This window comes from Bufo bufo, chromosome 5 (assembly GCF_905171765.1).
Source record: "Bufo bufo chromosome 5, aBufBuf1.1, whole genome shotgun sequence".
Lineage (NCBI taxonomy): Eukaryota > Metazoa > Chordata > Amphibia > Anura > Bufonidae > Bufo > Bufo bufo.
This window is the reverse complement of record NC_053393.1, coordinates 542,479,615-542,600,152: the sequence shown is the minus strand read 5'-3', so window position 1 is coordinate 542,600,152 and position 120,538 is coordinate 542,479,615. Positions and strand designations below refer to the sequence as shown.

The window sequence follows — 120,538 nt, the reverse complement described above, 5'->3', positions numbered from 1 at the left end:
AAACCCTTAATGACCGGGCCATTTTGCACCTTCGTGACCAGGCTTTTTGTTAAATATCTGACATGTATCACTTTATGCGGTAATAACTTTGGAACGCTTTTACTTATCCAAGCCATTCTGAGATTGTTTTCTCGTGACATATTGTACTTCATTTGAGTCAATATATTTCACCTTTATTTATAAAAAATCCAAAATTTACCAAAAATTTAGAAAAATGTGCAATTTTCAAAATTTCAATCTCTGCTTTTAAAACAGAAAGTGATACTTAACCACTTCACATCCGACCATAGGATATAAATGTCCTATGGGTAGATGTTTATCTCTGAATAGAACGTCCTGGAACGTCCTTTCAGAGATGGCAGGGCACCCCAGGGAGAAGGTAGACACAGTTCTCAGGTGTCCCTGCCTTCTACATCGTGGTATGCACAGTGCTCAATGCTACGAGCTTCCTGTCCCGGCCCGGCGGTCAGGGCCGGGCCGACACAGAGGCTGGGGAGGCTCCAGCCTGGGGTGGGCGGAAAAACAAACCTCTTTTTCTTTTTCTTTTTTTTATCACTTACTTGCTGCCGGGCGCCCTCCCCTCCCCTCCCCAGCCAGTGTTCACTCTAAGCTGCGCTTGTAGATAGGAGCAGGAGGCTGCTGATTGGCCAGTATCAGCTAGCTGCCCTGCCATTGGTCCATCCTTTCACACCCCCTTCTCTCTGGAGCTGAACACAGCAGGAGGCAGGCGTTCTCACAGTGCATCATGTGACCATGAAGGAGCATGTGACCAGTGACGTCACAGACCTCCTTCTAACAAATCCATTCTAGCATCTACCCAGCATGTATGGCAGGACTCTGCTGAGCAAAGACCATGTGCCCAGGTGAGGTGACCACAGAAGTGCCCTGGCATCTGTCTGCTGCTGGAAGCTCAATGTGGAGCTTAATGAATGTAAAAACTAAGATACCCAAGAGGCTAAACAAAGCCCTGCTTGTCGGCTTCTGACCCTAATCTTAACACATAACGTTCATTTGATTGCAATTTACTCTAACACCTAAAGGGATTTTTTTTAAAGCCTGCTGTTTCTCTAGGTGACCTTATGCTGATAGTAGTGTTAATAGAGTCTCAAAGGTCTGTAAAAATAGGGTAACTGCTTATATAGACCCTTGAGACTATTAACACTACTATAAACATAAGGTCACCTAGAGAAAGAGCAAGTTTTTTAAATTATCTTTTTCCTTTAGGTGTTAAAACATAACTTATTTGATTGCTTGAACACCTAAAGGAAAACAAATTAAAAACCTGCTGTTTCTCAAGATGACCTTATGTTGATAGCAGTGGTAATAGAGTCTCAAAGGTCTATAGAAGCAGTTACCCTATTTTTACAGACCTTTGAGGCTCTATTAACACTACTATCAACATAAGGTCATCTAGAGACACAGCAGGTTTTTAAAAAGATTTTTCCTTTAGGTGTTACAGCAATCAAATGAAAGTTATGTTATAACACCTAAAGGAAAAACATAATTAAAAAAACCTGCTGTTTCTCTAAATGACCTGATGTTGATAGTAGTGTTAATAGAGTCTCAAAGGTTTGTAAAAATAGTGTACCTGCTTCTATAGACCTTTGAGACTCTATTACCACGACTTTTAGCATAAGATCGTCTGGAGAAACAGGTTTTAAAAAAATAATAATAATTTCTTTAGGTGTTAGAGCAATGAAATGGAGGGGGAGAAATGTGACATGGGTGAGGATGGGGTTACATGATGGGCCGGAGACAATGTCTGTAGTCTGTCTGTGCCATGGACGGGGAGAAATATGACATGGGGGTCTGATCTGAGGCATTGGGGCTGTGCTTGTGAGCTGGGGTCTGATGGCTGGTCTGACCTGAGGTGGAATGAAAAATATTGTTTCCTATTATCCTCCTTTAAAACCTAGGTGCGTCTTATGGGACGAACCTACATTTTGGCGCACCCCCCCCCCCCTTCCCCCAGGTGAGCTGAGGGGGCGCCAAAATGTAGGTTCGCCGCTTGTGTTGGTAAAAAACCTTGCACCGGCCCTGGGCGCAGGCAAGGGGGGGGGGGGGCGCACTTGGGCAGCTCAGCCTCTGTTGGTGGTGGACCTTGTCCCAGCCCTGCCGGCGGTCATGTGATGGCCGTGGTCGGGGGAGTGCAGGAGCTGCAGGGTCTTCCACAGACCTCGATCAGCCCTGCACTGAGGCTGTACAGCGTTGTATTCTGCTGTACAGCCTCTCTAGGGGGTTGATTTCCCCTGTAACTGGGGCTACTATGTCAGCCCCAGTTACAGGAGAAATTAATAGTGAAAAAAAAAAAAAAGTGATGTTAAATGTCCCCCAATAGCATTTTTGAAAAAAAATAAAAAATTCCCCAATTAAGTAATAAAAAAAAAAAAAAGGAAAAATAGAAAAAAAGAAGATAAAATAGACATATTTGGTATTTCCACGATTGTAACGACCGGCTCTATAAATATATCGCATGATCTATCCTGTAAAAAAAAAAAAGGCGATTTTTGTCACCTTTCATCACAAAAAGTGCAACTCCAAGTGATCAAAAAGGCGTATGTCCCACAAAATGGTACCAATAAAACCATCACCTCATCCCGCAAAAAATGGGCCCCTACATAAGAAAATCGCTCAAAAAATAAAAAAAAATATAGCTCTCAGAACATGGAGACATTAAAACATCATTATTTAAAAAAAAAAAAAAAGTATACATATTAGGTATTGCCACATCTGTAACAACCAGCTCTATAAAAATATTACATGACCTAACCCCTCAGGTAATCACCGTAAAAAAGTAAAATAAAAACAGTGCCAAAAAAGCTATTTTTTGTCACCTTACATCACAAGCGATCAAAAAGGCGTATGCCCCCACAAAATAGTACCAATCAAACAGTCACCTCATTCTGCAAAAACTGAGACCCTACCTAAGTCAAAAAATAAAAAAGCTATGGCTCTCAGACTATGGAGACGCTAAAACATCATTTTTTTGTTATAAAAATGCTATTATTGTGTAAAACTTAAATAAATAAGAAAAGGTATACAAGAAAAAGGTCCGTAACGATCTGCTCTATAAAAATGTCACATGACCTACGGTAACCCTTCAGGTGAACTCCATAAAAATAAATAAATAAAAACTGTACTAAAACAACCAATTTTTTGGTCACCTTGCCCCATAAAAAGTAATAATGAATGATCAAAAAATCATATGTGCCCAAAAAAGGTACCAATAAAAATGTCAACTCTTCCTTCAAAAAACGAGCCCCTGCACAAGACGATTGGCAGAAAAATGTAAAAATATGGCGTTCAGAAAATGGAGACACAAAAACATATTTTTCGCTTTATAAGACTCACCCGATGATAAGACGCACCCCAGAGTTTAGAGGAGGAAAATAAGAAAAAATATATTTTTCATCAGATCCTCAGATCAGACCCCCATATCAGGACATCATATCAGTCCTACATGTCAGAACCCCATCAGACCTCAAATCAGCCCTTTATTTTTAACCCCTTTCAGACCTCAAATCAGCCCTTTATTTTTAACCCCATCAGACCTCAGAGCAGCCCTTTATTATTAACCCCTATCAAACCTCAAATCAGCCCTTTATTATTAACCATTATCAGACCTCAGATCAGCCCTTTATTATTAACCCCTATTAGGCTCCATTCACACATCCGTGGTGTGTTGCGGACCCGCAAATTGCGGATCCACAACACAACCGCCCGGCACCCCTATAGAAATGCCTATTCTTGTCCGCAGCTGCGGACAAGAATAGGACATGTTCTATCTTTTGCGGAGCTGCGGACCCGAAGATCGGGGCCGCTCTCCGCAATTGCGGATGCAGACAGCACACTGTGTGCTGTCCGCATCCATTCCGTCCCCATAGAGAATGAATGGGTCCGCACCCGTTGCGCAAATTTGCGGAACGAATGCGGACCCATTTGCGGACGTGTGAATGGAGCCTTAGACCTCAGATCAGCCCTTTATTATTTACCCCCATCGGACCTCAAATCAGAATAAAAAATAAAAAAAACTCCTCTTACCTCTCCTGCGCCATGGCTCCGCTCTGGGTCCGGCATCTCGCTCCACTCTCTTCTCCGGCCCACGCTGCACTAGCACCTGACAACGTGCAGCGTCAGGTCATAGTGCGCGTACTACGTCCTGGCGCTATACGGGGTCAGGACAGTGCAGTGCCAGCCCCATCAAAGAAGACCAAGGAGGGTGAGTGCCGGAAGCGCTTGCTGCGCTTCTTCCCCGCCACCTAAGGCTACTTTTACACTGGCGTTTTGGTTTCCGTTTGTGAGATCAGTTTCAGGGCTCTCACAAACGGTCCAAAACGGATCAGTTTTGCCCTAATGCATTCTGAATGGATAAGGATCTGTTCAGAATGCATCAGTTTGCCTACGTTCTGCCTCCATTCCGCTCCGGAGGCGGACACCAAAATGCTGACGATGCGGAGCCAAACGGATCCATCCTGACACACAATGTAAGTCAATGGGGACGGATCCGTTTTCACTGACACAATATGGCACTATAAAAAACTGATCCGTCCTCCATTGACTTTCAATGGTGTTCAAGACAGATACGTTTTGGCTATGTTACAGATAATACAAACGGATCCGTTCTGAACGGATGCATGTGGTTGTATTATCGGTGCGGATCCGTCCGTGCAGATCATTATGGAAGCGCTCGCTAATATTCGCTTTATAAGACGCATGGCCATTTCCCCCCCCACTTTTTGGGGGAAAAAGTGTGTCTTAAGAAGCGAAAAATACGGTAATTTTTTTCCCCAAAAATGCTTTATTATGTAAAACTGAAACAAAGACCTATTTTATATCATCGCATCCGTAACAACCTGCTCTATAAAAAAAGCACACGATCTACCCTGTCATATAAATGTTGTAAAAAATAAAAACAGTGCCACAACAGCCATTTTTTGGTTACCTTGCCTCACAGAAAACGTAATATAGAGCAATTAAAAATCATATGTACCCCAAAATAGTACCAATAAAACTGGCACCTTATCCCCTAGTTTCCAAAATGGGTTCACTTTTTGGAAGTTTCTACTGTAAGGGTGAATCAGAGGGGCTTCAAATGGGACATGGCATCTAAAAACCAGTCCAGCAAAATCTGCATTTTACAAACCTTGTTAACCCTTTAGGTATTCCACAAGAATTAAAGGAAAATGGATATGAAATTTAAAAATTTCACTTTTTGGGCAGATTTTGCTTTTTAATCCTTTTTTTTTTTTTTTAACACATCGAGGGTTAACAGCCAAACAAAACGCAATATTTATTGCCCTGACTCTGTAGTTTACAGAGTCACCCCACATTTAGTCGTAAACTGACTGATGTAAGGGCACACGGCAGGGCGCAGAAGAAAAGACACCATGTCCCATTTGAAGCCCCCCTGATGCACCCCTACAGTAGAAACAATCAAAAAGTTACACCATTTTGGAAACTACGTGATAAGGTGACAGTTTTATTGATACTATTTTGGGGTACATATGATTTTTAATCGCTCTGTGTTATGTTTTTTGTGAGACAAGGTAACCAAAAAATGACACTGTTTTTATTTTTTCGTTTTTACAGCGTTCATCTGACAGGGTAGATCATGTGCTATTTTTATAGAGCAGCTTGTTACGGACGTAATTATATCAAATACCGGTATGTCTACTTTCTTTGTTTCAGTTTTACATAATAAAGCATTTATGAAAAAAAATTATGTTTTTGTGTCTCCATTTTCTGAACGCCATATTTTTTTATTTTTTTGCCGATCGTCTTGTGCAGGGGCTCTTTTTTTGCAGGAAGAGTTGACGTTTTTATTGGTACCATTTTTGGATACATAGGATTTTTTGATCATTATTACACTTTATGGGGCAAGGTGACCAAAAAATGTATTGTTTTGGCACAGTTTTTATTTATTTATTTTTACGGAGTTCACCTGACAGGTTAGGTCATGTGATATTTTTATAGAGCATGTTGTTACGGACGTGGCAATATCTAAGGCCTAGTTCACACAAACGTTTTTTTTTGCGAGTGTACAGGCCGTTTTTTTGTGTTCCATATACAGTCCGTATACGGAACCATTCATTTCAATGGTTCCGCAAAAAAAACGGAATGTGTTCCGTATGCATTCCGTTTCCGTATTTCCGTTCCGTTGAAAGATAGAACATGTCCTATATTTGGCCGCAAATCACGTTCCGTGGCTCCATTAAAGTCAATGGGTCCGCAAAAAAAAAATGGAACACATACGGAAATGCATCCGTATGTCTTCCGTATCCGTTCCGTTTTTGCTGAACCATCTATTGAAAATGTTATGCCCAGCCCAATTTTTTCTATGTAATTACTGTATACTGTATATGCCATACGGAAAAACGGAACGAAAAAACAGAACAGAAATGGAAACACAACGGAAACAAAAAACGGATCCGTGAAAAACGGACCGCAAAAAACTATAAAAGCCATACGGTCGTGTGAACTAGGCCTAATATGTATACTTTTTCTTATTTATTACCCTGCCACAGCAGAGCTTTCTCCCTCTGTTATGATCAAAGCATCGGACGCTGCCACAGCAGCGCAGCGCCCGATGGGGGAGGGAGCTTCCTTCCTGTTAACCACTTCCATACAGCAGTCACTACAGACCACGGCATGGAAGGGGTTAAACGGCCGACATCAGTGCCAGCTGACACTCTACTACCGCTCGGCCATCCTGAATGATTGTGGGGGTTGGGAGGGGTGGGGGGTCCCGCTCAGCCATCCTGAATGAGGAAGATGATTGTGGCAGAATAAACTTAACAGCGCAGCCCCAATCTCCTCAACACTCACTGAGGAGATCGGAGCTGCGCTGCTGAACGCTGCGATTGGTCAGACTGACCAACCACAGCGATTCAAATGCAGGGACTGTGCTGATTAGTCCCCTGCCGGGTGCCCGGACGTCTCTGCTGTCCGTGACACCCGTTTAGATGCCGGTGACACGACGTACTGTGTACGTCAAGATGCAGTAACTAACACCACATCATGACGTACACAATACGTCATTGGTTATTAAGTGGTTAATAAGAGCCTTCTTGTGTTCTAACTAGAGTTGAGCGAACGAGTTCGGGGTTTAAGTGAATTACGTAATGTATTCTGTTCTCACGGAATCCATCAGGTAATTTAATGTCGGCTTGACGCATAATACAAGTGTATGGCCAGCTCTGAGGGTTCCTTTCTGTTGGCCATACACTTGTATTATGACAGCATTCCGTTTGGCATTCCATTTGGCATGCCGGCATTGAACTACATTATTGATTCATTGAGAACGTAATCCATAACGTAATTCACAAAAGGCAGGTTCGCTCAACTCTAGTTCTAACGATTCCATGACCTTAGAAGAAGTGTTACCTATATTGATTTATTAACTATTGATTTATTAACCTGTAAATGCTAGCCCGCATAGTGAGTTGTACTTAGTGTACTGGGGTGTTATTTAATGCAAGGTGTCTTGTCAGCCTGCTAGGAGGAGTGGTGGCAGTTAAGATTGATTCGTTTTAAATGACTTAGTGCTGAAAGAGGGAGGTCCATCATGAATCTAAGTCGGGGATCCTGACACTGGGCCTGCACAGTAGCTCCTCTGTTACCCAGCCATAAAGTCACCCACGCTCCCTGCCAGCCTACTTCCACAACTGGCAAGCCCCAGGCTCAAGCCTATACGTCCAGACCCAACAGAAGTTCGTCAGCCTAAAGGGTTGCCCCTATCTGATCCTGTCCAGTTGGGGGACCTGGTCCTTCTCTTTCATCATTTCTGACGTTCCCACATACAAGACACTTGGGTTGTCAAGACTGTCCTCCAGTTACAAGATTGATTTCTCTTCCATGACCCCTAATCGTTTCTTCAAGTCCCACCCACCGAAATAGGTCTCTAGGGCTTCCACCTTCTTTCACTCAGTGGACAATTATTCTCATTAAGTGGTCATTGCTGCCATTCCTCCAGCGGAAAGCTTTAGAGGTTTCCTTCCAAATTGTTCATGGTTCCCAGAAATCTGACGAATCTGTCCGCTCAGTCTTGGACCTGAAGCTTCTCAACCGTTTTGTCTGCATTCAACATTTTCAATTGGAATCTCTCCTCTCTGTAATCACCTCCATGTCTAGTAGACATAAAGGATGCCTATCTTCATGTCCTGATTGTTCCTGCTCACCAGCACTTTCTTTAGTTTGCAGTTTTCTCTCGCCACTGCTATTCTGTGGCATGGCAACTACAGCTCCTGTTCTTTTTTTACAAAAGTCCTTCACTGGTGTGAAGAAAATCCATATAGCCTTCTCCTCACAGAAGGCTCTTCCGCTCTCATATTTTCATGCTCTCTCTGATTTTCATGCTGATACTTGCATTTTTACATAACCTCTACATAAACATGGCAGTTCTTGAGGCCATGAGGATCCTGCTTATTCCTTACCTAGATGAGATTCTGGAGAAGACCACATCTTACTCACCAAATCTGGACAGCATCCAACCAACTTTAGACGGTTTAAATCTCTTCGGATGGGTTTGCTATTGCCAGAAGTCCTGGCTTTCAACCAACCAGACGGATCTCCTTTCTTGGGATGGAGTTCAACACAGCATCTGCCCAGATTCTTGTCCCTCAGGACAAGTGGTTGTTCATCCAGTAGAATATCGGGATTCTTTTTCTCGTACCTTTTCTTCTATATGCATGACGGTCCTGGGTTTCGTCCACAGAGGTGATTTCATTCACCCAGTTTCATGCGTGCCCCCTTCACTGGGCAATACTGGCAAGATAGGATGGTAAATCGTAGGGCTCCTTGGCCCGCTACCTGATTTCCGGACATGTATTTTTGCCCTGAGTGCCACTGTCACTACCAGTGCCCCTACTGCCACCACTGTGGCTACAGATGCCACTACTACTACCACAACCAACACAGTTCTGCATGGGGTCCCCATATCCTCCTGGACCTCCTTTCATGGGAGTCCAAACTCTGACAAAAGTCATCAACAGGGAGATTCTCTTGAGTATATTCCATGATGTGTGGTGGGGTTTTGGCTCCAAGGCATGGTGTCGGACTCATGACGTGACATCATCCTGCTGTGATTGAGAGGAAGAGTGAGACATCCAGTCCACAATCTCATCCTCTTTGTCTTTAATAATGTGGCGCCAGGGAGAAATGTTGACCTACTACTGGATGGTGCTGTTACTGATGTTTGCACTACTACAGCTACCCACTTTCTGCCTCTTGGATGATGAGGCCTGGGTCTTTCATTTTCCACTCTTCCTCGTTTACCAGACATTTTATCATGAGGTCTACAAAAAAAAAAGTAATTTGACACACAGATTGTTAACCCCTTAAGGACCTCTGCCACACATATACAGTCAGGTCCATAAATATTGGGACATCGACACAATTGTACAATTTTTGGCTCTATACACCACTACAATGGATTTGAAATGAAACAAACAAGATGTGCTTTAACTGCAGACTGTCAGCTTTAATTTGAGGGTATTTACATCCAAATCAGGTGAACGGTGCAGGAATTACAACAGTTTGCATATGTGCCTCCCACTTGTTAAGGAACCAAAAGTAATGGGACAATTGGCTTCTCAGCTGTTCCATGACCAGGTGTGTGTTATTCCCTCATTATCCCAATTACAATGAGCAGATAAAAGGTCCAGAGTTCATTTCCAGTCTGCTATTTGCATCTGGAATCTGTTGCGGTCAACTCTCAAGATGAGATCCAAAGAGCTGTCACTATCAGTGAAGCAAGCCATCATTAGGCTGAAAAAACACAACAAACCCATCAGAGAGATAGCAAAAACATTAAGCTCGGCCAAAACAACTGTTTGGAACATTCTTAAAAAGAAGGAACGCACCGGTGAGCTCAGCAACACCAAAAGACCCGGAAGACCACGGAAAACAACTGTGGTGGATGACCGAAGAATTCTTTCCCTGGTGAAGAAAACACCCTTCACAACAGTTGGCCAGATCAAGAACACTCTCCAGGAGGTAGGTGTATGTGTGTCAAAGTCAACAATCAAGAGAAGACTTCACCAGAGTGAATACAGAGGGTTCACCACAAGATGTAAACCATTGGTGAGCCTCAAAAACAGGAAGGCCAGATTAGAGTTTCCCAAACGACATCTAAAAAAGCCTTCACAGTTCTGGAACAACATCCTATGGACAGATGAGACCAAGATCAACTTGTACCAGAGTGATGGGAAGAGAAGAGTATGGAGAAGGAAAGGAACTGCTCATGATCCTAAGCATACCACCTCATCAGTGGAGCATGGTGGTGGTAGTGTCATGGCGTGGCCATGTATGGCTGCCAATGGAACTGCTTCTCTTGTATTTATTGATGATGTGACTGCTGACAAAAGCAGCAGGATGAATTCTGAAGTGTTCGGGCAAAATTATCTGCTCATATTCAGCCAAATGCTTCAGAACTCATTGGACGGCGCTTCACAGTGGTCTGCGTTGAGGTCTGGCAGAGCATCACCAGGGATGAAACCCAGCGTCTGGTGATGTCTATGCGTTCCAGACTTCAGGCTGTAATTGACGACAAAGTATTTTGCAACCAAGTATTAAAAAGTGAAAGTTTGATTTATGATTATTATTATGTCCCATTACTTTTGTTCCCTTAACAAGTGGGAGGCACATATGCAAACTGTTGTAATTCCTACACCGTTCACCTGATTTGGATGTAAATAGCCTCAAATTAAAGCTGACAGTCTGCAGGTAAAGCACATCTTGTTCGTTTAATTTCATATCCATTGTGGTGGTGTATAGAGCCAAAAATGTTAGAATTGTGTCAATGTCCCAATATTTATGGACCTAACTGTACGGCTGAAGTCTGATCCCCAAACATGGCACCCGCTCGCAAGTGCAGCGGGCGCCAAATGCCGTGGTCAAATAAAGTTGCGCGCTTCAGCTCCGGTAACAGCGTTTTCCGACTGAGATCGGGGAACCTGTTACATTGCGCTAATAGGCTGAAGCCTCAAGCAGGCTTCAGAGCCTACTAGATGACTATACTAATACAGGCCACTAGATGGCAGCATTGTATTGGTATAGTGCAAATGAAGTCTTCAATGATGGCTATATAGCCATCAATGAAGACAATGGACAATCTAATGATTGCCAGTTATTGTCACCCAAGGTGACTTAAAAAACCCCAAATACAAATATATATATATTTTTTTAACTAAAAGTTAAAATCACCCCCCTTTCCTTAAAACGACTTAAAGAGGACCTTTCACCTATTCTTACTCTATGAACTAAGTATACAGCCATGTGGAGCGGCGCCCGGGGATCTCACTGCACTTACTATTATCCCCAGGCGCCGCTCCGTTCTCCTGCTATGCCCTCCGGTATCTCCGTTCCCTAAGTTATGGTAGGCGGAGTCTGCCCTAGCGCTGGCCAATCGCATTGCAGAGCTCACAGCCTGGGAGAAAATAACCTCACAGGCTGTGAGCTCTGCGCTGCGATTGGCCAGCGCTAGGGCAGACTCCGCCTACCATAACTTAGGGACTGGTATCTCCGCCTACTATAACTTAGGGAACGGAGATACCGGAGGGCATAGCGGCAGAACGGAGCGGCGCCTGGGGATAATAGTAAGTGCAGTGAGATCCCCGGGCGCCGCTCCACATGGCTGTATACTTAGTTCATAGGGTAAGAATAGGTGAAAGGTCCTCTTTAACTAATAAAAAAAAAATAAACATCATGGGCATCGCCGCGTGCGAAAATGCCCATACAATTAAAATATAATAATATTAATGGCATACGGCAAATGGCGTAACGGGAAAAAAATAAACACAGCCAATTTGCCATTTTTTGTCACTTGAACTACCCAATATTTTTTTTATAAAAAGTGATCAAAAAGTCGCACACACTTCAAATTGGTATCACTGAAAAGAACAGATCGTCCCGCAAAAAATGAGCCCTCACACAGCCCTGTACACTTAACTACAAAAAAGTTATAGGGGTCAGAATATGGTTATAAAAAAAAAATTTCCTCAAAGGTTTTAATTTGTTTTTTTCAGTATTAAAACGCAAGAAAAATTATATGTGTGGTATCGTTGTAACCTTACTGACCTGGAGAATGAAGATAACAGGTCAATTTTACCGCATAAGGTACAGTGGAAAAAAAAAAAAAAAACTTTATCAGAATTGCGTTTTTTCCCAATTCTACCCCATTTGAATTTTTTTTCCTGCTTCCTACTACATGGTATGCAACCGCAAATGGTGCCATTAGAAAGAACAACCTGTCCCGCAAAAAATAAGCCCTCATAAGGCTATGTGAATGGAAAAATAAAAAGGTTAGAACTATGGGAAGGCGGGGAGTGAAAAACGAAAACGCAAAAATCTTTCTGTAAATTAAAGACAGAGGTGCAATTAAATGTCCCGCATGCCTCCCCTTTCTACAAACACACTGCACACTGGTATTGACAATTTACAATGGTAATAATGCATTTTTTTTTACAGTAAATTGCATTTGCCATTACACGGAATGCTTCTTTCAATTCTATGGGAGTTAGAAGAGCAGCCCAGCATGTTTGCATGCTGGGAGTTGTAGTTTCACAGCAGCTGGAGTGCCGAAGGTTGCTGTTCCCTGGACTAGAGTATAAGACATAATGTAACATTAGCAAAAAAAGTCAAATGCTGTAAAACTGTGGAAGTTATGGTGGCATGGAAGTTTGGGACCAACCGATGTCTGGATCATAGGGGCCACAGTGAATTTGGAGCAGAGAACTGTGTTGGCATCATATACCGTAGCGGTGATTATTATGAAGTTCCACATTTTCAGTAAATCCGCAGCAGCAACACAATTTCTGCAGGAGGTTAATAATCACCCTGAGCTATAAAAACTGGAGCAGTACGAAGAAAGACGTCATGTGATGGCCGGCAGCGCTCTGTAATACTTCAGGAACCGCTTTGGAAGATCAGGAGGACATTATGTTATCCATTAATGAATGGGTTAATGATTGACATTTTTATGTTTATTAAGAGCCCATCTAAAAAAGCTGCAGTGTAAAGCATGGTGGTAAGATCGAGAATGTGATGAGACAGATGGATTTCAGACCACCCCAAACTTCATCTGATAAATTTGGGAAAACTGGAGTGACTGACCATAGCTGTGTCCTAAAGGAGCAGAGCTGTAATGTAAATCATGGGAGGGATAATACAGCAGCCAGAGCCTGTGATGAGACAGAAGAGGAATTTCAGACTACAATAGTCAATGCAGTTCTTTAAGACGACCACCCTTTTATGTCGAACAGATTTTTATAACATACTGGCCATCGTCTTTGAGTGGACTATCCCTCTAGAAGATCATTTTTCAAACTAATTTTGGGTGTTCTTCTTCTGAGGAGGAGTGGACCTTCTTGTCCAGGCATGCTCAACCTGCGGCCCTCCAGCTGTTGCAAAACTACAGATCCCAGCATGCCTGAACAGCCTACAGCAGGGCATGTTGGGAGTTGTAGTTTTACAACAGCTGGGGGGCCGCAGGTTGAGCATCCCTGTTCTTGACCATTGCCGCAGATGACTTACACAGACTTTTCCACGCCACTTAACACCTGCATATGTCCGCCAGTCCCATAGATATTGAATGGACTCTCAGGTTCTTTTAGTTGGTGAGGGAAGCTGGACTCACAGGCTTTTATGAGTGGGTGGAAGAAGCAGGACTCACAGGCTTTCTTTGTAAATGGCTGGGATTTGCAAGACACAGATTTTCAGTGAGCAGGGGAAGCAGGACTCACAGGCTTTCTTTATTAGTGAGCAGGGGAAGCAGGACTCACGGGCTTTCTCTATTAGTGAGCAGGGGAAGCAGGACTCACGGGCTTTCTCTATTAGTGAGCAGGGGAAGCAGGACTCACGGGCTTTCTCTATTAGTGAGCAGGGGAAGCAGGACTCACGGGCTTTCTCTATTAGTGAGCAGGGGAAGCAGGACTCACGGGCTTTCTCTATTAGTGAGCAGGGGAAGCAGGACTCACGGGCTTTCTCTATTAGTGAGCAGGGGAAGCAGGACTCACGGGCTTTCTATATTAGTGAGCAGGGGAAGCAGGACTCACAGGCTTTCTCTATTAGTGAGCAGGGGAAGCAGGACTCACAGGCTTTCTTTGTAAATGGCTGGGATTTGCAAGACACAGATTTTCAGTGAGCAGGGGAAGCAGGACTCACAGGCTTTCTTTATTAGTGAGCAGGGGAAGCAGGACTCACAGGCTTTCTCTATTAGTGAGCAGGGGAAGCAGGACTCACGGGCTTTCTCTATTAGTGAGCAGGGGAAGCAGGACTCACGGGCTTTCTCTATTAGTGAGCAGGGGAAGCAGGACTCACGAGCTTTCTCTATTAGTGAGCAGGGGAAGCAGGACTCACAGGCTTTCTCTATTAGTGAGCAGGGGAAGCAGGACTCACGGGCTTTCTCTATTAGTGAGCAGGGGAAGCAGGACTCACGGGCTTTCTCTATTAGTGAGCAGGGGAAGCAGGACTCACGGGCTTTCTCTATTAGTGAGCAGGGGAAGCAGGACTCACGGGCTTTCTCTATTAGTGAGCAGGGGAAGCAGGACTCACGGGCTTTCTCTATTAGTGAGCAGGGGAAGCAGGACTCACGGGCTTTCTCTATTAGTGAGCAGGGGAAGCAGGACTCACGGGCTTTCTCTATTAGTGAGCAGGGGAAGCAGGACTCACGGGCTTTCTCTATTAGTGAGCAGGGGAAGCAGGACTCACGGGCTTTCTCTATTAGTGAGCAGGGGAAGCAGGACTCACGGGCTTTCTATATTAGTGAGCAGGGGAAGCAGGACTCACAGGCTTTCTCTATTAGTGAGCAGGGGAAGCAGGACTCACAGGCTTTCTTTGTAAATGGCTGGGATTTGCAAGACACAGATTTTCAGTGAGCAGGGGAAGCAGGACTCACAGGCTTTCTTTATTAGTGAGCAGGGGAAGCAGGACTCACAGGCTTTCTCTATTAGTGAGCAGGGGCAGCAGGACTCACGGGCTTTCTCTATTAGTGAGCAGGGGAAGCAGGACTCACGGGCTTTCTCTATTAGTGAGCAGGGGAAGCAGGACTCACGGGCTTTCTCTATTAGTGAGCAGGGGAAGCAGGACTCACAGGCTTTCTCTATTAGTGAGCAGGGGAAGCAGGACTCACGGGCTTTCTCTATTAGTGAGCTGGGGAAGCAGGACTCACGGGCTTTCTCTATTAGTGAGCAGGGGAAGCAGGACTCACGGGCTTTCTATATTAGTGAGCAGGGGAAGCAGGACTCACGGTCTTTCTCTATTAGTGAGCAGGGGAAGCAGGACTCACAGGCTTTCTCTATTAGTGAGCAGGGGAAGCAGGACTCACAGTCTTTCTCTATTAGTGAGCAGGGGAAGCAGGACTCAGTCTTTCTCTATTAGTGAGCAGGGGAAGCAGGACTCACAGTCTTTCTCTATTAGTGAGCAGGGGAAGCAGGACTCACAGTCTTTCTCTATTAGTGAGCAGGGGAAGCAGGACTCACTGGCTTTCTCTATTAGTGAGCAGGGGAAGCAGGACTCACAGGCTTTCTCTATTAGTAAGCAGGAGAAGCAGGACTCATGGGCTTTTTCTATTAGTGAGCAGGGGGAAGCAGGACTCACAGGCTTTCTCTATTAGGTTTCCTCTTTCAGATGAGTGCATCCTAGGCAAAAAATCACGCTGTGAGCGTGATTTCCTATTATGGACACTGCTCATTATAATAATTTATAATGCTGCATGTCTCTGCACAACCTTACTTCTACAGAATTATACTGACAGCAGTATGTAAGGTCATGCAGAGACACACTGCATTATAAATCATTATAATGCCGTTCGTTCCTGAAAAACTAGCAGTGTCCAAAACAGGAAATCACGCTGACACACAGAGCATGATTTCCACACAGGACATGCTTGTCTGAAAGAGGCTTTAGTAGGCAGGGGAAGCAGGACTCACTGGCTTTCTCTATTATTGAGTGGCAAAAGCAGGACTCACAGGCTTTCTCTATTAGTGGATGGGGGAAGCAGGACTCACAGGCATTCTCTGATAGTTGGTCAGGGAAGCAGATATCGCAGGCTTTCCCTTTCGTCCTAACAGCAGCACAAGTGGGGTATTTGCCCCTGTGAAGCTGGTCAGGACAGGTGGAATTTTTATTGAACAAAAAATTTCTGCCTAAGTATCCTAATTAGTAATTAACTAATTAAGCCGCTACCCCATATAACCCGTCCCCTAACTGGACGGGGTTGCTTTTTTATTGTCCTGTGGACTCCAGGACAGGCTAGACTCCTTACTGGAGTCTCCCATTTGTTATACTTGTAGTATTATAATATTATAAGGTTTAATTCTGCCTTCTCTTATCTTCTAGGTATCCAGAGCGGTGTCCTGCCCTCTCCTGCCTCTGGTGGGGAAGGGGGGGGGGGGGGGGCGCTGAGCGTGCCTTCGGTGGATTACTTATCTGGGCCCATCTACTCTTCCAGGCATCGCTGGATTATATTTCAGTCCCAGTGCCACGCTTTCCTTACCTCCGCTGTGTATCTTCGCAGAAGCAGTTCGCTTCCGCGCTCCTCCGTCGTCTCGCGAGAACCGGAAGTGCGTCATTGACGTCACTTCCGGTCCTCGGCTCCGTCCTCCTGCGCTGTGTTCAGCGCTTCTTTTGCATAAAGTTTCTTAGGTCGGTGCCCTCAGGTAGGGCAGGGGCACCTAACTGGGGGACATGGAGGAATTATATTATTTTAATTAAGGTTGCGATTAAAAGTCTGGAGATCCACCTCCAGGGAGGGGGAGTGGCTATAGCTCCTCCCCCTTGCTCTATTTAAGGCACCTGTGTGAGGCAGGTCAATGTTGCTCTCAGTTTTCTGAGCTCAACTGACTTCTGCTGTTTGGCTACTCCTGTGCTCAGGAAGTTCCTTGAAGTCACCTTGCTTTTTCTTTCTAAGATGGCATCGCCACCTCATGGTAAGGTACTGCTCTCTTTTTAGAGCCATTCTTGGGTCCAAATTCTTATCCTGTTGTCTGTTTCTTAGGCAAATCCACTCAGAAGCAGAGACATCTCGCCTGCTCCAGCTGCAGCACCCCATTGCCGGATTCGTACAATTCCACCGATGCCCAGGCTGCCGACCCAGACCAACGGACCCAGAACCAACGGTGGTGGAGATTTTTTCCTGGATCAAGCAGTTTATGGATACCTCCATTGCCGAAATCAAGGGAGCAGTCTCTAACAAGAGGCCCAGACAGGCTTCTCCTGGTCCTGTACCCATGTCTGAAGACGTAATTTCCATTGAGGATAATTCTTCCTCTGAGGAAGAGAGTTCGGCCTTCCTCTTTCCGGCCGAAAAGACTCAAAGACTGTTGCGCTCCATCAGGTCGAGGGACCATGATGTTGAGCAGGGGGAAGCTCCACAGTCCACCTCTAGGGGGCCAAGGGCCTTTAAAGTGGACGAGTCTCTAAAGAAATTAATGGCAACCGAGTGGAAACACCCGGAGAAAGGTCCAGTTTTAACAAAGAGGTTTAAACTAATGTTCCCTCTACAGGATGCGGATTCTTTAGTCTGGGTTCCACCTCCAAAGGTGGATATGGCAATATCTAAGCTCTCCAAAAGAACTCTAGTCCCCTCAGACGACGGCAGCAACCTAAAGGACCCCCTAGACAGACGAGCAGAGTGCTCGCTTAGACGCAATTACTCGGCTGCCTCCGCCTCTGCCTCGGTTGCTATAGCGTGCTCTGAAGTATCAGAATTTATCCGTGTGCGCAGTCTCAGAATCCAATCAGACTTGGATTCTGGGGTTGCCCGGGACGACATCCTGGACCAATTTAAAACACTCTTACTGGGGATTGATTTCTTATTAGATTCCTCCCAACAACAATTAAAATTAGCGGCCAAATCTATGGCGCTTTCTTCAGCCAGCAGGCGCCCACTCTGGTTAAAACCATGGGTGGCGGACAATACGTCCAAGTTTAACCTTTGCTCCCTTCCCTATGAACCGGGTAGATTGTTCGGTTCTGAATTAGATTCTCTCATGGAGAACTTAGCGGACAAGAAAGGTAAATCCCTCCCCTAGCAGTCCTTTCGGGGTCGAGGAAGAGGTAGAGGAGGAGGAAGATTTCAGGGGGGAGATAGAACCCAGAGGCGTTCTGAAGGTAGTAAAAGAGATAGGGGTCGCGGTCGTGGGAACCGCAGGGCTGATCTATGACTCTCTACAGCCCGTCAATTCCCCTCCCCCCCCCCCCTGGAGTTCCAGAGGACGGACCAGTTTCCAATCCCCCAGTCGGTGGACGTTTGAGTTTATTCAAAAGGTGATAGCATCAGGGTACACAATAGATTTAATTTCCCTTCCTCGGGACAAGTTCGTCCTGACAAGGAATTTAGCACCCGACAAACAATCAATCCTGGAAGACTCGGTTCTCCAGTATACAGTCATGTGAAAAAATTAGGACACCCTTTGAAAGCATGTGGTTTTTTGTAACATTTTTAATAAATGGTTATTTCATCTCCGTTTCAACAATACAGAGAGATTAAAGTAATCCGACTAAACAAAGAAAACTGAAGAAAAGTCTTTTCAAGATCTTCTGTAAATGTCATTCTACAAAAATGCCTATTCTAACTGAGGAAAAAGATAGGACACCCTCACATGTATTCCCTCTTAAATTGGCTCAGATCTCACACAGGTATATCACACCAGGTGCACATAATTAGTAGATCGTTACTCTGCATGTTGAATGAGGCTTGCCCTATTTAAACCTCAGACATTTAGTTTGGTGTGCTCCTGACTGTTGAAGTGAGAGTGAGCACCATGGTGAGAGCAAAAGAGCTGTCAGAGGACTTCAGAAAAAAGATTGTAGCAGCCTATGAGTCTGGGAAGGGATTTAAAAAGATCTCAAAAGATTTTGAAATCAGCCATTCCACTGTCCGGAAGATAGTCTACAAGTGGAGGGCTTTCAAAACAACTGCCAACATGCCCAGGACTGGTCGCCCCAGCAAGTTCACCCCAAGAGCAGACCGCAAGATGCTAAAAGAGGTATCCAAAAACCCTAAAGTGTCATCTCGAGAACTACAGCAGGCTCTGGCTACTGTTGATGTAGAAGTACATGCCTCTACAATCAGAAAGAGACTGTACAAGTTTAACTTGCATGGGAGGTGTGCAAGGAGGAAACCTTTGCTTTCCAAGAGAAACATCGAGGCCAGACTGACATTTGCCAGCGATAAAGTTGACAAAGACCAGGACTTCTGGAATAATGTTCTTTGGACAGATGAGTCCAAAATTGAATTATTTGGACACAACAGCAGAGGACATGTTTGGCGTAAACCAAACACAGCATTCCAAGAAAAGAACCTCATACCAACTGTGAAGCATGGAGGTGGAAGTGTCATGGTTTGGGGCTGCTTTGCTGCAGCAGGACCTGGTCAGCTCACCATCATAGAATCCACGATGAATTCTACTGTGTATCAGAAGGTGCTTGAAGAACATGTGAGACCATCAGTTAGAAAATTAAAGCTGAAGCGGAACTGGACCATGCAACATGACAATGACCCAAAACATACTAGTAAATCAACCAAAGATTGGCTGAAAAAGAAGAAATGGAGAGTCCTGGAATGGCCAAGTCAAAGTCCAGATTTGAATCCCATTGAGATGCTGTGGGGTGACTTGAAAAGGGCTGTACGTGCAAGAAACCCCTCAAACATCTCACAGCTGAAAAAGTTCTGCATTGAGGAGTGGGGTAAAATTTCCTCAGACCGATGTCGAAGACTGGTAGATGGCTACAAGAACCGTCTCACTGCAGTTATTTCAGCCAAAGGAGGTAACACTCGCTATTAGGGGCAAGGGTTTCCTATCTTTTTCCTCAGTTAGAATAGGCATTTTTGTAGAATGACATTTACAGAAGATCTTGAAAAGACTTTTCTTCAGTTTTCTTTGTTTACTCGGATTACTTTAATCTCTAAGTATTGTTGAAACGGAGATGAAATAACCATTTATTAAAAATGTTACAAAAAACCACATGCTTTCAAAGGGTGTCCTAATTTTTTCACAAGACTGTATACGGAAAGGAGCATTAGAGGAGGTTCCTCCTCGCGAATGGCAGCAGGGGGTTTATTCTCCCATCTTTCTGGTACCAAAACCATCAGGAGACTGGCGGATGATGATCGATTTACGTTACATAAATCGTTTCATCAGGAAAAAGCGTTTCCGGAAGGAAACCATTCGCTCTGTACTAAACATCCTTAACCCAGGAGATATGATGGTAACTATAGACCTAAAGGATGCTTAACTTCATGTTCCCATCTACCCAGCACACAGGAAATATCTGAGTTGCTGTGGCCTTGCAAGGGGTAGTGAAGCACTACCAGTTTGCTGTATTGCCCTTCGGCATTTCCTCAGCTCCGCACACCTTCACAAAGGTAGTGGCTCCTGTGGTTGCCCATTTAAGACTTCTTGGGCTAGAGGTCGTACCGTACTTGGACAATTGGCTTTTAAAAGCCGCAAACGCAGACATCCTGCAGAGTCAGCTTCAACAAGCTCTCCAGATTCTCCAGGGTTTAGGTTGGCTAATAAATTGGGACAATTTGCACTTAATCCCGTCAACCACGAGAACGTTCTTGGGGTTTGTGATCGATTCACAACTTATACCTCCCAGACGAGTCTCCATAAGGGTTCTTATGAGGATGTTAGGCCACATGTCAGCATCTGCAGAGGCCGTTTTTTGGGCCTTATGGCACCTACGCCCACTTCAGGAGGAGGTCTTAGCAGCTTGGAGTCTAAAGCCCAAAGACCTAGACAGAATGCACTCCCTGTCGGTAGAAGTCCGTTCTTCGCTCAAGTGATGGAAGAACCTATTAGATGGGAGGTCTCTGGTTCAACCTCGTTGGATCACGTTGACCACGGACGCTTCCCTGCTGGGCTGGGGAGCCCATCTGGAGGACAACCCAGTACGAGGTACTTGGAATCCCCAGGAAAAAATCCTCTCATCCAACTGGAGAGAGTTGAGAGCAGTCAAACTAGCCCTCCTTCATTTTGCTCCTCTCATCCGCGCTCAGGCGGTGAGAGTCCGGACAGACAACACAACTGTGGTCGCTTACCTGAACAGACAGGGGGGGACGAAATCCCAAGCCCTCCTGAGGGAGGTGGGTTCTATTCTCTCTTGGGCAGAGATCAACCTATCCCACCTAATGGCAGTCCATATCAAAGGAGATCTCAATGTGGTGGCAGATCGCCTGAGTCGGGGCCTGCCGATTCCAGGAGAATGGTCCCTGAACAAGAGTATCTTCTCCATGATAGTCCAGCGGTGGGGTACCCCGAAAATCGACCTGATGGCTACCCGATTGAACGCCAAGGTGAGCAAGTTCTGTTCCCTTTACAGGGAGGACAACCCGGTAGCGATAGACGCTCTGTCCATAACTTGGAGGTTCAGGCTGGCATATATCTTCCCTCCAATTTCCATGATACCGAGGGTATTGATGAAGATCAAGCAAGACCAGACCTCGGTGATTGCCATCATGCCATTCTGGCCGAAGAGGTCTTGGTTCACCCAGCTCATGCAGATGAGTCAGGGCATTTATTGGAGACTTCCCCTAATACAGGACCTTGTGTATCAGGACACAGGTCCCTGTCTAGATCTGAGGAGGCTCAATCTGACAGCCTGAAGATTGACAGGTCCCTTCTAGAAGCTAGAGGGTTATCTGTGGAGGTCTTGAGAACAATCTCTCACTCCAGAGCGGAATCTACAAGCAAAAAGTATTCTAGAATCTACAGAATATTCCTGCAATGGTGTAATGACAGAGAGGTACCGTATTTTTCGCCCCATAAGACGCACTTTTTCCTCCCCAAAAATGGGAGGAAAATGCCCCTGCGTCTTATGGGGTGAATGCTGACAGTTTAACATCGCTGGACGCGATGTACAGAGCGGGGGCCAGGGGAGGGACTGGGAGGAGGAGCTGGGGGCCGGCAATAGCGGTGGGGCGGTGCAGTCACTGTACTATAGCCCCGCCCCACCGCTCCGGTATACTAATATAAAATATATTATTGAATCAAAAGTTATTAAACATGCCCGCCTCACTCCTAATAGTACCGTATATCTTAATTTCTTCTGTATAATGCCGGCAGGCAGGACGGGCGGGCGGCACAGTTAAGGGGTGGGGGTCTGTGGATGGCACTGTTATGGGCTGGGGGGCACTGTGGATGGCACTGTTATGGGGTGGGGGGTCTGTGGATGGCACATATATAACAGTGCCATCCACAGATCCCCCACCCCATAACAGTGCCATCCACAGTGCCCCCCCAGCCCATAACAGTGCCATCCACAGACCCCCACCCCTTAACTGTGCCATCCACAGACCCCCCCCCCCCTGTAACAGTGCCAGCTACAGATCCCCCCTGTAACAGTGTCCGTCATCCACAGATCCCCCCATAAGTGTCCGTCATCCACAGATCCCCCCATAAGTGTCCGTCATCCACAGATCCCCCCATAAGTGTCCGTCATCCACAGATCCCACCATAAGTGTCCGTCATCCACAGATCCCCCCATAAGTGTCCGTCATCCACAGATCCCCCCATAAGTGTCCGTCATCCACAGATCCCCCCATAAGTGTCCGTCATCCACAGATCCCCCCATAAGTGTCCGTCATCCACAGATCCCCCCATAAGTGTCCGTCATCCACAGATCCCCCCATAAGTTTCCGTCATCCACAGATCCCCCCATAAGTGTCCGTCATCCACAGATCCCCCCATAAGTGTCCGTCATCCACAGATCCCCCCATAAGTGTCCGTCATCCACAGATCCCCCCATAAGTGTCCGTCATCCACAGATCCCCCCATAAGTGTCCGTCATCCACAGATCCCCCCATAAGTGTCCGTCATCCACAGATCCCCCCATAAGTGTCCGTCATCCACAGATCCCCCCATAAGTGTCCGTCATCCACAGATCCCCCCATAAGTGTCCGTCATCCACAGATCCCCCCATAAGTGTCCGTCATCCACAGATCCCCCCATAAGTGTCCGTCATCCACAGATCCCCCCATAAGTGTCCGTCATCCACAGATCCCCCCCATAAGTGTCCGTCATCCACAGATCCCCCCATAAGTGTCCGTCATCCACAGATCCCCCATAACAGTGTCTGTCATCCACAGATCCCCCCATAACAGTGTCTGTCATCCACAGATCCCCCCATAACAGTGTCCGTCATCCACAGATCCCCCCATAAGTGTCCGTCATCCACAGATCCCCCCCATAAGTGTCCGTCATCCACAGATCCCCCCATAAGTGTCCGTCATCCACAGATCCCCCATAACAGTGTCTGTCATCCACAGATCCCCCCATAACAGTGTCCGTCATCCACAGACCACCATTAGTTCCAAACCTTTTTTTCTTATTTTCCTCCCCAAAAACCTAGGTGCGTCTTATGGGCCGGTGCGTCTTATAGGGCGAAAAATACGGTAGTTGCCTCAGACCCTCCTCTCTCCGCTATTCTACAATTCCTCCAGGATGGTCTAGACAAGGGTCTAAGCCCATCTACACTCAGAGCTCACGTCTCTGCCTTAGGCCTCATGCACACGACAGTATTTTTTCACGGTCCGCAAAACGGGGTTCAGTATTTCCCTCATCCGTGACCGTTTTTTAGTCCGTGGGTCTTCCTTGATTTTTGGAGGATCCACGGACATGAAAAAAAAAGTCGGTTTGGTGTCCGCCTGGCCATACGGAGCGAAACGGATCCGTCCTGAATTACAATGCAAGTCAATGGGGACGGATCCATTTGACGTTGACACAATATGGTGCAATTTCAAACGGATCCGTCCCCCATTGACTTTCAATGTAAAGTCAGGAGTTAATATACCATAGGATCAGAGTTTTCTCCAATCCGATGGTATATTTTAACTTGAAGCGTCCCCATCACCATGGGAACGCCTCTATGTTAGAATATACCATCGGATTTGAGTTAGATCGTGAAACTCAGATCCGACAGTATATTCTAACACAGAGGCGTTCCCATGGTGATGGGGACGCTTCAAGTTAGAATATACTGAGAACTGTGTACATGACTGCCCCCTGCTGCCTGGCAGCACCCGATCTCTTACAGGGGGCTGTGATCCGCACAATTAACCCCTCAGGTGCTGCACCTGAAGGGGTTAATTGTGCATATCATAGCCCCCTATAAGAGATCAGGGGCTGCCAGGCAGCAGGGGGCAGACCCCCCTCCCTCCCCAGTTTTAATTTCATTGGTGGCCAGTGCGGCCCCCCCCCTCCCTCCCTCTATTGTATTATTTTTATTGGTGGCACAGTGTGCGGCTCCCCTCGCCCCCCCCCCTCCCTCTATTGTATTATCATTGGTGGCCAGTGTGCGCCCCCCCCCCCGGCCCCCCCTCTATTGTATTAATATCATTGGTGGCCAGTGTGCGGCCTCCCCTCTCCCCCGCCCCCCCCGATCATTGGTGGCAGCAGAGAGTTAGAAGCATCATACTTACCTGCGAGCTGCGATGTCTGTGACCGGCCGGGAGCTCCTCCTACTGGTAAGTGACAGGTCTGTGCGGCGCATTGCTTAATGATCTGTCACTTACCAGTAGGAGGAGCTCCCGGCCGGTCACAGACATCGCAGGTAAGTATGATGCTTCTAACTCTCTGCTGCCACCAATGATCGGGGGGGGGGGGGGGGGGGAGGGGAGGCCGCACACTGGCCACCAATGATATTAATACAATAGAGGGGGGGGGCGGGGGGGGGGGGCGCACACTGTGCCACCAATTAAAATAATACAATAGAGGGCGGGGGGGCCGCACTGGCCACCAATGAAATTAAAACTGGGGAGGGAGGGGGGTCTGCCCCCTGCTGCCTGGCAGCCCCGGATCTCTTATAGGGGGCTATGATATGCACAATTAACCCCTTCAGGTGCAGCACCTGAGGGGTTAATTGTGCGGATCACAGCCCCCTGTAAGAGATCGGGTGCTGCCAGGCAGCAGGGGGCAGTCATGTACACAGTTCTCAGTATATTCTAACTAGAAGCGTCCCCATCACCATGGGAACGCCTCTGTGTTAGAATATACTGTCGGATATGAGTTTTCACGAAGTGAAAACTCAGCTCTGAAAAAGCTTTCATACAGACGGATCTTCGCATCCGTCTGTATAATAGTAACCTACGGCCACGGATCAAGGACGCGGATGCCAATCTTGTGTGCATCCGTGTTCTTTCACGGACCCATTGACTTGAATGGGTCCGTGAACCGTTGTCCGTCAAAAAAATAGGACAGGTCATATTTTTTTGACGGACAGGAAACACGGATCACGGATGCGGCTGCAAAACGGTGCATTTTCCGATTTTTCCACTGACCCATTGAAAGTCAAGGGGTCCGCGAAAAAAAACGGAAAATGGCACAACGGCCACGGATGCACACAACGGTCGTGTGCATGAGGCCTTATCGGCATGCCTTAGCAGACCGATTTCTCAGGACCACCTAATCAAGAGGTTCCTGAAGGGAGCCGAGAGGCTTAAACCCAGAATCTTGAGACCAATCCCGCAATAGGATTTATCAGTGGTTCTAAAAGGGTTATGTGTTTCCCCTTTTGAGCCTTTGAATGAGGTAGACTTGAGGTTCTTATCTCTAAAGGTCACCTTCTTACTGGCTATCACATCAGCTAAGAGAGTTGGGGAACTTTAGGCTCAGGGCTTCCGAGCCCAATTTAAATTTCCTTCAGGACAAGGTCCTGTTAAGGTTCTTGCCAACCTTTTTGCCAAAGGTTACTACCTTTTCTAATATCAATCAGACGATATGTCTACCCGCTTTTTTACAGGCTGCGTCTTCTCCCGAGGAAGAAAGGCTCTGTACATTGGACATCTCAAGAGGTCTTAGGGTGTATTTGGACAGAACAAGCGATTTTAGAAGATCGGAAAACCTCCTTCTGACCTATTCAGGGAAGAACAGGGGTCTGAAGGCCTCCAAACCCACTCTGAGCAGGTGGATTAAAGAAGCAATCCGTCTGGCTTTTCTGTCCCAAGACTTGGCGCCTCCTTCCTTTGTCTCCGCCCATTCTACCAGGACTGTATCCATCCTCTTATGCTAAAAAGAAACTGATCCCTTTAGACCAGATTTGCGCAGCCGTTTTTTGGAGCTCCCAGAACACCTTCATCTCACATTAGGCTGGGTTCAGACCTGAGCGTCTTTGATATGCGCGTTTAACGCGCGTTTTTGACGAGCGTTTTTTGCAATAGTAAACGCGCGTTTGTGTGATTGACTGCAATGTCCTATGGCCACAAACGCGCGTCAAAACGCCCCAAAGAAGCTCAAGTACTTGTTTGAGCGTAGGGCGTTTTACAGCGCGTTTTTCAGCGCTGTAAAACGCTCAAGTGAGAACCAGGGCCATAGGGAAGCATTGGTTTTCATGTGTTGAGCGTTTTACAGCGCGTTTGAACGCGCTGTAAAACGCTCAAGTGTGAACCCAGCCTTATCGTCTAGAGGCCAGACGTGCAGAGGGAATGGCCTTTGGACAATCCGTTTTAAGTGCCGCCCTCTCCTAAGAGGGGTGTAGGGAGCCCTCCCAATTTGGGTGAGGTTTCTTGCTACTGCCCCACTTGTGCTGCTGTTAGGACGAAAGGGAAGCGTCAATTTTGACGTAAATTTGTTTTCCCTTAGTCCTAACAGCAGCACACAAATTTCCTTCCCTTTGTGTGATTTATTATCAGTTACTTTTTATAAAGCAACCCCGTCCAGTTAGGGGACGGGTTTTATGGGGTAGCGGCTTAATTAGTTAATTACTAATTAGGATACTTAGGCAGAAATTTTTTGTTCAACAAAAATTCCGCCTGTCCTGACCAGCTTCACAGGGGCAAATACCCCACTTGTGCTGCTGTTAGGACTAAGGGAAAACAAATTTACGGCAAAATTGACGCTTCTTTATTATTGGGTGGGAAAAGGACTCACTAGCTTTAGTGTCCATTCACACTTCCGTAGTTCTGGGTTCGCATCCATTCCGCAATTTTGTGGAACTGGTGCAGACCCATTTAATTCAATGGGGCTGCAAAAGATGCGGACAGCACACCGTGTGCTGTCCGCATCCGTAGTTCCGTGGCCCTGTAAAAAAGATAGAGCATAACGGACAAGAATAGGCATTTCTATCATAGGGACAGCCATACTGGTCTTTAAATTCCGGAAAGCACATGGCTGGTATCCGTGCTTTGCGGATCCGGAATTTGTGGACCGCAAATCACTTACGGACGTGTGAATGGACCCTTGGTTGGCAAGAGAATCATGACTCACAGGCTTTCTCCATTACTGGCTTGGGGAAGCAGGACTCACAAGCTTTCTATATTAGTGAGGGGGTAATTAGGACTCACAGGCTTTCTCTATGATTTAGCTGGGAAGAGGGACTAACAGGGATTCTCTATTAATCAGCAAGGGAAGCAGAACTCACCGATTGTCTTTATGGGTATGAAAAGGAAGTAAGACTCACAAGCTTTCCTACTTTTCTTCAGTGGATCACAGATGATAATTAAAGAATGGCTCTGATCATGTTCTGCTGAATTCTGTGCTTATTACTGCCCCTCTATAACCTCACTATTATATCACCTGTGTTATTACTGCCCCTCTATAACCTTACTAATATATCACCTGTGTTATTACTGCCCCTCTATAACCCCACTACTATATCACCTGTGTTATTACTGCCCCTCTATAACCCCACTATTATATCTCCTGTGTTATTACTGCCCCTCTATAACCCCACTATTATATCTCCTGTGTTATTACTGCCCCTCTATAACCACACTATTATATCTCCTGTGTTATTACTGCCCCTCTATAACCCCACTATTATATCTCCTGTGTTATTACTGCCCCTCTATAACCCCACTATTATCTCACCTGTGTTATTACCTCCCCTCTATAACCCCACTATTATATCACCTGTGTTATAACTGACCCTCTATAACCCCACTATTATATCTCCTGTGTTATTACTGCCCCTCTATAACCCCACTACTATATCACCTGTGTTATTACTGCCCCTCTATAACCCCACTATTATATCTCCTGTGTTATTACTGCCCCTCTATAACCCAACTATTATCTCACCTGTGTTATTACTGCCCCTCTATAACCCCACTATTATCTCACCTGTGTTATTACTGCCCCTCTATAACCACACTATTATATCTCCTGTGTTATTACTGCCCCTCTATAACCCCACTATTATATCACCTGTGTTATTACTGCCCCTCTATAACCCCACTATTATATCACCTGTGTTATTACTGCCCCTCTATAACCCCACTATTATATCACCTGTGTTATTACTGCCCCTCTATAACCCCACTATTATATCACCTGTGTTATTACTGCCCCTCTATAACCCTACTATTATATCACCTGTGTTATTACTGCCCCTTTATAGCCCCTCTATAACCCCACTACTACAGTCTTGTGAAAAAATTAGGACACCCTTTGAAAGCATGTGGTTTTTTGTAACATTTTTAATAAATGGTTATTTCATCTCCGTTTCAACAATACAGAGAGATTAAAGTAATCCGACTAAACAAAGAAAACTGAAGAAAAGTCTTTTCAAGATCTTCTGTAAATGTCATTCTACAAAAATGCCTATTCTAACTGAGGAAAAAGATAGGACACCCTTGCCCCTAATAGCGAGTGTTACCTCCTTTGGCTGAAATAACTGCAGTGAGACGGTTCTTGTAGCCATCTACCAGTCTTCGACATCGGTCTGAGGAAATTTTACCCCACTCCTCAATGCAGAACTTTTTCAGCTGTGAGATGTTTGAGGGGTTTCTTGCACGTACAGCCCTTTTCAAGTCACCCCACAGCATCTCAATGGGATTCAAATCTGGACTTTGACTTGGCCATTCCAGGACTCTCCATTTCTTCTTTTTCAGCCAATCTTTGGTTGATTTACTAGTATGTTTTGGGTCATTGTCATGTTGCATGGTCCAGTTCCGCTTCAGCTTTAATTTTCTAACTGATGGTCTCACATGTTCTTCAAGCACCTTCTGATACACAGTAGAATTCATCGTGGATTCTATGATGGTGAGCTGACCAGGTCCTGCTGCAGCAAAGCAGCCCCAAACCATGACACTTCCACCTCCATGCTTCACAGTTGGTATGAGGTTCTTTTCTTGGAATGCTGTGTTTGGTTTACGCCAAACATGTCCTCTGCTGTTGTGTCCAAATAATTCAATTTTGGACTCATCTGTCCAAAGAACATTATTCCAGAAGTCCTGGTCTTTGTCAACTTTATCGCTGGCAAATGTCAGTCTGGCCTCGATGTTTCTCTTGGAAAGCAAAGGTTTCCTCCTTGCACACCTCCCATGCAAGTTAAACTTGTACAGTCTCTTTCTGATTGTAGAGGCATGTACTTCTACATCAACAGTAGCCAGAGCCTGCTGTAGTTCTCGAGATGACACTTTAGGGTTTTTGGATACCTCTTTTAGCATCTTGCGGTCTGCTCTTGGGGTGAACTTGCTGGGGCGACCAGTCCTGGGCATGTTGGCAGTTGTTTTGAAAGCCCTCCACTTGTAGACTATCTTCCGGACAGTGGAATGGCTGATTTCAAAATCTTTTGAGATCTTTTTAAATCCCTTCCCAGACTCATAGGCTGCTACAATCTTTTTTCTGAAGTCCTCTGACAGCTCTTTTGCTCTCACCATGGTGCTCACTCTCACTTCAACAGTCAGGAGCACACCAAACTAAATGTCTGAGGTTTAAATAGGGCAAGCCTCATTCAACATGCAGAGTAACGATCTACTAATTATGTGCACCTGGTGTGATATACCTGTGTGAGATCTGAGCCAATTTAAGAGGGAATACATGTGAGGGTGTCCTATCTTTTTCCTCAGTTAGAATAGGCATTTTTGTAGAATGACATTTACAGAAGATCTTGAAAAGACTTTTCTTCAGTTTTCTTTGTTTAGTTGGATTACTTTAATCTCTCTGTATTGTTGAAACGGAGATGAAATAACCATTTATTAAAAATGTTACAAAAAACCACATGCTTTCAAAGGGTGTCCTAATTTTTTCACATGACTGTATATCACCTGTGTTATTACTGCCAATTTATAACCCCACTATTATATCACCTGTGTTATAACTGCCCCTCTATAACCTCCCTATTATATCTCCTGTGTTATTACTGCCCCTCTATAACTCCACTATTATATCTCCTGTGTTATTACTGCCCCTCTATAACCCCACTATTATATCTCCTGTGTTATTACTGCCTCTCTATAACTCCACTATTATATCTCCTGTGTTATTACTGCCCCTCTATAACCCCACTATTATATCTCCTGTGTTATTACTGCCCCTCTATAATTCCACTATTATATCACCTGTGTTATTACTGCCCCTCTATAACCCCACTATTATATCTCCTGTGTTATTACTGCCCCTCTATAACCCCACTATTATATCTCCTGTGTTATTACTGCCCCTCTATAACCCCACTATTATATCTCCTGTGTTATTACTGCCCCTCTATAACCCCACTATTATATCTCCTGTGTTATTACTGCCCCTCTATAACCCCACTATTATATCTCCTGTGTTATTACTGCCCCTCTATAACCCCACTATTATATCTCCTGTGTTATTACTGACCCTCTATAACCCCACTATTATATCTCCTGTGTTATTACTGCCCCTCTATAACCCCACTATTATATCTCCTGTGTTATTACTGACCCTCTATAACCCCACTATTATATCTCCTGTGTTATTACTGACCCTCTATAACCCCACTTTTATGTCACCTTCCTGTTACGCCTGCCTGTGTCTCACCTCCTGTCATTGTTGCCCCTCTCTGTATGTTATTACCCATCATCCATTTGTTATTACTGTCACTCTGTCTCACCTTCTGTCACTATTTCTCCTGTGTCACCTCCTGTCACTATTGTCACATTTCTCTATATGCACCTCTCAGTTAATGGCTGTTATTGCTGTCCCTCTCTCTCACCTCCTGTCATTATTGCCCCTCTCATTTACCTTATTGCCTGTCACCCATTTTTTTTATATTGTTACACTTTCTCAACTCCAGTCACTACTGTCCCTCTGTGTCATCTCCTGTCACTATTCCTCCCTGTCTGTCACTATTGCCCCTCTGTGTTACCTCCTGTCACTATTGCCCCCTCCTGTCACTATCCCTCACTCTGTGTCACCTCCTGTCACTATTCCTCCCTGTCTGTCACTATTGCCCCTCTGTGTTACCTCCTGTCACTATCCCTCTGTCAGTGTTACCTCCTGTCACTATTGCCCCTCTGTGTCACCTCCTGTCACTATCCCTCTCTCAGTGTTACCTCCTGTCACTATCCCTCTCTGTGTCACCTCCTGTCACTATCCCCCCCTCTGTGTCACCTCCTGTCACTATTCCTCCCTGTGTCACCTCCTGTCACTATCCCTCCCTCTGTGTCACATCCTGTCACTATCCCTCCCTCAGTGTCACCTCCTGTCACCATTGCCCCTCAGTGTCACCTCCTGTCACTATTCCTCCCTCAGTGTCACCTCCTGTCACTATTGCCCCTCTGTCACCATTGCCCCTCTGTGTCACCTCCTGTCACTCTTGCCCCTCTGTGTCACCTCCTGTTACTATCCCTCCCTCTGTGTCACCTCCTGTCACTATTGCCCCTGTGTCACCTACTGTTACTATTGCCCCTCTGTGTCACCTACTGTTACTATTGCCCCTCTGTGTCACCTCCTGTCACTATCCCTCCCTCTGTGTCACCTCCTGTCTCTATTGCCCCTCTGTGTCACCTCTTGTCACTATCCCTCCCTCTGTGTCACCTTCTGTCACTATTCCTACCTCTGTGTCACCTTCTGTCACTATTGCCCCTCTGTGTCACCTCCTGTCACTATTGCCCCTCTGTGTCACCTGTCACTATTCCTCCCTTTGTGTCACCTCCTGTCACTATTCCTCCCTCAGTGTCACCTCCTGTCACTATCCCTCCCTCAGTGTCACCTCCTGTCACCATTGCCCCTCAGTGTCGCCTCCTGTCACTATTCCTCCCTCAGTGTCACCTCCTGTCACTATTCCTCCCTCAGTGTCACCTCCTGTCACTATTCCTCCCTCTGTGTCACCTCCTGTCACTATCCCTCCCTCAGTGTCACCTCCTGTCACTATTCCTTCCTCAGTGTCACCTCCTGTCACCATTGCCCCTCAGTGTCACCTCCTGTCACTATTCCTCCCTGTGTCACCTCCTGTCACTATTCCTTCCTCAGTGTCACCTCCTGTCACTATTGACCCTCTGTGCCACCTCCTGTCACTATTCCTCCCTGTGTCACCTCCTGTCACTATTCCTCCCTCTGTGTCACCTCCTGTCACTATTGCCCCTCTGTGTCACCTCCTGTCACTATTGCCCCTCAGTGTCACCTCCTGTCACTATTGCCCCTCTGTGTCACCTCCTGTCACTATCCCTCCCTCTGTGTCACCTCCTGTCACTATTGCCCCTGTGTCACCTACTGTTACTATTGCCCATTTGTGTCACCTCCTGTCACTATCCCTCCCTCTGTGTCACCTCCTGTCACTATCCTTCCCTCTGTGTCACCTTCTGTCACTATTGCCCCTCTGTGTCACCTCCTGCCACTATCCCTCGCTCTGTGTCACCTCCTGTCACTATCCCTCTCGCAGTGTCACCTCCTGTCACTATCCCTCCCTCAGTGTCACCTCCTGTCACTATTGCTCCTCAGTCTCACCTCCTGTCACTATTTCTCCCTCAGTGTCACCTCCTGTCACCATTGCCCCTGTGTCACCTCCTGTCACTATTCCTCCCTCAGTGTCACCTCCTGTCACTATTCCTCCCTCTGTGTCACTTCCTGTCACTATCCCTCCCTCAGTGTCACCTCCTGTCACTATTCCTCCCTCAGTGTCACCTCCTGTCACCATTGCCCCTCAGTGTCACCTCCTGTCACTATTCCTCCCTCAGTGTCACCTCCTGTCACTATCCCTCTCGCAGTGTCACCTCCTGTCACTATCCCTCTCGCAGTGTCACCTCCTGTCACTATCCCTCCCTCAGTGTCACCTCCTGTCACTATTGCTCCTCAGTCTCACCTCCTGTCACTATTTCTCCCTCAGTGTCACCTCCTGTCACCATTGCCCCTGTGTCACCTCCTGTCACTATTCCTCCCTCAGTGTCACCTCCTGTCACTATTCCTCCCTCTGTGTCACTTCCTGTCACTATCCCTCCCTCAGTGTCACCTCCTGTCACTATTCCTCCCTCAGTGTCACCTCCTGTCACCATTGCCCCTCAGTGTCACCTCCTGTCACTATTCCTCCCTCAGTGTCACCTCCTGTCACTATTGCCCCTCTGTGTCACCTCCTGTCACTATTCCTCCCTCTGTGTCACCTCCTGTCACTATTGCCCCTCTGTGTCACCTCCTGTCACTATTGCCCCTCAGTGTCACCTCCTGTCACTATTGCCCCTCTGTGTCACCTCCTGTCACTATCCCTCCCTCTGTGTCACCTCCTGTCTCTATTGCCCCTCTGTGTCACCTCCTGTCTCTATTGCCCCTCTGTGTCACCTCCTGTCTCTATTGCCCCTGTGTCACCTACTGTTACTATTGCCCCTTTGTGTCACCTCCTGTCACTATCCCTCCCTCTGTCACCTTCTGTCACTATTCCTACCTCTGTGTCACCTTCTGTCACTATTGCCCCTCTGTGTCACCTCCTGTCACTATCCCTCCCTCTGTGCCACCTCCTGTCACTATCCCTCCCTCTGTGCCACCTACTGTCACTATCCCTCCCTCTGTGTCACCTCCTGTCACTATCCTTCCCTCTGTGTCACCTCCTGTCACTATCCCCCCCTCTGTGTCACCTCCTGTCACTATCCCTCCCTCTGTGTCACCTCCTGTCACTATTTCCCCCTCTGTGTCACCTCCTGTCACTATTCTTCACTCTGTGTCACCTCCTGTCACTATCCTTCCCTCCCTGAGGCTGTCACTATCCCTCCCTCTGTGTCACCTCCTGTCACTATCCCTCCCTGTGTCACCTCCTGTCACTATCCCTCCCTCAGTGTCACCTCCTGTCACTATTCCTCCCTCAGTGTCACCTCCTGTCACCATTGCCCCTCAGTGTCACCTCCTGTCACTATTCCTCCCTCAGTGTCACCTCCTGTCACTATTGCCCCTCTGTGTCACCTCCTGTCACTATTCCTCCCTCTGTGTCACCTCCTGTCACTATTGCCCCTCTGTGTCACCTCCTGTCACTATTGCCCCTCAGTGTCACCTCCTGTCACTATTGCCCCTCAGTGTCACCTCCTGTCACTATTGCCCCTCTGTGTCACCTCCTGTCACTATCCCTCCCTCTGTGTCACCTCCTGTCACTATTGCCCCTGTGTCACCTACTGTTACTATTTCCCCTGTGTCACCTCCTGTCTCTATTGCCCCTCTGTGTCACCTCCTGTCTCTATTGCCCCTGTGTCACCTACTGTTACTATTGCCCCTTTGTGTCACCTCCTGTCACTATCCCTCCCTCTGTCACCTTCTGTCACTATTCCTACCTCTGTGTCACCTTCTGTCACTATTGCCCCTCTGTGTCACCTCCTGTCACTATCCCTCCCTCTGTGTCACCTCCTGCCACTATCCCTCCCTCTGTGTCACCTCCTGCCACTATCCCTCCCTCTGTGTCACTATCCCTCCCTCTGTGTCACCTCCTGTCTCTATTGCCCCTCTGTGTCACCTACTGTCACTATCCCTCCCTCTGTGTCACCTACTGTCACTATCCCTCCCTCTGTGTCACCTCCTGTCACTATCCCCCCCTCTGTGTCACCTCCTGTCACTATCCCCCCCTCTGTGTCACCTCCTGTCACTATCCCCCCCTCTGTGTCACCTCCTGTCACTATCCCTCCCTCTGTGTCACCTCCTGTCTCTATTGCCCCTGTGTCACCTACTGTTACTATTGCCCCTTTGTGTCACTTCCTGTCACTATCCCTCCCTCTGTCACCTTCTGTCACTATTCCTGCCTCTGTGTCACCTTCTGTCACTATTGCCCCTCTGTGTCACCTCCTGTCACTATTGACCCTCTGTGTCACCTCCTGTCACTATTTCCCCCTCTGTGTCACCTCCTGTCACTATTCCTCCCTCTGTGTCACCTCCTGTCACTATCCTTCCCTCCCTGAGGCTGTCACTATTCCTCCCTCTGTGTCACCTCCTGTCACTATTGCCCCCTCCTGTCACTATCCCTCCCTCTGTGTCACCTCCTGTCACTATCCCTCCCTCTGTGTCACCTCCTGTCACTATTGCCCCCTCCTGTCACTATCCCTCCCTCAGTGTCACCTCCTGTCACTATCCCTCCCTCTGTGTCACCTCCTGTCACTATTGCCCCTCTGTGTCACCTCCTGTCACTATCCCTCCCTGTGTCACCTCCTGTCACTATCCCTCCCTCTGTGTCACCTCCTGTCACTATTGCCCCTCTGTGTCACCTCCTGTCACTATCCTTCCCTCCCTGTCACTATTCCTCCCACTGTGTCACTATTGCCCCCTCCTGTCACTATCCCTCCCTCTGTGTCACCTCCTGTCACTATCCCTCCCTCTGTGCCACCTCCTGTCACTATTGCCCCTCTGTGTCACCTCCTGTCACTATCCCCCCCTCTGTGTCACCTCCTGTCACTATCCCTCCCTCTGTGTCACCTCCTGTCACTATCCCCCCCCCCTCTGTGTCACCTCCTGTCTCTATTGCCCCTCTGTGTCACCTCCTGTCACTATCCCTCCCTCTGTGTCACCTCCTGTCACTATTCCTCCCTCAGTGTCACCTCCTGTCACTATTCCTCCCTCTGTGTCACCTCCTGTCACTATTCCTCCCTCTGTCACCTTCTGTCACTATTCCTGCCTCTGTGTCACCTTCTGTCACTATTGCCCCTCTGTGTCACCTCCTGTCACTATTGACCCTCTGTGTCACCTCCTGTCACTATTTCCCCCTCTGTGTCACCTCCTGTCACTATTCCTCCCTCTGTGTCACCTCCTGTCACTATCCTTCCCTCCCTGAGGCTGTCACTATTCCTCCCTCTGTGTCACCTCCTGTCACTATTGCCCCCTCCTGTCACTATCCCTCCCTCTGTGTCACCTCCTGTCACTATCCCTCCCTCTGTGTCACCTCCTGTCACTATTGCCCCCTCCTGTCACTATCCCTCCCTCAGTGTCACCTCCTGTCACTATCCCTCCCTCTGTGTCACCTCCTGTCACTATTGCCCCTCTGTGTCACCTCCTGTCACTATCCCTCCCTGTGTCACCTCCTGTCACTATCCCTCCCTCTGTGTCACCTCCTGTCACTATTGCCCCTCTGTGTCACCTCCTGTCACTATCCTTCCCTCCCTGTCACTATTCCTCCCACTGTGTCACTATTGCCCCCTCCTGTCACTATCCCTCCCTCTGTGTCACCTCCTGTCACTATCCCTCCCTCTGTGCCACCTCCTGTCACTATTGCCCCTCTGTGTCACCTCCTGTCACTATCCCCCCCTCTGTGTCACCTCCTGTCACTATCCCTCCCTCTGTGTCACCTCCTGTCACTATCCCCCCCCCCTCTGTGTCACCTCCTGTCTCTATTGCCCCTCTGTGTCACCTCCTGTCACTATCCCTCCCTCTGTGTCACCTCCTGTCACTATTCCTCCCTCAGTGTCACCTCCTGTCACTATTCCTCCCTCTGTGTCACCTCCTGTCACTATTCCTCCCTCAGTGTCACCTCCTGTCACTATCCCTCCCTCTGTGTCACCTCCTGTCTCTATTGCCCCTCTGTGTCACCTCCTGTCACTATCCTTCCCTCCCTGAGGCTGTCACTATTCCTCCCTCTGTGTCACCTCCTGTCACTATTGCCCCCTCCTGTCACTATCCCTCCCTCTGTGTCACCTCCTGTCACTATCCCTCCCTCTGTGTCACCTCCTGCCACTATTGCCCCCTCCTGTCACTATCCCTCCCTCAGTGTCACCTCCTGTCACTATCCCTCCCTCTGTGTCACCTCCTGTCACTATTGCCCCTCTGTGTCACCTCCTGTCACTATCCCTCCCTGTGTCACCTCCTGTCACTATCCCTCCCTCTGTGTCACCTCCTGTCACTATTGCCCCTCTGTGTCACCTCCTGTCACTATCCTTCCCTCCCTGTCACTATTCCTCCCACTGTGTCACTATTGCCCCCTCCTGTCACTATCCCTCCCTCTGTGCCACCTCCTGTCACTATTGCCCCTCTGTGTCACCTCCTGTCACTATCCCCCCCTCTGTGTCACCTCCTGTCACTATCCCTCCCTCTGTGTCACCTCCTGTCACTATCCCCCCCTCTGTGTCACCTCCTGTCACTATCCCTCCCTCTGTGTCACCTCCTGTCACTATTCCTCCCTCAGTGTCACCTCCTGTCACTATTCCTCCCTCTGTGTCACCTCCTGTCACTATTCCTCCCTCTGTGTCACCTCCTGTCACTATTCCTCCCTCAGTGTCACCTCCTGTCACTATCCCTCCCTCTGTGTCACCTCCTGTCTCTATTGCCCCTCTGTGTCACCTCCTGTCACTATTCCTCCCTCTGTGTCACCTCCTGTCACTATCCCTCCCTCTGTGTCACCTCCTGTCACTATCCCTCCCTCTGTGTCACCTCCTGTCACTATCCCTCCCTCTGTGTCACCTCCTGCCACTATCCCTCCCTCTGTGTCACTATCCCTCCCTCTGTGTCACCTCCTGTCACTATCCCTCCCTCTGTGTCACCTCCTGTCACTATCCTCCCCTCTGTGTCACCTCCTGTCACTATTCCTCCCTCAGTGTCACCTCCTGTCACTATCCCTCCCTCTGTGTCACCTCCTGTCTCTATTGCCCCTCTGTGTCACCTCCTGTCACTATTCCTCCCTCTGTGTCACCTCCTGTCACTATCCCTCCCTCTGTGTCACCTCCTGTCACTATCCCTCCCTCTGTGTCACCTCCTGCCACTATCCCTCCCTCTGTGTCACTATCCCTCCCTCTGTGTCACCTCCTGTCACTATCCCTCCCTCTGTGTCACCTCCTGTCACTATCCCTCCCTCTGTGTCACCTCCTGTCACTATCCCTCCCTCTGTGTCACCTCCTGCCACTATCCCTCCCTCTGTGTCACTATCCCTCCCTCTGTGTCACCTCCTGTCACTATCCCTCCCTCTGTGTCACCTCCTGTCACTATCCCCCCCTCTGTGTCACCTCCTGTCACTATCCCTCCCTCTGTGTCACCTCCTGTCACTATCCCTCCCTCTGTGTCACCTCCTGTCACTATCCCTCCCTCTGTGTCACCTCCTGTCACTATCCCTCCCTCTGTGTCACCTCCTGTCACTATCCCTCCCTCTGTGTCACCTCCTGTCACTATCCCTCCCTCTGTGTCACCTCCTGTCACTATCCCTCCCTCTGTGTCACCTCCTGTCACTATCCCCCCCTCTGTGTCACCTGTCACTACTCCCCCCCTCTGTGTCACCATCCCTCCCTCTGTGTCACCTCCTGTCACTATCCCCCCCACTCTGTGTCACCTCCTGTCACTATCCCTCCCTCTGTGTCACCTCCTGTCATTATCCCTCCCTCTGTGTCACCTCCTGTCTTTATCCCTCCCTCTGTGTCACCTCCTGTCACTATCCCTCCCTCTGTGTCACCTCCTATCATTATCCCTCCCTCTGTGTCACCTCCTGTCACTATCCCTCCCTCAGTGTCACCTCCTGTCACTATCCCTCCCTCTGTGTCACCTCCTGTCACTATCCCTCCCTCTGTGTCACCTCCTGTCACTATCCCTCCCTCTGTGTCACCTCCTGTCACTATCCCTCCCTCTGTGTCACCTCCTGTCATTATCCCTCCCTCTGTGTCACCTCCTGTCACTATTCCTCCCTCTGTGTCACCTCCTGTCACTATTGCCCCTCTGTGTCACCTCCTGTCATTATCCCTCCCTCTGTGTCACCTCCTGTCACTATCCCTCCCTCTGTGTCACCTCCTGTCATTATCCCTCCCTCTGTGTCACCTCCTGTCTTTATCCCTCCCTCTGTGTCACCTCCTGTCACTATCCCTCCCTCTGTGTCACCTCCTATCATTATCCCTCCCTCTGTGTCACCTCCTGTCACTATCCCTCCCTCAGTGTCACCTCCTGTCACTATCCCTCCCTCTGTGTCACCTCCTGTCACTATCCCTCCCTCTGTGTCACCTCCTGTCACTATCCCTCCCTCTGTGTCACCTCCTGTCACTATCCCTCCCTCTGTGTCACCTCCTGTCATTATCCCTCCCTCTGTGTCACCTCCTGTCACTATTCCTCCCTCTGTGTCACCTCCTGTCACTATTGCCCCTCTGTGTCACCTCCTGTCATTATCCCTCCCTCTGTGTCACCTCCTGTCACTATCCCTCCCTCTGTGTCACCTCCTGTCACTATCCCTCCCTCTGTGTCACCTCCTGTCACTATCCCCCCCACTCTGTGTCACCTCCTGTCACTATCCCTCCCTCTGTGTCACCTCCTGTCACTATCCCTACCTCTGTGTCACCTCCTGTCACTATCCCTCCCTCTGTGTCACCTCCTGTCACTATCCCTCCCTCTGTGTCACCTCCTGTCACTATCCCTCCCTCTGTGTCACCTCCTGTCACTATCCCCCCCACTCTGTGTCTCCTCCTGTCACTATCCCTCCCTCTGTGTCACCTCCTGTCACTATCCCTCCCTCTGTGTCACCTCCTGTCACTATCCCTCCCTCTGTGTCACCTCCTGTCACTATCCCTCCCTCTGTGTCACCTCCTGTCACTATCCCTCCCTCTGTGTCACATCCTGTCACTATCCCCCCCACTCTGTGTCTCCTCCTGTCACTATCCCTCCCTCTGTGTCACCTCCTGTCACTATCCCTCCCTCTGTGTCACCTCCTGTCACTATCCCTCCCTCTGTGTCACCTCCTGTCACTATCCCTCCCTCTGTGTCACCTCCTGTCACTATCCCTCCCTCTGTGTCGCCTCCTGTCACTATTCCTCCCTCAGTGTCGCCTCCTGTCACTATCCCTCCCTCTGTGTCACCTCCTGTCACTATCCCTTTCTCTGTGTCACCTCCTGTCACTATCCCTCCCTCTGTGTCACCTCCTGTCACTATTCCTCCCTCTGTGTCACCTCCTGTCACTATCCCTCCCTCTGTGTCACCTCCTGTCACTATTGCCCCCTCTGTCACCTCCTGTCTTTATCCCTCCCTCTGTGCCACCTCCTGTCACTATCCCTCCCTCTGTGTCACCTCCTGTCACTATCCCCCCCTCTGTGTCACCTCCTGTCACTATCCCTCCCTCTGTGTCACCTCCTGTCACTATCCCTCCCTCTGTGTCACCTCCTGTCACTATCCCTCCCTCTGTGTCACCTCCTGTCACTATTCCTCCCTCTGTGTCACCTCCTGTCACTATTGCCCCCTCTGTCACCTCCTGTCTTTATCCCTCCCTCTGTGCCACCTCCTGTCACTATCCCCCCCTCTGTGTCACCTCCTGTCACTATCCCCCCCTCTGTGTCACCTCCTGTCACTATCCCTCCCTCTGTGCCACCTCCTGTCACTATCCCTCCCTCTGTGTCACCTCCTGTCACTATCCCCCCCTCTGTGTCACCTCCTGTCACTATCCCTCCCTCTGTGTCACCTCCTGTCACTATCCCTCCCTCTGTGTCACCTCCTGTCACTATCCCTCCCTCTGTGTCACCTCCTGTCACTATCCCTCCCTCTGTGTCACCTCCTGTCACTATTGCCCCCTCAGTCACCCCCATTCTGCCCCCGTCCGCCTGGCTCTCGTCCTGCCCCTCCCCCTCACATTGTCTCTTTAAGCATAGGGGAGAGGAGGGGTGTCCAGGGCTGCGTCTCACGTGATCTCCGTCGGCCAATGGCGTGTGAGCCCCGGGCAGCACCCCCACAGCAGAGCCGGGAATGTAACATGGCGCAGGCGGAGGATGCGGAGCAGCGGCAGAGCATGTAGGACAATAAGAGGCCGGAGCAGCAGAGCAGGGGGGCCGGAGACGGAGCCCCCCGAGCAGCCAGTCCAGCAACGCCATTCCTCCTCTCTGTGCGCCCACAACACTGCAAAATGGTAGGTGAGCACGGCAGCCTGTGTGCGGCCTGCACCGGGAGATGTGCCTCCTGCTGCTCTGGTGTCAGGCAGCCTGCATGTCAGCTGCTGCCAGGGGGGTGTGCAGGATAATGCAAAGGCTCCGGGAATGGTGGGGGCTGCAGAGGTGGTACAGGGTGGCGGTGTCAGGTACAGCATTGGGGTGTGAGGGAACAGGGTAATGCACTGGATGTGGGGGTGCTGCAGGGGGAGTGCACTGGATGTGGGGGTGCTGCAGGGGGAGTGCACTGGATGTGGGGGTGCTGCAGGGGGAGTGCACTGGATGTGGGGGTGCTGCAGGGGGAGTGCACTGGATGTGGGGGTGCTGCAGGGGGAGTGCACTGGATGTGGGGGTGCTGCAGGGGGAGTGCACTGGATGTGGGGGTGCTGCAGGGGGAGTGCACTGGATGTGGGGGTGCTGCAGGGGGAGTGCACTGGATGTGGGGGTGCTGCAGGGGGAGTGCACTGGATGTGGGGGTGCTGCAGGGGGAGTGCACTGGATGTGGGGGTGCTGCAGGGGGAGTGCACTGGATGTGGGGGTGCTGCAGGGGGAGTGCACTGGATGTGGGGGTGCTGCAGGGGGAGTGCACTGGATGTGGGGGTGCTGCAGGGGGAGTGCACTGGATGTGGGGGTGCTGCAGGGGGAGTGCACTGGATGTCGGGGTGCTGCAGGGGGAGTGCACTGGATGTGGGGGTGCTGCAGGGGGAGTGCACTGGATGTGGGGGTGCTGCAGGGGGAGTGCACTGGATGTCGGGGTGCTGCAGGGGGAGTGCACTGGATGTGGGGGTGCTGCAGGCGAATGTATAGAATATGAGGGCTGCAGGCTACTGAACTGGATCTTTGGGGTTGCAGGGTAGCGAATACATAGAATTATGGGGGTCTGTAGGGTAGTGTATAGGAAATGGGGTGCTGAAGGGTAGAGCACTGGATATGGGGCAGGCTGAAGGGTAGTGCACTGGATATGGGGAGGCTGAAGGGTAGTGCACTGGATATGGGGGGGACTGCAGGTTACTGCACTGGATATGGGGGGGGACTGCAGGTTACTGCACTGGATATGGGGGGGACTGCAGGTTACTGCACTGGATATGGGGGGGACTGCAGGTTACTGCACTGGATATGGGGGGGACTGCAGGTTACTGCACTGGATATGGGGGGGACTGCAGGTTACTGCACTGGATATGGGGGGGACTGCAGGTTACTGCACTGGATATGGGGGGGACTGCAGGTTACTGCACTGGATATGGGGGGGACTGCAGGTTACTGCACTGGATATGGGGGGGACTGCAGGTTACTGCACTGGATATGGGGGATGACTGCAGGTTACTGCACTGGATATGGGGGATGACTGCAGGTTACTGCACTGGATATGGGGGATGACTGCAGGTTACTGCACTGGATATGGGGGGGGGGACTGCAGGTTACTGCACTGGATATGGGGGGGTCTGCAGGTTACTGCACTGGATATGGGGGGGACTGCAGGTTACTGCACTGGATGTGCTGCAGGCTGATCCTGCTATTGGGATGCAAGTGGTTTTTGGAGGGCATTACTTTGTGCATAGCTGGTATAGACCCTGCAGCAGCTGCTGTGATTTGGGGTACAGTCTGTGCCCTGATATCTGGACTGTTTCTCCTGTTGACCTGGGGAGAGTTTAACCCCTTTTGTGATGGAGGCTTGTGTGAAGATAATGCAGTGAGTGAGGGTGACAGTGACACAGGCCCGACACTGTGTGATGGTGGCAGTGATGACCCCGCTGTGTGAACTGTGACATAAAAATAAGAGGTTCACTTCTATTGGCTTACTGAGATAAGCGGTGCCCGAGCAGTCTGTCAGCCGCTTATTGTCCAACCTCCATAGGTAAAACCATGGTTAAATCTGATACGATTTCTGAACATCACGGAGGCAGGAGGCTGTGCGTCTGCATAGGGGTGTATATGGCCCTGGAGGTAGCCATGGCAATTAAAATGGAGGTCCCCATTGTTTACACTGCCGGCTGCGCTCAGAGAGCTGTAAATTGATGCACAAATAGAATATCTCAAAGTTGTCTTTCATCTGAAGGAAGTAAACAGTGAAGTTCCTATTCAATGACAGCAAGCGGAGATCTTAAACTTTGAGGAATTGATGCAGAAAATATACTAAGAAGACTGGATCTGTCATCGTTCGTGACCTGGCTATAAAATACTCGTATTCATCATAACAGCATATCAGCGCTCTGCCATGTGCCGTTCCTCTATTATTCCTCCTGAATATGTACGAATTTATTGACAACTAGATGTTTCCCTTGTTTAAGGCCCTTTTCACACCAGTGACTTCCAGCATTGGACTCGCAGCGTTTGTCAGCAGAGCACCTGTCCTGCACTGACGGGGTCCACATAGCTTTATATTGATTTATGATGCTATGTAACCCTTACAGTTCTGAAATGTATTACACTGACAGCATTATGTCGATGCTATCCAATACATTCCAGACCTCTGAGAGTTAAATAGCATCATAAATCAGCATAATGCTATGCGACCCCGGCAGTGCTGGGAGGTCAGGATGGGTGCTCGCTGACCCACGCTGCGAGTCCAATGTGTGGAACTCGCTTGTGTGAAAGGGGCCTAAGGGTTGTGTCACCATTGATGGGACACACCTCTACCTGGTAACGCCCAGTCGTCAATTTATTCCTAAGATTCCAAGAGGAGTAACAGATGAATGGCACAATGTAGAGTTTAAAAAAAATAAATAAATAAAAGCTCCGGAATACAATTATTTACAAAAATAGACCTGTCTGGAGCGGTGACGGACATTGGCAGGTTGTGAAACTCGCCTGGTGAGGTACCCTTTACAGTTCCTTCCCTTTGTCCCACTTTTGCCAAACAGCTGATGGACAGGTGTGTTGGGTGTATGACCCTCGCCGATCAGATAGTGATGGCCTGTCCTGAGGATTGACCATCACTTAATAAAAACTGGACAGCCCCTTTTAATTGTTTCCAGCTGTTTTGTATATACAGCACCTATATAAACTATGCATCTCCATAGTAACAGACCACAAAACCTGTGTAGTCTGATCGTGCCTTCTGTGTGTCTTTTGTGTCTTGCAATTTTATGTTATCACAAGATTTTGGGGGTCGGGGGGTTATGATGGCACAATCAGACTGTCCAAGGTTTGTTGGTAGTCGGTTACCATGGAGACACATAGTCTGCATAGGGACTGTAGTCAGAAAAAAACATTCCCATTTCAGGGGCATCGGGACGGAAAAAAATTGGGAAAGTGGACATCGCCTTTAACATTGGTGGTATGCACCATGATCTTATGTGTAGGGTGGGCTTCTGAGTACCCCTTGATATTGGGCAGAGGTTGTCCAGGGCAATGCGATGCTAATTCAAGATGTGTGACCCTTTGTTAACCGTTGGATGATCCTCTCCCCATTGCGCATCTGGCAGAGTGTTGTATGGACGTTAATGGGGAGGTTGGGGTTATTGACCGCCTGCCAAACGAGCCTTCACCCAGTTTAGTGTACGGCCTACGCACGGCGGCGCCAACGCAACCAGGACCTGTTGTCTCCCTCCTGGCCCAGCCGTACTGCCATGATGTGATTGTGATGAGGTGGGTTGTTGGGCCAGAATGGAGTCAGCAGGTAAGTGCATCCTTGTGTCCTATGGTATCTATATGGTGTTGGCAGGAAAGCCTCATGGATGTAACGCAACATAATGGAGTCTGTGTCTGTAATACGTGCATTTCTTGTACTCCAGTCACATCCAGAGTTGCATTAAAAATTCTGTAGGCCCCAAGCTAACAGAGAGCTGTGCATTGTGAGGGTCTGTTCACACAGCGCAGTCAGATCGTGTTTTGTCGTTATTTTTTTCAGCGATTTGACCACTGCTGGCGAATAGGTTGTCCCAGGACTAAAATGTGTCCCCTATCGAAAGGATACTGAATGAGTGTTTGTCTGGGGCCCCAGCCGATCCCTAGAACAGGGCCTCTATGTTCCCCACAGTCGAATAGAGCGGTGGTCACCCATGCGTGCTGCCGTTCCATTCAGCCCTCTGTGGATAAGTGTTTGTCACGGGACATCCCCTGTAAAACTCAGCTATTAGGGAGAGTGAAAGCTGAAATGTAATGGGTTGCTATGGGCAACAAGGACTCGGACAAGGGGCACTTCAATTTCACATTGTCCGTTGTTCATTTAAAACAATGAATAATAAAGTTGATTTAAACCAGTGCAGGCAAAAAGTGGAGAAGTGACTGCATAGCAACCAATCAGATTTCCTGTTTCGTTATCCCAGCACAGGCTACAGAATGAAAGCTGGACTCTGATTGGTTGCTATGGAGAGCCCAGTTCTGTGAGGCCTGTATGACAGAGAGAGGTTCGCCGTCAGCCCCCTTTATGTGACTGCTGTAAATATAAACAGTTCCTGACGCCCATCCTCCCTCCACCGACACCATATTTGGGATAAGTGCGGCGCCGCTGTCACACACAGGCCTTGTATGGTCGTCCTTAAAGGGATTGTAAAAGTCAAAACATTTTGTAGGTAATCGGTGGCGGTCCGATTCCCTTCCCGTGCCTGAATGGAACTTCGAGCAGGAGGCTGACCCTCTATGGCACAGCCAGAAGTGGCGGGGTACAGCATGGAGCTGCCACCGCATGCTTGATGTGACACTCCTTTCAGATGAGCAGCGGGACCCCAATTTTTGTGATCAGTAGGGCCCCAGCAGTCGGAACGAGCATGCACACATGAGGTGAATTCCGGAGTTTGTGCCGGGATACTAGTTCTGACCTGGTCCACAGCGGAAGTGACATCCAGTCCATAGCCCGAGCCGGAAACCTGGTAAAGGAAGTGACATCGGCTGAAGTCGGACAGAAATTTCATGTGACTGGGTTCCCGAGAGACCCATCCACCCAACTTCTGAATAAGGCCCTTTTCATACGAGCGAGTTCCCCCCACATTGGACTTACAGCTCGCGTCCTGACCTCCCAACACTGACGGGGTCGCATAGCATTATACTGATTTATGATGCTATGTAACCTCGACAGTTCTGGAATGTTTTGGATAACACCGACAGCATTATGTCAGTGTTATCCAATACATTTCAGACCATTAAGGGTTACATAGCATCATAAATCAATATAATGCTATGCGACCCCGGCAGTGCTGGGAGGTCAGGACGGGAGCTGCTGCATACTCGCGCTGTGAGTCCAATGCGTGGAACTTGTGAAAGGGGCCTAAGTGTATTACACACTTTATCCTACGGGAGCTTTAGAGTCTGTTATCAAAGCGGTACCCTAAAGCATGGCGGTGGGACAGAGCATCAGCCCCAGCCCAGGACGATGGAGCCATTGATAAGGTTATGGTCTGAGGTAACTGACGGACTTTTCTTGTGCAGTTCCTCCCGTGTCTCGTTCCGATCTTCGGCGTCCCGCGTGTTACATAAAGCCGGAGCAGTAATGCGGAATGACCCATCGGTCCAGGGCTGAGGAATGTTTCTGATTGATTAAACACCGCTGCAGAAAAAGGGGGATCTCCCGGCACCAGATCTTCTGTCGGCTAAAATATTCCTTTCCTCAGAAAGATCTCTGCTTGCTTTCTTGTCTTTGCTCACACAGCTGAGAGGGTTTGTTAAAGTTGGTGCTGTGCTCAGTCCTTCATTGACTGCAAGCATAGAATTTGATCATTTAAAACACAAAGGAGCGGATTTACTAATCCTGGTGATGGAGTAACCTTGGACCTGCACTGTAGACCTGCAGCAGATCTATCACAGGGGCCCTGGCTAATAAGCGTCTGCAGCGCATGCATCATCTCTGACTCTGTACCAACTGTCGGCTTAGGCCTCATGCACACGACGTATTTTTTCACGGTCCGCAAAACGGGGTTCCGTTGTTCTGTGATCCGTTTTTTTTCCCGTGTGTGTTCCTTGATTTTTGGAGGATCACCAGACATGAAAAGTGAAAAAAAAAATCGAAGTCAAGTTTGCCTTGAAAATTATAGGAAAAAAACGGACATGGTTCACGGACGCGGATGACAATCTTGTGTGCCTCTGTGTTTTTTCACGGACCCGTTGACTTGAATGGGTCCGCGAACCGTTGTCCGTGGAAAAAAATAGGACAGGTCTTATTTTTTTTTGACGGACCGGAAACACGGATCACGGAAGCGGATGACAAACGGTGCATTTTCCGAGTTTTCAACTGACCCATTGAAAGTCAATGGGTCCGCAGAAAATCACGTAAAACGGAACAACGGACACGGAACCCAACAACGGTCGTGTGCATGAGGCCTTAGTCTGAGACAGAGTTGTAAAATGTGGCACCTTACCATAATACAGGATGTAACTCGGGATAAGTAATGTAATGTATGTACACAGTGACTGCACCAGCAGAATAGTGAGTGCAGCTCTGGAGTATAATACAGGATGTAACTCAGGATCAGTACAGGATAAGTAATGTATGTACACAGTGACTGCGCCAGCAGAATAGTGAGTGCAGCTCTGGAGTGTAATACAGGATGTAACTCCGGATCAGAACAGGATGAGTAATGTATGTACACAGTGACTGCACCAGCAGAATAGTGAGTGCAGCTCTTGAGTATAATACAGGATGTAACTCAGGATCAGTACAGGATGAGTAATGTATGTACACAGTGACTGCACCAGCAGAATAGTGAGTGTAGCTCTGGAGTATAATATAGGATGTAACTCAGGATCAGTACAGGATAAGTAATGTATATACACAGTGACTGCACCAGCAGAATAGTGAGTGCAGCTCTGGAGTATAATACAGGGCGTGACTCTGGGTCAGTACAGGATAAGGCCCCTTTCACACGAGCAAGGTTTCCGCGCGGGTGCAATGCGTGACGTGAACGCATTGCACCTGCACTGAATCCGGACCCAATCATTTCTATAGGGCTGTGCACACGAGCGGTGATTTTCACGCATCACTTGTGCGTTGCATGAAAATCGCAGCATGTTCTATATTCTGCGTTTTTCACGCAACGCAGGCCCCATAGAAGTGAATGGGGCTGTGTGAAAATCGCAAGCATCCGCAAGAAAGTGCGTATGTGGTGCGATTTTCACGCACGGTTGCTAGGAGACGATCGGGATGGGGACCCGATCATTATTAACATGGTTATAAGGGAAAATAATAGCATTCTTAATACAGAATGCATAGTAAAATAGCGCTGGAGGGGTTAAAAAGAAATAAAAAATAATATAACTCACCTTAATCCACTTGTTCGCGCAGCCGGCTTCTCTTCTTTCTTCTTCTTTGCTGTGCACAGGAAAAGGACCTTTGATGACGTCACTGCGCTCATCACATGGTCCGTCACATGATCCATCACCATGGTAAAAGATCATGTGATGAGCGCAGTGACGTCATCAAAGGTGCTATTCCTCAAAGAAGACAGAAGAGATGCCGGCTGCGCGAACAAGTGGATTAAGGCGAGTTAAATTATTATTATATTTTTTTTAACCCCTCCAGCGCTATTGTACTAAGCATTCTGTATTCAGAATGCTATTATTTTCCCTTATAACCATGTTATAAGGGGAAATAATACAATCTACACAACCTTGAACCCAAACCTGAACTTCTGTAAAGAAGTTCGGGTCTGGGTACAGCACTCCGTTTTTTATCACGCGCGTGCAAAACACATTGCACCCGCGCGATAAAAACTAAACAACGGAATGCAATCTTAGTCAAAACTGACTGCATTTGGGTACCTAATCGCACGGGTTTGCCGCAACGCATCCGGACCTTATCCGGACACGCTCGTCTGCAAGGGGCCTAAGGGTTAATGCACACAGCCGTATGTATTTTGCGGTCCACAAAAAACACGGATGACATCCGTGCACATTCCGTATTTTGCGGAACGGAACTGCTGGCCCTTCATAGAACAGTCCTATCCTTGTCCGTAATGAGGACAATAATAGGACATGTTCTATTTTTTTGCGGAACGGAAATACGGAAACGGAATGCACACGGAGTAACTATATATATATATTTTTTTTTTCTGGACAGATTGAAGTGAATGGTTCCACATACGGAAAGCACACGGAAAGAAAATAATGTAATGTTTGTACACAGTGACTCCACCAGCAGAATAGTGAGTGCAGCTCTGGAGTATAATGCAGGATGTAACTCAGTCAGGATCATTACAGGATAAGTAATGTAATGTATGTACATAGTGAGTGCAGCTCTGGAGTATAATACAAAATATAATGTAAGATCAGTACAGGATACATCAAGACCTGCCTGCAGCCTGTGATGTCATTCTGTGTGCCCCCCCCCCCCCCCCCCCCCAACCATCAGAGTGGCACTTCAGCGGGTGCAATGTCTGGTTGAGACTGGTGTTGGGGGAACTGTGGGGTGTGTAGATTTTATTTAATTTGCTCAAAAAGAGAACTTCTCACCATGAAAATGGCATGCAGTCTGCCAACAGCAGGTTATAGAGCAGATACTATACCGTGGAGCAGGGGCATAACTACCATAGCGGCAGACCGTGCGACTGCTATGGGGCCCATGGCAAGAGCGGGCCTAGTTGGGATCATCTTCTCTTCTACTGGGGGTGAAAACTTGGTCAGGACTCTACCCTCTACAGAAACAACTTTTAGCAAATGAGGCAGTGGAAAAAATGGCCTGAGGGTCACTGAAAGGGGTTTAGGCCGGAAACCCTTCTGTCCTGTGTGGGGGGCCCGGTTTGATCCTTGCTATGGGGCCCTTACTACTCTATGTACACCAGTGCCAGCTTTCTGACATGAATACTGGCGTTCTGCCAGAACCTCTGCTGCAGATGTGAACCTTGCCTTATACCGTCTTATCAGCCGCCTCTGTATGCACGCTTATATGGGGAAGGCTGTCAGTCACTGGTAGGCCCGCCCACTCGGAGCAGAGATTTAGATGTATGAATTATGGTACAATTTTTACCAAATCTTTTCCCATAAAACTATATATCGCTCTGCTCATCTCCTCCACCTTTAAAAGGGTCTGTCCATCTATGATATGCCATCAGTGTCAGATAGAAACATAGAAACATATAATGTGTCGGCAGATAAGAACCATTTGGCCCATCTAGTCTGCCCAATATACTGAATACTATGGATAGCCCCCGGCCCTATCTTATATGAAGGATGGCCTTATGCCTATCCCATGCATGCTTAAACTCCTTCACTGTATTTGCAGCTACCACTTCTGCAGGAAGGCTATTCCATGCATCCACTACTCTCTCAGTAAAGTAATACTTCCTTATATTACTTTTAAACCTTTGCCCCTCTAATTTAAAACGATGTCCTCTTGTGGTAGTTTTTCTTCTTTTAAATATTCTCTCCTCTTTTACCTTGTTGATTCCCTTTTATGTATTTAGCAGTTTCTATCATATCCCCTCTGTCTCGTCTTTCTTCCAAGCTATACATGTTAAGGTCCTTTAACCTTTCCTGGTAAGTTTTATCCTGCAATCCATGTACTAGTTTAGTAGCTCTTCTCTGAACTCTCTCTAGAGTATCTATATCCTTCTGGAGATATGGTCTCCAGTACTGCGCACAATACTCCACATGAGGTCTCACTAGTGCTCTGTAGAGCGGCATGAGCGCCTCCCTCTGTCTACTGGTAATGCCTCTCCCTATACACCCAAGCATTCGGCTAGCATTTCCTGCTGCTCTATGACATGGTCTGCCTACCTTTAAGTCTTCTGAAATAATGACCCCTAAATCCCTTTCCCCAGATACTGAGGTTAGGACTGTATCACTGATTTTATATTCTGCTCTTGGGTTTTTACGCCCCAGGTGCATTATCTTGCACTTATCCACATAAAATTTTAGTTGCCAGATTTTTGACCATTCCTCTAGTTTTCCTAAATCCTTTTCCATTTGGTGTATCCCTCCAGGAACATCAACCCTGTTACAATCTTTGTGTCATCAGCAAAAAGACACACCTTACCATCGAGGCCTTCTGCAATTTCGCTGATAAAGATATTAAACAATATGGGTCCCAGAACAGATCCCTGAGGTAACCCACTGGTAACAAGACCTTGGTCTGAATATACTCCATTGACTACAACCCTCTGTTGTCTGTCCCTCAGCCACTGCCTAATCCATTCAACAATATGGGAGTCCAAGCCCAAAGACTGCAATTTATTGATAAGCCTTCTGTGTGGGACAGTATCGAAAGCCTTTTAGATGTTCCACAATCCTCTCCTTAAGTATGGTTTCCATTAATTTCCCCACTATTGTTGTCAGGCTTACTGGCCTATAGTTGCCCGATTCCTTCCTACTACCTTTCTTGTGAATCGGCACAACATTTGCTAATTTCCAATCTTCTGGGACGACTCCTGTTGCCAGTGATTGGTTAAATAAATCTGTTAATGGTTTTGCTAGTTCACCGCTGAGCTCTTTTAATAGCTTTGGCTGTATCCCATCAGGCCCCTGTGACTTATTTGTATTGATTTTAGACACCCTCCTATCCCCACCGATGGGCCCCCCGAAATTATATAGATCACATCGTGCTGATGTGTCGTGCTCCCCATTCGTTGCTTTGGGAGTTATGAAAATAGCTGTGCAGGCTCTTATAGAGGTGAACGGAAGGTGGCCCATTCTGGAGACAAGTGGGACCCATCTCTATCTGACATTGATGCCACATCCTAGCGATGGGCCCACCCGTTTAATGGGGAATTCCAATGCTTTTTGGTTCATCACTGGGTAATACCATGTTCTGCACTCTGGATTGGAGGAGACCAGGGTGAGAGGTGGGCACACATGCGGGCAGCTCCCTGGAGCGATGACTGTGACTCCCATTATCCTCAATGTCGCCTTGCCACCAAAGAGGAGAGCCCCATAACTAGAACCCCTACCCAATGTTCAGTCCCCCCAGGACTCTTTTCCTTTAGGGATGTTTCTGTATCTCGTCATGTGTTTCATTGCATCACTTTGCATTGTTTCTGTGTTCCCTCCAGTGCAGAATTATTGTGCTGTGTCTCCGGAGCTGTCCCTCCCTCCCTGGTCTCCTCCATGAACTGCCGTCCTCTAGTGTAACTTTTGATGAATGGTCTTCTCTTACACTGGTGACCTGCTGACCGAGGCGTCTAATTAGAGCAGTGCTGGGAGATGAAGTGTCGGAGGATGGGGGGTGGGAGAGGTTTGTTCTCTGCGGTAATAAAGGCAAATGGCTTGTTTAATAGCAAAATTAAATCTGTGAAGTGTACATGAGGAGCGCACTTTAAATCAGACGGCTAATAAAGCCGACCCCTGCAGAGGGGTGTGCAAGGAGGCTGCGAAATGTTGTGACTTTTTTTTAATTTTTTCTCCAGGAGTCACAGGGTCGTTTAATTAATATAAATATAGATAGATATATATATTATAATTTTTTATTTTTTTGGTTTTGTATGGGGTAAACTACAAAATCTAACAAGGAAAGTTTTTTTCCTCTTCAAATTTGCAAAGTGACCTTAAAATTATTGAAATTTTATTTTTCTGCACTCACTATTCTGCTGGTGCAGTCCCTGTGTACATACATTACTGATCCTGAGTTACATCCTGTATTATACAGGTTCTTCTCAAAAAATTAGCATATTGTGATAAAGTTCATTATTTTCTGTAATGTACTGATAAACATTAGACTTTCATATATTTTAGATTCATTACACACAACTGAAGTAGTTCAAGCCTTTTCTTGTTTTAATATTGATGATTTTGGCATACAGCTCATGAAAACCCAAAATTCCTATCTCAAAAAATTAGCATATCATGAAAAGGTTCTCTAAACGAGCTATTACCCTAATCATCTGAATCAACTAATTAACTCTAAACACCTGCAAAAGATTCCTGAGGCTTTTAAAAACTCCCAGCCTGGTTCATTACTCAAAACCGCAATCATGGGTAAGACTGCCGACCTGACTGCTGTCCAGAAGGCCATCATTGACACCCTCAAGCAAGAGGGTAAGACACAGAAAGAAATTTCTGAACGAATAGGCTGTTCCCAGAGTGCTGTATCAAGGCACCTCAGTGGGAAGTCTGTGGGAAGGAAAAAGTGTGGCAGAAAACGCTGCACAACGAGAAGAGGTGACCGGACCCTGAGGAAGATTGTGGAGAAGGACCGATTCCAGACCTTGGGGGACCTGCGGAAGCAGTGGACTGAGTCTGGAGTAGAAACATCCAGAGCCACCGTGTACAGGCGTGTGCAGGAAATGGGCTACACGTGCCGCATTCCCCAGGTCAAGCCACTTTTGAACCAGAAACAGCGGCAGAAGCGCCTGACCTGGGCTACAGAGAAGCAGCACTGGACTGTTGCTCAGTGGTCCAAAGTACTTTTTTCGGATGAAAGCAAATTTTGCATGTCATTCGGAAATCAAGGTGCCAGAGTCTGGAGGAAGACTGGGGAGAGGGAAATGCCAAAATGCCTGAAGTCCAGTGTCAAGTACCCACAGTCAGTGATGGTCTGGGGTGCCATGTCAGCTGCTGGTGTTGGTCCACTGTGTTTCATCAAGGGCAGGGTCAATGCAGCTAGCTATCAGGAGATTTTGGAGCACTTCATGCTTCCATCTGCTGAAAAACTTTATGGAGATGAAGATTTCATTTTTCAGCACGACCTGGCACCTGCCCACAGTGCCAAAACCACTGGTAAATGGTTTACTGACCATGGTATTACTGTGCTCAATTGGCCTGCCAACTCTCCTGACCTGAACCCCATAGAGAATCTGTGGGATATTGGGAAGAGAAAGTTGAGAGACGCAAGACCCAACACTCTGGATGAGCTTAAGGCCGCTATCGAAGCATCCTGGGCCTCCATAACACCTCAGCAGTGCCACAGGCTGATTGCCTCCATGCCGCATTGAAGCAGTCATTTCTGCAAAAGGATTCCCGACCAAGTATTGAGTGCATAACTGAACTTAATTATTTGAAGGTTGACTTTTTTTGTATTAAAAACACTTTTCTTTTATTGGTCGGATGAAATATGCTAATTTTTAGAGATAGGAATTTGGGGTTTTCATGAGCTGTATGCCAAAATCATCAATATTAAAACAAGAAAAGGCTTGAACTACTTCAGTTGTGTGTAATGAATCTAAAATATATGAAAGTCTAATGTTTATCAGTACATTACAGAAAATAATGAACTTTATCACAATATGCTAATTTTTTTTGAAGAACCTGTACTCCAGAGCTGCACTCACTATTCTGCTGGTGCAGTCACTGTGCTCATACATTACTTATCCTGTAATGATCCTGAGTTACATCCTGTATTATACTCCAGAGCTGCACTCACTATTCTGCTGGTGCAGTCACTGTGTACATACATTGTTTATCCTGTATTATACTCCAGAGCTGCGCTCACTATTCTCCTAGTGGAATTATTGTGTACATACATTATAGACCGTTAGTTTAGAGCTCCTATACTAGACGTGTCCCATGGAGAAGAGTAAGGTTGCGGTCATACATGCAGTTTATTATGCCGTTAAGGTGCTGTATTTGAGGCAAATTATTTACGCTACAGCCAGAAGTGGATCCAGCAGTATGGAGATGTAGAAGTCCTCATGATGTAGTTGCCATTCCTGTTCTATCTACCACTGACTTTGGTTCGAAAAACTTCACCGATCCTGCCTGTATGGCTCCAGCTAATGTGTTTTATTGGAAGAATACAGCTAAGTTCTTACCCTGGACAACTCCTTTAAGGGGGAATGCAGAAGAGAACTGTAGGTCGGTGGGTTGCGTCTCGTGGAGCAGCCTTTTGTATAGTTCTCCATTTTGGACTGGGTTGCCGCATCAGAGTTTATACTGGAGTTATACTTTACCTGATGCAGACTGAATATCGAGTCTATAAACACCGGGCGGGCGACTACAAGTTGTCCGATTGCCTTTGGTCCATGGCTGGCAATCTATGTTGGTGGTACAATCTGATTGCATAAGAGGACGTGACTCTGAACCTGGGGCGACAGGTAGACCTTAGATGTCAAACATCTCTTCTGCCTTCCACCATACTTGCTTTTAAAGAGCTTGTACAGCGTTGGAAAGATATGACTGCTTTCTTCCTGAAACAGCGCCATCCCCGTCTGTAGGTTGTGGGTGGTATTGCAGCTCGTCCTCATGCCCTTCAGTTGAGTCACGATAAAATACCAGTCAGAATCCATGGACAGGTGTGGCACTGGTTTTTGGAAGAAAGCAGACCTCTATCTAATGCTGAAAACCCCTTTGACAACTGCTGTCTAGGACGACTAAGCATGTCAGGCTGCAATCACACATGCAGTTTGTTTTGTAGCAGCGTGCAGTACAGCAGGGGTGCTCGTGCTTGTACACTATAGGAAAAAGCACCAGTCTATGTGTGCTCCCACGGTCCTGGCCACTAGAGGCTGGTGCTGTTTCCTATAGTGTACAGGCACGACCACCACTGATGGATTACAGGGTGGTCGTAACCATGGAGACGAGCAGTGTATAATGTGATGGAAAAATGAATCTAGCCAGCAAAGGAGGAGGCAATATGGACAATGCCAATACATTTGTAAGTGCCTTGTATTAACCTCACCTACATGATAAATGCCATCTGCTGTGAAGAGCGACAACCCCTTTAAAGGGGGTTTCCGAGACTTTTTAACTGATTGTGGGGGTCCAACACCCGGGGCTCCAGCTGATCAGCTGCCCATGGCCTTGTCGCAGCTTAGCCTAGGCCACGTGATGTCATGCTTAGCGGTCACATTTCCTAGGCGCAGCTCGGGCCCATTGAAGTAAATGGGGCTAAGCTGCAATACCAAGCACAACCACTATACAATGTACAGCGCTGTGAGCTGCGAGAAGGCTGCAGCACTCGCACGAGGACCGGTGTCTTCGCAAACAGCTGATCAGTAGGGTTCCCTGGTTTCGGACCCTCACCGATCAGAGTATAGGTAATCCGTTAAAAATTCTCTGAAAACTTTTAAGTTTTACTTTTTGGTCCAGTTCTGGCTTTAGTTAAAAAAAATAAAAATTGCCTGAATAACTGCCAGTGTGATTCCAGCATCAGGTTCCGTCTGTCGGGACAGATCATTTTAGTTCTTCATAGTCTTATTTTACCCATAACTTCTTCATTGTCTTCTCTCTTTTCTTCTTTCCGCAGTTGATAGTTGAGAAGACGACGGACTACCCCTCCACGGAGTACTCTCTAGTGGAAGATGTCGCCCTTCACTTCACCTGTCTAATGGACAGACTCAATGAACAGCGTTTGTTCCAGCCCGACCTCTGCGATGTGGACATCGTGCTGGTCCAACAGAAAAGCACCTTCCCCGCTCACAAGGGCGTCCTCGCTGCTTACAGCCAATTCTTCCATTCTCTCTTCACCCAAAACAAGCAGCTGCAACGGGTGGAACTGTCCCTGGAGGCCTTGACGTCCCGAGGTTTCCAGCAGATCCTCAACTTCATCTACACCTCCAAGCTGTTAGTCAACGGCTGCAACGTCCAGGATGTCTTAAACGCCGCTGCCGTGTTACAGATGAACGAAATTGTGACGTCGTGCCAGGAGCTCATTCACAGCAGGTCACTGAACCTGTCCATGGCTAATGACATTTTGGACACGGAGGACACTCGAAATGAAACCACCACGGTCATGCAGCCGCAGTTCTATAGGGAGATAAAACAGGAGGTGGACGCACCTCCAACAAAAATTTATGCCCGGGAGGGAAATGATCCCTACTCTGTTCGAGTAGAGGACAGTGTAACTAAAGGACATGCATCCAACGCTGCGTCACCAAAACAGTATTTTAAAGATGAGGATAGGAGCGGGGCCCGGGTCTGTAAAATCGAAGGGGCTGACTCGGAAGAGGACCTGGAGACCCAAGAGTCCTATAACCGAGAGCAGATCATCGTAGAGGTCAACTTAAATAACCAGACACTAAATGTTTCTAAAGGGACTGAGGGGAAGGGGGGCCCGACCGATCCAGTAGCTGTTCTGGACCGATCGGACGGGGACGATCGGGGATCGGAAGAAGACGGAGATGACGAGAACGAGGAAGAGGAAGGTGGCCTGGAAGAGGAGGAGGACTTTCTCGACATGCTGGAGGACGAGGAAGATGACATCTTGCCAAGTGAAGAAGAAGACCTCGAAGAACCCCGCGAGGAGGAAGAAGAGGAGGAAGAGGATGACGAGGAGAAGGACAATGATGATTCAGCAGAGACAGCCAAAGATGAAAACTCCCCGCAAGACGGGAGCAAGTCGCCGAGCGAAAACGAGTCCACCAAGTTGTCTAAAGGTGCAAAAGGTTCACGTAACCGAGGAGCCGGTGCGAGGCGGAAGAAGAAAGGACAGGATGCTTTGGGGCAAAAGGCCAAATTTGATGACAAGCAGCACTTCCCGTGTAAGAAGTGCCCTAGAGTTTTTAATAATAGGTGGTATCTGGAAAAGCACATGAACGTCACCCACAGCCGCATGAGGATTTGCGATAAATGTGGCAAGAGGTTCCTTCTAGAGAGCGAGCTGATGCTTCACCACCAGACAGACTGTGAAAAGAATATACAAGTAAGTCCCTCGCTCCGCCATAGCTGATGGTTTAAGTTTGCCGGTTCCTTATCTATCGGAAGGTAAGCTGGTAGAGTATGAGAAGTGTCTGACCTGAGCAGCTCCATGTGAACATAACACTATAGGTAATGTAGGTGAATGCTCCAGTCACATCCAAAGCTGTGCTCGCATTTTGCCGTGAGGCAGAATGAGTTCAGTGGCTCAGCCAAGCGGTCGGACGGTTTGTCAGGTGGCACTGAGCTGTTGGAGTCCATCTGCAGCCAGCAAAATCGTGCTTGCAGCTTTGGATGTGACTGGAGTGTGAGCCACAGTGTAGCTTTGTGCTAGATCATCGGTTTGGAGATGGCCTGAAATCTTCTGCAGATTAGTAAGTCCATAACCTGCCCTCGGATCTGCACAGATCTGTTCTGCGGGATTGGCGTGCATCCCGATTCGGCATGGAATGGTTTTTAGTCAGATTTCTTATGACTGGAAGAGGACGGATGTTGTGTCTAATCCGTTGTCTCTCCTGGATCTTTGAGAAATGCAGATATTTTTCCCCCTCCCTCCAGTGCTAATGCAAATGAAACAATAAGTTGGGGGAGGAGCTTATACTCCATTGTCTAAATGTAATCCTACTAAGCTCCACCCCTTTCTCCAATATTATTTCCCATACACTAGCATTGTAATAGTTGCCATTGCATATTGTTACTAGTTTTGTTTAGCCTTTTCTTGTCTATACATTTTTGACCCCCCCAGGTATTTACAAAGGTTATTTCCCCCCCCCCCCCTACTTCTAAAGGGGTTGTCTAGCTATTGCATAAAAAAAAAAAAGAATGGCTTTAAAAAAAAAAAAAATTAAAAAATACTGGTAATTCTCACCATTTTCCTGGCATTACCCTTTTTACACTTCCTGGATTTTCTCAGGCGGTCTCTACTTCCTGGCCCTTCTCAACACAGGAAATGTCAGCCAATCACTTGCTGGGGGTGGAGTCACAACTGTGGCCAATCATTGGCTGAAAATTATTTGAGAAGCCAAGGAAGTGGAGACTGGCGGGAGACCCGGGAAGTGTTGGAACGGGAGCGGCGGGGATCGTTGAGGTGAGAATTCGTTTTTAAAATTTTTTTATTTTTTTTTTATATTCTTGCTTGTTGGACAACACTTTTTAAATAACATTTTAATACTTTGTTTAGAAGTAAATATGTGAAGGATACAGACGTTCAACCATGGTGGTCTTGTTTAAAAATTGTCAGATTCGAGTGAAAGCTTTGTGGAGTGTAGGGTTAGGTCTGAAAGACCTCTCTGTAGGTTAAAGGGGTTGTTTGGTGGGATATTTTACTTTTATTTTAGAAAAGGGCAGAATGATGCAAGGAAATAAAGGAAGCATTACTCACCTCACTGATCTCCTAATCCTGGCATTCTAATGCATATTGGTTCTCTGCTTCCTGGTCACGACTTGACGCTCAGGAATCAGCAGGAGATGCCGGTCATAGCTGCGGCCATTGATTGGCTGAGTGGGCCTCTCCTGGCATTTCCTATGTGTCAAGCCCGTGCCAGGAAGTGAGGACCCAATAAGGGATCAGTGAGGTGAGTAATGCTGCTTTTTATATTTTATTTTATTTTTTATGTCTCTCTCTTTTTAAAAAATGTCTCTCTAAAAAAAAAAATGTATCCCACAAAAAATCCCCCTTCCTAGGCCATGTGACATCACCGTGCATAGTGCACAAGTTTTTTTGAGAATTTTTATTTAGTTCCTATCTGTGTTAAAAATAAACCAATGCCTAAATCATACAGTTTTCACAATGGTCAGTACTCCTAAAATATGCCAAGACTTTCTGTTCTTTAATGGCAGCACACAGACGCCATGACAGGAGGAGACCTACAGTAATTAACTTCTATGGAAGATTTTTGTAGGCTTGCTTTCTGACCTGTGAAGAGGTCACTGTACAGGTAGGGGGAGTACCATATTTTTCGCCCTGTAAGACTCACCGGCCCATAAGACGCACCTAGGTTTTAGAGGAGGACAATAAGAAAAAAATATTTTTCATTACTCCTCAGATCAGACCTCAGCTAACAGCCCCAATCAGACCCTCAATGTTAATAAGACCCCAACAAGACCTCAGATCAGACCTCAGCTCAGACCCCAATGTGAATGACCCCCAATCAGACCTCATATCAGCCCCCACTGCCTCTTATATCAGCCCTCTGTAGCCCCCATTGCCTCATATGAGCCGTCTGTAGCCCCCCATTGCTTCTCATATTGCCTCCATGGCCTCATATGAGCCGTCTGTAGCCCCCCATTGCCTCTCATATTGCCCCCATTGGCTCATAGGAGCCCTCTGTAGCCCCCTATTGCCTATCACTTTGGCCCCAGCGCCTCATGTGTAATAAAATAAATAAACCACTTACCTCTCTGCTCCTAGACGCCGCCGCTCCTCACCACCCGCGATCCTCTTCCTCCTGCTGTCGCCTGTGCTGTGAACCGGCGTGAGGTCACAGAGCGCCCTCACGCTGTGCGCAGCTGACAGCCGAGGACCAGGAAGCGGTGAATACAGAGCCTTCACCGCTTCCTGGTCCTCCGGTACTAATGAGCGCTTCCATAATGGAAGTGCTCATTAGTATTCACCCCATAAGACGCAGGGGCATTTCCCCCCCACTTTCGGGGGGGAGGGGGATGCGTCTTATGGGGCGAAAAAAAGGCTGTGATATCGCTTACTGTGAATGGCAGGTCCTGTTATTTATACAAAGGTGACATCGGTCATTGTAATTCTGCCTGTGATAATAGTGAGATGACTGCTGAGAGGCGATCTTCAGATATTATTAGGCTTAGTGGCCAGAAACTGCCCAATATTAGGTATTTTTGTTTAAATGTAGATGGTGACATGGACAATTTAAAACAAAAACCACAAAAAAATCTGTGTATCATAAAAACATGATTTAAACAATAGGTCATTTTCTGTGATACTCCACTTTACGTATATATCTGCGGGCCAGAGCTGGGGTCTGTACGATGTATACAGCAGTGATGACAATGTGGGGTAGTGTTTCTCCTCTTATTTCTGTGGTTATATTTGCCTTTTGTGAATCTGCTTCGGAGGACCAGCTTTCTGTCCTGTTAAAAGGGTTCTCCAAAACTTGTAGAAAATGGTGAGGGGGGGGGGACTCTAAAATACTGTCAGAATCCGTCCTCTGGCTAGGTCTCCCCTCCTCTTTACTGATCTCCCACGGACTGCTGTTATCACTAGGTAGGGGCAGATTTGATGTTTGGAGCCTCCTGTCACACCGCTAATATGGATGACCCCTTATGTGTACCTCCTACAAAATATAATGCCCATTTATGTGCCTGCAACACAGTATGATGCCAGGAACGTATCCCTCAAAGAGTATAATGCCCCCTACATGTGGCTCCGTACAGTATAATGTGGTGACCCCTTTTATGTGTCTCCCCCACAAAATATAATGCCCATTTATGTGCCTTCAACACAGTATGTGACCCTTATACAGTATAATGCCCTCTACATGTGCCTCCTGTATACTACAATGCACCCTGCTTTTGCCTGCCGTACATTATAATGCTGGTCCATGGGCCTGCCATACAGTGTAATGCCCCTCCATGGGCCTGCCGTACAGTATAATGCCCGTCCGTGTGCCTGCCGTACAGTATAATGCCCCTCCATGGGCCTGCCGTACAGTATAATGCCCCTCCGTGTGACGCCTGCCATACAGTATAATGCCCCTCCGTGGGACGCCTGCCATTCAGTATAATGCCCCTCCATGGGACGCCTGCCATACAGTATAATGCCCCTCCGTGGGACGCCTGCCATACAGTATAATGCCCCTCCGTGGGACGCCTGCCATACAGTATAATGCCCCTCTGTGGGACGCCTGCCATACAGTATAATGCCCCTCTGTGGGACGCCTGCCATACAGTATAATGCCCCTCTGTGGGACGCCTGCCATACAGTATAATGCCCCTCTGTGGGACGCCTGCCATACAGTATAATGCCACTCTGTGTGATGCCCCCTGTATTCTGTAATGCACCCTGCTTATGCCTCCTGTACAGTATAATGCCCCTGTACAGTATAATGCCCCTCCGTGTGCCCCCTGTATGATGCCCCCTACAGGCATCCCAATACAGTAAAATTATTTTCCATTTGTTCCCCTCTGCAGCGATCCTTTCTTGGCTTGTGTAATGCCCTAGAATACATAGACTTATGGCCCCGCAGTCCGATGATGAAGCATCACATCTCAGGGTGCCAATGGTCGGACACATTGATCACGGGGATTGAACTGCTGGGATGGGAGATGGCTCTGATCCCGGCACATCCAGGGCTGTGTGTTACAGGAGGGAACTTTGGGCAGTGTCTGAGAGAGGACATCGGGGGAGTGGCTGGGGGTCTTCTCTTTGCTCTCTTCTGGCAGTTGTATGTAAAGTCACTCTTGCCCTGACTGCCCATGGAATCCGTCATCTTCCGCTCCTTGATGACCATTTGTACAGAACCAATCGCCATTTTCAGATTTTGAAATCTTTTTAATCCTCTGAGCCACTTTTGACACTTCTTCTGCGAGTGCAGCCTGGACGAAATGCACAAAGGTCTCAAGTGGGAAGAAACTCCAACCGGTTTTCGGAGAGGGCTGTATTGACGGCCTTCCCTTTAGGACAGGTCATCAGTCTCTGACTCTCCGCACTCTCTCGGGAGATAGTTGGAGTGGGTTATAGAAAATTTAATAAAAGGCGCACGGCTCTTAATACATTTAGCCCATTTGGAAGCGTTTTAATAAATTTGGCTAAAGCTACGTCGTCTTGGAGACTGCGTCTGCTTTTCAAGGAATTTTTTAATTTTTTTACATTTTTTTTTATGTGCAAATGTCTTCCTTCTTTTAAAGGGGTATTCCCATCTCAGACACTGACGACCTATCGCCAGGATATGCCATCAATATCAGATAGTCCGGCGTCCCACCAGGGCTGTGGAGTCGGTAAGCCAAAGTTCTGGCTATTTCTCACAATCGCATTAGATTGAGCTTAAACCAGATTTATTGGAATACAATTTCTGAAATTCCTGACGTTTCTGTAAGTAAATATGCAATGCACTGTGCATTTAAAGGGGTTATCCTATCCTCAGCACCTGGGATACCCGCCAATCAGCTATTAGGAGAGGCGGGGTGCTCCGTGAGCTCCACTGCCTCTTCCTAGGCCATGTGATGCCACCGTACATAGGTCACATGGCCTAGTTGCAGCTCGGCTGCACTATACTATGTGCTTGGTGAGCTGCCGGGAGTGTACAACAGTGTACCCAGAGCGGGGGCTTCCTGAAACGGCTGATCTGCGGAGGTGCAGGGACTCGGAACCCCCGCCAGTGTCATAATGACCTATTCTGAGGATAACCCCTTCAATTTAGTGTTAACCACCTCAGCCCCCAGTGCTTAAACCCCCTTAATGACCAGACCACTTTTTACACTTCTGCACTACACTACTTTCACGGTTTATTGCTCGGTCATACGACTTACCACCCAAATGAATTTTACCTCCTTTTCTTCTCACTAATAGAGCTTTCATTTGGTGGAATTTCATTGCTGCTGACATTTTTACTTTTTTTGTTATTAATCGAAATTTAACGAAATTTTTGCAAAAAAATGACATTTTTCACTTTCAGTTGTAAATTTTTTTAAAAAAAAATACATTTCTATATAAATTTTTCTCTAAATTTATTGTTCTACATGTCTTTGATAAAAAAAAAATGTTTGGGTAAAAGCGTTTACAAACTATGGTACAAAAATGTGAATTTCCGCTTTTTGAAGCAGCTCTGACTTTCTGAGCACCTGTCATGTTTCCTGAGGTTCTACAATGCCCAGACAGTACAAACACCCCACAAATGACCCCATTTCGGAAAGTAGACACCCTAAGGCATGGGTGTCAAACATGCGGCCCCGCAATGAATATCTTTGCGGCCCGGCAAAGATGCAGCATCGGGAGAGAGGAGGGGCTGGAGTCCGTAACTAGGGGCGGGGCCCGGTGCAGTCACTGTACTCTTACACCGGGCCCCGCCGCTCACCGAAGTATTTATAAACGTGAATCCTTATCCTGTTATTAAGTTGAACTAACGCTGTGCTCTCCCATGTTCCCATGTTCCCCTGTATCCCCATAGCACTTACTTAAGCTTCCATAGCAGGCAGAGCAGACGGCAGCAGTAACGTCACTCACTGACGTCGAGCGCCTGCTCCGCCTGCTTCATTCATAAAGTGGGCGGAGCAGGCGCTCGACGTCAGTGAGTGACGTTACTGCTGCCGTCAGCTCTGCCTGCTATGGAAGCGTGTTCGTAAGTGTTGTGGGGATACAGGGGAACATGGGAACATGGGAGAGCGCAGCGTTAGTTCAACTTAATAACAGGATAAGGATTCACGTTTATAAATACTTCGGTGAACAGAGGGCCGGTGTATTGGGGGACACTGTTATGAGGGGGATCTGTGGATGACATATAGCAGTGTCATCCACAGATCCCCCCCCATAACAGTTCCATCCACAGATCCCCCCACCTCATAACAATGCCATCCACAGATATCCCATAACAGCACCATCCACAGATCCCCCCACCCCATAACAGTTCCATCCACAGATCCCCCACCTCATAACAATGCCATCCACAGATCCCCCCCACCTCATAACAATGCCATCCACAGATATCCCATAACAGCACCATCCACAGATCCCCCCACCCCATAACAGTTCCATCCACAGATCCCCCACCTCATAACAATGCCATCCACAGATCCCCCATAACAGCACCATCCACAGATCCCCCCACCCCATAACAATGCCATCCACAGATATCCCACCCCATAGCAGTACCATCCACAGATCCCCATAACAGTGCCATCCACAGATCCCCCACCTCATAACAATGCCATCCACAGATCCCCCCACCCCATAACAATGCCATCCACAGATATCCCACCCCATAGCAGTGCCATCCACAGATCCCCCATAACAGTGCCATCCACAGATCCCCCACCTCATAACAATGCCATCCACAGATCCCCCCACCCCATAACAATGCCATCCACAGATATCCCACCCCATAGCAGTGCCATCCACAGATCCCCCATAACAGTGCCATCCACAGATCCCCCATAACAGTGCCATCCACAGATCCCCCATAACAGTGCCATCCACAGATCCCCCATAACAGTGCCATCCACAGATCCCCCATAACAGTGCCATCCACAGATCCCCCATAACAGTGCCATCCACAGATCCCCCATAACAGTGCCATCCACAGATCCCCCATAACAGTGCCATCCACAGATCCCCCATAACAGTGCCATCCACAGATCCCCCATAACAGTGCCATCCACAGATCCCCCATAACAGTGCCATCCACAGATCCCCCATAACAGTGCCATCCACAGATCCCCCCATAACAGTGCCATCCACAGATCCCCCATAACAGTGCCATCCACAGATCCCCCATAACAGTGCCATCCACAGATCCCCCATAACAGTGCCATCCACAGATCCCCCATAACAGTGCCATCCACAGATCCCCCATAACAGTGCCATCCACAGATCCCCCATAACAGTGCCATCCACAGATCCCCCATAACAGTGCCATCCACAGATCCCCCATAACAGTGCCATCCACAGATCCCCCATAACAGTGCCATCCACAGATCCCCCATAACAGCGCCATCCACAGATCCCCCATAACAGCGCCATCCACAGATCCCCCATAACAGCGCCATCCACAGATCCCCCATAACAGCGCCATCCACAGATCCCCCATAACAGCGCCATCCACAGATCCCCCATAACAGCGCCATCCACAGATCCCCCATAACAGCGCCATCCACAGATCCCCCATAACAGCGCCATCCACAGATCCCCCATAACAGCGCCATCCACAGATCCCCCATAACAGCGCCATCCACAGATCCCCCATAACAGCGCCATCCACAGATCCCCCATAACAGTGCCATCCACAGATCCCCCATAACAGTGCCATCCACAGATCCCCCACATGACAGTGCCATGCACAGACCACCATTAATTCAAAGCCCACCAAAAGCACAACTTTTGGTTAAAAATATTTTTTTCTTATTTTCCTCCTCAAAAACCTAGGTGCGTCTTATAGTGAAGTTTAATATTTGTATATATATATAGGTCTCACTTGTGTTATTGGGCAACGGGATGTTGGGGGTCAGCAGTCATGAAACAACAATGTTGTTCTATGAAAATGTACGATTTATTTTTATTTTTTTGATGCGGCCCACATAAACTTAAATTTTGTTTTTTTTGGCCCATGTTAGCCTTTGAGTTTGACATGCTTGCCCTAAGGTATTCACTGATGGGCATAGTGAGTTCATAGAACTTTTTTATTTTTTGTCACAAGTTAGCTGAAAATGATTTTTTTTTTATTTATTTTTTTCTTACAACGTCTAATATTCCACTAACTTGTGACAAAAAATAAAAACTTCCATGAACTCGCCATGCCCATCACGAAATACCTTGGGGTGTCTTCTTTCCAAAATGGGGTCACTTGTGGGGTATTTATACTGCCCTGGCATTTTAGGGGCCCAAATGCGTGAGAAGAAGTCTGGAATCCAAATGCGTAAAAAATGCCCTGTAAAATCCTAAAAGTACTCATTGGAATGTGGGCCCCTTTGCCCACCTAGGCTGCAAAGAAGTGTCACACATGTGGTATCGCCGTACTCAGGAGAAGTAGGGCAATGTGTTTTGGGGTGTATTTTTTCATATACCCATGCTGGGTGAGATAAATATCTCTCTAAAAATCAACTTTTCCCATTTTTTTTATACAAAGTTGTCATTATAGAGAGATTTCTCTCACCCAGCATGGGTATATGTAAAAAGACACCCCAAAACACATTGCCCAACTTCTCCTGAGTACGGCAATACCACATGTGTGACACTTTTTTTTGCAGCCTAGGTGCGCAAAGGGGCCCAAATTCCAATGAGTATCTTTTAGGAGGGCATTTGGATCCCAGACTTCTTCTCACGCTTTAGGGCCCCTAAAATGCCAGGGCAGTATAAATACCCCACATGTGACCCCATTTTGGAAAGAAGACACCCCAAGGTATTTCGTGAGGGGCATGGCGAGTTCATCGTTTTTTTTTTTTTTTGGGCACAAGTTAGCGGAAATTTATTTATTTTTATTTTTTTTCTCAGTCTCCCTTTCTGCTAACTTGTGACAAAAAATTAAATTTTACATGAACTCGTCATGCCCCTCACAAAATACCTTGAGGTGTCTTCTTTCCAAAATGGGGTCACATGTGGGAAGAAGTCTGGAATATAAATGTCTAAAAATTTTTACGCATTTGGATTCCGTGAGGGGTATGGTGAGTTCATGTGAGATTTTATTTTTTTGGCACAAGTTAGTGGAATATGAGACTTTGTAAGAAAAAAACAAAAAATGAAAAAATATCAATTTCCACTAACTTGTGTCAAAAAAATGTCTGAATGGAGCCTTACAGGGGGCTGATCAATGACAGGGGGGTGATCAGGGAGTCTATATGGGGTGATCACCACCCTGTCATTGATCACCCCCCTGTAAGGCTCCATTCAGACGTCTGTATGTGTTTTGCGGATCCGATCCATGGATCCGTAAATCCGCAAAAACACATACGGACGTCTGAATGGAGCCAGCCTGATAGGGGGGTGATCAGGGAGTCTATATGGGCTATATGTCATTGATCACCCCCCTGTAAGACTCCATTCAGACGTCTGTATGTGTTTTGCGGATCCGATCCATGGATCCGTAAATCCGCAAAACACATACGGATGTCTGAATGGAGCCAGCCTGACAGGGGGGTGATCAGGGAGTCTATATGTCATTGATCACCCCCCTGTAAGACTCCATTCAGACGTCCGTATGTGTTTTGCGGATCCATGGATCGGATCCGCAAAACACATACGGACGTCTGAATGGAGCCTGACAGGGGTGTGATCAGGGAGTCTAATATGGGGTGATCAGGGTTTAATAAGGGGTTAATAAGTGACGGGGGGGGGGGGGGGGGTGTAGTGTAGTGTAGTGTAGTGGTGTTTGGTGCTACATATTTACAGAGCTGCCTGTGTCCTCTGGTGGTCGATCCAAGCAAAAGGGACCACCAGAGGACCAGGTAGCAGGTATATTAGACGCTGTTATCAAAACAGCGTCTAATATACCTTTTTAGGGGTTAAAAAAATCGCCGCTGGCAGGCTGCAGATCAGCTAGTTTACCTCCGGTTCCTGTGAACGCGCGCACACAGGCGCACGCGTCTCATGAGAGGACGCGCCTGCGCGTCCACCCAGAATAATAGGGCCGCCGCAAAAACGCAATCCTGCGTACGGCGGTCCTGTAGTGGTTAAAGGGGTTTCTGCAGTTTGTTTAAACTGATTATCTATCCTCTGGATAGATCATCAGCATCTGATCGGCGGGGGTCCGACACCTGGGACCCCCGCTGATCAGCTGTTTGAGAAGGCAGCAGCGCTCCAGGAGCGCCGCGGCCTTCTCACTGTTTACCGCAGGCCCAGTGAAGTCACGACTAGTATCAACTGGCCTGGGCGCGGCTAAGCTCTGTTCACTTGAATGGAGCTTAGCCGCGCCCAGGCCATTTGATACTAGTCGTGACGTCACTGGGCCTGCAGTAAACAGTGAGAAGGCCGCGGCGCTCCTGCCTTCTCAAACTGCTGATCGGCGGGGGACCCGGGTGTCGGACCCCCTAACCTGATTAGTTTGAAAACTTTGTTAAAGGGGTTGTCTCATTTCAGCAAATAGCATTTATTATGTAGAGAAAGTTAATACAAACTAATGTATAGTGATCATCCATATTGCTTCCTTCGCTGGCTGGATACATTTTTCCATCACATTATACACTGCTTGTTACTATGGTTACGGCTACCCTGCAATCCATCAGTGGTGGTCGTGCTTGTATACTATAGGAAAAAGCATCAGCCTACTTGTGTCCCGCGGTCCCTGACACCAGTGTGCAAGGACGGCCAGCGCTGCTGGATTGCAGGGTGGTCGTAACCATGGAAACAAGCAGTGTATAATGTGATTGAAAAATTCGTCCAGCAAGCAAAGGAGACCATGACCATACATTAGGACGTGCCTTGTAGTAACTTTCTCTACCCGATTAATGCCACTTGCTGAAGTGAGAGGACCCCTTTAACAATATAGCCTCTGTTCTACCGTTAAATGTATGGGCTCCGTAGAGGTCTTTGCGATCTTGCTGCAAATATCACGAAACTTGCTTCGTGTCGTTCCCATGACGTGACACGTCAGTTATGCGCATAAATTACGCTGTCAAAATCCGAAGCGGAACTCTGCTACTTTAATGAGGCACAAAGCCGAGTCCAGCTTCGGCTTTTGACACTGGAATTTATGCGCATAACCAAAGAGTCTCGTCATAGACGAGAGACGAAAAAGGTCTCAAAGACCTCTGCGGAGCCCATACATTTTACGGTAGGACGGAGGCTATATTGTTATTGGGTTTGGATACAGCCGAACACGATTTGCTCAACACTACCTCTTTAATAACTGGAAAACACTGTTGTACACTTTGCAATTGTAAGACATTTATGTGTTCGTCCTCCGGAAAAAGTTAGAGAAGCTCAATCTGTACGTCCTGGGAATGCAGAGAATCCGGTGCACGTCTGAATGGGAATACAAGGAACTTTTCTGTTTTAATCAGTTTTTATTAACAATGTGTAAAGTAACCAATAGAAGTTATAGTAAAGAATCGCACAAGATCCTTCAGACCAGAGCATGACCTGTAAGTGCAATTTACCGTTCCTTGGCGGCAGGTGGGACGTGAGTCTGGTCTGTGTACAGATACAAAATGTAGACGTAATACCGCACATAATTACATCACAGTAAACGTACAATTACGTAAAAGCGAAGGATATTGGCAGAGAGAACACTTTTGTAATATCCAACAATTAGACAGAAGAAAGAAAAAAAAAACGGAAAGGTGAAAACGGGGGCCTCCCCTCCATCCTGGACCCCAGGGGGATACCAAAAAGAAGGCCATTGGTGCCCAGGGGGTGAAAAATCAGAGGAACAAGGTTTAAAATTATCGTGAGTTTCTCAAAACCTAAACCAGTCTAAACCTTTTAGAAATCTGAAAGATTGACCTCGAGACTCCGCAGTAAGTGATTCCATGCGACGGAAATGCAGTATCTCTTTGCACCATTGCAACATAGAAGGGACTTGTCGCGTGCCAGTTTCGTGGTACTACTGACCTAGTGACACAAAAGCCTAAGGCCTCTTTCACACGGGCGTTGCGGGAAAAGGTGCAGGTGAGTTGTGGGAACATGTGCGGTTTTTCCGCGCGAGTGCAAAACATTGTAATGCGTTTTGCACTCTCGTGAGAAAAATCGGCATGTTTGGTACCCAAACCCGAACTTCTTCGCAGAGGTTTGGGTTAGGTGCTGGGTAGATTGTATTATTTTCCCTTATAACTTGGTTATAAGGGAAAATAATAGCATTCTGAATACAGAATGCAAAGTAAAATAGGGCTGGAGGGGTTAAAAAAAATAAATAAATAATTTAACTCGCCTTAATCCACTTGCTCGCGCTGCCCGGTTTCTCGTCTGTCTTCTTTTTTGCTGTGTGCAGGAAAAGGACCTGTGGTGACGTCACATGATCTTTTACCATGGTGATGGATCATGTGATGACCGGAGTGACGTCACCACAGGTCCTTTTCCTGCACACAGCAAAGATGAAGACAGAAGAGATGCCGGCTGCTCGAGCAAGTGGATTAAGGCGAGTTAAATATTTTTTTTTTTTTTTTTTTTTTTTTTTTTAACCCCTCCCGCCCTATTGTACTATGCATTCTGTAACCATGTTATAAGGGAAAATAATAATGATCGGGTCCCCATCCCGATCGTCTCCTAGCAACCGTGAGTGAAAATCGCACCGCATCCGCACTTGCTTGCGGATGTTTGCGATTTTCACGCAACCCCATTCACTTCTATGGGGCCTGCGTTGCGTGGAAAACGCACAATATAGAACATGCTGCGATTTTCACGCAACGCACAAGTGATGCGTGAAAATCACTGCTCGTGTGCACAGCCCCATAGAAATGAATGGGTCCGGATTCAGTGCGGGTGCAATGCGTTCACCTCACGCATCGCACCCGCGCGGAATACTCGCCCGTGTGAAAGGGGCCTAAGAGGCTCTTCTTTTGAGTAGAGCCTGGTAGAAAGGAGAGGAGCGCTACCTGTGAGGGGGCTGGGGGAAATAATCCACTGATTTCTAAGAGACGGTCCCGTGGTTCTGTGGTGGATGGATTGTAAGGGCTCTTTCACACGAGCGGATCCCATGCAGGTAATCTGCTGCGTGAAAGGGAGCCAAGCCCTGTTCCGGACAGCAGAGACACGGAGCATTAACATGATTGATAATGCTCTTTGCTTCTCTGTGACCTTTTTACTACAAAATCACGGTGACAACTTTATCTCCCTGATCACAGAGCATTATCAATCATGGTAATGCTCCGTGTCTCTGCTGTCCGAAACCGGGCTTGGGTCCCTTTCACACAGCAGATTACCCACCCTTACTCGCACTCCTAATTTGAAATAAAATAAGAGAAACATTTAAAAAGTGGAGCTGCCGTGAGTGTAACTATAGACATAGCAGCCATAGAACTTGCCATGGGGCCCAGAGGTTGGAGGGGCCCAACCAGGTGCAAGAAAATTGTACGTTATTGTGGCGGCTTCTTGCTATAATTGGGATTTTCTAATATGTGATATACCTACTAGAGATGAGCGAAGTGACTTCGGATGCTACATCCGAAGTCGCTTCACCCCAAAAAATTGTTATAATACTGCACGGAGATTCGTCTCCGTACAGTATTGGGCCTCATGCAGACTGAAAAAAACGAAACGGTTGTGTGCATGAGGCCTTAGAATGTATGGGCTCTGATGAGCCGAAGTAAGTTATACACAAAGTCGCGCGAGACTTCGTTGAATAACTTCATCAATTGATTATTACAGTGAAAACCCTACTCCACCCGCAATGCTCCAGATGGCGACCAAAATGGTCGCCAATGCGTCTTAGAATTTACAAATGGCGACAAGACTTTTTAGTCTTGTCGCCATTAGCGACTAGACCCACCGCCGCAGTGCGCCCCCAACACCCCAGTATAATAAACATTGGTGGCACAGTGCGCCCCCAACACCCCAGTATAATAAACATTGGTGGCACAGTGCGCCCCCAACACCCCAGTATAATAAACATTGGTGGCACAGTGCGCCCCCAACACCCCAGTATAACAAACATTGGTGACGCAGTGCCAATGAGGGTTAAAAAAATTTAATAAATGTAACTCGCCTCCTCCAATTGATCGCGTAGCTGCCGGTCTCCTGTTCTTTCTTCAGGACCTGTCAAAGGACCTGTGGTGACGTCACTGAGCTCATCACATGGTCCATTACCATGGTGATGGATCATGTGATGTACCATGTGATGAGCACTGTGATGTCACCACAGGTCCTTTGACAGGTCCTGAAGAAAGAACAGGAGACTGGCAGCTACGCGATCAATTGGAGGAGGTGAGTTCATTTTATTTTTTTTATTTTTTTTTTAAGCCTCAATTAGGGATCAACCGATAATTTGTGAACTTTTAGGCCGATAATTTATACCGATATTCTGGGAATTTTCGTTTTTGAGAAAAAAAAAATTCCTACACAAATCTGCTGAAAATTAATATGTTTATTGTTAACAACATGTATTTTTATTTTTTTTTGTAAATCTTTTTCATTTATACTTAATATTTTTGTGTTTTTTTTTTACTAACTTTTAGCCCCCTTAGGGACTAGAACCCTTGTCCCATTCACCCTGATAGATCTCTATCAGAGTGAATAGGATCTCACACTGTCCCTGCTGCCCTGTGCTCTGTGCACACAGCAGCAGGGAGCTGAACATGGCAGCCAGGGCTTCAATAGTGTCCTGGCTGCCATGGTAACCGATCGGAGCCCCAGGATTACACTGCTGGGGCTCCGATCGGAGGAGGAGGGGAGAGAGGATCCTGTGGCCACTGCCACCAATGATTAATACTGGGTGGGGGGGAGCACTGCGCCACCAATGTTTTTAATATTGGGATGGGGGTGGGGGGTGCACTGCGCCACCAATGATTAATACTGGGGGGCGCACTGCGCCACCAATGAAGATAAGTCTCTCAATCATTCATATACAGGAGGCGGGAGCTGGCTGCGATCCACGGCACCTGAGGGGTTAACTACCGCGGACCGCAGCTAGTACCGCTCATAGAGGTCGGGAGCCGGCTATGTGATTCTGCAGCCAGCTCCCGCCTCCTGTATATGAATAAATGAAAGGCTTATCTTCATTGGTGGAGCAGCAGCCACAGCCCCTCCCCTCCTCTTATGTTCTCTCCTCTCATTGGCGGCAGCAGCAGCACAGGGGGAGGAGACACTGCTTCCTTCTCCCCTGTGCTGCTGAGGGAACACGGAGAGCGCTGAGATCAGCTCGTTCTGTGTTCCCAATACGTTATCGGTATATCGGCAAAATAGATGCCGATACCGATAACGTTCAAAATCCTGAATATCGGCCGATAATATCGGTAAAACCGATAATCTGTCAATCCCTACCCTCAATTGACCTTCTACTAAGCATTCTGTATTAAAGAATGCTATTATTTTCCCTTATAACCATGTTATAAGGGAAAATAACACCGTGAATAGACTTTCATCCTAGCAACCGTGAGTGAAAATCGCACCGCATCCCCACTTGCTTGCGGATGGTTGCGATTTTCACGCAGCCCCATTAACTTCTATGGGGACTGCGTTGCATGAAAAACAAGCGTGAAAATCACCGCTCATGTGCACAGCCCCATAGAAGTGAATAGGTTCTGATTCAGTGCAGGTGCAATGCGTTCACCTCACGCATTGCACCCGCGCAGAAATCTCGCCCATGTGAAAGGGGCTTAAGGGTGAATAGGACAAACACTAAGGCTACTTTTACACTTGCGGCAGTGTGATCCGTTAAGCAGTTCCGTCGTCGGAACTGCCCGCTGGATCCACTGATCTGGATGTGACTGAAAGCATTTGTGAGACTGATCCGGATGCGGATCCGGATCCGGTATTTTGAATGCCGGATATGGCACTAATACATTCCTATGGGGAAAAATGCCGGATCCGGCATTCAGGCAAGTCTTCAGTTTTTTTTTTGGCGGAGATAAAACCATAGCATGCTGCGGTTTTATCTTTTGCCTGATCAGTCAAAATGACTGAACTGAAGACATCCTGATGCATCCTGAACGGATTACTCTCCATTCAGAATGCATAGGGATAATCCTGATCAGTTCTTTTCCGGTATAGAGCCACTAGGACAGAACTCTATGCTGGAAATGAAAAACGCTAGTGTGAAAGTACCCTAAAATATTAAGTTTAAATCCCCCCCCTTTCCCAATTTTACATATAAAATATATAAACAATAAATAAATAAACATATTACATAGCGCTGTCCAAACTATTAAATTATTAAAAATATCTCCTATGCGGTGAGTGCCGTAACAGAAATAAATAAATAAAAACCATGCGATTTGCCATTTTTTTTGTCACCTTGTCACCTCAAAAAATAGGCTAGGACTGTTCTATTATGGGCCGAACGTTTCATAAAATGCACGCGGCTTTTTTTGGTGTTTTTTTTTTTTTTTGAGTGGTATTGATTATCGCAATACTTTTTTATGGTGACGAAAGCGAATCAAAATTTTCTGATTTTAAATTCTAAATTTTTCAGTTCCGGAGCCAATGGTTACTAGGTATTTTTTATTTAGTCTGGAGCACTGACCCTCCTCCTGGCGTGAGATTGTGAAATTTTTCAACTTTTTAAATAAAGTCGCAATGATAAATCTGGAGTGAAGCTCATTAACATGGCTAACCACACCCACTTCCCCACCCATATTATAAAACTAAAGTGAGTGGTGTAAAAATGCAAGAAGTTGCAATATTTGGCACAAGTGACTGTAATAATTCGCAATTTTTTGCGCAAGAGCTTAAATTTTGCGCACTTCAGTGCAAAAAAGTAGCAAAAGCCCTATTTTGCGACTTTTTGATGCTGGAATTCTGGAGTGAAGGTATGATAAATCGGGGCCCATGTGTCTATCTGTTCCTGCGTGCAGCAGGATCTGTCCGCCATATTTTCCAAGTTGCGGCCGGATCTCCGCCAGTCCCCGTTAATGGGTTGGGGGGGGGGGCATTCAGGCAGTAACAGCAATGCCGGGTCCAGCCTGCCAGAGCTCTGAAGCGGTAGTGTGAAACTAGCCTTATTCACGAACAACCCCTTTAAAGCTGTCTCCTTGTTCTGTCTAGCAGTTCTGAGATGACTGTAGAAATGCCAAGTAGTGAATATCCTCTGGTCTTTAGAGGAGGAACTTACTACTGACCATGGGCAGCACAGTTTCATTGTAACTAAGGGCCTTGGAGCAACGTGAAGAGAGGTGAGAACTGAGTATCTTATCACCAGTATAACACCCTGCTTATCACTGTGTATAGTATGAGGACAGGAGAGGTGAGAACTGAGTATCTGCCACCACTAGAACACCCTGCTTATCACTGTGTATAGTATGAGGACAGGAGAGGTGAGAACTGAGTATCACCACTAGAACACCCTGCTTATCACTGTGTATAGTATGAGGACAGGAGAGGTGAGAACTGAGTATCTGCCACCACTAGAACACCCAGCTTATCACTGTGTATAGTATGACAGGAGAGGTGAGAACTGAGTATCTATCACCACTAGAACACCCTGCTTATCACTGTATATAGTATGACAGGAGAGGTGAGAACTGAGTATCTATCACCACTAGGACACCCTGCTTATCACTGTGTATAGTATGAGGACAGGAGAGGTGAGAACTGAGTATCACCACTAGAACACCCTGCTTATCACTGTGTATAGTATGAGGACAGGAGAGGTGAGAACTGAGTATCACCACTAGAACACCCTGCTTATCACTGTGTATAGTATGAGGACAGGAGAGGTGAGAACGGAGTATCACCACTAGGACACCCTGCTTATCACTGTGTATAGTATGAGGACAGGAGAGGTGAGAACTGAGTATCTGCCACCACTAGAACACCCAGCTTATCACTGTGTATAGTATGACAGGAGAGGTGAGAACTGAGTATCACCACTAGGACACCCAGCTTATCACTGTGTATAGTATAAGGACAGGAGAGGTGAGAACTGAGTATCACCACTAGGACACCCAGCTTATCACTGTGTATAGTATGAGGACAGGAGAGGTGAGAACGGAGTATCTATCACCACTAGGACACCCTGCTTATCACTGTGTATAGTATGAGGACAGGAGAGGTGAGAACTGAGTATCCAACACCACTAGGACACCCAGCTTATCACTGTGTATAGTATGAGGACAGGAGAGGTGAGAACGGAGTATCTATCACCACTAGGACACCCTGCTTATCACTGTGTATAGTATAAGGACAGGAGAGGTGAGAACTGAGTATCACCACTAGAACACCCTGCTTATCACTGTGTATAGTATGAGGACAGGAGAGGTGAGAACTGAGTATCACCACTAGAACACCCTGCTTATCACTGTGTATAGTATGAGGACAGAAGAGGTGAGAACTGAGTATCACCACGAGAACACCCTGCTTATCACTGTGTATAGTATGAGGACAGGAGAGGTGAGAACTGAGTATCTATCACCACTAGGACACCCTGCTTATCACTGTATAGTATAAGGACAGGAGCGGTGAGAACGGAGTATCCAACACCACTAGGACACCCAGCTTATCACTGTGTATAGTATAAGGACAGGAGAGGTGAGAACTGAGTATCTATCACCACTAGGACACCCAGCCTATCACTGTGTATAGTATAAGGACAGGAGAGGTGAGAACGGAGTATCCATCACCACTAGGACACCCAGCTTATCACTGTGTATAGTATAAGGACAGGAGAGGTGAGAACGGAGTATATATCACCACTAGGACACCCAGCTTATCACTGTGTATAGTATAAGGACAGGAGAGGTGAGAACGGAGTATATATCACCACTAGGACACCCAGCTTATCACTGTGTATAGTATAAGGACAGGAGAGGTGAGAACGGAGTATATATCACCACTAGGACACCCAGCTTATCACTGTATAGTATAAGGACAGGAGAGGTGAGAACTGAGTATATATCACCACTAGGACACCCAGCTTATCACTGTGTATAGTATAAGGACAGGAGAGGTGAGAACTGAGTATCACCACTAGAACACCCTGCTTATCACTGTGTATAGTATGAGGACAGGAGAGGTGAGAACTGAGTATATATCACCACTAGGACACCCTGCTTATCACTGTGTATAGTATGAGGACAGGAGAGGTGAGAACTGAGTATCTGCCACCACTAGAACACCCTGCTTATCACTGTGTATAGTATGAGGACAGGAGAGGTGAGAACTGAGTATCACCACTAGAACACCCTGCTTATCACTGTGTATAGTATGAGGACAGGAGAGGTGAGAACTGAGTATCACCACTAGAACACCCTGCTTATCACTGTGTATAGTATGAGGACAGAAGAGGTGAGAACTGAGTATCACCACGAGAACACCCTGCTTATCACTGTGTATAGTATGAGGACAGGAGAGGTGAGAACTGAGTATCTATCACCACTAGGACACCCTGCTTATCACTGTATAGTATAAGGACAGGAGCGGTGAGAACGGAGTATCCAACACCACTAGGACACCCAGCTTATCACTGTGTATAGTATAAGGACAGGAGAGGTGAGAACTGAGTATCTATCACCACTAGGACACCCAGCCTATCACTGTGTATAGTATAAGGACAGGAGAGGTGAGAACGGAGTATCCATCACCACTAGGACACCCAGCTTATCACTGTGTATAGTATAAGGACAGGAGAGGTGAGAACGGAGTATATATCACCACTAGGACACCCAGCTTATCACTGTGTATAGTATAAGGACAGGAGAGGTGAGAACGGAGTATATATCACCACTAGGACACCCAGCTTATCACTGTGTATAGTATAAGGACAGGAGAGGTGAGAACGGAGTATATATCACCACTAGGACACCCAGCTTATCACTGTATAGTATAAGGACAGGAGAGGTGAGAACTGAGTATATATCACCACTAGGACACCCAGCTTATCACTGTGTATAGTATAAGGACAGGAGAGGTGAGAACTGAGTATCACCACTAGAACACCCTGCTTATCACTGTGTATAGTATGAGGACAGGAGAGGTGAGAACTGAGTATATATCACCACTAGGACACCCTGCTTATCACTGTGTATAGTATGAGGACAGGAGAGGTGAGAACTGAGTATCTGCCACCACTAGAACACCCTGCTTATCACTGTGTATAGTATGAGGACAGGAGAGGTGAGAACTGAGTATCTATCACCACTAGGACACCCAGCTTATCACTGTGTATAGTATGAGGACAGGAGAGGTGAGAACTGAGTATCTATCACCACTAGGACACCCAGCTTATCACTGTGTATAGTAGGAGGACAGGAGAGGTGAGAACTGAGTATCTATCACCACTAGGACACCCTGCCTATCACTGTGTATAGTATGAGGACAGGAGAGGTGAGAACTGAGTATCACCACTAGAACACCCTGCTTATCACTGTGTATAGTATGAGGACAGGAGAGGTGAGAACTGAGTATCTATCACCACTAGGACACCCAGCCTATCACTGTGTATAGTATGAGGACAGGAGAGGTGAGAACTGAGTATCTATCACCACTAGGACACCCAGCCTATCACTGTGTATAGTATGAGGACAGGAGAGGTGAGAACTAATTAATTAGGCACAACAAGGAAATGGCTAATCGACGGCGGTGCGGGCCCGTATTGGAGGTACCTTTCATATTCCTGTCACTGTGTGCGCCTCGGTGTCCATCAATAAAAAAATTGAGTACTGGTATTTTGGCTTTCTATTTCAATAGTTATTAATAAAAAAAATATAATAAACACCTAAAATGTAAAAAAAAAAAAGATTTGTAATAGGTGGGGTATAGGTGTAATAGGTAAATGGACTTGTATTCATCATATTGCAGCGTCCTCGGGCCGGTCACGCTCCCGCCTGTGATTCACTCAAGGACATAAGCGCTGCGTACAGATGACTTTCTGCTGCGGTCACAATCTGCCGTCCGGCTCGCGCCTCATTGAGCAGGTTCATTTTGTGTAGAGGAATCGCTAATGTCCCATGAAACCTCCTCCTAGACCCATCTGTTTCCATATGTCTCCTGGTAATCAGGCCGCGGGTCAGGTTTCCTCAATTCAGGATTTTTATTTTTTGATTTTTATTTTTTGCACGGAACGAATGAACGATTAAAAAATAAAATAAAAAATTAAACCAAAATCATATTTTTGTTGGCAGACGTTTGGAGATTTTAAAAAAAAAACAACAAAAAAAAAACATGGTGGCGTTGCCCATAGCAACCAGTTGGTGTCCATCTTAGTTGCTGGAGACCCTTTGAAAAATCAAAGCTTCATCTGAATGGTTGATACAGGCGCTAACTGTTGGTGGTAGGCCGGTATTACGGATGATACAGGACAGCAATTGTATGATACAAAGGTAACACATTTTATTAAACAAATTGTTTTAAAATGTAATCGCATATATATTAGCAGCATTACATTCACAGGAATAATACCCACAGGACTGCCATTCATGATATATATAAGTAACAGTTACTCCCATAGGCTAAGGATATCCCTTGAGAAAGTGACCGCGAAATGCGTGTCGGGATTCAGGACTGCTTTGGTCTGTATACTTTACCGCATTGTCTCCTATATATATTGATCCATCTTGTGGCACTGTGGCCATAGGACGAGCGCTGCAGCCTCTTCATAGTACACCAAGCACAGCGCCATCCGTTGTATAGTGGCCGTGCTTTGTATTGCAACTCAGACCCGTTCGTGCCTTAGTACCGCGTTCCCTTCCAATAGCTGATTTAATGGCGGTGCCAGGAGTCTGTTCCCCACAGATAAGATGTTGATGACCTAATCTAAGGATGGATCTTCCCTATTAAATTTCCGGATAAACCCTCTTAAGTGACGTCTCCACCTTATCTGTAGATATTTTCCTACAGCCTCCTTTTCCTCTGGGAAGGGGATGATATGGTCCTGGTGGCAGATCCTAGAGGTTCAGTCTTGGTATGATGCCTCCACACAAGGTGCCACCTCATCATATGGCGGTTCTCATGGTATATATCATGTTACCAGCAGGTTTTCCGTCACGTCTCCTTGTCCGATATTCCTTGAAGAGATCTTCGATCAAGCACAGATCTCGCTTTATTCTTGCCCTAATTCCAGCCCTAGTCCTCAGCTGGATAAATATTTTGGTTGGGGGGGGGAGGATAACCCCTTTGGCGCTGCTGGTTTCTGTCCATCCTATAGGATCAGATAGGTCCCACAGACCGGCCGTCTAATAACAAGGCCCAACTATATATCAGACCAGTGGAAGCTTCGCCCGGAGTGTCTGACACAAGAACCTTCAGTAAAGGGGGTGTATCAGGTAACCTCTTTAAAGTAGCAACTTATATATTAATGGGGTTATCCAACCCCTATAATGACCCCAATGCCCAGGCCGCTCCTCTAGAGCATACTTACCTACTACCCGGCCCCCGCGTCCCTCCGCGACTGACAGAGCAGGCCTCCATGAGGACGAGCCTCTCTAGCGTTACCTGCGATGGTAGGGAGTCTGATTCCCCATCGCGACCTGCTTTTGGCTGCTCCCCCTGTCGCTGGATGTTTTGAACCGAGCATCGGCAGGCGTGCAGATAAGTATAATGTATACAAGGGGCCCAGACATTGGGGTTGGATAACCCCTTTAATGTACAGTATATCAGGGGTCAGCAGCCTCCGGCGCTCCAGCTGTGGTGACGCTACGTTTCCCAGTGTGTGAACTTGCTCAGCTCTTCTCGAAAATCCCATAGGAGTGAGTGGAGCATGCTGGGAGCTGGAGTACCTGATGTATATTAAATTTCCACACTGCAGTTTTTTTTTTGTAAAATTTAGTTATATGGATGTCACGCATCAAATAGAGAGTCAAAAATATATTTTTTATCGCCAAAACATGGAGCAAATACCGCCGCTTCAATACACCTGCATGCGCAGGATTTCAAGAGGGCTTCAGATGAGATATATTTGCCACTTTCACACGAGCAAGTATTCCGCGCGGGTGCAATGCGTGATGCGAACGCGTTGTGCCCCCGCACGGAATCCGGACCCATTCATTTCAATGGGTCTGTGTATATGTTTGTTGGTTTTCGCGCATCACTTGTGCGTTGCGTGAAAATCGCAGCATGTTCTATATTCAGCAATTTTTTTTCATGCAACGCAGGCCCCATAGAAGTGAATGGAGCTGCGTGAAAATCGCATCCGCAAGCAAGTGCGGACGTGATGTGTTTTTCACGGATGGTTGCTAGGAGATGTTGTTTGTAAACCTTCAGTTTTTTTATCACGCGTTAACGCATTAAATCGCATTGCACCCGCGCGATAAAAACAACACGATCGCATACAAAACTGAATGACTTTGTTTGCGAAATCGCGCATTTTTCACTGAACGCATTTGCAACACATCCGGACCTAATCCGCACGCGCTTGCCTGAAAGGGACCATTATGTCCTCATGGATGACTGTGAAGCAGGTTTATGGAATAGGCGCCATGAGTCTTCTGCTCAGCGGCTCCACCTACTGGACTCCTGGAAGGTCATTTGTGTGCAGCACCTTCAGAAAGCTAAAGCGCTGACGCAGGCGGTGGCAGTTTAAGGACGAAAACTTACTGACGGGTTCCCTTTAAGACCAGTGCTCTCCAATCTGTAATGTTTTCTATATATTTGCCTAAAGATATCTAACGATTGTTTCATGGTTGGTGCAGCGCTCTTTCGGGTTTGACTAGCGGAGTAGCACAAGTTGTGACGGTATCACTATGATAGTTTTGATTGATAGAGCACAATGGGGGAGGGGTGCCTTACACGCATCATTGTCTGCCATGTTCCCCTCTAGGTCTCGGTGGTGGTGTGACTACTGTTTGTCTTTTGGAGAGGCCCAGGATTCCTGTAGAGAGTCTTATAGGCCATGCAGTGCTCCCTGGGAAAAGGGATATGCAAATTAGCTGTTTCTCTATACCGCCACCTAGTGGAATTAGCTACCTTATAATCTGTGTCCATCCCTTTAACATGACTTAAGACGGGGATCTGCAACCACTAGTGCTCCATCTGTCAGGAGACTGCAACACCCAGCATGCTCCAATCACTTGTGTGGCACTTCCAAGATAGACCGAACAAGTTTCCATGCCGGGAGTGGTCGTTTCACAACTGCTGGGGTGCCTGAGGTTGCTGCCCTGGATATTAGGAGGCATCCTGTCCTATAAGACACCCTTTGTCAGCACCCTTTATCTCCACTAGGTGGCACTACAGAGGCAGCTCACTTTCCTCCTATCTGTAATGAGGCCCCCCCAGTTTGATAAAAAAAATGAAAATAAATGGCGCAATGAAACGTTTTTTAATATGACGTTACAGCATGGATATCTAAAAAAGATTTCTGTTGGTTCCATTCTGCATCTTAGGTCTATATAAATCCATCCAGAGAGTATATGTAGGTCTGCCATAGAGGTAGCATACAGGCTATGGTGCCCAGGGTATGTGAAATACAAGTGACTAGCTTGGGAATGGGCGTACCGTCCATGGGGCCAGTGGGACCTCTTCATGGCCCGGAAATAAGACCTTGTATAGACATCAATAAAAATAGACCCAAAACTTAGGCGCCTTTGTTTCCAGGCCATTGCAAATTGGCCGACCTCAGTACGACCTCTGTACAAATAATTCTTACCAGGATTTACTGCATTTGGTCACAAAACATGTACTTCAGGTGCAAAATGGGCAGAAGGCGTCAGGACTGTGTTCTTCCATATTATTTGTGTGTATCCTGTGTATGCAAGAGAGAACTGCGGCCATGTGCAAAGATTAAAAAAAAGTAGAAGAAAAAGTTTTTGCTATTAAGTTTTTCATTTTTATATATATTTTTTTCCTTTTTTATTATGTTATTTTGTTAATATAATTTAATATAAATTTTTGTTTATAGTTTTATTATAATTTCAGATTTCTGCTTTTAATTTTATATATTTTTATACTTTTATTATATCTCAGTTTATACTTTATAATTGTATATATCAGTTATATAGTTTTTACTTTATAAATGTATTCAATATGATTTTTCTATTTTTACTTTATAATTCGAAAATATAAACAATTATATATTATAACTTATTTACAGTTTTATTCCATATCATTTTAGATTTTTGCTTTTATATTTTTAACTGTTTTTAATGTTGTATTTTTCTTATACTTATTTATCATTTTAGTATTTATAATTTTATATATAGTTTTTAGTTATCTATAATTAAATTAATTTTATTTTTAGGTAATTTTCTCTCTCTTAAAATATATATATATATATATATATATATATATATATATATATATATATATATATAATATATATACATACAGTCAGGTCCATAAATATTGGGACATCGACACAATTCTAACATTTTTGGCTCTATACACCACCACAATATATTTGAAATGAAACAAACACGATGTGCTTTACCTGCAGACTGTCAGCTGTAATTTGAGAGTATTTACATCCAAATCAGGTGAACGGTGCAGGAATTACAGCAGTTTGCATATGTGCCTCCCACTTGTTAAGGGACCAAAAGTAATGGGACAATTGGCTTCTCAGCTGTTCCATGGCCAGGTGTGTGTTATTCCCTCATTATCCCAATTACAAGGAGCAGATAAAAGGTCCAGAGTTCATTTCCAGTCTGCTATTTGCATTTGGAATCTGTTGCTGTCAACTCTCAAGATGAGATCCAAAGAGCTGTCACTATCAGTGAAGCCATCATTAGGCTGAAACACAACAAACCCATCAGAGAGATAGAAAAAACATTAGGCGCGGCCAAAACAACTGTTTGGAACATTTTTAAAAATAAGGAACGCACCGGTGAGCTCAGCAACACCAAAAGACCCGGAAGACCACGGAAAACAACTGTGGTGGATGAGCGAAGAATTCTTTCCCTGGTGAAGAAAACGCCCTTCACAACAGTTGGCCAGATCAAGAGCACTCTCCAGGAGGTAGGTGTATGTGTGTCATACAATCAAGAGAAGACTTCACCAGAGTGAATACAGAGGGTTCACCACAAGATGTAAACCATTGGTGAGCCTCAAAAACAGGAAGGCCAGATTAGAGTTTGCCCAACGACATCTAAAAAAGCCTTCACAGTTCTGGAACAACATCCTATGGACAGATGAGACCAAGATCAACTTGTACCAGAGTGATGGGAAGAGAAGAGTATGGAGAAGGAAAGGAACTGCTCATGATCCTAAGCATACCACCTCATCAGTGAAGCATGGTGGTGGTAGTGTCATGGCGTGGGCATGTATGGCTGCCAATGGAACTGGTCCTCTTGTATTTATTGATGATGTGACTGCTGACAAAAGCAGCAGGATGAATTCTGAAGTGTTCGGGCAATATTATCTGCTCATATTCAGCCAAATGCTTCAGAATTTATTGGACGGCGCTTCACAGTGCAGATGGACAATGACCCAAAGCATACTGCAAAAGCAACCAAAGAGTTTAAGGGAAAGAAGTGGAATGTTCTGCAATGGCCGAGTCAATCACCGGACCTGAATCCGATTGAGCATTTCACTTGCTGAAGACAAAACTGAAGGGAAAAAGCCCCAAGAACAAGCAGGAACTGAAGACAGTTGCAGTAGAGGCCTGGCAGAGCATCACCAGGGATGAAACCCAGCGTCTGGTGATGTCTATGCGTTCCAGACTTCAGGCTGTGATTGACTGCAAAGGATTTGCAACCAAGTATTAAAAAGTGACAGTTTGATTTATGATTATTATTCTGTCCCATTACTTTTGGTCCCTTAACAAGTGGGAGGCACATATGCAAACTGTTGTAATTCCTGCACCGTTCACCTGATTCAGATGTAAATACCTCAAATTACAGCTGACAGTCTGCAGGTAAAGCACATCTTGTTTGTTTCATTTCAAATCCATTGTGGTGGTGTATAGAGCCACAAATGTTAGAACTGTGTCCATGTCCCAATATTTATGGACCTGACTGTATATTAATATGTGTATATATATATATATATATATATATATATATATATATATATATATAATATGTCTGTCTGTGTATGTATAGATAGATATATTAGTCCAAAAAATCACAGGGCAGCACTCCCAGCTTCAGGTGATGTAGGTGCCAGCGTATTGACCTTGGTCCTAAGGTCCAAATACAATCCAAATAAGTATAACGCAGCACTCTATAGATAAAAAAGTGAAAAAATGTGATATTTATTCAACACATGTTGATAAAGGCAACGTTTCAGCTCTCTCACAGAGCCATTCTCAAGCCCTTGAGAATGGCTCTGTGAGAGAGCTGAAACGTTGCCTTTATCAACATGTGTTGAATAAATATCACATTTTTTCACTTTTTTATCTATAGAGTGCTGCGTTATACTTATTTGGATAATATATATTTCCTTTTTTTTTTCTTTATAATTGTACAGTCTATCATTTTATTATATAATATAGTATTATTTTTTTCTTGCTTGTGAAGTAGCGTGACGACAGTCTTCCTTGCCTTGCAGTGTTTAACATGTGGGAAAACCTTTAAGAAGCTCTGGTCCCTCCATGAACACAATAAGATCGTCCACGGCTACGCAGAGAAAAAATTTTCTTGTGACATCTGTGAGAAGAAATTCTACACGATGGCTCACGTACGAAAGCACCTTGTCGGTGAGTAATGACCCCGGGAACCGTCCTCACCCTGACGCCTTATCCCATTTTCCTGGACATATGACGTGAATCATTTGGCTTGTGACCCGTGTGGCGGCATTGCGTCTCCCGCCCGGGGTTGATGGGTGATCGGGGGCGCTCGTTCCTGTACAGCGCTAGGAGTTCCTGAGTGCTCGGTGCTGCTGGGGCAGAATTCCTTTACTCTGATAATCCAGCGCTACGATAAACTGTGGAAGACGGAGCAGAGAGAAGCAGTTAGGAAATGATATAGGTTTTGTGCTGACGTTTTATTTTTGGGCGTTCTACATGAGTGTTAACTCGTACAAGTAAGGTTTACATACTTTTCCAAGATCGAAAATGTTTGATAATCTGACACCTATTAGTTCTCGATCTCAGAGCAAAGGAATCTATATAAGCGGTAAACTGGGGTGTTCTCTGAGAAGAAAAGGGTGGGAGGGGGCCTACAATTAAAGGTATAGTTGCAGTCTCATAGCTTGGGTATGCCCACCTCTGGGATCAGCACCTGTCTCCAGAACGAGACCCCTGAAGTGAGCGGAGAGCAGATGTGCATGGCCAGCCGCCCTCCCTTAATTTCTATGGGACTGACGTAAATAGCCGGGTACTGGCTCAGCTATCTCCAGCAGTCCCGTAGAAGTGAATGGAGCGTTCTCAGCGCTTGCACAGTGCGCTCTCCATTCTTTTCTATGAGACTGACGTAAATAGCCGGGTACTGGCTCAGCTATCTCCAGCAGTCCCGTAGAAGTGAATGGAGAGTTCTCAGCGCTTGCACAGTGCGCTCTTTATTCATTTCTATGGGACTGACGTAAATAGCCGGGTACTGGCTCAGCTGTCTCCAGCAGTCCCGTAGAAGTGAATGGAGCGTTCTCAGCGCTTGCACAGTGCGTTCTCCATTCATTTTTATGGGACTGACGTAAATAGCTGGGTACTGGCTCAGCTATCCCCGGCAGTCCTGTCGAAGTGAATAGAGCGTTCATCGCTTGCACGGTGCGCTTTCCATTAATTTCTATGGGACTTCTAAAAATAGCTGAGCACGCTCGCTCGGCTGTTTTCAGAACTCCCATAGAAAAGAATTGTAAAGAACACCGCACATGTGCTGTGCGTTCTCCTCCACTTTCGGAGGCCAGTTCTTGGGATAGGTGCAGGTCCCACCTCTGAGAACCGCACATACCTGACATTGGTTGTGTATCCTAGCGATATGCCACCAATGTCTCAGATGAGACTACCCCAATAAAGGATTTTAATATTGATGGCCTATCCTCAGGATAGGTCATTAATATCTGATTGGTGGGGGGTCCGATGCCCTGAACCCCCTGACGATCATCTGTTTTGCAGTAGCTTTGGTGCTGGAAGTACAGCTCCATCTATTTGTAGTGGACAGAGCTGGGTACTGCAGCGCTGCCCCCACTGAAACGCATACTACAGTAACCAGCTCCATCCGCTACACTGTATCAGCACTTGTGATGCCCTGAAACAGATGATCTGCGGGTCCTGCCGATCAAGTATAGATATCCTGTCCCGAGGATAGGCCATCAATGGTGACATTCTGGACAACACCTTTAATTCTTTCAAATTAGAAAATTCTGCTAAGGGTACTTTCACACCCGCGTTAGAGGAATCCGGCAGGCAGTTCCGTTGCCGGAACTGCCTGCCGGATCCGGAAATCCGTGTGCAAACGGATACCATTTGTTTCCGGATCAGTTTGACAAATGCATTGAAATACTGGATCCGTCTCTCCGGTGTCATCTGGAAAAACGGATCCGATATTTAAACTGATCCGTTTTTCCAGAACACTTGGTACCGGTCCCGGCATTAATACATTTCAATGGAAAATAATGCCAGATCCGGCATTCCGGCAAGTGTTCCGGAATTTTGGCCGGAGACAATTCCGCAGCATGTGGCCAAATACCGTCAAAGTGACTGAACTGAAGACATCCTGATGCAACCCGTGCAGAGAGTGTTGTGGGCATGCTCTGTGACCCGTGCAGAGAGTGTTGTGGGCATGCTCTGTGACCCGTGCAGAGAGTGTTGTGGGCATGCTCTGTGACCTGTGCAGAGTGTGTTGTGGGCATGTTGTGTGACTTGTGCAGAGAGTGTTGTGGGCATGCTGTGTGACTTGTGCAGAGAGTGTTGTGGGCATGCTGTGTGACTTGTGCAGAGAGTGTTGTGGGCATGCTGTGTGACCTGTGCAGAGAGTGTTGTGGGCATGCTGTGTGACCTGTGCAGAGAGTGTTGTGGGCATGCTGTGTGACCCGTGCAGAGAGTGTTGTGGGCATGCTGTGTGACCCGTGCAGAGAGTGTTGTGGGCATGCTCTGTGACCCGTGCAGAGAGTGTTGTGGGCATGCTGTGTGACCCGTGCAGAGTGTTGTGGGCATGCTCTGTGACCCGTGCAGAGAGTGTTGTGGGCATGCTCTGTGACCCGTGCAGAGAGTGTTGTGGGCATGCTCTGTGACCCGTGCAGAGAGTGTTGTGGGCATGCTCTGTGACCCCTGCAGAGAGTGTTGTGGGCATGCTCTGTGACCCCTGCAGAGAGTGTTGTGGGCATGCTCTGTGACCCCTGCAGAGAGTGTTGTGGGCATGCTCTGTGACCCCTGCAGAGAGTGTTGTGGGCATGCTGTGTGACCCCTGCAGAGAGTGTTGTGGGCATGCTCTGTGACCCCTGCAGAGAGTGTTGTGGGCATGCTCTGTGACCCCTGCAGAGAGCGTTGTGGGCATGCTCTGTGACCCGTGCAGAGAGCGTTGTGGGCATGCTCTGTGACCCGTGCAGAGAGCGTTGTGGGCATGCTCTGTGACCCGTGCAGAGAGCGTTGTGGGCATGCTCTGTGACCCGTGCAGAGAGCGTTGTGGGCATGCTCTGTGACCCGTGCAGAGAGCGTTGTGGGCATGCTCTGTGACCCGTGCAGAGAGCGTTTTGGGCATGCTCTGTGACCCGTGCAGAGAGCGTTGTGGGCATGCTCTGTGACCCGTGCAGAGAGTGTTGTGGGCATGCTCTGTGACCCGTGCAGAGTGTTGTGGGCATGCTCTGTGACCCGTGCAGAGAGTGTTGTGGGCATGCTGTGTGACCCCTGCAGAGAGTGTGGTGGGCATGCTGTGTGACCCGTGCAGAGAGTGTTGTGGGCATGCTCTGTGACCCGTGCAGAGAGTGTTGTTGGCATGATGTGTGACCCCTGCAGAGAGTGTTGTGGGCATGCTCTGTGACCTGTGTAGCGGTCAATGTGCAGGGAGTGGGAATAGATACGCTCTGACATCACCTATTGTGAATGGTAGATCCTGTGTTATCTATATATAGGTGTTGGCTGTTGTTGTAGTGCTGCCAGTGATCTCTACGGGGCTGGAAGTGTCAGCCTATGATGAGGCTCAGTGGTCAGAATTAAAATTGCAGGATTTCAGGATTTTTTTTAAAAATTATAATTACATGGAAACTAAAAAGAATAGCCATATATTTGTAGAAGAAAATGTTTAACAAAAACTTGACCTAGGTAATTTTCTTTATTTTATTTTACGATACATTTCCTTTACAACGTAGGCAAGATGGCAGCCCTTAATTTTGCGCATGCACGCTTTCTTCCCAGCACGCTCTCTCCTTTCCAGCCTCATTATATTACAATGCAAAGAAATGTGTATATACTGCACAGGCGCGGGATTTGGAAGGAAGTGGGCAGGTCAGGTGACATGTCAATCAAATGCCCGTGGGTGTGGTTAGACCTGACTCCGTTCTGGTGAATAGACAGGATTTCCATCTATAGTTTGTGGTCAGCGCTCCAGAAACTGCTCATTAATGCACCACTTGCCCTCCCCCCCCCATGCCCCTACTTAGGCAGATGACCGTTCCGGCTGCCCTCTCTGTTTGCCACTTAGCTTTCAGTGAAATTCTGCAACCTATAAGAGGGATGAGGATTTTGAGAAAATGTAAGAATTTTGCTGATCTAGCCCAATAAATATGACAGTGATGGTCTTGTTTCTGCTTTGACAGCTCACACGAAGGACATGCCTTTCACATGTGAAACCTGTGGGAAATCCTTTAAACGCAGCATGTCTCTGAAGGTCCACTCTCTGCAGCACTCTGGGGAGAAACCCTTTAAATGTGAGGTGAGACTCCAAAGTATCTGACATTTGTGCTAATGTATTTGTTCACTTGAGTGGAGAGAGCTTTCTGAAGACCTCACCAGACGGGCGGTTGTTTGTGGTGATTTTGCAATGATTACTTAATGAATTGCGCTCTTACAGTAAAGAACACCTTCCTAGGGATAATCCGCGGCTAGAATCGGACTCTTCCTGAAGGTATTCCCCAGAAGGACAGTACTGTAAAGAACCCTTCCAATCAGCGGTACCGCTCTTACTGTTGAGCGCCTGTTCTTAAAGAGTTACATCTTACTGGACAGAACACCTTCCTATGAGGATTACTCCGCATGTTTGCTCTTACAACCTAGAACATATGGATTCGGGTGCATTCACACGACCATATGCATTTTGTGGTCTGATTGTAACAATGCCTATTCTTGTGCTCAAAACAGAGAAGAATAGGACATGCAGAGCTGCAAAACAGACATACAGATGCATATACAGAGTATTTCACAGCGTTATTGATCTTACTGTTGTGTACGTCTTCCTATGGGCATTACTCAAACAGCGGTACCTGCGGAGAAATCTATACTCTCCCGCTGTCATCTTCTGCACAGACAGGTGTCGCTGGAGCCAATGACTGGCCTCTGTGGTGACGTGTTCCCAAGCAGCATATTTGATTCAGCAGCGATATGCCGCTTGGGGTCAGGTCACCACTGAGGTCAGTCATTGGCTGCAGCAGTGTACCGGACTGTGCAGAAGTTAACCGAGTCTGGAAGCCATGGAGCTGGAACGGTGGGGGGGGGGGAGCAGGTGAGAAGGGATTTTTCACAGCTTACCGCTGTCTGAGTGAAAAGTTAAAAATGTAAAAAAGACAATCCCTTTAAAGGGGATTTCCAGCTATTTTTAAACTAATAGGTCATCAGTATCTGATTGGTTGGGGTCTGACACCCGGGACCCCCACTGATCAGCTGTTTGAGGAGGCTGTGGAGACTGTCAACCCCAGTTTTTCTCCTCCTCCTTTTATTAATCTAGTTCAAGTCCTTCCTACTATGTCCTTGTAAAAATTATTATTATAAAATGCAACTAAAATAAAGAAAAATGAATCCGCTTTGAAAAATGGTGTAAATTAAAAAAAATTCTGAGCACAAAATTGTTTTGCATTTGCAACGGCTCTGCAGTCTTATGCATCTCCATGGTAACAGACTACAAACATACCCTGTGTAGTCTGATCCTGAAGTCAGATGTAGGGGACGTATAGATGACCACAGGGTCAAAACTTCACTGGGTTTCTTTTTCTGTTACCACCGGAGACGCATAGGCCAGTGCATAGGATAATTTTAATTAAGACTGTGTGCGAAGGTGCTCCGTTCTTCATTTTAGATGGATTGAAACGATAAAGAATGGTTGGTTGCAAAGGTGGAGATAGCGGTTTTCTTTCATGTTTGGTAATTAAATGGGTTTTGTGAGGATAGAAAAACATGGCTGCTTTCTACCATAAATGGGGCCACTCTGGTCCTCAGGTCATGTGTGGAAGTTCATATACTTGAATGAGGCTGAGTTGCAGTACCAAACATGGCCTATGGTCAAGAATGGCACTGTTTATGGAAGAGATTTTTATTACAATTTTTTTCTTCGCTCAGAGGCTCCTCGTCTATTGTGCTGTGACTTCACTGCGTCTTCGGGACCTTACAATATTGTTTTCTTTATTTTTTATTTTTCTCTGCAGAACTGCCATGAGCGATTCCAGTACAAGTACCAGCTGCGGTCGCACATGAGCATACACATTGGGCACAAGCAGTTCATGTGCCAGTGGTGCGGCAAAGACTTCAACATGAAACAGTATTTTGATGAACATATGAAGACCCATACCGGTAAGAAGTGTCCTGATACTAATTATTACTGCACCCCTGCCAAGAAGGGACCATCCACCCTCATGACATGTCTGCAGAGCTCATCCAGTGCTGCCCGCTCCTTGTGGGTGGCTGTGTGCGCTGCCCACTCGTCGTGGGTGGCTGCGCGCACTGTCCTCTCATCATGGGTGCCCGTTCGCGCTGCCTGCTCCTCGTGGGTGGCCGAGAGTGCTGCCCGCTCCTCGTGGGTGGCCGTGTGCGCTGCCCGCTCCTCGTGGGTGGCCGTGTGCACTGCCTGTATAAACACCTAAGGCATAGGGATCAGTATCATGCATAACCATTGTGTAATCCCTACTCTGCATACACAGCCCCATTCCTCACCCCGCAGGTCATACCTGAGTGATGGATGCCGCTCTCCAGCCCTGTGCCCTTGTCCGTGTTGTTGCCCCATTCCTACCCCTGTACAGCAGGGCTCATTTGTCCTCTCTTCCCAGTATTTGCCCCCTCACCTCTGCATCGCCATCTTTACCCTGTCCCTCCGTCTCCTTCTGTATCCTTTATGCTGCATCTTCTGGTAATAATGTGAGATACATGTTCTAAGTGCTGTGTTTTTCTGTACACCCCCCGTCTTGCAGTATGGTGCACTCCGGCGCAGTCAGTGGAGAGCGAGCATCTGTCTAATGAGGACAGGGAATCGCCTGAGGGGGGGATTAGCGTGACCTTTATATAGAAATATGATCTTAATAACCCCCATTCATCTCCTGTTTTGTTATATCGCGGCTCATTTCCCGGGCTCTGGAGGAGCTTTCTAGGGCAGCGGTGGCAGATTCTGTATATTGCCCCGCGCCGTCCTTGTGTCACTTCTTGCTTATTTTATCTAGGAAGTGCATAGCAACAAGAAAGTGGATGGAGGAGGATCTTAATCTACAGAAATGTTTATTACAATGGTATTCCAGTTATCTCCCATCCCCCACCGATCACAAGAATGGATACCCCGTACCCCTCTGGACCCCCTAAAATGAATGGAGCGTCAGGTCGGGGCATGTGCGCTGCCACTCCATTCATCGCTATGCTGTACTCGGTTGTCTCCAGAACCCCTATAGAAATGAATGGCGCATGCTGGGAGTAGTAGTTTCACCACAGCTGGAGTGCCGGAGGTTAGCCATCACTGCCGTATAGAAATGGATGGAGTGGCAATGTGCATGCCCATATAATATGAAGCGCTTCAGTCGCCTGCAGCAGCTACACGTCCACGCTGCCCCCAGCACTGACCGTCTGTCACACTGGTGCCAGTATTGTACGTGAGTGAGCAATAGACGTCATACTCACAAGTCGCTAGCACAAAGCCTTTTCTTTCTGTGCAAACATGTGGATGCCCAACCTGCCTCCTTATTCATTTCGGGGACCCCGAGGGGTTTTCGTTAGCAGTAGGACCCCCACCAATGCTGTGGATAGGGGATAACTCCTCCCAACCAGAATGTCCCTATAACTGTACAGAGACCAGCGTACAACCTTACATCCTTCTGTTTCCCAGCATAATTATGTGACTCTGTCCATCTGGTGCCACACCTTCCAAAATCCTTCCTCCTCCTCTCGGTAGCCCTCCCCTAATTCTCATATGTCACCCTGTAGATGGCCGCCTTCTCACCTTCATCACCCCCCCTCTCAGTAACATCCTTCCCGCTGTCTTCTACTCCCTACCATGTAGATTTACTATCATATAGATATATATATTTTGTGGGAAAATATTCAGTATAGGAGCTCCCCCCGTCCCCCCCCCCCCCCCCCGCCCGAGTGCCGTATGCGGAAGCATTCATTTCAATGGGTCCGCAAAAATAACGGGAGTTACTCTGTGTGCATTCCGTTTCCGTATGTCCATATTTCCATTCCGCAAAAAATAGAACATGTCCTATTATTGTCCGCATTACGGACAAGGATGGGACTGTTCTATGAAGAGCCAGCTGTTCCGTTGCACACGGATGTCATCCATATTTTTTGTGGATCAGTTTTTTGCCGACCGCAAAATACATACGGTCGTATGCATGAGCCCTAACTGGTATTTTATTAATTTATATTCCTGCTCATTCTGGGCTTTGAAGTCCAGGAGGCGGTCCGATCAGTGATTGACAGCCTGCCCTCTAGGATTGTGTATACAGATAGAGCTGTCAATCACTGATAGGACCGCCTCCTGCACATCAAAGCCCAAAATGAGCAGGAATTTAAATTTAAACTTATACTGAATATTTTCCCATAAATCTATATTTCAATTATCCTCAGCTCCTCCTGCTCTGTAACATGCTGCCTGTCGCTTACATTCCATTTTCATTGCAACAGGTTCCCTTTTAACCCCTTAGTGACCACCCATACGCCTTTTTACGGCAGTCACTAAGGGGCATTAGGCTGTTTTGCCGCGTTTTTGCGTGGAGCGGGGGCCCGGCTCTAACAGCTCGCCCCAGCAAAATAAAAATCTCCTCCATATGTTTGGTATTGACGCATCCGTAACGACCCGGACTACATAAATATCACGGAAATTATCCCCTACGGTGAACGCCCTAAAAAAAAAAGACAGAATTGCTCATTTATTCTTAGTTGCCACCGAAAAAACATAATAACAAGCAATCAAAAAGCTCCATTTACTCCATTATGATACCAATGAAAAATACAAGTCGTCCCGCAAAAATCAAGCCCTCACACAACTCCATAGAAAGAAAAATAAAAAAGTTATGGGTCTTGGGAAGCGGCAATGCAAAAACATTTTTTTCTTAAAAAAAAAAAAAAGGGGGGGTTTATTGCAAAAAAAGTAGAAAAATGAAAAAAAAAACTATATGTATTTGGTATCACTGTAATCGTAGTGACCCAGAGAATGAAGATATTATGTTATTTATACCAAAAAAATGAACACCATAAAATTTATAACTTAAAAACGCAGTGGCAGTATTGCTGTTTTTCCATCTCTCTCCCAGAAAGAGTTAATAAAAGTTAAACAAAGTTATGTGTATCCCAAATGGCGCCATTAAAAACCACAACTTGTCCCACAAAAAACAAGCCCTCATAAAGCTATATAGACGGAAAAATAAAAAAGTTATAGCTCTTGGAACGCGGCGATGAAAAAAAAGGAAGAAAAAACGCTTGCTCCTAAACAGGCTGGTCACTAAGGGGTTAATGGATAAACTTTATGCAGTGAGCTCCCTCTAGTGGCGGCTGCAGGAAGCTAGAATCTTTTCACATCGTTCCTTGTACTATTTGGGGCACTAGCAGAGCGGCGTGCACCAAATGTCTACCTAGGGAGTAGTGTCCAACCTATAAAACTACGACTCTCAGCCTGCGGCTGTCGGGGTCTTTTAGGGGATGTAGTTATGTAATAGATGGAAAGCCACAAGTGAGAGACCAGGGCTCTGGATAATTGCTGCTGCTTTTTATATTTGCTTCAGATTCTCAGCTGGAAGTCCTCCCTGACTTGGGCAGATGAGGCTACATCCGGCTGAGGGTCTCAAAACTGGAATTAAACAGATCAGTTTTGTCCTCACCATTCATTGTCAATGGGGACAAAACTGATCAGGAACGCATACGGTAAATATGCATCTGATTTGGTGCTGGACACAAAACTTATGCAAACTGCGGTTTTGTGTCCCATTTGCGAAACGGAACAAATCGGATCCATTTTGTTGCCAAAAAATCTGGACCCGAGACCATTGACTTAATGATTTTTATACTGGATCTGGTTTATTCAGTTTTGATTTAACACAGGGATGCTCAACCTGCCGCCCCCCCCCCCACAGCTGTTGCAAAACTACAACTCCCAGCATGTCCTAATAGCTGTAAGCTGTCCAGGCATGGTGGGAGTTGTAGTTTTGCAACAGCTGGACGGCTGCATTTTTGGCATTTCTGATATAACACAACCGGATCCGTCCGAAACGGATGCATCCGGATGTATTAAATGGCACGGATCTCAAACCCGGAATTAACAACACAGCTGTAAAAGAGTTCCATTCTGTCTTCTACTCCAGTTACCTCCAAAGCTGCACTAACAATAAATGTGACCAATGTAGACTACTCTGAAGTCAGTAAACTGACCCAAACTGAGATCCCACAATGCACTGAATTCCGAATGCAGCTCTGGATGTAGGTTTATTTTCTTTTAGATTTTTTTAAATTCATTTACTTTTTTTAACCCCTTTCTTGTACATTTTAACTTCTCCACCTTGGGTGTAGGGGTCACCAATTGTGATGGTCTTCCCAGGGTTTTGTTATCCCCCTGTTTTCTTCACTTCAGGAGAGAAACCTTTCATCTGCGAGATCTGCGGCAAGAGCTTCACCAGTCGGCCTAACATGAAGCGCCACCGCCGGACGCATACTGGAGAGAAGCCTTACCCCTGCAGCGTGTGCGGACAGCGCTTCCGGTTTTCCAACATGCTCAAAGCTCACAGGGAAAAGTGCTTCCAAGGCGGGAACCCCCCTACTCCCGGGAGTCCTGGAACAGCAGCGAGTCTCTCCGCCTCATCACAAAGCGGCAACTCACCGAGCCAGTCCAGCCCCGGCCTCTCCCCCACCTTGCCCCAGCATCCTCTCTCTCTGCCCCTCCTGCACTCTCTCCCACACAGCATGCCTCCGCCATCGCACCATCTGCCTCCTCCGCCCCCGCTCTTCCCCGCCGGCCGTATAAACTCTAACACCAACTAGACCAAGCTAAGACTGGCCCGACCGCTCAGAAGTGCTCCCTCCAAGACAACGCTGTGGCATCATGGCCGAATAGTTTCCTTTTTCTACGTTTTGTCCGTCTCTGTTCAGATGTGGAGGGGGAAGGAGGTGGACGTCCCGGCTCATTCTCCGCCATCGTTGCGCTCTTGCACATGCTTGCAGCATTAAGATACAGTGGTGAGGACACCGCTACAAGCAGACTTCTCACTACTGTGCTCTTTGTGTTTTTAGTACATATTAATGTTTAATATGGGAAATTCCTATTTTTATTTTCTTTTAACTTTGTATCATTTTTATTTGAAGCTGCCCAACTAAGCCTATTGCGCCGTAGCTCAGAGGTCCTATATACGCACAGCCACCCCCGGCCACACAGTTGTGTGGGGTGTAGGGTCGCCACCCAGACTCATGGAAGACGTGGACGTCCTGGCAGATGCGGAAAAAGTACGATCATGAATTGTAGGCTACCCTGCCTAAATCTGTCGGGTGGCGGCGAATCCCCCGTCGAGGAAGCAGAGATATATTTTAAGTAGTAATATAGAAGCTGTTTCACCCCCAAGTCTGTATGTTGGTTTAATAAACCAGTGCACCCCCAAAAAACACAAAAAATAATGGTTCATGAAGGTGGCCGCCATATTGACTGTGTCCGCAACATTTCATCATGACTTACGTTTGTTGCTTCCTAGTATCTTACAAAATGTGATTGATGGAGGCTATTCCTGTTATATAAGTGGATAGGGGGGGGGGGGGTTATTTATGGGCCAAAAGTTTTCAAAAAGTTTCTCCAGTGTGAATGTAGCATAGAATAATGACAGGAAAATAGAATAGGCAGAAATCGGCAAGAGGCACCTCCCACTTCCTGGATAGACTCCACCCTATCGATCGTGAGAGGATTTGTAACCCCCTCGCCCAGGAAGTGCCTCCTTCTCTTATTGGGGTTGGCGTGTTCATTTTACATGCTATGACATGCTTGTCTTGCATGTTCTTTGGGCAGCCACTGTAAGCCTGTACAGCGCCATATTGTCTCAGCCTTCCATTGGAGGTGTGTGTCCGGAAATCCTCCCAACATGCATCTCTAATGGCAGGCACGAATGTAATGGGAACAGGGCCTTGGGAAGTATTGCAGAAATACAAGTTTATCATTCAGAAATCTAGAGGAACTCAGAATACAATTACTTGAGGTGGAACATGGAGGAAGCATTTGCCGATGCGCAAACTACTTCCTGTTAAAATGCAACTCAACAACAGTCACGGCATATGGAAGTTTTCTTCATGTTTGCTTTTCTCCGCATGCTTCCTTCTGCCAGGAGTGGGCGCACCACGTAGCTGTGTGCACTATGGTTTCTTAAATAATCCTACAAATTGCAGAGGTTCTCTAGGTGGCAACAGCGGCGTGGGACAGCCATATTGTGGGCAGGGCCAATATACACTGCTCAAAAAAATAAAGGGAACACAAAAATAACACATCCTAGATCTGAATTAATTAAATATTCTTCTGAAATACTTTGTTCTTTACATAGTTGAATGTGCTGACAACAAAATCACACAAAAATAAAAAAATGGAAATCAAATTTTTCAACCCATGGAGGTCTGGATTTGGAGTCACACTCAAAATTAAAGTGGAAAAACACACTACAGGCTGATCCAACTTTGATGTAATGTCCTTAAAACAAGTCAAAATGAGGCTCAGTAGTGTGTGTGGCCTCCACGTGCCTGTATGACCTTCCTACAACGCCTGTGCATGCTCCTGATGAGGTGGCGGACGGTCTCCTGAGGAATCTCCTCCCAGACCTGGACTAAAGCATCTGCCAACTCCTGGACTGTCTGTGGTGCAACGTGACGTTGGTGGATAGAGCGAGACATGATGTCCCTGATGTGCTCAATTGGATTCAGGTCTGGGGAACGGGCGGGCCAGTCCATAGCATCAATGCCTTCGTCTTGCAGGAACTGCTGACACACTCCAGCCACATGAGGTCTAGCATTGTCTTGCATTAGGAGGAACCCAGGGCCAACCGCACCAGCATATGGTCTCACAAGGGGTCTGAGGATCTCATCTCGGTACCTAATGGCAGTCAGGCTACCTCTGGCGAGCACATGGAGGGCTGTGCGGCCCTCCAAAGAAATGCCACCCCACACCATTACTGACCCAATGCCAAACCGGTCATGCTGGAGGATGTTGCAGGCAGCAGAACGTTCTCCACGGCGTCTCCAGACTCTGTCACGTCTGTCACATGTGCTCAGTGTGAACCTGCTTTCATCTGTGAAGAGCACAGGGCGCCAGTGGCGAATTTGCCAATCTTGGTGTTCTCTGGCAAATACCAAACGTCCTGCACGGTTTTGGGCTGTAAGCACAACCCCCACCTGTGGACGTCGGGCCCTCATATCACCCTCATGGAGTCTGTTTCTGACCGTTTGAGCAGACACATGCACATTTGTGGCCTGCTGGAGGTCATTTTGCAGGGCTCTGGCAGTGCTCCTCCTGTTCCTCCTTGCACAAAGGCGGAGGTAGCGGTCCTGCTGCTGGGTTGTTGCCCTCCTACGGCCTCCTCCATGTCTCCTGATGTACTGGCCTGTCTCCTGGTAGCGCCTCCATGCTCTGGACACTACGCTAACAGACACCGCAAACCTTCTTGCCACAGCTGCATTGATGTGCCATCCTGGATAAGCTGCACTACCTGAGCCACTTGTGTGGGTTGTAGACTCCGTCTCATGCTACCACTAGAGTGAAAGCACCGCCAGCATTCAAAAGTGACCAAAACATCAGCCAGGAAGCATAGGAACTGAGAAGTGGTCTGTGGTTACCACCTGCAGAACCACTCCTTTATTGGGGGTGTCTTGCTAATTGCCTAGAATTTCCACCTGTTGTCTATTCCATTTGCACAACAGCATGTGAAATTGATTGTCACTCAGTGTTGCTTCCTAAGTGGACAGTTTGATTTCACAGAAGTGTGATTGACTTGGAGTTACATTGTGTTGTTTAAGTGTTCCCTTTATTTTTTTGAGCAGTGTATTATGGGAAGCTGGCAGTCTCTTCAGCTCAAGAGACTTTACCAAAAATCACCAAGTCAACAAAACGGACTCTCTAGCACCCCCAGGGCAATCCAGTCAATCGGCTTAGGCTTGGAAAAAAATAATTTTATCATCCATTCCTCTAATTATTGGGGTACCATGGGCACCATTGTATATTGGTCCAGCATATAGAATAGGTTTGTCCATTAAAACAAATCTCCTTTTAAACATCCATCATTCTGCCCTTTATATTATCTTTTATAGGGGCTGGAGCTCTGTTTTTCAGATACAGAACGCCAAATCCCCTACACAGATATAGTTACATGATACAATTTGATGTTCCTGCAGCCACCACCAGGGGGAGCTCACTGCATACTGTTACTGTAGAGATCAATGTACAAACAGGATGTTGTAAGCTCCCCCTAGTGGTGGCTGTAGGTAGTCCACAGTTTTATCATTATTAGATATGTCTGTCCAGGCTGGCCATAATATTATACTAAAAGATTATTGAGCCGAGGGCTTTTCTGACCTTATTTTAAAAAAAATTGCTTTTTGGTGGCTAACCTTTTTATCCAGCACAAATATGGAATCAATAGTGACCTGATCATTAGTGCTGTGCATACACCAATGTGAACAACTTGCAAGATCTGTTATCTGAATTTGTGTAAAGTAGACGTGTTTCTGTAATATGACGGGATGACTACCTGCCATCTCAATTCATCTAGCCATTTTTTTGGGGGGCGGAGCCTTTACTTATGACAGGTTAGTTGTACATGGTTCACAGATGGACCCCCTTAAAGGGTGTATATACTTTTGCAACCTGTTCCGGTGTGTCTCAAAACAACTGTGAAAGTAGTCCCGATGAAAACGCCATTGTACAGATCTCCATGGTTACAGACTACACACAATCCCCGTGTAGTCAGATCCTACAGCTCTGCCCTATTCAACTCTGCGCCTAGGCCACGTGATTGATGAACGCGATGTCACTGGCCTAAGGTAAGCTACGAGAAGGCTGGGGCCTCATTAAACAGCTGATGGGGAAGCGTCCTGAGTGTCAGACCCCCCACCGACTAGTTACTTATGACCTGCTCTGAGGATAGGGCATCAGTATAAAAGTTGGAAAACTCCTTTAAGAGACAGTTTCACATAGGAGCTGCATACATAAAGCAGCTGATTTTTTTTGCAAAGTTGCACTTTTTTTTGATGCATTGAGGCAGTAAATAATGCTGGTTCCTATAGTATACACACTCTTTAAGCATTGGTTTAATATGGCAGCTGCTCTTCTATAGGTGGTGTATCACAGTCTAGATTGACACCATGACTCTTTCCCCCAGGCCTTTTCTAATAAGCTTCCATAGCATTGTCTTTCCCTCAGTCCGAGAACTGAACAATTCCGAACCCCCTCCCAAGCACCTTTTGTACCATGTGCCGCTCTCACAAAAACGAATAAATGCCAAAGTCCCCATTTTCGCTATTGTAATGTTTTTCAGGGAACATATTTGCAATAATGGGTGTTATGTGCCATTCTGCGGGCCCAGATACAGGGGCTGAATAATGTATGACCTTCAGCTGTACAATATGTAAGGGGGACCTGATCTTTTGGGAGATGTCTTATAGAGTGGAGGAGACGTGCAGATAGACAGCACTTAATGAACTCTTTTTTTTCTTTCTCTGTTGTACAATGTGTTAAATTTCTTAAAAATAAAAAATAAAAATCTGTCAAGGAAGCACCCTAAGTGTAGGTTCACCTTTAAACTCTATATATACTTTTGTGCTCCCTTTTCATATTGCGCATGCGCCGGCCAACTAAAGACAGCAGGCCGGCGCATGCGCATTATGAAAAGCTGTTCCTCTGCTCATAATGGGCAGAGCAGTGCGCAGGTGCGGGCCAGTTCCCAGCCCGCCGTCCTCTGGTGCCGCTCGTGACGTCCGTCGGCTGGAGGTGTGTTTTTCTGGGCACATCGCCCAGTAACGCCGCCCCTGGGCACCTTCAGAAGCTCATTGGCATAAGTTTTTAAAAAGTGTTATTTTCATGATCTGGACGAGGGACACAGAAGAGAAAGGTGCGATTTTGTAATGAGGGTCAAGGAGTCTATAACCTGATCTGAGCGGTCTAAAACGCTCAGATTAGGTGAAAGACTCCCTTTAAAGGGGTTGTCCCACGAAAAAAAAACAGCACATGGATCTTAATACTTTTGTAATTGCATGTATTCAAAAGTTCAGAATCGCCACTTAGTTATTCAATAAAATGTATCTGTATAGCGCCACCTGCTGTTTCCCCCCCCCCATATTTCTTTGACCTGCTCACTGAGAAGGCCGCACATGCTCAGTTTCAGCCTTCAACTGCCTCCTGAGCTGTGATAGGGAGGGCTTGGACACGCCCCTGAACTGTGATAGGGAGGGCTTGGACACGCCCCCTGAGCTCCAGCAGAAAAGACCCTCCCCTTGAGCTGTTAGCTTGATATAAATCTAGCAGAGCAATTAATGTGGAAATCTCTGGATCCATGTGAGGTCCAGGGCTGGTTCTGGCTTTTTTAGAAAGAGGTTGTCATGCCCTATATGATGTCCGATTTTAGCTTTTTACATTGGTCCCAGCTCTCCTTATCACAGCTCAGGAAGCAGTTGAAGTATGAAACTGAGCATGTGCGACCTTGTCAATGAGTAAGTCAAAGAAATAATAAAAAACTAACAGCAGGTGGCGCCATACAGATACATTTTATTGAATAACTCAGTTGCTATTCTAAATGTTTCATTATATGCAATTACAAAAGTATTCAGATCCAGGTGCTGGTTTAAAAACTAGAAATTTTTTTCATGGAACAACCCCTTTAAGGAGTCGAGCTGCAGTACCGGACAGGAGTGGCGCAGCATCTGGAAGAAAGCAGCCATGTTTTTCTAATCTTCTACAGCCCCTTAAAGAGGAATTCTGGTATATTTTACTGATATTTCACTACACACGTTATTCGCGCCATGCAGACATTTTTGGGGCAGTTCACATCACTGACCCCCGATGTTCTTAGCACGTCTTGAAGTCGTCTTTAGTTGAGAAGCTTTTTAAACTAATTTCTAAAACTCCTGTTCTGACACTTCCAGTTCCCTCTCAATGCACAGGAAATGACCGCTCAACCAATCGCTGACTGAGGCGGTGTCATCTCTGCGGCCAGTGATTGGCTCAGCAGGCATTTCCTGTGCAAAGCAGAGACAGCGGAGAACCGGGAATGGAGTGGTTTAGGATTGGTAAGGTGTGACCAATTTTACACCATTCTGAGACTTTGTTTAATCCACTGAACAACCCCTTTAAGTTTAGGCGGTAAGTATTCGGTAGATCTTGCCACCGAGTTGTACTTCCTTCCATCTTCCACTCATTTTTCATGGCCCTTGGTTACATGGTGATCACGCACATTCTGTTTAGTATTGTTATAATTTTTTTTTGTGTGTGTGTGTCCAGTTCCTGTCTTTATTGGGTGGCGGGGTCCAGCGGGAAGGACAAGGAGTTGGTTATTGAGTCGTGTTTTTTAAGGGGACCCTCTCTGTAGGAATCACCACAGTGCTTTTGTCACACGTCACTTTAAAAGGCCGGTTTTGTGCGTCTGTAATAAGCTCACATTTTGTGTGGCCCCAAAACCTTCTCCACCCCTGCTGATCTGCCAAACTGTTGAACTTTATGGGGATCATCTAAGTTCAGTTTAGTAGAACTAGATGATGGAAGGGGGGGTGGTGTGCTGTGGCTGTAATATAGACATAGGAGGACCGGCCGAAAGCAGAGTTCCCGGCTTGCTTTCTCTTGTTGACTTCGTCTAAGTACATTTGCTAGGCTGTGCGTTGTAACTATATCATTCAGTTATATTGTGAATGTCTTCATTCTCTCCATTCATTGTGTTCACTCTCAATGTAGTTTTTGTTTTTCACATCTGTAATGAAATTTTGGTCCAAAAATCTGCCCGTAGATTAAGCACACTACACCGCCAGCAGGCATTTAGAGGTACTACAATTTTTTTTCCTCTTAAGCTCCTTAGAAATGTGGAAAATTAAAATGGTGAAACTGATTATAAAACTGTGGCAGGCTGGTCTTGATTGAGTAAGCAGTCCAAATTATTCTTTCCCATAATTTTCGTTGAGAGGGGAGGTCTGAACTCTGAGACCCTGTAACTTCTGCTTAATCCTGTGTCTCCTGGTCACCTGCACCACGACTATGTTCTAAGTAAATGAGGCTGTGCTGCAGTCCCTGAACATCTGGCGGTTGGGAATATCGCTGTGTACAGAACAGTTGGAGCTGCAGGATTAACTAGGGCTGTGGCCCCTTCGTTCCAAGGATCGGTGGGGGTACAGCTAGCATATGCCATCACTTTCATTGGTGGCGAAACACCCATGGTCTCCAAAATGAGAATGCAAAAATGTAACGTCTGCTACATTCAGTGTTCTAGGGCAAATATATGTTTTATCGGTCAAAACCGTGACCCCGTAAAATGAATGAAAGGAGACCCTACGTGAACTTTTTGGTTATATTTCTTGACACCCCATAGAGCCAGGTGGGGGTTGGTAACTCCGCTAAAGAGAGCCGTAATCTGTATTGCACTAATGTATTTGGGGTCAATTAATATCATGTGTTCCTGGCTTTACACTGCTAGGATGAAGGTCATTGAAGATGATTTTATTTTATTTTTTTATTTTTTGTTCTTTACCGATCACTGAAAATTGTAAATTCAGCAATTGGATCTGCCACCACAGTTTTCTTCTGTTCAGGAACTTTTATCCATGAGCCTGTGCATGTCGGAGGTCCGTCCTGTATCTCGTAGGACAGTTGTGATAGTGCGCACGCCCCAGGTGGTCCGATCCTATCCAGCGTAACCGTGCCTTGCCCAATGCAGGCCAATCTGGGTGGGCGAAATGTTTTCTTAGCATCGTTTCATATGGACTGGAAGCGACAAGCAGACTTCTGAGCATCGACACTCCGCACCTTCAGAGCTTGAGAAGCTGGTCCTTGGACTCTTGGCCTAACCAAATGCAAAGCATTCTGGAAATAGGTGCAGAAGGAACGCGCCACGGCATGGAGTTTCAGCTTTCGACTTGCTCTCCTGTAGATAAAAAATTTCAGCAACACTAGATATGGTTGAAAAGACATTTTGTCGATATTTCCCTACTGTACGGAACTTTTTTTTCCCCCCACTATATCGTATGCTTATATTTACAGCTTTTTGCTGTCTCACTGTATTATTGGACATTACGGTTTTCATGTCTTCTAGTGCTATCAAGTGGAAAGACATTTAGAAGAGGTAGAAGATCCGCAACGTAGCTGTAGAAAGTGTTAGTGATATCAACTCTATGTCCAGAGCACAACTTTAGACAGATGTATGTGGGGATTTTGGAATCTAAACCACTTACCTATTGCCAATCTGAAAAAAAAAAGTTCTCTCATTTTTAAGTACGGTAGCTATAAAAGTTCTTTGACAAAATAAAAACTACATTTGAAAATTTGCTGTAAGTGACAACTTTATTTTGTTGTGTATTTTTCCCATTTCATTATTTTATGCTTGTTCACGCTCTTGCATTTACAGTCCAAGTAGGAGTTACGTACCCCAGGTCTAAGGCAGCCGCACCAATATGGTGCTCTATATGGCGCATACCACTGAATAACCTGAAGGAAGCAAGGGTTGTCTGGTTGATTATTATATTTTTTTTTTTTAGCTCAGATTGGATTAAAATATGCAACATCTTACTGATAGCTCTCGTTTCACTGGTTTCATCCCGCTCGACATGCAGGAAATGACTGTTCAGCCACTCACCGGCTGAGGCTGGTCACTACTGTGGCCATTGATTTTTTTTATTTATTTATAATAATTTTTATTAAATTCAATATAATAATACATAACTATTACCCCCCCCCTCCCTTTTTTTTCTCCTCCCCATTCCCAACCCAATCATCCCAACTCTACCCTCCCTCACTAGCGATGGGTCTCTAATCCCTCCAAAAACGGAAGGAAAAAAATAAAATAAGAAATGAAGGAAAATAATAAAATGGAGAGCGGGGATCACTGAAAAAAAAGTCTACCACTTCCAATCTCCCCATGTCCTAGACCATTTTTCTTCGGAATTTCTTTGGTTGTATAAAACATTCTCATATATCTCAACCTTGTTTACCAGATGTAAAACACTCGTTTAACTTTGGAGTGTTATGTGAAATCCAGACTTGAGTAATTAAGAGTCTGGCTAAAAACATAATTTTACCCCAAAGGATCTTTTGATATTTATGACAGTTTACCTTAGATAAGTCACTCAATATCCAGCACTTGGGTATAAGCGGGATTACTTGTCACGTTGGGGAGTGGGGGAAACTCCCCACCATACAATGTGAACCTGATGGGAAAGCAACTAAGTCTGAGGCTGGGATAAGGGAGCGGGTCACCTCCTAATGCTTCCCTAATCCTCGCCCTAAGGCCTTATGCACACGGCCGTGTTCCGCGGCCGAGAGCGGTCCGTGGTAACCGGCCCGGGATTCCTTCTGACAGCAGGAGCGCACGGCGTCATTGGTTGCTATGACGCCGTGCGCTTCATGCCGCCGCTGCTGTACAGTGATACACTCGTATGATCTATGCGAGAGTATCACTGTACAGCAGCGGCGTCATGAAGCGCACGGCGTCATAGCAACCAATGACGCCGTGCGCTCCTGCTGTCAAAAGGAAACCCGGCCGAGTTACCACGCACCGCTCTCGGCCGCGGAACACGGCCGTGTGCATGAGGCCTAACTCCTACCCATATGAGCGGACCTGGTTGGTAGGACGGCTCATACCCAGGAACCTAGGACCCTGAGTCGCCCTGATAATCCCTCAGATAGAGAAAAGGCTGAGACGACCGAGTCTCCACCGGCCTAGCTGCAAGGAAACTGTAGAGACCGTATACAGCAACTGGATTGGCAGGTAAGAACACCAAACAACACTTACCTGCCACAGCCACCACAACTGGAACTCGTGCATCAGTACTGGTGCCTACAGACATACAGGACACAGTACAAACAACCACACTCCGGTATCCAGCACACCAGTTACCACCTGGACCCCCATGCAAACAGCAGAGCTTTATACAGACTGGTAGTTTCCCCTCCGGGGAACCCTGACACCCCCTTCCGGAGGACACACAGATAGTCAGGGGAATGTCTAGCAAACATGCTGGACAACTAACACCACCATACATGTAGCAACAACCAGACATAACACCAACCCATACAAACGACACCACACATAACATAGGGTAGTGAAGGGAGACGGAGATACCGGGATAGCATGGGAGAGACATTGCTAAAGACCTTGATGTTCCACTAGGTGGCCCTCAAGCACTGGGCAGATGGAATAACCAGACATAAGCAAAGCTCCAGCACCAACAAAGGCTGGAGTACAACCGACTCCAGCCTAAAGGCCCCAGGCTAAATAAACCTTGTGGCCACACCCAGCCAGGTAGTTAACCCCTTCAGCACCAGACATGGAGGAACCATAATATGAGGGGCAGTGCAAAAACATGCAGCAAAACAACACGTTGCCCCTGGCAACAGCATGCACGGCAAACGTGTCACAGCGTACAGCAACAAAACCGTGACACAGCCGTGACATTACTATACGTTTTTGAGCGATAAAATTATGAATTGAACCCCAATAGAGTGTTAGATCTGGACACAACCAAAAGATATGCAAAAAATCCACCTACTGTGAATCACACCGAGAGCAATTCAAAAATTCTCGTAAACCACATTTATTAAGCAATATCGGCATGATATACACTCGATGTAAAATATTAAACTGTATCAATATATGACTGAAATTGTGCGATACTAATTTCAAATTACTAAATATATTTCCCCACTCCTGTGACATAACCATTGGGCAGTCAATTCCCCAGGCCCTCTGACCCGGAGAGACCACCTTATCAAAAAGTGCCTTGATTAATAATTTATATAATTGTGAGATCTTTCCCTTATGGCCTGAACTTCTCAAGACAACATTGAAAGGTGAAGAAGTGTCTATCTCTAAAAGTTAAACCTCTTTTACACTAAAAAGAGCAGAACGTATCTGAAAATACCTAAACCAACTTAAATTACCTAAATTACCCATTTGTGCTAAACTGGTGAAGGGCAATACCTCTCCATTCTTCACCACCTGTGAAAGATACCAAATATAACTTTTTTGCCAAAACCTATCCCCAAGTAATTTATCAACCTCCTGTTAATAAAAATTCTGCCAAAGAGGATCCCTTTATCCCCATCCATCTTCTAATGGTAGTCCAAGATCTAAAGAATAACTTCCCAGTCACACTATACTCTTGTTCAGCATTAATTAATCGCCCAGATTCCAGTAATGTAGATATATTATCAAATGGGGATCAATTAAACAAAGTCTTACACAGAGCACTTTTCTCCCAATGACAATATAACCAAAGCTGCCCGGCTATAAAATAACCCTTGAAGTAGGGAAGATTCAACCCTCCCTGTTACAGCGGTTTATAAAAATGGTCCAATTTTAGCCTCACTCGCTTTCTTCCCCAAAGTAGATCATTGATCATCCTCTCAATGAGTTTAAAAACGTATCCTCGATCCACATTGGGGAATTCCTGAGGGTGTAAAGGAGCTGGGGCAAAATCACCATCTTGATCAAAGATATTCTATCATTTCTAGATAACGGTAATCGAAGCCATATAGTAATTTTTTATCTCAACTTCCTTATCAATGTAATCAAATTAAACTGAATATAATCCTCAATCCTAGGCGATATCATCATACCAAGATATTCAAAAGAATCAACAACCTTTAACATTGTCAAAGACCCCTCAGAAAAATACTCAAAATTATCCACTAACATAAGGGTAGTTTTTGACCAATTAACATCTAGACCAGAGACTTCCCCAAAGGAATTAACTATGCAAGCAACTTTTAGGAGATTTAAAGAAATCCGATCGTCTGGACCCAATACTCCAAAACCCTCAATACTTGTATCTTGCCTAGTACTAAGTGCTAGACGCTCAATATAGATGTCAAACCGTAATGGCGAGAGTGGACAACCCTGACGGGTACCTCTGGTCAACATAAAACTGGGGGTCAGACTGCCATTAAGATTCAGTCTCGCACTAGGGGAATTATACAAAAGCCTAACCACACTTATAAATCTCGGTCCAAATCACATCCTTCCCAACACCTTCCAACGGAATTTCCACTCCACCCTATCGAACGCCTTAGAGGCATCCAAAGACAGGATGGAGCTGGAACCTTCCCCAGGGGATTGTACAGTCAGGTCCATAAATATTGGGACATCCACACAATTCTAACATTTTTGGCTCTATACACCACCAGAATGGATTTGAAATGAAACGAACAAGATGTGCTTTACCTGCAGACTGTCAGCTTTAATTTGAGGGTATTTACATCCAAATCAGGGGAACGGTGTAGGAATTACAACAGTTTGCATATGTGCCTCCCACTTGTTAAGGGGCCAAAAGTAATGGGACAATTGGCTTCTCAGCTGTTCCATGGCCAGGTGTGTGTTATTCCCTCATTATCCCAATTACAATGAGCAGATAAAAGATTCAGAGGTCATTTCCAGTCTGCTATTTACATCTGGAATCTGTTGCTGCCAACTCTCAAGATGAGATCCAAAGAGCTGTCACCATCAGTGAAGCCATCATTAGGCTGAAAAAACACAACAAACCCATCAGAGAGATAGCAAAAACATTAGGCCTGGCCAAAACAACTGTTTGGAACATTCTTAAAAAGAAGGAACGCATCGGTGAGCTCAGCAACACCGGAAGACCACGGAAAACAACTGTGGTGGATGACCGAAGAATTCTTTCCCTGGTGAAGAAAACACCCTTCACAACAGTTGGCCAGATCAAGAACACTCTCCAGGAGGTAGGTGTATGTGTGTCAAAGTTAACAATCAAGAGAAGACTTCACCAGAGTAAATACAGAGGGTTCACCACAAGATGCAAACCATTGCTGAGCCTCAAAAGCTGGAAGGCCAGATTAGAGTTTGCCAAACGACATCTACAAAAGCCTTCACAGTTCTGGAACAACATCCTATGGACAGATGAGACCAAGATCAACTTGTACCAGAGCGATGGGAAGAGAAGAGTATGGAGAAGGAAAGGAACTGCTCATGATCCTAAGCATACCACCTCATCAGTGAAGCATGGTGGTGGTAGTGTCATGGCGTGGGCATGTATGGCTGTCATATGGAACTGGTTCTCTTGTATTTATTGATGATGTGACTGCTGACAAAAGCAGCAGGATGAATTCTGAAGTGTTTCGGGCAATATTATCTGCTCATATTCAGCCAAATGCTTCAGAACTCATTGGACGGCGCTTCACAGTGCAGATGGACAATGACCCAAAGCCTACTGCAAAAGCAACCAAAGAGTTTTTTAAGGGAAAGAAGTGGAATGTTCTGCAATGGCCGAGTCAATCACCTGACCTGAATCCGATTGAGCTGCATTTCACTTGCTGAAGGCAAAACTGAAGGGAAAATGCCCCAAGAACAAGCAGGAACTGAAGACAGTTGCAGTAGAGGCCTGGCAAAGCATCACCAGGGATGAAACCCAGCGTCTGGTGATGTCTATGCGTTCCAGACTTCAGGCTGTAATTGACTGCAAAGGATTTGCAACTAAGTATTAAAAAGTGAAAGTTTGATTTATGATTATTATTCTGTCCCATTACTTTTGGCCCCTTAACAAGTGTGAGGCACATATGCAAACTGTTGTAATTCCTGCACCGTTCACCTGATTTGGATGTAAATACCCTCAAATTACAGCTGACAGTCTGCAGGTAAAGCACATCTTGTTTGTTTAATTTCAAATCCATTGTGGTGGTGTATAGAGCCACAAATGTTAGAATTGTGTTGATGTCCCAATATTTATGGACCTGACTGTATGTTCACAAGAAGACGGTGAAGGTTATAATGAGTGCCTTTGTTGGGGATAAACCCATTTTCATCAGAGTGTATAATCAAAGAGATAACTCTAGAGAGCCTTGTGGCCAACATCCTTGACAGAAGCTTAACATCAGTATTCAGGAGCGATATTGGTCTATATGACCCCATATCTAGGGGATCCTTTCTTTTTTTTAAATATTAGTACCATTACCGCTTCTGCCATTGACTCAGATAGGGTACCATCCTCCAAGGACTCGACAATTGCACTCAAAAAACGTGGGAGAATAACATCACCATACTTACAATAAAGCTCATAGGATAAGCCATCCAAACCCGGAGAGGAGTTTCCCGAACAGACCTTAGGGAAAACTCCACTTCCAGGGATTCCCTCTGTGCTACAGTAAGAACCGTAAAATTGATGGAGTCCAGGTAGGCATCCACCATTTCATCGGTAATATTATTACTAGTTTTATATATTTCCGAGAAGTGATTTATAAAAGCTCCCCTTATTTTTTCCTGATCTTCAGTAATTGTACCGTCAATTAACCGAATGCTGGCTACTTCTTTTTTTGGATCCTGATTCGATATCACCTTTGCTAGGAGTTTTCCTGGACGTCCAGATTCGCAGAATTGTTTTTGTCCCCTAAAAAAGAGCCTCTGCTGGGCCTTATCCAGGAGAAAATCAGAATACTCCTGACTTGCATCACCCTCCTATTCTCCTCTGTTTTTTCCCTAAGAACTGATTCATCCCATATAGTGCAGCAGCTTTCAAGGCTCTCTCCTTCCTCCCATACCCCCTTCTTAGATTGGAGATATTGCTAACAAACAGCCCCCTGACAAAAGTCTTAAACGCATCCCATAATAATTGAATTTTTGCTGATTTATAATTAATCTCCCAGAAGTACACCATCTCCTGTTTCATCCAGTAATGGTTATCTATTACCGACAACCAATAGGGGTTTAGTCTGAAGGGAGTTCCTACCCTTCCCCTATCCTCCGAGATACAAAGCTCAAGGGATACCGGCACATGACCCGAGAGCGACCTGGCTTCATATTTCATTTGTTTAATAAATCTCAAATATTTTTTATTTATTAGAGCAAGGTCGATCCTGGACATGCAGTTCCTGGATCTAGACACACAGGAGTAGGCTCTTCTCCCCCCGTCCCAAAACACTCCAGACATCTACAAAGCCTGACTCCTGACAGAATCGAGCCAAAGGAGACCCCTGATTAAATACAGAAGTATGAATATCTCCAACCATGGAAGTCCGGTCAGTCTTGGGGTTAATAACACAATGAAAATCCCCATTTACTAGGGTAAGACAGTCTGGCCGTTTCTCCAAAAACGTTAACAAACAGTTAAGTATATCAATGGAAAAAGGGGGAGGAATGTAAATAAAAGCTAAAATACATAATCTTCCAAGAAGTCTCCCATACAAAAAAACAAATCTCCCCAGTTTATCAATAGAGGAGGCCCCGCAGACAAAATCAATCTTTTTATCGCAACCCACCCACAGAACCCTGTTCTTCCACCCCCATGATCCTCATGATACAAAAAGAAGATCTCTCTACCTAGACCATTCCTCCCTCTGTCCTGAACCTGCCTCCACCAAAAAATAAATTAACAGGAAAATAGCACACCGCTGCTTAAAGATTATTCCGGTCCAGCGAGTCCGCAACATAAGCCGGAGTATCAAACAAATAAGTTGCCTCATTAAAAATAATCCAGAGTTTAGCTGGATACAGAAAAGCGTACTTAATATCTTTGCCCCGTAAACGCTTTTTTACAGCAAAAAAACTCTTTTCTTGAACCTCTTTCGAAAAATCCGGGAAAAAAGACAGTTTACTATCATTGTATAGAATAGGGCAACACTCCCTAGCCCTCTTTAGGATCATACAGTTGCAAGAAAAAGTATGTGAACCCTTTGGAATGATATGGATTTCTGCACAAATTGGTCATAAAATGTGATCTGATCTTCATCTAGGTCACAACAATAGACAATCACAATCTGCTTAAACTTATAAACCACAAAGAATTAAATGTTACCATGTTTTTATTGAGCACACCATGTAAACATTCACAGTGCAGGTGGAAAAAGTATGTGAACCCTTGGATTTAATAACTGGTTGAACCTCATTTGGGAGCAATAATTTCACCCAAACATTTCCTGTAGTTGCAGATCAGACGTGCACAACGGTCAGGAGTAATTCTTCACCATTCCTCTTTACAGAACTGTTTCAGTTCAGCAATATTCTTGGGATGTCTGGTGTGAATCGCTTTCTTGAGGTCATGCCACAGCATCTCAATCGGGTTGAGGTCAGGACTCTGACTGGGCCACTCCAGAAGGCGTATTTTCTTCTGTTTAAGCCATTCTGTTGTTGATTTATTTCTATGCTTTGGGTCGTTGTCCTGTTGCAACACCTATCTTCTGTTGAGCTTCAGCTGGTGGACAGATGGCCTTAAGTTCTCCTGAAAAATGTCTTGATAAACTTGGGAATTCATTTTTCCTTTGATGATAGCAATCCGTCCAGGCCCTGACGCAGCAAAGCAGCCCCAAACCATGATGCCCCCACCACCATACTTCACAGTTGGGATGAGGTTTTGATGTTGGTGTGCTGTGCCTCTTTTTCTCCACACATAGTGTTGTGTGTTTCTTCCAAACAACTCAACTTTGGTTTCATCTGTCCACAGAATATTTTGTCACTTGATATATTATCAATTGCCAGAATAAAGGTAGAATCAAGACCCACCGTGGACTTCAGTGCAGTAGGTCATATGATAAGAGGGTAAGAGGTGTAGCACTTACAGTTAGATGTTTCATAGGTGAAATCCGGTGAGGTCAGGAGGAAAAAGTATCCCTATTGATACCCTAAGGTGTCTACCCCTGCCTACAGGCAAAGCACCCGCCCCGAAAGGGGCGACCCCACCTCTCGGTGGCTAAACCCTTTTCTTACCCTCACGTGACCCTGGATGTTACCTCACGGTGGGTTCAAGGTTCTCCTCTGTTAGTTTAGAACAAGGATGTCAGTCCTAAATGATGGAAGCTTGTAATTGTCCCGACGCGTTTCCCCAAGTCAGTCCTTGGTTCCTCAGGGGACCATGATGGTGATATTCACGTAGCCGAAGGATGGTGGCTATATGCTGGCAGTGGCTGATGATGCGTATCATCAGCCACTGCCAGCATATAGCCACCATCCTTCGGCTACGTGAATATCACCATCATGGTCCCCTGAGGAACCAAGGACTGACTTGGGGAAACGCGTCGGGACAATTACAAGCTTCCATCATTTAGGACTGACATCCTTGTTCTAAACTAACAGAGGAGAACCTTGAACCCACCGTGAGGTAACATCATCCAGGGTCACGTGAGGGTAAGAAAAGGGTTTAGCCACCGAGAGGGGCGGGTGCTCTGCCTGTAGGCAGGGGTAGACACCTTAGGGTATCAATAGGGATACTTTTTCCTCCTGACCTCACCGGATTTCACCTATGAAACATCTAACTGTAAGTGCTACACCTCTTACCCTCTTATCATATGACCTACTGCACTGAAGTCCACGGTGGGTCTTGATTCTACCTTTATTCTGGCAATTGATAATATATCAAGTGATTATATATCAAGAAATTTTTGGAAAATTATACCTCTCTTAATATTATCTATTAAAAGTTAAATTTGAAATGAATAGCTTATAATTTCTGTGACATATTGATGATAGCTTTTTAGAATATTATATGACCCTCTGTGATTGTGCACAGAATATTTTGCCAGTACTGCTGTGGAACATCCAGGTGCTCTTGTGCAAACTGTAAACGTGCAGCAATGGGTTTTTTTTGGACAGCAGTGGCTTCCTCTGTGGTATCCTCCCATGAAATCCATTCCTGTTTAGTGTTTTACGTATCGTAGATTCACTAACAGCGATGTTAGCATATGCCAGAGACTTTTGTCTTTAGTTGACACTGTAGGATTCTTCTTCACCTCATTGAGCAGTCTGCGCTGTGCTCTTGCAGTCATCTTTACAGGACGGCCACTCCTAGGGAGAGTAGCAGCAGTGCTGAACTTTCTCCATTTATAGACAATTTGTCTTACCGTGGACTGATGAACAGCAAGGCTTTTGGAGATACTTTTATAACTCTTTCCAGCTTTATGCAAGTCAACAATTCTTAATCGTAGGTCTTCTGAGAGCTCTTTTGTGCGAGGCATCATTCACATCAGGCAATGCTTCTTGTGAAAAGCAAACCCAGAACTGGTGTGTTTTTTTATAGGGCAGGGCAGCTGTAACCAACACCTCCAATCTCATCTCATTGATTGGACTCCAGTTGGCTGACACCTCACTCCAATTAGCTCTTGGAGATGTCATTAGTCTAGGGGTTCACATACTTTTTCCACCTGCACTGTGAATGTTTACATGGTGTGTTCGATAAAAACATGGTAACATTTAATTCTTTGTGTGTTATTAGTTTAAGCAGACTGCGATTGTCTATTGTTGTGACTTAGATGAAGATCAGATCACATTTTATGACCAATTTGTGCAGAAATCCATAAAATTCCAAAGGGTTCACATACTTTTTCTTGCAACTGTATCTCTATCAAGAGAAACAAGAATCTTTGCCAGGAGAACCCGTGGCTGCAAAGCGGGAGTTGGTTTACCCCCGGGAATCCGATGGGCCCTCTCAATTAAGAATACAGGCGAGAAGTGTTCTTTTCCAAACCTCTCAAGAATCAGGGACTGTATCATTCCAGCAGAATTTTTTCTTTCAGCGCCCTTAGGTAGCCCCAAAATTCTCACGTTAGAACGTCTCGACCTATCTTTCAGATCCATAACTTTTTTTGTAGATTATTATAATCCGTTTTCAAAATGGCATTTTCAGATTTTAAAGTTCATATTCCAGAGAGCCAACGGACTTTTCAATGACAGTAAACTCTCGTATGTTAGTGAGATCGCCTCTTATTATAGACACATCCGACTGGGCAACTCCCAACTGACATGCAATATCTTGGATCACCTTTGCATTGTTTTTGACCGTGGCTAAGATCTCTTCCAGTGGAGAGGGGTCCACCAAAGGAATATTACCTTCCTCCGCCCTCTACCCATCTCCATCATGAGAGTGGTCATCTGCTCCCTCATCCGGTGTAGATCCACAGATAATTTTTTTTGAGATTACATCCTGCTTCCCTTTTAATGCTGTTCTTGTGTTTACAGTTGGCGATTTCAGAAACTGATCAATTTTTGCAAGCTCCGCAGGTCTCTGTCCTGTTTTTGATGATGATGAATCTGTTGAGAGCCAATTTTGCTTGGGGCCCTTTATTTTTTTTTCCTTTTCCTTCTCGCTTCTCCTTCCTTTTCCCTTCCCCTTTTTTTCTCCCTTCTTTCCTTTTTTTTTTTTTTTTTTTTTTTTTTTTTTTTTTTCCCTTTCTCCTTTTCTCTTCTTTCTCTTTCCTCCCCCTTTTTTCCCCTCTTCCCTACCCCTTTATAATCCCTCCCTGTTCTTATATTAATATTTTTAATCAATTAATCAATGTCTTTAATCAACATTAATCAGTATAAGAAATAAAAAAAAACACCCAGGGAAGGGAAGTGGAACCAGAGGTCGAAAGGAAAAACAAAAGTCCAACACAAATAGATCTCACCACGATTGGAGGAATCTTGCAAAGGACAGGGAGACTTCAGGGTTTTCCGCCAAGTTCTTTCCAAGGTCCGGGAGCAGGGGGGAGGGAAGGAACATTCACAGAGAGGCCGCAAGCAAGCAATCAATCATTCGGGGCGTTCCCGTACTCCTCCACTTAGTCCAGGACAGGAATACAGCAACAACCAGCGGGGCAGACAGCCGAACAACCGCTCCACACATAACTACAGAAGAAGAATGAGGCCACAGCGTCCAAAGCACCACGAGAGGAAGGACAGCCAGGAGGAGGGAAGGAAAGCGCCGGCAGGGAGGAGCGGAGCAGAGGAAGGAGAAGCCTGCGAGAGCACACGGCAGCTGCTCCCCCTCTCAACATGAACCCGCCACAGGAGTGTCAGCACAGGCAGTGCAGATCCCAGCGTCCGGGAGATGAGGGCCCAGTTAGGGAGCACAAGCTGGGCATCCAAGCAGCAGATTGGGAAAGGGACTGGGAAGCACTGAAAGAGGATCGGTAAGGTATGGCTTAGTTTACCCTGATCTGAGCCCATTCTTTAAAAAAAAATTGTCACCTTTTAAGCAGAGGCTGTCACCTGGATCAACCCTACCCTACCAGGCATATAGCCCGGTAGGGTTGATGCAGCTGAGTAAAACGATAGCTTTCTTATGTCCATTGGTACTGCGGTTCCAGAGAAATAAGAACTTTTACAATTATGCAAATCAGCCATTCAAGAACTGCTCCAGTCACGCCCCTCTGCTTTTAACCACTCCCTCCTTTCCATTAGTTTGACAGCGCTATACTTCTCTAGCTGTCACCTCACTGCACCCAGAAGTGGCGGCGTGTGCAGCTCTGCAAAGGGAGTGCGCAGGCGCGGGATACTGTCAATCTAATGGAAAGGGGGACATGATTAAAAGCAGTGGGGCGTCTCTGGAGCGGTGCTCAAACCGAATAAGCTTACCTCCTGTTGCTCAAATGGCTCATTTGCATAATTTTAAAAGTTATGGCTACTTTCACACCAGCGTTAATATTTTCCGGTCTTGAGATCCGTCAAAAGGTCTCAATGCCGGAAAAAAACGCTTCCGTTTGTCCCCATTCATTGTCAATGGGGACAAAATGTAACTGAACAGAATGGAATGCTCCAAAATGCATTTAGTTCCGTTTGGTTGCGTTCCCATACCGGAGAGCAAACCGCAGCATGCGGGATGCGGAGCAATGCAAGTCAGTGGGGACGGATCCGTTTTCCCTGACACAATAGAAAACGGATCCGTCCCCCATTGACTTTCAATGGAGTTTATGATGGATCCGTCTTGGGTATGTTAAAGATATTACAACTGATCCGTTCATAACAGATCCGGTTGTATTATCAGTAACGGAAGCGTTTTTGCTGATCCATGATGGATCCATCAAAAATGCTGGTGTGAAAGGGGCCTAATACTTCTCTGGAACTGTAGTATAAACGGACATAAAAAAGGGATCATTTTACTCAGCTGGATCAACCCTACCAGGCTTTACACCTGGTAGGGTAGGGTTGACCCGGGTGACAGAGCCTCTTTAAAGGATTACTTATAATGAAGACTTGTCAAAGTTTTATGTCGGTGGAGGTAAGCGCTGAAACCTCCACCTTGGCTGGAAAGAAGAGGAATAAGCACTTGGTAGAGTGGTGTTTCCCTTGGCACCCCGCCTGCGTTCTTTAAAATGAAAGCTTTAGAGGAACCATTTCCAGGTGAATGCTTGTGTCCCTTCGATGTAGGATCAGTATAGATCTCTGTGTCCAAACTCCCACCAATATAACATTTTGGGGATTGCCCCATTATCGTAAAACCCCGTTAACAAAATGGTACAGGTGGACCATGGAGACAAGGCCAACACATTAATCTGCATCTGTTGCTTTGTCCATTGTCTTTTGTTATCTCCTGTGCTTTGACCTCCCATGTGACTCCTTTATCCGCCTCATCAAGTTATGTGCAAGGGAAGTGACAACTGCTCTGTGTACATTTCTGCATTAAAAGTGGTTGTCAGGACAATGGGTAAATACCGTATCTACACCCATCAGCCATAACATTACATCCATCTGGTGACAATGGTCAGGGGTAGGATATATCTGGCAGCAATTGAGGACTCAGTTCTTGAAGTTGATGTGCTAGAAATGGACAATGGTAAGAATCTGAGAAACTCGGAGAAGGGCCATATTGTGAGGTCTAGATGACTTGTCTGAGAATATCCAAAATGTCCGGTCTTGTGGGGGTGTTCCTGGTATGCAGTGGTTGGTAACTACCAAAAGTGCTCCAAGGAAGGAGGACTAGCTACAGGGTCATGGGAGAGCAAGGCTCATTGATGTGTGACGGGAGTGAAGGCGAGCCCGTCAGACATGGAAGAGCTACTGTAGAGCAAATTGCTGACATTACTCATCCTGGTGGCAATGATAGGTGACAGAACACACATGGCATCGGAAATTTCTGTGGATAGGGGTGCTGCAGGCCGGTCAGTGCCCATGCTGATCCCTGTCCATCACTGAAAGTGTCACCAATGAGCATGGCATCATCAGAAATGGACCATGAATGAATGGAATACCTTGGCCATTCTGATGAGTCACGTTACATCATGTGGATGGCCGGATGTGTGTGAGTCTCTTACCTGGGGGAGAAATGGCATTGAGTACACCATGAGAAGAAGGCAGTCTGGTCTGATGAATCACATTGCAGATTCTTCTTCTAAGGCCACCAGGATATTGTCATGCATTAAACGAGGCATGGACTCGCGGGGCAGGGATGTAATATTGCCAATTTACGAAGCTTCGGTGTGACCTCCTCTGGAATATGCAGTTCAGTTCTGGTCACCAGTCCATAGAAAGGACGCCCTGGAGCTGGATAGAGTACAAAGGAGAGCGACTAAACTGATAAGGGGCATGGAGGGTCTTAGTTATGAAGAAAGATTAAAAGAATTACATTTATTTAGTCTTGAGAAGAAACGTCTAAGGGGGGGACATGATTAACCTATATAAATATATAAATGGGTCATACAAAAAATACAGTGAAAAATCCATGTAAAATGCCCTCAAAAGACAAGGGGGGCTCTGCCTCCGACTGGAGAAGAAAAAGCTCAGTCTCCAGAAGCGTGAAAAGACTTCCTCAGGACGTGGTCACAACAGGAACAGTTGATGGTTTTAAGAAAGGGTTTAGATGAAAACCTGCTCCTATCTCCTTTAAGTATTTAGGCATTAACATTAGTAGAAGTATCGCTGAACTATATCAACTGAATTTCCTACCCCTTCTATCTAAACTAGATGCAGACTTTAAAGACTGGGAGAATCTGTTTATATCCTGGTTTGGGAGAATAAACGCAATAAAGATGATATCACTGCCTAAAATTTTATACGTCCTCCAAGCATTACCAATTGACATCCCTAAACAATTCTATACTACCCTCAAGAGGAAAGTTATGAGCTTTATTTGGAGATCCAAACGCAGCAGAGTTTCCTATGACACAATAATCAGGCCCAAGTCTAGGGGAGGCTTAGCAGTCCCAGACTTCCATAAATACCACATGTCTGTGCATATTACCAAACTATTAGAATGGACGGTTAAACCCAACAGGAAATTATGGCATGAATTAGAGAAGGAAGCCCTTCCTTTTAATGCTCATATACTTCTGTGGAAAACCAAAGAAACTGCCAGACACTCTCAACCCAAAATTAAAGATCTCCTTACCACAGCATCTTTGAAAGTTTGGCATGGGTTGAACAAACAAATTAGCTTTCTACCTTCATACTGTGCAACCACTCCAGTAGGCACATTAATTCCGGCTAAACTGAAAATAGTTAAAGAAAAAGTCCTAAACACCCCAGAGCTATATAATTCCCCAATTATGAACCTTTTTAGTGGACACGTATTTATCTCAAAGGACGACCTAAACTTATACTTTCAGGACTTAAAGTTCACAAGTAAGGAGTATACACAATTTAAAAGATGCATTTTAAACTCTAAGGCCTATAACTCCCTCTCTCTACCTATGACGACAATCCAAAAGAGCATAAATATTGGCTCACCAATCAAGAGACCGATTTCAACCATATATAACATAATAAATAACTCTGACCTGCCTCCTTCCTATCTCCCCAAATGGTCTTCTGAGTTAGGGATCACTTTCAATGAAACAGAAACGAGAGATATCATCAGGAATGCCAGATCAGAGTCAGCATCACCTAAAATACAAGAGATGCACTTTAAACTGGTATCAAGATGGTACAGAACCCCGGTTTTATTACAACGTATGTTCCCAAATACGTCCCCCTTGTGTTGGAGATGTGAGGTAGAACGTGGTACATTATCGCATATATGGTTAACCTGTAAATGCATGAAAGTGTTTTGGAGAAATATTACTGCTATTATAGATCACATCTTCAATACATGCACTGAAATCCCACCCAGGCTACTTTTCTTTAGCGTTTTCGATCATCGCTCCTCTAACATTAAACATCCCCTCACGTTACATATCCTAAATGCTGCTAAACTTATAATCCCCAGATTATGGAAAGAAAAATCACCTCCATCAATTCAAGAATGGTTGAATGAAATGCACCTACTACATAACCTTGAGAAATCGAGACTACTGAGAGAAGACAAGCTACATCATTATCACACAACTTGGGATATTTGGAATACATTTATTAAAAACGACTTTATCTTAAAGTTTCTATAATCATCTCTTGATATTATACACAAAGACAGACAAGTCAAGCTTGCAAAATGAGCCCTGATACCCCCCCTTACCCTTAGTTTATCTCCTACCCCCCCCAGTTATCTTTATTAGATATACTAAAAGGCATATAACATACACGTATTTACATCATCTATGTAAAATCAAATATTACATACACTATGCATGAAGATTAATGCTATGTATCTCATGATTTAACTTTCAGACTCTAGATTTGTTAATAAAGACTACGGTCCTTTCAGGAATATTAACTAACTGCACAATGTCTGTTGTTATATACATACAGCTGTAACGAAATATAATTTGTCATAAGAAATGAATATGCCTAATATATGAAAAACTTTCAATAAAAAGAAAATGTTACAAAAGAAAGGGTTTAGATGAATTCTTAAAAGTAAAGGACATTAATGTTTATGCAAATGTGTAGAAGTCGGGTCTCAGTCCCCT

At 46.3% G+C, this 120,538-nt stretch overlaps 1 protein-coding gene across 1 annotated transcript; it reads left to right on the top strand.

Annotated features, from left to right (window-relative positions):
* The first annotated feature begins 40,747 nt into the window (after positions 1-40,747).
* ZBTB47 (zinc finger and BTB domain containing 47) lies at positions 40,748-96,272 on the top strand. The gene is made up of 6 exons (XM_040431332.1): positions 40,748-40,941; positions 56,004-57,398; positions 85,068-85,215; positions 89,208-89,323; positions 91,026-91,170; positions 95,423-96,272. Exons 1-6 carry the CDS (start codon positions 40,939-40,941, stop codon positions 95,827-95,829), a joined length of 2,214 nt encoding a protein of 737 aa, XP_040287266.1. The 5' UTR covers positions 40,748-40,938; the 3' UTR covers positions 95,830-96,272.
* The last annotated feature ends 24,266 nt before the right edge of the window (positions 96,273-120,538 follow it).

Coding starts and splice junctions, on each gene's coding strand:
- ZBTB47 (XM_040431332.1), top strand. Junction 85,216..89,207: donor CGTACGAAAGCACCTTGTCG/GTGAGTAATGAC, acceptor CTGCTTTGACAG/CTCACACGAAGGACATGCCT. Junction 91,171..95,422: donor ACATATGAAGACCCATACCG/GTAAGAAGTGTC, acceptor TCTTCACTTCAG/GAGAGAAACCTTTCATCTGC.